This window comes from Medicago sativa, chromosome 8 (genome assembly GCF_051527215.1).
Source record: "Medicago sativa cultivar Bolivia chromosome 8, Bolivia_mono, whole genome shotgun sequence".
NCBI classification, from domain to species: domain Eukaryota; kingdom Viridiplantae; phylum Streptophyta; class Magnoliopsida; order Fabales; family Fabaceae; genus Medicago; species Medicago sativa.
In genome coordinates this window covers 62,145,915-62,277,260 of record NC_140756.1, presented here as the reverse complement: position 1 = coordinate 62,277,260, position 131,346 = coordinate 62,145,915, and the positions used below count along the sequence as shown (strand labels likewise).

At 33.7% G+C, this 131,346-nt stretch overlaps 7 protein-coding genes, 3 long non-coding RNA genes and 3 pseudogenes across 12 annotated transcripts; 6 read left to right on the top strand and 7 right to left on the bottom strand.

Moving 5' to 3' along the window:
• Positions 1-13,416: 13,416 nt before the first annotated feature.
• On the top strand, positions 13,417-18,842 carry LOC146900291 (protein neprosin-like). Its single transcript, XM_085736024.1, has 7 exons — positions 13,417-13,938; positions 14,033-14,119; positions 14,224-14,433; positions 15,459-15,623; positions 16,610-16,663; positions 16,800-16,946; positions 18,398-18,842. Exons 1-7 carry the CDS (start codon positions 13,633-13,635, stop codon positions 18,773-18,775), a joined length of 1,347 nt encoding a protein of 448 aa, XP_085592150.1. The 5' UTR covers positions 13,417-13,632; the 3' UTR covers positions 18,776-18,842.
• Positions 18,843-20,414: 1,572 nt separating this feature from the next.
• On the bottom strand, positions 20,415-23,702 carry LOC146900290 (Tetratricopeptide repeat (TPR)-like superfamily protein). The gene is made up of 2 exons (XM_085736023.1): positions 23,397-23,702; positions 20,415-21,868 (listed from the first exon to the last, which is right to left on the bottom strand). The coding sequence occupies exons 1-2, from the start codon at positions 23,622-23,624 to the stop codon at positions 20,624-20,626; spliced, it is 1,473 nt and encodes a 490-aa protein (XP_085592149.1). The 5' UTR covers positions 23,625-23,702; the 3' UTR covers positions 20,415-20,623.
• Positions 23,703-25,592: 1,890 nt separating this feature from the next.
• Positions 25,593-31,044, bottom strand: LOC146900289 (AP-1 complex subunit mu-2). The gene is made up of 11 exons (XM_085736022.1): positions 30,774-31,044; positions 30,180-30,326; positions 30,008-30,070; positions 29,742-29,918; positions 29,555-29,658; positions 27,642-27,749; positions 27,405-27,501; positions 27,210-27,307; positions 26,891-27,032; positions 26,659-26,781; positions 25,593-26,156 (listed from the first exon to the last, which is right to left on the bottom strand). The coding sequence occupies exons 1-11, from the start codon at positions 30,900-30,902 to the stop codon at positions 26,058-26,060; spliced, it is 1,287 nt and encodes a 428-aa protein (XP_085592148.1). The 5' UTR covers positions 30,903-31,044; the 3' UTR covers positions 25,593-26,057.
• A 3,371-nt stretch (positions 31,045-34,415) lies between these two features.
• On the bottom strand, positions 34,416-37,711 carry LOC146900288 (protein POOR HOMOLOGOUS SYNAPSIS 1-like). The gene is made up of 9 exons (XM_085737467.1): positions 37,394-37,711; positions 37,157-37,273; positions 36,398-36,463; positions 36,171-36,274; positions 35,961-35,990; positions 35,490-35,737; positions 35,361-35,407; positions 35,149-35,176; positions 34,416-34,791 (listed from the first exon to the last, which is right to left on the bottom strand). Exons 1-9 carry the CDS (start codon positions 37,649-37,651, stop codon positions 34,733-34,735), a joined length of 957 nt encoding a protein of 318 aa, XP_085593593.1. The 5' UTR covers positions 37,652-37,711; the 3' UTR covers positions 34,416-34,732.
• A 13,392-nt stretch (positions 37,712-51,103) lies between these two features.
• On the top strand, positions 51,104-52,080 carry LOC146900287 (uncharacterized; annotated as a pseudogene).
• Positions 52,081-61,414: 9,334 nt separating this feature from the next.
• Positions 61,415-62,997, top strand: LOC146900286 (uncharacterized). Its single transcript, XM_085736928.1, has 2 exons — positions 61,415-61,504; positions 61,582-62,997. Exons 1-2 carry the CDS (start codon positions 61,415-61,417, stop codon positions 62,995-62,997), a joined length of 1,506 nt encoding a protein of 501 aa, XP_085593054.1.
• Positions 62,998-69,993: 6,996 nt separating this feature from the next.
• On the bottom strand, positions 69,994-72,976 carry LOC146900285 (uncharacterized). 2 transcript variants are annotated; one of them, XR_015023025.1, is made up of 5 exons: positions 72,252-72,976; positions 72,003-72,121; positions 71,641-71,695; positions 71,396-71,540; positions 69,994-70,109 (listed from the first exon to the last, which is right to left on the bottom strand). It is a non-coding gene; the product is annotated as an uncharacterized LOC146900285 (long non-coding RNA). The 2 variants fall into 2 exon arrangements; XR_015023026.1 differs by having other exon boundaries at positions 72,003-72,117.
• A 14-nt stretch (positions 72,977-72,990) lies between these two features.
• On the bottom strand, positions 72,991-73,693 carry LOC146900284 (uncharacterized). Its single transcript, XR_015023024.1, has 2 exons — positions 73,603-73,693; positions 72,991-73,365 (listed from the first exon to the last, which is right to left on the bottom strand). It is a non-coding gene; the product is annotated as an uncharacterized LOC146900284 (long non-coding RNA).
• Positions 73,694-73,879: 186 nt separating this feature from the next.
• LOC146900283 (uncharacterized) lies at positions 73,880-74,574 on the bottom strand. Its single transcript, XR_015023023.1, has 2 exons — positions 74,492-74,574; positions 73,880-74,254 (listed from the first exon to the last, which is right to left on the bottom strand). It is a non-coding gene; the product is annotated as an uncharacterized LOC146900283 (long non-coding RNA).
• Positions 74,575-77,545: 2,971 nt separating this feature from the next.
• Positions 77,546-85,953, top strand: LOC146900281 (large ribosomal subunit protein mL101 (rPPR4)-like). The gene is made up of 3 exons (XM_085734302.1): positions 77,546-77,773; positions 79,473-81,310; positions 84,549-85,953. Exons 1-2 carry the CDS (start codon positions 77,546-77,548, stop codon positions 80,118-80,120), a joined length of 876 nt encoding a protein of 291 aa, XP_085590428.1. The 3' UTR covers positions 80,121-81,310; positions 84,549-85,953.
• Positions 80,157-80,717, top strand: LOC146900282 (large ribosomal subunit protein mL101 (rPPR4) pseudogene; annotated as a pseudogene).
• On the top strand, positions 81,083-85,953 carry LOC146900280 (large ribosomal subunit protein mL101 (rPPR4)-like; annotated as a pseudogene). Its single transcript, XR_015022268.1, has 2 exons — positions 81,083-81,310; positions 84,549-85,953. The product of XR_015022268.1 is annotated as a large ribosomal subunit protein mL101 (rPPR4)-like (transcript).
• A 435-nt stretch (positions 85,954-86,388) lies between these two features.
• LOC146900279 (F-box/kelch-repeat protein At3g23880-like) lies at positions 86,389-88,811 on the bottom strand. The gene is made up of 2 exons (XM_085737684.1): positions 87,942-88,811; positions 86,389-87,210 (listed from the first exon to the last, which is right to left on the bottom strand). Exons 1-2 carry the CDS (start codon positions 88,470-88,472, stop codon positions 86,530-86,532), a joined length of 1,212 nt encoding a protein of 403 aa, XP_085593810.1. The 5' UTR covers positions 88,473-88,811; the 3' UTR covers positions 86,389-86,529.
• Positions 88,812-131,346: the final 42,535 nt, after the last annotated feature.

Below are 131,346 nucleotides of genomic sequence, written 5' to 3'. Positions count from 1 at the left end.
CGTAATATGGAGATGTTTATTCATATTTATTGTTCGACATCTCTTAAATAAAATTACATATTTAATGTTCTTAATAAAAATATTACTCTGACCACACACTTAAAAGGTTTTAATTTAAATTCACTTTAAGCCTACACACGTATTAGGCCGGCACTCAGAGTAATTTGAAGTTTATGGTTCAAACAATGACCAGCATTAATGCGAGGGGGAAAAACAAAAATAAACTTTTCATAAGAAATAAAATAAGCATAGGGACCATTATGATTTGTAAACAAGAACGAGTGGTATGCTACCTTAAGAAACAAAGAAGCAGAAGAAGAAACAAATTACGTACCTTTCTTTGCTCCTGTATCTTATTTTTTTCTCTCTTTTTAGTTTTGGTAGAAACAATGTTTGCTTGGTGCACAATCTTCCGTTCCTTTTATGATTTCGTTCTTTTTGGTAATTAATATTTTTATAACTTCATTTTAATTGATAAATTTGGGCTTATATTGGATCTCACTACTGTATTTTAGCCTCGTAACATTTGTAGATCGAAGGAGAATTTGGGATGCATCTCATTGTCTCTCTCTCCTTTAGTCCAAATTTATAGATTAAGTTGTCTCTTTGAGTAAGAAACAACAAAAAATATGCGACAATGCTTTCCTGATATTTCTATGGATATGTGGCCGTTACATTGATATTACCGGAAAATGTGGCGACACCTATTGTTTGAATATGTTTGGAAATTAACTTAAAAGAATAAACACAGAATTCCATATTGGATATAACTAATGTAGTGTGAGTTGGAAAAAAAATGGAAAAGTCACACATTCGATAGATCACATACATCAATAGTGTTTACACAACAAAAAACATGCTTGATCACATTTCATGTTTGTAGTATGTTTTATATAACTTTGATTATAATATATTATGTAACTTTGATTATATTTTAATGAATGTTTGAATATTGTGATGAATTTTATTAATTGTTTTTTACTCCTTCCGTTTCAAAATGAGTGTCGCTTTAGCCAAAAAAAATTGTTTCAAAATAAATGTCACTTTCAGTTTCCAATGCAATAATAACTTTTTCTTTTCAATTGTTCCCTCCAATTAATACTCTGCACACTACTTCCAAAGTATTACTTTTAAAACTAACCAATAGTTAATAAGGATAATTTGGTAAAATAACCATTCTCTTTCTTTTAATCATTGTATTTCTTAATATGTGTGTAAACACCTAAAACGACACTCATTTTAAAACGGAGGGAGTAACAATTTGCGGGGGTTTTCAACCTTCACAACATAACCCCTGCAATTTATTCAACAAGATACCAGCGGTACGGTTGCCCAAAACTCCTGCAAATAATTTGTGGGAAGCGGTTTTGACAACTCCCGCAAACCAATTCGTGAAGGTTGAAAACCCCGCAAAATAGCTTAACACCCCCTGCAAATTGGACGCGTTTTTCGTAGTGTTATATAGCTGGGGTAAAGGGGTGCATAATTATGTGAACGGAGTAAACACTGGCGAAAAATATATATTTATACATTTTATTAATCGGAAATATTAAACTAAATAATTAATTTAATCATTATTAGAAAGTGTTTTTTAAATCTCAATTGTCTTGCTAAAATATTTTAGAACTCAATCTGAAAATATTCTGGTGCAATCTAAAATATTTTAGTATGCAATTTAATATATAATTTTTTTGACAAATGTAATCTAATATATTTGGGTACTTTATCTGAAATATACTGTGGTACTAAATATAATATATTTTTGTGCTCAATATGATATATTTTGGTACTCGATTTGAGATATTTTTGTACTATATACGATATGTGAATTACTTGTTTCAAAAGTTTCTCACAGTTGGGAATTTTCTCCATAAATAGAGAGCTCACATAGTTCATAAACTTTGAATCTTTTTCTTCTCCTCTCCCTTTTTGGCTTGTGTTGATGACTCTTTCTTCTCTTCATCTCATTTTTAAAAGTTAGAATGATGCTATAACACCATATTTGAGTGGTCATAATACCATTATCAGTTGGTTTGAGTATGAAATATGAGTGGACTTAGTTTTGTCTTGGAGGTGTAATTCTCAAACGAGATATGAGTCGTCTCAGTACCATATTGGAGGTGTAATTCTCGAACGATTAGGTACAGTGTATTAGTTAGTCGCATAGTTGTAGCTGGACTTGTTTTATCTTGGAGGCAACGTGGTCGATAGTCTGCCTTGCATAATTTTGGGCAGTGCCACAAAACGTCTTGAATGTTATATCTTGGGTGCAGCGTGGTCGATAGTCTTCCTTGTACAATTTTTGGCAGTGTCACAAAACATCTTAAAGAGAGCGACACGGTCATGACTCAGCCTAGTAACAACTTCAGTAGATGAAATCCAACACATATCCTCCGATTGGAACTCGAACGACACTACAAGAAAAGTTTAATTTAATTTTTGTCGAAATTTTCTAAGGGAAATTAAAAAGTCATCAGAATCAGTGCACTGATTTATAACTGTTGCATCTTTTGCATTTTTGATCCAGATTATGATCAAATTAGTGAGGAACTGGACCTCGGATGTTTTTCAGTCGAAAATAACATATTTGGGGGGCAATTTGTTAGCCTTCAATTTCGACAGGCTCAATTAATGCGGTCAACATTTGTTGACTTTTATCTTTTGCAGGAATCTAAGTCTTTCCTCTTCAACATAAGGTTTTCGTTTTCGACAGAATCTGAACTTGGCGTGTGAAAGAGTCTAAAAGCTTCGAAGTTCGACAAGACATAGGCCAAGAATGCAATTCCGTCAAAGTCAAACAATTATTGTCAAGGCGAGAAGATTTTGAATCCAAAGAGGAGCGGTTTCCTCAACAAAGGCGTGGGAGACAAGTGGTTCCTTAATGGAAGAAGTGTTGATCGTGGAGTTAAGCTTTTTCCAGTTATTTTACTATGTATAAATAGTAGTTTTCCATAGGGAAAATAGTTCACAAATCACTTATAGAAATTCTAAAACACTCAAAGTACTGACGCGAGAGAAAAGAGTTATACAGAATGTATGTAAACTGATTTGTCGAACCATCTTTATTTTAATGCAATGCAATTTACCTTTTCTTTAAGTTTCTGTGATTTAAAATTTTAGTCTTTTATTTGCATTTATTGTGTTTTCCTTTTATTTTATCCTTTTTCTGTCGAAAGATGACATACAAATTAGTCTTGTTCATAAAGCAGCCTATGAATTTGATGAACTTTCACTCTTTTTTTTGGAAAAACTTTGCACAACATGTCCTAGGATTTCTAGTTTGATCCTTCTTGTAATAATCAAAACCAGCCCTTGTTGTTCGCCAAAAACACTAGTGAGCAAATTAGCACGCCCGATGGGACCCTGTTTGTGGAAATTTTGAAAATAACTTTCGTTTTTTCAAACATTTTTCTATCTTATCTTATGAAAACCATTTTCTGAAAATTAGCAACTATTTTTAGTTAACTTTTTTTGAGAATAAAGAAACTCTTGTTTGTGCATGCTTTTAAGAAGTAGTAAAGCTTTGAAAACAACGACTAAACCCACCAGTAGTGTTGCTTTTGCGTCATCACAATCTACATAGGCATCAGCCCCTACAATGGCTGCTAGTGTATCAATGGTCGTGGGGGCAACCATGGCTATGTCGGTTTCGACGAAAATGGTATAAACTGCTCCAACAACCGCTCCGACAATAACTTCTACCACAACCGCTCCGACAATAACTGCTACAATGACGCAGCCAGAAATGGGAAACTTTGTGCCTCCATTTACTGTTGTGTAGCCATGCCTACCAGTGTTCCTAAGTCTCCTCATCCACAAGTTAGACCTAGACTTGATGATAGGTTCATAACTATGCAAAATCTGTCTAGGGAACAACCTTATGGTATGCCAACTACGATGATGGCAAATTTTCATAATAATGTGTATGCATCCACATACCACATAAATCCATTCACGCAATTCAATACATATAATCCTTCAAGTTCTAGTGTTTTTGGCATAAATGCTCCACCAGCCTTAACTACAGAGTCTATGATGCTGTTTAGGAAACATATGGATAATCACGAAATGGTTAATTTGTTAACACAACAAATTGGTACAATGTTTAATTCTTTGATTCAAAGTACAAACCAAAGTTCACAAGCATTAGCCACTCAAATTGGGAGAATAGAAGAATTCTTCTCCCCTCCACAACCTGTCCATCAACTGATTCCTCAAATCCAAAATAATCCACAAATCCAAAATATCCCACAAATCCAAAATACACAACCTTTTCAAGTTGTCGAACCTGTGGTTCAGAGACAACAACATGTGCCTCAACCTCAATCGATTGAACCAATAATTCAGGCACAGCCAGAGGTCATTTTGGTAAATAGGAATCATGATACAAATGAAGTTGTTAGGAATGTCGAACAACAAAACATTGGAGCCCATAATAACATAGCCAATTTGGTTGAAACCATAATGGCTCAGAATGGCTTAAACATAGGTTTGCATACGCCAAATTTTGTATCTCTTTTGTCGGAATGTGTTATACAAACTGAACTTCCTAGGGGTTGTAAAATTCCTAAGTTCACAACGTTTGCTGGTGATACCAATGAATCTACTGTCGAACATATAGCACGATATTTGACAGAAGCTGGAAATATAGCAAATAATGAGAAATTGAGATTGAAGTGATTTCCAAATTCTTTAACAAAAAAGGCCATTATGTGGTTCACTACACTTGCACCACATTCCATTCAATATTGGACTCAATTATAAAGGTTATTGCATGAACAATTCTACATAGGCCAATCTAAGATAAGTCTAAAGGAATTGGTGAGTGTTAGGAGAAGAAAAATTGAATCTATTGATGATTACTTGAACAGGTTCAGATTGTTAAAGGCTAGATGTTTTACTCAAGTGCCTGAACACAAGTTAGTCGAAATGGCTGCCGGTGGCCTAGACTATTCCGTCAGGAAGAAATTAGATACTCAACACTTAAGAGATATGGCCCAGTTGACCGATAGAGTTCGACGGGTCGAAAGACTGAGGGGTGAAAAAGTCAGAACTCACAAATACAAAAGAGAAAAGGTCGCTTACATAGATACAAATGAAAGTGACCAAAAATTTGACATAGCTTTTGAAGATGTCGAAGACGGTGAGGTTAATGTCGCTGAACTAAAACCTAGGCCTCCTTATACATGCAAATTGTTGAGGCCATCAGATGGGAAAAATCATGTCGAAGCAAAAAATGATTAGTATATACCCAATACTTATACATTTGATGTAACCAAATGTGATGAGATTTTTTATCTCCTAGTTGCTGATGGTCAAGTGGCAGTACCTAAATGGTTTAAAAATCCACCACTAGAGCGGCGTAAAAAGAGAGGGTTTTGTAAATATCATCCCCCTGAAAGATGTCGATGCAATGTACGCTGAAATTGCAGATTGCAACGTAGTGAAAGCTATTGTCGAAGCTGTCAAAAAGTTTTCTGTTGAGGCAAACGTTGATGTTGCTAAATATCATATGATAGAAGTTTCTAAAGGCCCCAAAAGTGCTAATGAAGTCATTTCAGAGTGTTAGTTCGATGAGAAGGAAAAAGTGGCATATCATATGGCTGAAGAGGAACTGATTGATTTCCTCAATCGTTGTAGGTTGAAGAACTCTGAGGTGATTCTATGCCCTAGATGTAGCTTTGTGTTCGACAAAGAGGCTACTAAAAGCCTAGAGGGTTTTATTCCGAAATCCAAGAAAAGTGGAAAATGGTATGCTGATCAGAGAACAAAGTTTCCTTTTACCAAGAGTTAAGATAAGTCAATAATTAGGTGGTTTTTAAGTGTTTATTTTAGTAGAATTTTATGTGTTTTAATTTCTTTTTAGAACTTTGGTACTTCAAATTTGTTTGTTTTTATTTCAGGATCAAATATGATGAAAGAATGAGTCTTTGAGCAAAAGAAGGGATTTAGAAGCATGGTTAAGGAAAGGAAGGATTCAAGCATGATTCAAGGCTAATTTGGTGCATATTTATGTGCTGATTTGGTGCATATTTATGTGCTGATTTAGTGCAAATATATGCTCCGATTTGGGTTGTTTTTATGACCGATTTTAGTGTTTTATAATGCGGAACTATTTCCTTTTCAAGAGGATGACTTTTGCTATATATAGAGAGAACAATCACACTTGTAAATCATCTTTGAACCTTGGAATATTTGTGACGGTTGTTTTCCATTGAATCAAATTGATCAAAGCTTTATTTTCTTGTTCTTTAATTCCTTGTTCTTTACAATTTTGCACTTTTACATTCAGCAATCTACTCCCATGTCTTTCTATTCCGTCAATTTAATTTCCTCATCTACCATGACCATGAGTCAGTAGATCTCTAGGTCTTGGAATTGTAAGATGATTCTAATGACTTAATTCCTATTAAACCAAGCCTAGAACCCTAATCTTATTTAAATCTATTTTCTAATCTAATTTCATTGTTTTCAAACTCAGTAGCAAGTATTAAACGAAGGACATAAAGGTGAAGTTTAATAGTTGTTATTTCATCATCTCAAATATCAAGCGAAGGATCGAAAGATGAAGTTTGATATTGGAACAAATGAAATTAGACAAGACGACACAGAACTTGATGGGAACACCCCAAATGAATAGTTTTGTGAAGTATTGAGGCAATAAGTTTCGCTCTTAAAGGGTTTCAATAACAATCAACCATGAGAATAGGCGTGATTGTTATTGAAACACACTCATGGATTTTGAAAGGAACCATGAAATACATTAGAGAAACTTGTCTTTAGAAACGGATTTAATTTAAGAGGAAAATATAGGTTTGGATTGAGAGTGATTTGTCATACGACGAACCAATAATCCCGAGCCGCTTTTAAATTCTCAATTTTATTCCAACGTTTTGTTAAACCTCTAAACTTTGATCTTTTCAGCTAATCATAATTAGAAAGAAAATCGGTAATTACAACAACTCCCTGTGGAACGATATTTTACTACTTCGATAGAACCGTGCGCTTGCGGATTCACATCAAGTTTTTGGCGTCGCTGCCGGAGAGTTAGTAATATTGATTAACTTTTTAGTACCGGTTAGACTGAAACTTTTCTTTTCTTTTTACTTTCAACTTTTGGAGTTTTCTAATTCTTGAATGCGAAGAACCAAAAGTCTTGAAGAATTCCTTGATCGAAGACATGATAATGACATTTTTGGAAGAGACGAGATAATGTTCCTAAATCTTTGGATTCCCTCACAAGCTGTGGTGGAAGAACAAGTAAACTTATACTCCAATTAGCAGAGATCTTCTCGAGCGAAGTGAAGGCCATCTGGATTCATGATGGTGTTCCTGCAATTAGCAAGTTGCCGCCGAAAGAAAAGGTCGTAGAAGGTTGGGAAAACTCTGTCTTCGGAAAATCCCCTCACTAGCTAACACTTCTAGCATAATTTCAAGGTACTTGGCCCCGTCGGATTTATGCTTCACAGCTTTCGCCAAAATACTTTTGATAGTTTCCAGGTCAAGCTGAGATTGGAAAAGCAGGCAAGCCCCCAATACCACACAGATTGACGCATGGCCGCTGTCGGCTAGCCTTTGCATAAACCTATGCTTTGCTGCACTAGGAGAATCATCAGCCAAATACCTCAGATAGTCTTTTGGTAGAAATCTGAACGCCGCGTTCCATTCGACGAGTTGACGATGACGACGAGATGCTGATTTGAAGTTGAAAAGATCTTGGACCCCAAAAAAATGAACCTTTTAATAATGACGAGGAGAAGCTTGTTCAGAAGTCTATCCATTTTTTGCAAAAATCTTTCTTCTTTTGTGTGGAAAGAGGAAAGGAAAAATGCAAATGATAAAATTTGAAATGCATGAATGGAAGGATACTTTACGCAAAATGCAAGAAAGAGGGGTTCTTATAAATGATGAAAGTAATTAATGTGGCAAAACTTTTCATTTCCTTGTTCAGTAACCGCCGCATGTCTTGAAGGAGAAGTTGGTTTTCTTGACTTAGTGGAAAAGCTGAAAGTCTTGAGGGAAACTGATTAACAAGAAAGGGGCGCTATAATGATGAAAAATGGGAAAACATGAGAGAAATGAAGATGAAAGGATATGAAGGGACACTTGGCATCTTGGGGTAAATTGAAAGACTCCACTAACTTTTCAACTGCAGAAGTGGTGGTCCACAAAATCTTGAGATCATGTAGTGGAAGGAAACTTGAAAAGACTACTCTTGGAAGTCATGATTATCATGACGTCATTTTTCTAAAGAATACTTAAGGTCTTTTCAAAAATTTCAATCTTCTCCTTCGAATGTTTTCAGTCGAAAATGGCATTTTTGGGCTGTAATTTCGACAGGCTCAATTAATGTGGTCAACATTTGTTGACTTTTATCTTTTGCAGGAATCGAAGTCTTTCTTCTTCAACATAAGGTTTTCGACAGAATCTGAGCTTGGCGTTTGAAAGAGTCTAAAAGCTTCGGAGTTCAACAAGACATAGGCCATGAATGCAATTCCGTCGAAGTCAAACAGTTATTGTCAAGGTGGGAAGACTTTGAATCCAAACAGAGTGGTTTCCTCAACAAATTAAAGACGAGGGCGACAAGCAGTTCCTTAATGGAAGAAGTGTTGATCGTGGAGTTAGGCTTTTTCCAGTTATTTTACTATGTATAAATAGTAGTTTTCCACAGGGAAAATGGGTCGCAAATCACTTATAGAAATTCTAAAACACTCGAAGTATTGGCGTGAGAGAAAAGAGTTTTACAAAGTGTATGTAAACTGATTTGTCGAACCACCTTTATTTTAATGCAATGCAATTTACCTTTTATTTAAGTTTCTGCGTTTTAAACTTTTAGTCTTTTATTTGCATTTACTGCGTTTTCCTTTTATTTTATCCTTTTTTTGTCGAAAGACGTCATACGGATTCGTCTTGTTCATAAAGCAACTTATGAATTTGATGAACATTTACTCTTTTTCTGGAAAAAATTTGCACAACATTCCTAGGATTTCTGGTTTGATCTTGCTTGTAATAACCAAAACCATCACTTCTTGTTTGCTAAAAACACGGTGAACAGTTGGAACAAAATTTGTCAGCCAAAGGAGGATGGAGGTCTCGGAATAAAGAATCAGGAATTATTTAATGTTGCATTTCTTAGTAAATGCAAATGGAGTATTCTCAATGATAGATCATCCCCTCGATTTGAGTTTCTTGATTTCAGGTATGGTACTATGCTCTCGAAGGTCCAGGATAGGGATGTGGTTAAAATCCATCATAAAGATTCTATTTGATGGCATGATACTTTACTAGCTGGTAGAACTTCGGTTGGAGGAGAAAACTCATTTTCGTAAAGTATTTGCTGCAAACATTGAAATGGAAACTATTTGACGAATGTGATGGGATTTGTTTGATGCAGAATAATGTCTTATATCAGATTTTTTATGAAATGTGAAACCAGATCTGAGTACTAACGATAAATGCGTGTGGCTTGTCAATGGATTCTCGGTTAAAAGTAGTTGTTATCTAATTCTTCGTCGAAGGACGCACAACACAGGTTCATGTCGTTGAAACTTATACTAAGACACTTAACGTACAATAAAAATTTCTGATGTTTGAATGGAGATTGATTTTAGATGAATTACATACCCATGATGAACTAGAAAAACGGGGGTTATACAAGTTGCAGATGGAGTTGAATGTGTGTTGTGCTTTTGAGATAATGAATCATGTAATCATTTTTTTACAGCATGAAGCATATGTTACAGTTCAGCAAATTGATCAAAGGAAAGAAAGCTGAGAGGGTGAAAATTCTAATTTGGCTAGAAACTACATATGAAGTATTTGCCTATTGAGGAATTAAGTGAATAAGACAAGATATTGGAATACATATAAGAGCGTGATAAGATGTTTCATCAAATGACTTGTTCTACAAACTTTCAATGTTTCCACCTTGTTTACAATCTATTTCAACTCTCTTTCAATGTGCTATTAGGAATTCCCCTCATGTACTTATGTCAACTGATGTAAAAAACCACAGTATGTATCTTTCCCTTCAGGTATTTTTTGTGCTGATGTGAAAACAAAAACCCCCTTGATGTTAAATGTATAATTTCTACTAGTGTTTGTATTTTTCTCCCCCTTGATGTTAAAGTGAAGTCACCTATTTATAAATTTCTGTAAGTGCATTTTCACTTGTTTGATTGGTGTGTTCACTAAGCAAATAGACGTTTCTTTACCTTGAATTATTTTCCAGCTCAACCACATAGATCATTAAACTACCATGATTTTCCAGGCAAAGTGAATATTTGCCATGATGAATTTTCCATGTTTCAAAGTTCATCATTATACTGATTTTTTCGCTAAGTTGTTGCTTGGCTTGCTAGGCGAATTAACTCAACTTAAACTTCTTTTTTATTTACTTGGTTCTTCATTCGTTAATCTTTAAAACACTACAAGATGTATTGGAAAAAGGGTAAAAGAGCAAGAAATTTATATCTTACCTAGTTTTATCATATTTGCACAAAATCGGTGATTTTCATTAGGTTTTTGCAAAATAAGTTATTACGTTGGGTATAGTCACATCATAGGAGTTGATGATGAGCTATGAGAGATCATTGAAGATGTTGTTACTTTTCCTTTTGATTCTGAAGGAATAGTGGTGGATAGAAAAAGTTTGAATGAGGCTCAAAGAAAGATCTATAGAAAGCATCACAAAGTACATGGTATTCTGGTGGTTGTTTTATCTCATCAGAGATTTACAAGTACAATGTGCCAAAACTCCTATCCTTTACTGTAATGACCAAAGTGACATACGTATTTCATGAAAGAACTAAGCACCTGAAAATTGGTTGCCACATTGTTAGGGAGAACTGCAAGCGTCTCTTCAAGTTATTTACCATTATACATGCTAAAACAAATCTCACATCAAATTATTTAGGATAAAAAAAGCCCAATAAAGTGAATTATTATAATTTTTTGGGCAGATATAAGATTAATTTCTTATAAGCAAGCCGACATTTGTCAACAAAATATTCGAAATAGGTTTATAAAAAATATATTGACTAATTAACCAAATATGTCTGGTATGTATTAATTATTATACCCAAAAGAATGTGTTGGTATTGCCAAGGAAAAAAATGACTTGGATTGAATCTCTTGAATTAAATGTTTGTAAATAGAAGAATATATATATATATATATATATATATATATATATATATATATATATATATATATATATATATATATATATATATATATATATATATATAGGGGGTTGTTAACTTGCACCCACCTAAAAACACTAAGGTGCAAGTTAACAAGCTGCACCTACTTGTACTTTACTAAAACACCATTTTGTCTCTATTAAACTTTATTTTAATTAAAAGGACATTTCCGTAAATAGCATAAATAATATTTGTTTATAATATAAAAACATGGGTGTTTTGGTAAATAACTAGTAGGTGCAGCTTGTTAACTTGCATCTTAATGTTTTTAGGTGGATGCAAGTTAACAGCCCCCTATATATATATATATATATATATATATATATATATATATATATATATATATATATATATATATATATATATATATATATATGACATTTACCCCTTGTAAAAAAAAAAAAAAACAATGACCTTTACCCTTGGACCTGGTGTTTTCTAGTTATAATTTGTACATATTTTACGTGCAATTATAAAGCCTAACCCGTCAAACTAAAAAAGACCGTATTAGAAGAAAAAACTCTCTCAAACTCGAAATCTCTTATAAAGTTGAAAGAAGTTCTTTTGGTTACACTTAAGTTGAAAGAAGTTCAAATAGTGGCAGAGTCAGACAAAAATGTTTGGGGTGGCCATCATCCCGCCATCAAAATAAACTAAAATATAATATATAAATCATTCAAAATAAACCAAAAACCGATTATTCAAAATTTAAATTACATAATATATAAAGTTAATCATTACATACCTAAAGACGCACTTTATGCTTTCCGAGTGACTTGAAATCATCAATAATTGATTCAGAACTAATACATTCACTAATTTCCCTTTCGATGTAAACTGACATGCTATCTGCTAACTACCCATGTCCCGTCTTGTTTCTTAACTTAGATTTGATAATTTTCATCGCTGAAAAAAGATCTTTCAGTTGTGGTTGTAGAAACCGGAAGAGTCATAACAAGGCGCAACAACCTATCAAGCAACAAGTATTTTTTGGGTTGTTCCTTGGCAGGAATGGCAGGAGCCAAACATGAGCATAATTCTTGAATAGTTGATAAATTTTTCAAAGTTGATGATTCGCGCGCCTCAAAAAGGAAATGTCGAAGATGAAATGGCAAATTAATCTTCTCCTGATCACTAAACCATCATAAGGAAAAAAAATCTATTTTAACAGAATCTAGAAGGAAAAAATTAACAAATCTTCACAATTTTGAACACCACAACCCAAATTTCAGTGGATGAAATTTGTATTAGAAAACACTTGAACAGATAGCTAAAAAGCAATAACCAGAGAGATAATTGGACTCAAAGTGAGCCAACACTTGAAAAACCATAAATTAAACAATCAGAGGTAACTAAAATTGATTAAAACCAACGAAAAATATATTTGAAGGAAACTATTAAGGAAAATAACCAATCAAAGAACATGTAATCATCAGAGAATAATCATATTTGAAGGAAAATACATTCAATTTCACATTACCTTACAATTTACAAGAAATAGGGTTTGTGGAGAGAGATAGAGATAGCTCTTTAAACAACACAGAAGATGGAGGAGGATGCGCCGGTGATGGATGCAGTGGCGGAGCCAGACAAATATGTTTGGGGTGGCCGTCATCCCGCCATCAAAATAAACTAAAATATAATATATAAATCATTCATAATAAACCAAAAACCGATCATTCAAAATTTAAACTACATAATATATAAAGTTGATCATTACATACCTAAAGACTCACTTTACACTTTTCGAGTGACTTGAAATCATCAATAATTGATTCAGAACTAATACATTCACTAGTTTCCCTTTCGATGTAAACTGACATGCTATCTGCTAAAAACCCATGTCCCGTCTTATTTCTCAACTTAGATTTGATAATTTTCATTGCTGCTTCAACTTAGATTCAGAACTGTTTAAATCAACTCGTCTTTGATGCTTCAATATGCCCAAAGATATTCCTTAGTAAAAAATAAAAATAATACTACATTTAAGAACTAAAAAAAGTATAATTAAGATGCATTTAACATTTTCATTAAATATTCTTTCATTAATTAATAAATAAATAAATTATTAAATAATTTTATACTTTTAATCTATTAAATATTTTTCCTTCAAAAAAATCTATTGAATATTTTATTTCATAAATTCCCTCAAAAAATATTTGTATTTCCTAAATCGTTGTTTAAAGATATTCTTCAACATTTTTTTTTACACAAGATATTCTTTAACATTATTATAATCATACCGCGTCAAAAGAGAAAACATTATATTATGTATAGCATATATAAGTACTCAAAAGTCTCCCTGAAATATGTTCAGAGAGAGAAAGGGAGAGCATTTTCTTGGCTTCAAAGGCTTTGAAAATGGTGAATGAGTAATTAGATTGTCTTACAAATACTGGTCATATATTATATTTTTGTTGGATTGGATATGGGGTTAGATTTGTTCCAATGGACAAAACCAAAATATAAGAACACTCAAATTTGTTTTCTTGATGCAAGAAAACAACACAAATGTGGAGAAATACACACAAACACAAACATGGATTTCAGCTTCCCAGTCATCTCCCTCCTCCTTCATTTTCTTCTCCTTGTTTCTTTGGTTTGTCATGTTTATTCTTCAGAAACAAGTGGCCAAAATCAAACTTTTCTACCAAATGAAGAGTTTCACAAGTTTAGGAGGACCATAAAAATGCATCTTCGACGGATCAACAAGCCTGCTGTTAAGACAATTCAGGTATGTTAAAAATGTCTTCAAAACATTTCTCAACCTTTTTTAAGAAAAAATAGATGGTGTTTGTGTAATGTGTGTTTGTGTTGTTTTTCCGCAGAGTCCTGATGGTGATATCATAGATTGTGTTATGTCTCATAGACAACCAGCTTTTGACCATCCTATGTTGAGAGGACAAAAACCATTGGTATTTTTCTTAGTTTTTTTTCTCTATTGAGTGAAAATTAAAATAAAAAATTTCTTTTATATAATTATATTTCAACTTATAATTGTTCGGTTTTATGTGTATAGGATCCTCCGGAGAGACCAAGAGAGCATAAGCAAATGGGCATTGAAAATTATAACTTTCAATTGTGGAGTTTCTCAGGTGAATCATGTCCAGAAGGAACGATTCCGATTAGAAGAATAAAAGAAGATGACATGTTAAGAGCTTGCTCTATTAACACATTTGGAAGAAAATTGAAACGTGTTAGAATGGACACCACCGGCGATGGACATGAGGTACAATGCCATCACAGAAAACAACAGAAACTCAGATTATTTTGTCTCATAATTTCTTTTATATTATATATTTTTATGTTTCTTTTCATTATGGTAAAGTATGGAATAAATAAACAACTTAAGAGATAACCCAAAAAACAACTTAACATAGATAGATAATGGAAATTGGTAAAGCATATGGTAGTATTTTTTGAGGGTAAAGCATATGGTAGTTGAGTATTTAATTTTACGTTAAATGTGTTTTGGCTTATATAAAATTACGGTGGTAAGTTTAGTCTTTATAGCCTTCCAAAAGAAAAGTTAGTCTCCGTAAAAGAAATTTGACCATTTTTGTCTATATTTTCTTTATAAGAACTTGTGATTTTAGCTCCTACATAAGGACTAAAGTATGTATTAAATTTTATAAAAAATAAAGATTAAAAATTGTTCAAAAAGATTTTTTTTTTTTTTGAAACAGTTCAAAAAGAATTTATAAAGACTAAAACAATTGTTTATATTTTATAAGTTACAAAAACATATGTATCCATTCATTTCTTTTGAAATAATTAATATCGGTCATAAAAGAGAAATTCCAAATGTTTTCTTTTCCTTTTTATACTATATTTTTTTAAAAATTTAGAAGTATGAAAATGAAGATAGTACGATTAGCACAAAAAAATTGAAAATGATCTGTAGTACCAACCAATCCTCCTTGTAGTCTCACATTAATACAAACAAAATAATATTATGATAACTTCTTCCAAAAATAATATTCTGATAAAAGCATAATAGACAAGTGTTCTTTTTTTTTTTTTTTTTGTCTTTCTAATTTACTCATGAAGCTAAGTCCTTTTTCAATTTAAAGTGGTCACTGAATTTCATGGTTACTCACTTCTCAGTTTATTAATAGGTGGACCAATTATTTTTATCTTCAATAGAAATAATCTTAGACACAACAAAAACCAACATTGAATCTAATATAAATCTTGTGCTATTTTTGAAAATAAAGTACTAACAACAAATTGGTTCTTCTTAATGATGCACAGCATGCAGTTGGATATGTGAGTGGGAATGAGTACTATGGAGCAAAAGCTAGCATAAATGTGTGGGTCCCACAAGTGGAAAGTCCATATGAATTCAGCTTGTCTCAAATATGGATCATCTCTGGTTCATTTGGAGTAGATCTCAATACCATTGAAGCTGGTTGGCAGGCATGTTGATTATTTTCATTAATTACTTCATCTTAGACAACCAATTCATTCAATCACTTCTTTTGCACTGCTTTTTTTAGTAGGTACTCCCACTCATTTTTTACTTGTCATTTTAAGGTTACGTGTATTTCATACGTCTCATAATAAGTGACATTGTAGACAGTTGCACATAGATATTTTTGACATTTAATATTTTTGATTATGTATTAGTAAAAATTATAAATGCAAATCCAATACTTAATAATGATACTTTAATAAAAATGATGTTATCTCTTTTCCATTTATCCATTTTTCTTGATATGTATATATAAAATGAACAAATAGAACAATTAATATATATAAAATGAACAAATAGAACAATTAATTTGGAAAGAAGGGAGTATAGTATTAATCTTTTACACAATTTTTTTAAGGAAAATTCTATGGTGAAGTCATAAGAATGACTTTTTTGGTGAAGTTAACACTATAACATCAAAAATGTAATGAGTAACACCCCACTGTTTGTACAATGACATCAAAAGTTCAGTCCTCATAGTATCATCAATTCATCAGATTAACAAGACTACACTTAATCTAATTTTATCCTACCTTTTTATAAGCGTAGCACCCCACAAAGTGTAACTTAAGACTATCACATAATATCATCAACTCTGTTAAAGATTCCAACGATAAAATAGTACTTGTAAGTCCAAGATGTTGCAAGCATTACTAGATGAATTATTATTGATCATTAACCAGTAATCAACAATTTAAAAATGAATCAAACATTAAAATCAAAATTAACTTTTTCAAAAAAGTCAGTTTACTGACTGCACCGTAGAAGCTCCCTTTTTTTAAACTAATTTTACACGAAAATTCTTAAATTGATTGGATTTGGTTTTGCATTAAATAGGCAGTTAGAATGTCAACCAACTACCCTTCATTTTCATCAATGTTTTTAATTTTGTATTGGTCAATCAAGCTAAGTTTAAGTAATTTTTATGCAGGTCAGCCCAGAGCTCTATGGGGATAGCTACCCTAGATTCTTCACTTATTGGACGGTAAGTAAATTGATTGAAGCAAGGGAGGTGGAAAAGTAAAATATCTATGATTGATACTACTACTTGCTTCAAGTGAAAGATACCCATTAATAAAAAATGTATTTAAAAAAATGATAATTGCTAGTAATAATTGCAGACTGATGCATATCAAGGAACTGGGTGCTACAATTTACTTTGCTCTGGCTTTGTTCAAACTAGCAGTAATATTGCTATTGGAGCAGCAATTTCTCCAACTTCTACATATAATGGAGGCCAATTTGATATAAGCTTAATGATCTGGAAGGTAATTTTCTGCTCAGAATACCAAAATGACCTTAGAAGATTATGGGTAATTTGGTATATATCCCTCTAAGTTTCTACTGGTATTTACTGCTCATCCGATCACATTTATAAGCAATTTTTTTAAAATTTATTAAATAACTGATATATCTAGATTATAATATAGTCTAGATACATCTGTTATTTAATGAATGTGAAAAATTAAAAATTGTTTATAAACGTGGCACGATGGAGTACTTATTTTCAATAATAATACAGCTTCAAATATGTAAAATAAGTCAATTTAGTTACTAAAGTTAAAACAAAATAAAATAGTTCTTCGAAATAAAAAAATTTCAATTAATTAATTATAATTATTCCAGTGTCAATTTAGTCCATGAGATTGTTGCGTAGTAACTAATGTGATTAGAAACTTTTAGTTTTAAAGAACATTTGAATATTTTTAACTTCAATAACCAAATTAACTAACCATTGATTTGTTACAAAATATTGAAGTCTCATAGTCAAAGTCTCAAAGGAAAATTTAAGCTGAAAGTGTGGTCAATGCATGGTAGGGGCATGGGGCACTCCATTAGTTTGGAAGTCTCATTATATGCTTTCGAATTTTGTTATTATGTAGAATTGTAGAAGAAGCAAAGGGCAAGTTTATTATAACATGTTCACAACATAATAATTTGTTATGAAAAAAGCAACATAAATGACACACAAAAGGAGAAAAACAATATAATGAACAAAATTTTCTAGTGTTCAAATGTTAGTGAATTTAGGTACCATATTTACTCACTTTACTACTTTGGTACATTACACGCATGCACTGTGAATTTGAATGTAACTCCCTTATGCTTTTTATCTCTTTCAAGATTCTTTTTCTTTATTCTTTTTTCTTTCCCTTTTTTGTTTCTTTTTTTCACCACATAATTTATCATATTTTTTACTTTCCCTCATTCTTTCTGAGCACTTTGAGAACATCATTTTCCTTTGCTTTTTACAACTTAAAGATATTCCATAATTCTGAACGCCACACCTTTTTTTATTCCTTCATTTTTCTCTTATTTAACAAAACCCTAATATTTTGCGTATTTTACTCACCACCTTGGTACCTTTGTTTTCTTCTTTTTGACTCATTTCTATTATCATGTCAGCTAACGTGCTGCTCTTAATGATTATGTTTATGTTTGAGTAATTTAACTTTGTCACAAAACAAAAGTTGTATCGTTGAAGATTTACTAGGGTAACATTGATACCTCAGATTGAATGTGTGTCAGATGATTAACATATGCTTGTGTTCGATGTGGTTATATTAATTCAGTTACTTCTATTTTTCTTTTTTAAACTATTAAAAAGGTTTATATCACAATGTTAGTGTTGTGTATAGTATTTTTTTTTTGTGTGCGCGCGCGCGTTTGGTGTTTGTGTTTCATATATAGTTTACTTTGCTTCTATTTATGCGTGTAGGATCCAAAGCATGGGAATTGGTGGCTTGAATATGGATCTGGAAACTTGATTGGGTATTGGCCATCATCCCTATTCACACACTTAAAGGATAGTGCAACAATGGTTCAATTTGGTGGAGAAATAGTGAATACAATGTCAACAGGGTCTCACACTTCTACCCAAATGGGTAGTGGACATTTTGCTGAGGAGGGTTTTGCAAAAGCTGCATACTTTAGAAATATGCAAGTTGTGGATTCTGATAACAGCTTGATTCCCTTGCCAAATCTCAATGTTGTAGCTAACCGTCCAAATTGTTATAATATACAAGAAGGAACTAATAATGGGTGGGGAAATTACTTTTACTATGGTGGTCCTGGAAGGAATGTAAAATGTCCCTAAGAAAATGAATAATACATAATTACAATTATATAGGTAAACATTTTTTTGAAAAAATATTCTTCTTTCATTTCTTGGTTGGGGTGATTTATTTTTATGTTCAAATTAAATTTTTATTTGCTCATATGTTTTTTATTCACAAATCATTCATTAATGGTTCCATTACTAAATACTACCTGGACTCTTTGTAAATGTCTAAAGAGAATATAAATTATTTTTCTCCTGCTTTGCTTGCAATGATATACTTGCGAAGAAGTTAGTACATTGAAAATAAAACAAAGATATGATATTAAAATGAAATGATTTTTGCCTGTGTTTCTATAATTTTATAAAGTTTTTGAATAAACATAGATGTCACAAACTAAAACGACATACTCAAGCCAATATTATTTAGACCCTAACGATCAAACTAATTTCTTCTGCACATGGTCAATGGCTAAAGAGATGACGGTCCACAGTCTTGGGTTCTATCAAATTACAAATTATGTGTGACTTCTGCATGAACAATATTGATCCATGGTGATAGCACCATCATCAGCATATACACAACATAGGGTCTGCTTAAGGAAAATGCAAAGAAAATGTAGGGAAGAGAAAATATTGCCACCATTGAGAGGTTTGATATAGGTTGCTCATGTGTGTGTAAAGACGATGGATAATGCTTCTAACTTTATGATAAATATGCTATTTATTTATTCCATTCTCCATATATTTGAATGATCTCTTTCTATAGTTTTGGTATTTCTGTGTTGATTAAGAAAATCCTTAATTGCTGTGGAGATGCTCGATGAATTGGGAAGTTTTTGGTGTGTTCACTTCAACATTGTTGTTTAATGATAAAGTGATAAAGAGACATTTATTTGCATTGGAAACAAGTACCTAATCCCAAGAATAGTGTGTGCGCGCATGCCAGAACCAAAAAATGAAAATAAGTAGAGGAGCCAAAACCAAAAAACATAAATAAGTAGAGGGATCAAATGCAAAAAAATGAGAAGACGAAAATTCAAATTTAAAAACCTTGTTTCTTCCATTTTCTTTTTTTCTTTCTTCCTCCATTTTCAATGGAGATGCGTAAAGAAAATGTGCATATAACATTGTTTCCTAAGGCAGTGATTAGGGATGAATGGCTGAATGCAGGGTGGAGAGCTTCAAATATGGCCTCTTACGTTTTTTAAAGGAAGTTCACGGCTTAAAGATCTTGAAATAGACAGAGTCATTGTTTTGATTGTAATTTGGCTTCACTTAGTGTTGGAAATTACAAAAGCCGAAGCACTGATTATAAATAGAATTGCAATGCTGAATATTATTTACCTTCCTACATAGTGAAATTTCCAAAATTGAGACCACTAATTAATAGTGTACACTGCAGGGCATCATATCCTTGGCAATGTATTAATTTTTAAAGAATTTAACTCAAGAAGATCTGTTCTGCAAGAATTTAACTCAAGAAGATACGTTTAAATGACTTAATGCTTCGATATTTAAAATTCTAAGATGGGCAAGTCACCAACAATTGCATCAGATATCAAAAAATAGAGTCATCATATGTCATTTCTAGATGAAGTATTGGCTTAAAGGAAAAACCTACAACAAGCACATGCCACAAAAAAGAATCATGAGGTTGCATGGATAATAAGAAAGATAAATCAAGGAGTAAAGATTATACTGAGAAACCATATAATGGTTGGTGTAGACATTCCTTCAAAAGGAGATGAGTGACTTCTACTGTCCACCTCTTATATTGAAAACCATATACGGCATGCGCCACTTCAAAATGTTTAAATTGAAATATCAAATTTTTATTGCAACACAGAATGTGAAGAAAGAACACAGCATCTCAATTTACATGAATCACTCCTCGGATATAGCCTCAAGCAACTTCTGGGCATCTTCATTCACGTTCACATTTTCCATCTTCAATCGTCGTTTCATAGCAGCACTTGTCCTACCAGCAGCGGCATAAGTTCTAATCAATGATTCAAACACCTCTTCCCCAACAGATTCCACAGATTTCTTCAAGATTTCGATGAATTCTTCTGCACCATCAACATCCTTCTCTTGCTCGTAGTGCTTCATCATAATACCTATTGTCTCAGATGATGGAACCCACTTTTCACCATTCCCTCTACCAATTGAGATTGCTTCGGATAAACAATCCACCGCCAACTTAAAGTCTGCATTCCGCAAATGGTAATCCAAAAATATTTCCCAAGTTTTTGCATTAGGCTTGGCCCCCCTCCTCCGAGCACGCTCCTTTAGTTCTTCAGCCTTCTCCAGCATATCTAATTTTGCATATGCCCCTATCAAAACATTTGCAACTCGAATATCATAAGTACTGCAGCTCGACTCCCACTCACGGAAACATTTCTCTGCTCCTGGGAGATCTTTCAAGTTAACCAAAACCTGAATCATATTCAAATAGCTTATGTTTGCAGTTTTAGGAAATGCCAACCTAAGAGACCGCCAGACCCTATAGACCTCATATACTTTGCCTATTTTCCCATACAATGTAATTAGAAACTGATAAGCAGAAAGATCTTTGTAACCATTCCTCTTTTCCAATTCCTTAAGTGCACCTTCTGCCTTCTCAAACATGTTAGCATCAACATAAATAGACGCAAGGTTGCTATATGTTGTCCAATCTCCAGTGACTCGACCGTCCCTCTTCATCTCATCAATAACCCTTTCAACACCAGAAATATCATTAACTGCAGCAAGAGCTCTCATCCATACATTATATGTGTAAGAATCCGGCATGATATTGCTAGCCTTCATTTCTTGAATGATGGACGGAATCTTTTCTGGTTGACCTACTTTAGTATAAAGAGTCATAAGACTATTATAAGACAGTGAACTCAAAGGAAAGTCAAGATCCTTCATTTTTTCAATGACACCTTCAGCTTTATCAGTCATCAACTCTTTGCAGTAGCAGTTGAGAAGTGCACCATAGCACAGATGATTTTTCGCAGACTCGGGGAGATCAATAAAATATTTTTCAGCAGCAACAATACCTCTAGCTTTTGCAACCAAATCAATATGTATAGCTTGGTCACTGACGGTCTTTATCATATTCCTCTTGGCCATTGTTTCTGATAGCTGCAACACAAGAAAAAGTGCATTCTCCATGAATATAAATTATGGAACACAGAGTCTGCTACGTATAATCTCTAAATCTAGAGCTGCATGGTTTTGTTCCAGACACGACCACATAATCAACATCAACATACAAGAAAAATAACCAAGAGTCTAAGCCAAATCAGAAACCACAAAAGACCAAAAACAGACAACCACACAGAATGAACAATCAAACCTCCTTAAAACAGGCACAAATCCACCTATAACCACACTATAAGCAATCCACCCTAGCACAAAACCAATTGCAAAAGGAACCAAAACACCCACCACCTGATATTAATATCCAAGCAGAACTAAAGGCTATTCCACACACCAAAAAAAAAATTAACAATTTGCCAGCTAAATTATGCAGAAAAACAAAGTTTACCTTTACCTTGCCTAACAAAGGTTGACACCAACACTTCAAAACCTCATTTTATGATTCTATGATAAAAATAACTCCACTCCAAACCCAAGCTAATATATCATTTTATTTTGAAGAAAATGAAATAATTGAAAATAATAATAACAACCTAGAAACACACAAATTTGGGTTAACTTTTTTTTTTGGGAAGCCAAATTAGTGCACCGAAATTGGCATCGGAGAGAAACGAACTTGAGACCTTGAGAGGAGTACACCCCAAGGTACCAAGCCCACACCACCAGGCCAACCCAAGTGGGTTTTGGATTGACTTATTTTATCTTATCGACTAACATAAGCATTTATGAGCATGTTTGGGAAAGCTTATAGAAATCGCTTCTGACATATCCATCGATTTTTTTCAACTTAGTTTCATAAGCTTTTCAGAATACCCATGAAAACAGCTTATAGCTAACATTAAAATAATATGACTTTTTCAATATTTTGTAATAGAAATATTGTATACATAAACCCTTATATGTTAAGTGTATATGCAATAAGCATTTCATTAAACTATTTTTCTAAACAGTGCCTAAGAAACATATAGATATAGCTTAATTTTGTTTGAAAATAAGCGCTCCAAATTCATATCATAAGCATTTAACGCATCTACATCCATAATTCCTAAACTACAACTCACTAACCCTTCTAGATTGGCTAATTTGAGCTTATCTACATGCATAGGTTCTGTGATACTGTCTAAGAGAAATTATTAAAACAGCTTATGGCATTTTTTCATAAGCTTTTTAGCCTACTTTCATAAATTCTCCAAAACAGTTAATGGAAACTTATAGCATATACAAAAACAATTTAACTTCATTTTATCTTTTTTCTACAGATATAATTTATGTAATCATATACAACAGCGCTTATCATGATAAATGCACTTATGCTATAAGCTGCAAATATGCTGTTTATCCAAACAGAACATAAATTAATAACAACACTATCCCTTTAACCCAATTTTACATACAGAAAGAACAACTACATTATAGATCCAAGCCAATACATAATCTTATTTTTCAAAAATGAAATAATCGAAATTGAAAATAACAACAACCTAAAAAAAGCGCTTAAATGTAAAAATACCTTAAGAGCAGGTTGATATAATTTCCGTTGTCTCAGCTTCTTAAGCGTATCACCAACTTCCCATTTATAAACGCGCTTCCCACTCTTAATAAACTGATTAAGTTGTTGACGAACGTTAAGTTCAGAACCACCGTCTTTGAAGAGTTTCAAGTAAAGCGCTTCGTCTAAGTACTTTTTTGATCGTTTCACAACGCTTTTGCATTTTCCGTAACGTTGCATCAGAGACATTTTTGGCGTTCTTGTTTCTCAGTGATGAGCGTAACCGGAGATTCAAAAGTGTTCACTATAGTGTAGTGATGAAGAAAGCGAAACCTAATTTTCTGGAAAGAATCAAAAGCGGAAGAGGAAATTATTGGGCTGTGGGGTGGTTCTTCTCAAGGTTCAAAATGAGTTAGAAATTTGCTATCCGCACCGACAATTTTTAGATATAACACGTAATGAGTACAGTTAAAACTCTATAAATTAATAATGTCAGGATCGGAGAAATTTATTAATTTAGAGAGTTATTAATTTATCGATAAATTAATAATTATTAATTTAAAGAGTTTTTAAGTAATTATACTGTACATACCAAACAAAAAGGCAAATTAGTCTATGCCTCTTAGAATTATGTTGCAGCGAACATTGGGACTCAACGTAAATTAGTAACTATTGTGTTCATATGCATTGGAAATCAATAATGACTTTTAAAGTACAGTAAATGTAAACAAGAGGAACAAATGTGTTCAATGTATTCTTAATATATTTTTTTTCAGTTTCTATGAATTATTAATTTATGATTTTCTTGGGACCGAAAATTATAAAGGGATCTCCCAAAAAATTATTATCTTATTATTTTATCGAGTTTTTCAATTTTTTACATTGGCCCAAGTCGGGACCGGACAAATTTATTATTTTAGAGAGTTTATTAATTTACCGAGTATTAAATTAAAGAGTTTCTACTGTATTAGAGATAGAGTTCCCTTCCATTTAAATGAATATTTCTATTTCACTTGAAGAGAGATGGACACAATATATATGTGAATATGAATATGATAGAATTTAAAATATTTTATTCTTTGTGTATATCTTTTTATATATGAAAATGTTCATTAAATAGAGATTTCAGCTCATCTTTCATAGTCTACCAAGATTAAATTTGTGGCACGGTAGTGCTATGAAGCAAAATGTCATGTTTGATTGTCATGTCACTACAATATAGTTGGATCAATTTTCGTTGGTTGAACTTTTGAAGATTGCTCTTCTCCATTTTAAAATTGTTCATTCCTTTATCAGTTAACCCACGTTCGGTATTTTTCAATGTGGGTTAACTCACACTGAAAAATATCAAGCCTAAGTTAACTCCCGCTGATAAGAGTTTTTTATTTCATTTTATTAAAATCAAATAAGAACATTACTACATCAGAGTAAGAACCTCATTCGTCAGTCACGTGACATATAGGCTATGATTCCAATTATGAGAACCTTATCATAAGGTCCATATTAGTCAGGCACGTGACATCCTTAGTAATCCATCGTTAGTAGATCCTGTGTTTCAAGATTATAGATTGTTCTTAATTCTTATATATGTATGCTTAAGTCGTTCAGCTTCTGCTTTTAGAAATTATGATTATCATGATTATAGCAACCCTGTTTAGAAATTTTTACAACTTCACTTACAGCTCCCGGTCAATGAAGTTCAATTGTCTTATTATATGTCAACCCTACATAATTTAAAGAGTTAGATTTGTTTTTAACAAGAAGAAATGTTCAGAACAACTCACGTACTGTCAAACATGTTCTTGCTTCAGATTATAATTTCTAACTAAATGTCTGTCTAAGTTGCAATTTCAGATATCTTTGGGAGATTTGAAAATTGTAAAACAGATAGTTACAGCTATGTTATTATATGTAATCACAAGAAATCAATCGTTCTGTCAACAAATACACGTTAGAAGTTTGTTAGTTTTCAGTTAACAATAACAGAACGCTTAGCTTGTCGTATAATATTTTAGCTTATAGATATTAGAGTCCTCAACATGTAACATTGATTTCAGTGAAAGAGATGCTGATTTCCTTATTGTTCATTTTCTTTCATTTTCCTTTATGGCCTTGCATTTTCTCATAAATCTTCATTGTTACTGATATCCAAAATCTATGAAACTTATCTTCATGTTAAACTCTAACCTTATAAACACAAAGGGATCGCAACTAGGATTTTCTGCAGATGATGTGTAAAACTTTGTAAATGCACAATCAAACATAAGTTTACATTTGGTCCTTCATACATGGGCTGTATCACAATCAATTTTCTTCCTATAATCTGTCTCCTTCCAAAAACAAAAACCACTGGTTCTCTTAAAAATGTAAATCAAATACAATTTGACATCAACGGGCAAAGATGGACATTCTGATTACAAAGAAAAGGGGGTCTACAAATATATAAATCAACACACAATTGACCGAAGGGAGTTCCAAGAGTTCAGGCCAACAGTCAATTCATGAATATTAGTTGACAGTCACTTTCGAGACAATGAGCAACTTACCATCTGTTGTGGTTGCCCAAATATATTCTAATAAATTCCACTTAAGACTGCCTCCACAGACCACCTGCTTCAGTCATTGATCATTGAATGGTACAGTTTACTTGGCAAATTTTGAACACCAAACAACGTACAAAACTCAAATAAGCCTTAACTCATACTCTCCAGCCATTGTTATGTATCTCACCCATGGAAGAGCCTGATACCCACTTTTCTCAATAATCTTCAAATATCTTACCTATAAATCAAAACAATATAATGTTTGATTAGCATTTTGATTAAATAAATCAAAGGCTCCTTAACTGACAAAGGATAATACAATATGTGTGGTCAACAGTGATTCTAACATTATATGATGTGGATATTGAAGCTTGATTTAGTAAGCCTTGTAAAATTCATATTACTAGTGCACAAAACAAAACTGTTGATCACGGAAAGGCGTAAAATTATGTATATTAGTTTCTAATCCAATTATGATGTCATGTTTTTTTACCCATCAGTATTTATCTTCCAATTTAAGAATTTACTATCTATTAACACTCAGTGAACTGGATATAAACAAAAGTGTGAAAACAAATTTGAAGTACAAAATATTTTCAGCCCCATGGAAAACATGAAAATGACAATGTGAGACACCAACAGACAAATAAAGCAGGAAGCAATGAAAGATACATAATACTAGAAATGGGAATAACAGATATTCAGAAAATAAGAAAAATCACTTGTACATTAAGAAATACCTGTATTCCGGACACAGTAAAATATGGTATCTCAAACTTTACACGTATAGGAGCTTTTCTCTCGGGAGCTGCTTCCTCGTCTGTTATGCTGGGAAGACGAAACTCTGCCCTTAACATGTACTCCTGATGGTATTAAACAAGAGAACCAAATTCGTTATTTCACAATCGACGTGAGTATCAATCATGGGTGCTATTCATGGAAAAGAAACACCATTTCCAAGTCAATTAATACCTTGCCTCCAGGAAAAGATCTTATTTTCCAGATTAATGCATCTTTCTCAGGTGCATATGCTGCAGATCCCATTGATGTCCGCACATTTGGAGTGGTTGCATCAGCAGGCACAGGTAACTCAATCTCAACATTTGTAGCAGTGCTGTAAAATTAAATTATATTATATTAATTAATAGATGGAGAAATAAATACATACGGGGTGGTCTAAAATCTCGATCAAACAAGTCAATCCATAAATTCAAGGTAAGTAGTTGTATCTTCCATGATGGAAAACAGGGGAAACATGAACATATATGGAAAAAAAAAGCCATATTAGTACCTACGTTCCTTAAATTGACTCCTAGCTTTTACCGTAATCTCAATCCGACTTTTTGAATGCTTTTCAACTTGTGCTTCCACCCAAAATAAAGGCTTAACCTGGAAATAAATATCATATGATCAACAATGGCTCTCAAAATATATTTGTATGTCACCACCAATCAAACAGAATGTATCATATCTAGAGGAAACCAACCTGTGTGCTGAGTCTGTATGTCATCAAATCAAATGACCCATCAGGTGGGATAAAGGAAATTGTTCGATCATTCTCAAATCGGGCCAATCGCACACACCTTCATCAAGTATCAACACAAATTGAGAAATAGAATAAAGATTCATGAATAGAGATAAACTCATAAACATGCTTTGTAGAGAGTATATTAAAATGTACAACTAACTTCGTTAATATAAGAAGAAAATCAAGCATACATACTGATGAAATTTGATGTCCTCCAAGTCAATCGCTTTTCCCTTGGTCGCTCTACCTTGTGCTTCTAATAATATTCTGTCATTTAAGCCAAGTTTACACTCTGGCATGCCACTGTATTACACAACAAGACATGGATGAAACATTTAAGTTTACTCAATCACAGAAGTTTCTTAGATTAATAGATACTTCAAAACAAAATAAGTGTTGTCTTCCAGTGATAACACAGTGGGCCCTAGACGATTTCCATAACAGTATAGGCTTACACCAATGGTGAACCTTGAGCCTTTAACCTTTTACCATACTTAAATTCTTACAAAACACATCCAAGACCCGACTAAAACAGTGAAGTACCGGTAGCAGGCAGGTAGGTATTGAGGGCTGATAGATGTATGGTGTGCGTACTGTGCATACCATTGTAGCACCTGTTTGTTTGGCCAAGTACGCTGCCGAATGTGTGGGTGTGGCAATTTTGAGGAAAAAGAAAAACTACTGTGGTTTTAAATATAGTATCCCTCTCATTTCGGTACAGGTTTGACTTTGTTAGACTAGAAATACTTTATCGGATGTGTTTCAACTCTGGCCGTGGGATGTCGAACTCTGGCATTCTTTCTCTCACGTTTCTTATTGTAATTCTTTGCTGGTGCACTTGTTTCAACTGCTAGAGGGTGTCATTTTAATCTTCTATGCCACTTTACCCCTTCTATAATAACCATTTTTGTTCGAAAAATGTATTTCTAATATGATTTAAGGATGATTTGTATAACCATGCTTAAATCTTGAGTTGAACAAATATATTTATTTTAACTATGATATTTTGTTGTGTTTGAACAATTTATACACATAACAGCCAAGCCTGATCCATTCTTCATATATCTATTTATACACATAACAGCCAAGCCTTAACTATTTTACCATACTTATATTCTAACAAAACATGTCCAAGACCCCATATTATACAAATCTGTATTTTATAAGAAGAAACTAGGGAAAATTAGCTCACATTCCCCTTATCCTCAAGGAGAATAGCTTGGACAAATCGATAACAATCCTACCAGAATGTTACTATCTTAAGTCCCTACCTCCAGGAGTGTAAATTATAAAGTACTTTGGGGACCTTTATGCTGGCAGTTCCATACAAAAGTCCCATCCCTATTGTCAAGAAAACCAGCTTGAAAACCAGCCAAATATTGCAGAGCATTATGCAGCCAATTCCCCTCAAAAGTCTCATCAAAAAAATGGAAAGTAGAGGAAAATGTATATAATAGAATTCAAGCTGGGGGATGAAATGAAGGAATGAATTGGGTGTTAATTGTAAGGGAAATGCTAAAAAGTGCCCTTAGGGCACTTGTGTTTAGAAGTTTATAAGACGGGTGAAGTCCCTATAAGCTGTTTTTAGAAGCTATTCTAAGGAACTTACTAAAAAAAGCTTAGAACAATTTATAGGCATGTTGTTTTCATAAGTACTTTGAAACAATTACACATCTATTTATGTCATGAGAACTCCAAATAAACTACAAATAAACCCTTCCAAACACCCTACTGGAAATTATGAAACCTAACTTGCTCGTGTGTGAGCTATTTCAACAACACCTTCAAGTCAAGTAGAATAATGGGAAATCGCTTATCTTTGGACCTTCGGAACACTTTCCCAAGGATTTTATGTGGTTGTGTTTAAGTGGTGTTAATTACTTAACTTTGTATAATGTAGTGAGCTCGAAAAGAGATCATGAGGCTTCAAGGATTTTGAGTATCTAATCCCTGCTCAAACACGTCCTTGAAATTGAGTAACTAAATTATTTTGGACATATCTCCCCAACAAAAACCCTATGCAGGTCATATTACTAAACCCAAATAACTAGTAGCCAATCTCAATAGCATGAAATTCAACAGTTCTCGTAGAAAGTATAAAAGCAAACCTCAAATATGTTCTCATCTTCAGTGCCCCAACAACATCAGACCTAATTATTTGCCCATTGCTATTGACAAGTATGTTAACACTCTCCACCACATCCAAGAAAACCTGAAAACAAAATCCATTAGTTAGTGGCTTAGACCATAAAATCACATATCTAAATGATACATCTTCACGTTTATAATGGCCACCTCATTTTTCTTGTAGTTTAGCCCTTCACTACGCCAAGATACAGCATTTGTTACAGCCATGGGAGGTCTCTGTGTAACTTCCATTCTATAAGCATCTGTCTTGATAAACTCGCTAAGAATCTTCGCCTCGGTATATTGGGGGTAACCAAAGTCCATTATTTCATCAAGTAGTTCATACTGCCAAGGACAGAAGAATTCAGCGTTATACTCAAACAAATTAACGCAATTAATAAAGAACTAAGAACAGAGATAAACAAAAACTTTACCACAACAACAAAGTTATCCCTAAGAGATTCCTCTTCCAATTCCTCAAAATAATGCTTGAAAACCTGCCTCAATCACATACCAATCAATCATTAATTATTGCATAAACCAGCAAACTAATATACAGTTTTTCAATTCAAACTATTCAAAACCAAAACTAGCAATAGTGCTTACATCAACGATTCGATGTAGGAAGAAAAGGAGACTAGCTGCATTGCAGTTTTGTCTAGTTGCTGTCATGAGGTAAACATTGCTATGCTGTACAAACATGTAGCTTACACCATTATCATATACAACTGGATCCTGAGACTGTTGATCTCCCTGCGCACAATTTCAAAACAAAACTTCATTCATCTTCCCAAAAACATAACACTGAAAAAAACTCACAAAACCGCGATCGAAATTTCTCAATTCGAATTCCACCATTATTAACCTATGCAGCACCGACTATGCATATCCGGTGTCTTACACAAACACATGTAATTGCTTTCAATTAATTCATGTCGGTTCTAAGAGTTCATATAACATTAATCAAAATTTTCCATTCCAGATGAAATCATGCGTTCTTACACCGTAATAATTTGAGAAAAGTCACATAATTCAATGTAATCACATGTCGGTGTAGTGTCGTTTAGATCAGAAGTATCGGTGCTAACAAAACAGCAGCAATCAAAATTCTCTCCATTCAAATTTGAACCATAATTAGCACAAAAGTAACAATTATTGCAAAATTGAAGAAAGAAATGAGAATTAAGGTGTGGAATGAACCTCTTTCTCGATGAGCTTGGTGAAGAAGCGTTCAGCTTCAACAGCGGAGACATCGCCGCGATAATCGCGCCAAATGAGAACGCGGCCTTTGATATCGAGAAGGAAGAGAGCAGAGGCTGCGCCTGACATTGGAGAGTGATTCCGAGCCTGGATCGGATCGGATCGGAAAATGGATCAGGATCGGATCAGAAGAAGAAGAAGTTAGGGTTCAGTTCGCAATGTTTGAAGGTGGAATCATGTTAGTTATTTCAGTTTCTGGTTTTGCAATGTTAGATTCGTGCTGAGGTGGGTGGAGACTTGAAAGTGCGGATTCTGACCAAACGATGCCGTTTGCAATACTCAGAAATTAACATAGAACCGGAAAATCATTAAAGAAACATTTACCGTGTTTTTTTCAATTTTAATAATCTGCAAGAATCTATTTGGTTAAAAAGAAAAGAAGAAGGAAGGAAAAAAAGGAATCAGTTTAGTTAAAAAGAAAAAAGAAAAGGGATAAAGTAAGTCCCTGCTTGAACAACAAATAGAAAATCCTTATTTATTAATTTTGTTACGTCTCCGACAACTTAACCTAATTTTTTTCCGCTCATTTGCTTTATTAGGTTTGCAATTATTTAACCTAACAAATTCCATGTAAAAAAATGCATTCCACACCAATTTCATTCCTATCGGCTTGCCTTTTTTTTTAATAAAATATTTTCTACCATATCAATGATCTTACGAGTTAAAGATTATTTATTGGTATCTATTATAGTCGATAAAACCCGTGCGACGCACGGGTCAAAAGTCTTGTGAACAATTAAAGTCTTATATATTTTTTTTTATAATAACAATTAAGTCTTATAGTTTCGTTTCTTAGAGGAAAAAAATCATTATATAACTATCTTAATTTATTAAATTTTTCCACTTAACGCGATCATGATCATTTATTGAATACATATAGCACTGAACATACACATTATTAGTCTTACTCACCGATCAGCTGTAAACTCTAATATTTAACTTAATCTTTTGGGATGTCGTTGTTCCACTTCTCCAACAGCACACAACTAATAGATATACGTGTGAGGGTCTTCTCACTAGGTCATCATTATCATGTAGCAATGAGTTTTTGTTTAACGATCAACAAACATTGAACACAAAACAATTTCACTTACTAAGTGAATAGTTTAAGAGGAGGGTGAGAATTGAAAATAATATATGTTACAAAGATGCCACTTTAAAGCATCTCCAATGCTATATTCTACATAAATAAGAACAAACAAAAACAGTTCTTGTTATTTTTAAACGTTGGAGAACAGTGACATATTAGCTTTGCTGGAGAACAGTTGTGCAGGAAGAACACGTTCTAGGGATTGAAAATCACAATGAAGTAAAACTCAATTAGAGTTCTTAAATCCTATTTGGCATCTTTGGTCCCACAAAAATATTTTAAGAACACAAATTTGTTCTAGGGTTGGAGATGCTCGATGGTTTAGTGACTGGAGTGGGAGAGTTAAGGAGTTAAGTGATAAGGAGATCAATAGTTTGATTATCACACTATGTATAGAAACTAATAACATTTAACATTTTTTTTTGTTTACGATAGAACTTATGATTGAATGATTTGGACATTGTTATAGCTCCTAGAACTATTCTATTAAATCTTGAATAGAGAATCACTATGAGCATTTTAGTTCTGCATGTGCTTTTTTCAAAAAGTCTGAGAAAGACGATTAGGTGTTTTAGTTCGGAGGATTATGGATTTTGGTTGAACTTTTATGGCTAGAACAAAATAATTATCCCCCAAAATCATTTGGCAATCATATGGTGTCCAAGTTGAGAGTTACATATACATTTAACATGTCACTGAATAGGTGTTATGTTCATTACTTCAAAGATTAAACCTATAGTTTAATGTACTTGCTGTTCTATTTTGGATAGAACTGTTTTTTGCAAGAATTGAAAACAGTTTTGCAATACTATCCCTTGACTAGTGAGTGAGCCTAGTCTCTCTCTACCCTTCTCCCCCTCCCTCTATATATTAAAAGAGGAAAAAAAATATGCACAAGGATGGTTCCAGCCAAAAAGTGTCCCAACACCACCTCTTTCCAATCAAAGAATAGAAATTTAGAGAAACGATGGATCTTAGACTATTAATATAATATATTACTCTAATGTTTGAAAAAGAAGAAAAAAAAGCCAAGTTCATAGATATAATAATACAATAATATTAAGAGTTGCGACAAATCTCATTAAAAAAAGTGCGCATTAAATTTAAAAACCGATATTTGAAAATATAATTAGTCAAAAAAAAGGAAAAAAAATAATAAACGCATCATAAAATGCAAGTTTGTGACATAAATGAAAGACATGCCCTACAGGATGCATGAATCATGACAAACTGTAGTAAGTGTTCATTGACTCATCAGTTTTTTTTTTTTTGTGGGTTGGGTATCATTTGCGTGAAACTATAAAGTCAAATCCGAGCCATGTTGGACCGCAGTTGGTGGAAAATCTTACACTCAAGATATTTATCATTGATGTAATTCAAACCCAAGACCAATGGTCAAGCTGAAAGAGATCTCTTATCATCTCATCCATGTACTTATGGGTGACTCATCAATTTGTAAGAGAAATAATGTGACACTAAATTAATAATTTACCAGTTACAATTGTCTACGGAAATATCAATCATCTTTATATTTTTCAATTAAAAATATTATTTTTCTTATTATAAATAGTTATTAAGTCTTGAACTTGGTCATACTCCACCATCAAATTGCTTGCTCCTCTCTTTGCGCGCGCGCGTATTCGAGTTAGTTCCACTTCTCTTGAAGTGTAATACCCTAACTGTTAGCTTACTATTCCAGGATCTAAGGGTTAGCTATGCTAGACTCGGTCTAGCGAACGTCAAACCTCGTTTGACGGCCTAATGAGTCACAATGGCTATTATTCCCAAACATACATGGTGAATACTGCAAGAGGGGTTGACTCGGAGATTATTGAAAGAAAACAAGCTACAACTGGTTGTAAGTAACCCTAGTTGAGAGAGGTACTCACATTTAACGCGCAACAACTTGATATATGATTATCTTTAATGAAGTGAACATACGAGGGGAAAAAAATATAATGACAACTCAAATTTAGACCTACCCTTTATTTTTTGAGATATTAGACATGGCCTTCTAATTTTAAATATTTTGAACTGAAAAATTATGGTTTTCAATGGGACAACCCAACTGGGCATTAACAAATATTTTCAAGGAGGTTGTCTTCAACCTCTAGTCCTGTTTGCAGGAGAATACGTTTACACGTCGTAGTTCACTTCTAGCCTATATATTTGCCTTTTTTGCAGTTTCAAATGTCATTATTTGCTCCCTAATATACTCCAGTGTGTGTAGTGGTATACGATGGCCGATCACGACTGGAGAAAAGTGGCAGAGATCATTGGTTGGTTTAAGCTTTTCCATTTATCTAAACATCCTCACTGCCATTTCACACAACTAATCTAAAGCAAATTTTTAGGAACCTAGGTAAATTTAATGAAAGAAGGCACGCTATTATATGATTATACTCTGACTCAACCATTATATTTTAGACTTTAGTTGAGATGAGAATAACTTGGACTATGCTCCATATCATTCGGTAACAAGTGGAAAAAAGTTCAATGCAAAGAATTTTGTACTGGATTGAATTGAAAATATTATGAGATCGCTGTATTAACAAAAAGATTTTGTAAACAGAAACCATTTGATATTTGACTTCATTAGCTTAACACTGACTAAAACCAATATCAGGTAAGTCTTCATTTCGCTTGGCATTGTAATTTGTAATGTGCTGAAACAATAAAAGAAGCCAAGACTAAGTTTAGCCATTGATTGGACCGTGTGTTCGAGAATGGAAAAATCAATAGAAAGCCGCTCAGTAAGCACGAAGAGATGCTAAGTTACTCGGTGTGTCATTTCCAATCCCCTGGACTACTAGAGGGACATATCACCCCCAATTTCGCTGATAACTTTCTCCACCTTGACCAGCATATCTAACAACATGAAAATGGTTCATCAGTATTATGGACTTCAAATTTAAGTAGACCATCACCAAACAATATTAACAAAAAAATGGATGTAGCGCAAGCAATGCATCTAATAGTACGCGTGCATCAGAAGCGTGATTAAAAACTTTTACCTATACATATAAGGAACATAAAAAGTACAGGATGCATACAAAACTTTATATTCAAGCCAAAGAAGATCAAGAATTTTTCAGGATTCAGAATTTTTCATTCATGTTCCACTCTAGAATTGAAGAGAAAGAAGACAAGAACTAAATAAATAAAATGGCGCGTCGTGTTTAATAAATGTAAGAGAGAGTAGCAATAAGAAAGAGGGAGTGCTACCTTGGAAGGAAGAATCTTCCATGTATTTCTGCATCAAAGGAAAAGAATATCAGGAGTAACAAATAATCAGTTAAGATGTAGTACTTCTCAAATATTCATAACTTAGAGAAAGCTTATATATCACAATGAGCATCATATCAATGACATGTGGTGATCAAAGCATCAGATAATAACATAACATCTAAGCAAAATGTGAAAACCAAAATATGTACCGCTATTTGGGACTTCAGATCATTCTCCTCTGTAACAGTTGGTTGAGCTGCAAGATGTTATTGTATTCAGATGAAATATGATGAGATAGAAATCAGAACAAATAGTTTAAAGCAAAAAAGTTAACCAACCATGATTTAGACCAGAGCAATCCATCAGGAATGAGGCAAAACTGGGTGGCAAGGCTGGAAGGATGTTTTCAAAGTTGTGAACTGGAGCTGTTTCCTTGTTTTGGCTTCCTAATCCTGAAGGTTGCACTCCTTCATTAGTCATACATAGTGGCATTTGTGGAATGTAAGTGTCAGCCGGAGTCATAAAACTCAGTTCCTGAGAAGGTCTACTAGCAGCCGGAGTCATAAAGCTCAGTTCCTCAGAAGGTCTACAAGCACAAACACAGCAAGGCTCAGTATATGTGTCAAATCTTTATCACAATTAACTCAACTGAAACTTTAACATACGTAATTAATGAGGGATTTGGCTCCTACATTAAAGTCGGAAAATCAATGATTGATAATCCAACACACTCTTGATTTGTTATGCATGTGTTATGTGTACATAAATATCAACTATTGATTTGTTCATAAATGGTTGGTATTACTTACTTTTGAGGAGTCGGATCCGGTACTGAGAAGCTATATTTATTCCACATAAAAGTAGGAAGAAAATATGGGATGAAAACAGAAAACAGGTCAGTGAATGGTAATGTATCAAAAATAGAAACTGAATGACAATTATATAAATGTTCAATATATCAGATTCACATCCTCTCATTACTCCAACAAAATCTAACCAATGACACAACTCTTTTATACCTGTAAGAGTGCTTGTTTGTTGACATGAATTCTGACTGAGACGAAATTTCTGAACCAAAGTCGATATTTAAAGGTTCCGGCTCCTTGTCATCTTTCAGGATCTCCTGGGAAGGAACACAATCATAAAAAATCAACAAGCAAAGACTATGGTTTTATAAGTGCAAGTGCAACCCCTGGATCTACGCTTTTTAGTTGTGATTTATTTTAGTATGATAAGCATCTTTTACCTTCAAAGCACTGATGAATGATTGTGTTTCATAGATTGATGGAAACCTCATAGCAAACTTTTGAATCTGCCAAAAATAAAAGTAGCATCACAATTATCATAATATGTCTGAATAAGGTAGTGTCTGTGTGCGACTAGATCTATTGTTCACTTAATAAATTAATCATGCGTCACCCTAACAACACTGTTATTACTTTCATTCAAAATGACATTAACAAACGACGAATCAACACTGTATTGTTACAAGTCACAATAGAATAGCGATAAGGTGTTAGGAACAAATATATCTCTTAAATCAAACACATGAACAGATACAGTTAGAAAGGCAATTACCTACCACATTGCTATGAAATCCACAACAAAAAAGTCCTCAAACTAACGAATTCGATGGACAAACTTCTTAAGTCACATTAAAATGTAGTAAATATAGTTAAGTTGATGCTTCAAAAATATGAGTTACTCCAACGCAGTAAAACGAACTCCTTCAGTTAAATTAATCCTCATATTTTAGTTCAAAATTGCAGTCCACAATCCCAATTGTTGAATTGCAACTAGGTTTTAGAAGTCCCTCAACCGTAATGTAATTGCAATTAAGGCCAAACCGATTGCACTTATTCATATTTTAACATAGTAACAAAATCATGAAATATACATCCAGAACTAATTTAGTAACTAATCTGATTATTTAATCGGTGAATATATCAATTAACAACATCTTATGCAAAATTAACAAAATAATCACGAATAATTAAAATCTGACCTGGCCTCGAGAATCTCTGTAACTAACCAGCACAGTTCTAATTCCCCTAGCAGGAAATCCAGGATCACACGATACTTGAGGCCACGAGAAATTCAGCTTCGAAACATAGTGTTCTTCCTGAAAAACAAATTTCACAATTCAAATTCCAAAAAAAAAAAACTCCGAAAACACTGAATCAAGCTTCGTCACTTCCGAAAACAGAAATGAAATCGAAAAAGGAAAAGTGATCGGAGTTACGAGGAGTTTGGCGTTGAAGGCAACGGTGAGGACGACATCGGAGAAGTTGAGATCGGAGGAGAAACGGAGGAAAGCGGAGGTGGAGGAGGAGATCCATGTGCCACGTGGAGGACGGTTACGGAGGCGAACAGGGAGAGGGTGAAGATCGGAGGAAGATGAAGAAGTGATAGAAGAATGAGGAAAAGGAATGAATCTTGCGAAGCTAATTTCCCACTCGTCACTCAGTGAGTTTGATCTTACTGCAACTGTTCCCGCCATTTTTTTGAATTCTCTCTTTTCCTTTTTTTTTTCTCTCGCAAAGAAATGGGACGAAACAAAAATGTTAAACCAACGCTCATTTATGGGAGAAATCCGAAATTCGATATGCGTTTGGATTGGTTACGGGGTGACGTGTAATTTTCTTTTTCTTAATGAGATGATGTGTACCATTTTTAAAACTACATACTAATATATTTTTTTAAAATAAAGTTTAGTTTAATTTTTATATCATGTGTTTAACATATTCTCGAATGAATATTAGACATTGTTAGCTTTTGTTGATTTGCCATGTTACGTCGCTACAGAGATCTCTATCTTCATCGTGTGGATTGGTTCTCTCTTCAGGATGTTTTTCTTCCTTAGATCTATTTTTGGGGTTGGGGTTTCGTATGACCCTCTCACAGGGCCGTCCCTAAGAATTCGGAGGCTCGGCTCTGGGAATGAAAAGAGGTCTGTGATAAAATCAAAATGTATATTTTTTTAAAAGAGCAATGTTCTATTTATATTTTTTAAAAGATAAATACAAGGTGTCGTATATATGTGGTACACCCAAAGGTGAAAATGACTACCATATACATGAGGAACCCCCACCTAACACCAAAAGCAAAATGACCTAATTCTAATAGGTCTAAAAGGCTAAAACAAGAGGACAGAAAATGGCTGGGGGTGTTAAAGAAAATTGGAGGGCAGTAGCCATAGTGGGTATTAAAAAAAAAAATTGAGGCCCATGGTTGGGGGAGACCCAGCTCTGTTGAGCTGTTTGCACCCCCCCAGGGTCGGGCCTGCCCTCTCATAGAGTTTTGTTGTCACCTCGTTGAACTTGTATGGATATGGTTTCTAGGTGTTAAAATATACCATGATTCTCCATTTATTGTAATTATATTGTAATTATGCTAGGAGTAATTATTATTATGTGTAATTATTTTTTGTGTTTATTTGTCTCCAATCCTATACTATAGATAGGACAACCTACTTGTACTTGAGACACACAATGAAATACAAATGTTCTTTTATATATTTCTGAGTTTCTACATGGTATCAGAGTCGCGCTAAGGATTGCGATGTGGGAATTGGACCCAGGTCCACGCTAGACGTGAGGGTGGGTGTTGAAGTTGGTTTTGAAGTTGTTTGTTGTTTGTTGTTAGTCCCACATCGCTCAGGTTCCCGGGCTGTCGATTGTATAAATATGTTTGAGTCTCGTCCTCCTTTGAGCTAGCTTTTGGGATGGGATCCAAGCTTATTTAACAGGAATTGGACCCGGGCCCACGCTAGGCGTGAGGGTGGATGTTGAAGTTGGTTTTGAAGTTGTTTGTAGTTTGTTGTTAGTCTCACATCGCTCAAGTTCCCGGGCTGTCGATTGTATAAATATGCTTGAGTCCCCTCCTCCTTTGAGCTAGCTTTTGGGATGAGATCCAAGCTTATTTAACAGGAATTGGACCCAGGCCCACGCTAGGCGTGAGGGTGGGTGTTGAAGTTGGTTTTGAAGTTGTTTGTAGTTTGTTGTTAGTCCCACATCGCTCAGGTTCTCGGGCTGTCGATTGTATAGTCTCCTCCTCCTTTGAGCTAGCTTTTGGGATGAGATCCAAGCTTATTTACATGGTATCAAGAGCTTAGGCTTTCTATTACCTTTTTTTTTCTCCTTTGGTGTTTAAGTTTTTAATCTCCTGAGTTTTTTTGTTTCGTACAAAATTTCTTTTGTTTGCCACGGCTGTTCGGCGAATTTTCAATTGTTCTTCATTCTATCGGAGTTACACATTTTTTTAAGCACCATATTATCACCTATGATCTCATCATCTGCCTTACATTTCCACGTGTGCCATCATCACCAACCGTCAACACTAGTTAATTAAGTGTGGAGTTGCATCAAATATTTTGGTGAGAGCTTTTCATTTTTGAAGTCTATTTCGGCCAATTATAAAAACTTGTGTTTTTCAGTTGAATTTTATTGTGCTATAATGATGAATTCTCAAGAATCTTCTCGGTCATCATTCTCTATCACAAACATTGAGTCTCTTCTCAGATAACTATTTCCTTCCGGTAATACTCCTGCTGCTCTTTCCACAACACCAGGTAACTCTAAATGGTATTTTGATTCGGCATGTTGCAACGACATGACATCTATGTCTCATTTATTTCCTTCCCTATCTAAAAATGATATTAACTCTTCCATCCACACTGCTGATGGATCTCTTATGCATGTAAGCCACACAAGTCATATCTCTCTCTCAAATTTAAGCCTACCTAACACATATCTTACTCCTAAACTAAATTTTAATCTTATCTCTATTGGTCAATTATGTGACCTTGGTTATGAAATTACTTTCTCTTCCTCTAGATGTTGTGTGCAGGATCCACGAACCGGACAACTCATAGGGATTGGACGTAAGATTGGAAGGCTATACGAGCTCACTGAACTGCATATTCCTCATGAGTCCAACATTTGTGCCGCTACCACACAGTCTTCTATCCAACTTTGGCATCGTCGTCTTGCACATGGTTCAATTGGTAAATTACGTCCTCTAGTGTCTAAAGGTTATTTAGGATTTGTCACCAATGAGTCTTTTGATTGTATAGCATGTCAAAGTGCTAAACAACCTGTTTTATCTTTTCATAAAAGTACATCCATTTCAGCTTCACCGTTTGATCTAGTGCATTCTGATATTTGGGGTCCAGCTCCCACACCTACTATGGGAGGTGCTCGGTATTTTGTTCTCTTTATTGATGATTATTCTCGTTTCACATGGATATATATGGAAAAATAGACACGAGCTTCCTTAAATTTACGTCAATTTTTCCAAAATGATTCAAACACAATTTTCTAAAGTCATTAAAGTTTTCCGACGAGATAATGCCATGGAATATTGTGATTCTAAACTCTTGTCTTTTCTTAGTGAGCAGGGTACATTGTCTGAATTTTCTTGTCCATACACATCTCAACAAAATGGTAGCGCTGAGAGAAAGCATCGTCACATTCTTGACTCAGTCAGTGCCATGCTTATCTCAACCTCTTGTCCAGAACGTGCTTGGGGTGAAGTTGCTCTTACTGCTGTCCATATAATTAATCGTCTCCCTTCCTCTGTCCTTGGTAATGTCTCTCCTTTTGAGCGTCTTTATTCTACTACACCAGATTATAAATTACTTAAGATGTTTGGTTGTGCGTGTTTTGTCCTCCTGCAGCCCCATGAATATAGTGAACTTGAGCCTCATGCTCATCTGTGTTGTTTTCTTGGTTATGGCACTGAACACAAAGGTTATCAATGTTGGGATCCAATATCCCAGCGTATCCGCATCTCTCGTCATGTTGTCTTTTGGGAACATATAATGTTCTCTTCCTTATCAAAGTTTAAGTATATCCCGTCTACTTCCACTCCTCTCTTTACTAACCCTGATGTCGATCTTTTTCCTAGTGAACACATGCAGGTTCTGAGACATATGCAGGTTCTAGTGAGCTTCCAACCCCTTCCGATGTTCAATCCACTTCTAATGATGTTGTTTCGATTGTTGATCCTGAACCTCCCACCATTGAGCTTCCTCCGAGGGTAAGAAATCCACCTCCTTATCTTCGTGATTACCATTTTTATTCCACTATGCTTCACCATCATGAACTACAATCCTATAAGGAAGCCTCCACAGATCCTCATTGGCAGCAAGCTATGCAGGAAGAATTACAGGCATTGGAGAAAACTCAAACATGGGACCTTGTTGATCCTCCTTCGGATAAGACTCTTGTAGGATGCAAATGGGTGTACAAAATAAAGACTCCTTCTGATGGATCAATCTAGCGTTACAAAGCTCGTATTGTAGCAAAAGGGTTCACTCAAAAGTATGGAATTGATTATGAAGAAACATTTGCCCTTGTTGCCCGGATCAACTCTGTTCGAACTCTTCTTGCCATTGCTGCCACTCGCAAATGGAAACTCACACAAATGGATGTTAAAAAATGCCTTTCTCAATGGCGAGTTAGAAGAAGAGGTTTACACGTGTCCTCCTCCAGGATATACATGTCAGGAAAACAAAGTATGTCGACTTCGTAAGACTCTTTATGGTCTCAAACAAGCCCCTGGAGCTTGGTTTGCTAAATTTCACAAGACTATCACTCAGTTGAATTTCTCTTCCAGTGCTCATGACTCTTCTCTTTTTACTCTAAAAACTGACAAATGGCACAGTTATCTTGCTTCTTTATGTCGATGACATGATTATCACTGTTGATGACTCCTTTGGAATTAAAGAGCTCAAGCAATTCTTATGCCAACATTTTGAGATGAAGGATCTTGGACCATTAAGTTACTTTTTGGGGCTTGAAGTATTATCTTCAAGTGATGGCTTGTTTCTCTCACATGCTAAGTATTCTTCTGATCTTGTCTCTCGAGCAGGTCTCCCTGATTGTAAAATCGAACACACTCCTCTTGAACCCAACGTTCGATTTACTCTTCAAGATGGTACTTTACTTAATGATGCTACTCTTTACCGACAGCTCGTAGGTAGTCTGATATACCTCACTGTTACTCGGCCGGATATTTCATATGTTGTTCATATGGTTAGTCAATTCATGACTTCTCCACGTACCACACATTATGCAGTTGTCCTTCGGATTATTCGATATATCAAGTGTACCTTATTTTATGGTCTTAATTACTCAACTACATCCCCATTAATTCTTAGAGCCTACTCTGATGCTGATTGGGTTGGTGATTCTAGTGATCGTCGTTCCACTACTGGTTTTTGTATTTTTCTTGGAGATTCTCTTATATCTTGGCGTAGCAAGAAACAAACATTGGTGGCTCTCTCTAGCACCAAAGCTGAATATCATGCTCTTGCTGATAATACTTCTGAGATATTGTGGCTTCTTTGGCTTCTTGCTGATTTAGAGACATCACAGTCATCACCAACTGACCTATATTGTGATAATCGCAGTGTCATTCAAATTGCCCATAATGATGTTTTCCATGAGCGAACCAACATATTGATATTGATTGTCACTTCATTCGTCAACATCTTCTCCATGGTGAACTTCATCTTATCTCCATTGGCATGCTTGACCAGCCGACTGATTTGTTCACAAAACCTCATTCTCCAGGACGTTTCCGCACCTTAGTGTCCAAACTCAAGTTGATTGAAGATCCACCCACTTGAGTTTGAGGGGGATCTTAAGATATATTATGATTCTCCATTTATTGTAATTATATTGTAATTATGCTAGGAATAATTATTATTTAGGCTTAATTAGTCCCCGAGTCCCTTAACTTAATTGTTTGTACCAAATTGGTCCCGTAAATTTAATTTGTACCAAATTGGTCCTCAAAGTTTTGCTCCGTAACCACTTTAGGTCCTTTCTGTTAGTTTTGCTCAAAAAACATTAACTCATGTATGTGAAATACCCAAAATACCCTTAATGCCAAATTAAAAATCACAATTTATTCTCAAAAATTCTAAAAAATTGAAAAATTATTTTTCAAAAATAAAAAAAATTCTAAAATTAATTTTCAAAAATAAAAAAAATTCATAAAAATTTGAAAAAGAAATCAGGAATTTTTTTTTTTAAAATCTGGAAATGTTTTTTTACGGATTTAGTCAAAATGGATTTTTGTTAATTATAATTCAGATTTTTTTCAATATTAAAAAGATTTTACAAAATACAGGAAATTAAATATTCAAAATAGAAAAAAAGCAAAATTTCAAAATTTTACAAAAAAGGTCAGATTTTTTTTCGAAAAAAGTTTTTTAAATTCCAGAATTTTTCGAAAAAAATTTAATATTCCTGAATTTTTTTCAAAAAAGGTCAGATTTTACAAAAAAGTTTTTTAAATTCCTGAAGTTTTTCGAAAAAAATTTAATATTCCTGGATTTTTTTTTCAAAAAAGGTCAGATTTTACAAAAAAGTTTTTTAAATTCCTGAATTTTTCGAAAAAAATTTAATATTCCTGAATTTTTTTCAAAAAAGGTCAGATTTTACAAAAAAGTTTTTTAAATTCCTGAATTTAAAAAACTTTTTTTCGAAAAAAAATCTGACCTTTTTTGTAAAATTTTGAATATTAAATTCCTGAAATTTGTAAAATCTTTTTAATATTGAAAAAAATCTGAATTATAATTAACAAAAATCCATTTTGACTAAATCCGTAAAAAAACATTTCCAGATTTTTAAAAAAAAAATTCCTGATTTTTTTTCAAATTTTTTAGAATTTTTGAAAATTAATTTTCCAATTTTTTAGAATTTTTTTTTATTTTTGAAAATTAATTTTACAATTTTTTAAATTTTTTTTGATTTTTTTTATTTTTGAGAATAAATTGTGATTTTTAATTTGGCATTAAGGGTATTTTGGGTATTTCACATACATGAGTTAATGTTTTTTGAGCAAAACTAACAGAAAGGACCTAAAGTGGTTACGGAGCAAAACTTTGAGGACCAATTTGGTACAAATTAAATTTACGGGACCAATTTGGTACAAACAATTAAGTTAAGGGACTCGGGGACTAATTAAGCCTATTATTTATGTGTAATTATTTTTTGGCTTAATTCGATATTTGGTCCCCTAACTATTTTGTTGTTTTCGTTTTGGTCCCATAAGTTTTAAAATCAACAATTTGGTCCCTCAATTTTTGCTTCAGTTTTCAAAATGGTCCTTTCCGTCAAATAAGTAACTGTCGTTATTCTTTTCCGTCAAATTCCATTTTTCACATTTTCAAAAAAAAAAAAACAAAAAAAAAATTCTTCTCTCTCACGACAACAACAACACCAACACCAAAAATGATCTTCTTCTCTCCAAAAATTACAGCATAACCATCACACTCCTTCATCATCTTTTCCGTCGCTGCTTTCTCTTTTCCTCTTCTCATCTCTTTTGCTGTTTTCAACATTGTTACTGGTGGCAATAGCTGCATTAGAACCGGCGACAGCGACACTGGTAGAAGAGGGTTGTCCTTTAATCAAACGAATCTAAATCGAAATATGGATTTGAAAACAAACAAACCCATATCCATTGTCACCATTTTCTTCTTCTACTAACGAATCTGAATCAATCAATATTCTTCACAATCAAAATCAAAATAAAAAACGGATCAAAATAGAAGAAGGGTAAGGGCATGAGGATTGAAGAGATTGGTGGCGAATCAAAACAAAAAACAAATCTTCATCTTCTCCCCTTTTATCTTCTCCCCTTTCCCAAAACAAACACGAAGTAGAAGCTGAAATCGAATGGAGTTGAAGCAGAAATCAAACCAGGAATTTATATAAAGGAAATGGATCTGTTACGATTTTTCCTGCATATTTGTTGAGATGCCAAACACGAACCAGAACCTTAAAATGGATACCAGAAATCAATCGAACAAAAAGAAGAAAAAATTGGGGTTTGAGGAAAAAAAAGAAGAGAGTTTGATGAGGATTTTTGGGAGCAAAAAGAAGAAATCAATCGGAAAAAAAATGGGTATGTTTCTTCAAATCAAACAAAATCAAATTGGGGTTAAAAAGAATTTGAATGGTTTTTTTTCTGGTTTTTATTCCTTCTGGGTTTTGCTTGAAGTTTTTTATGAAGATATGAATATGATTGATGAAGATGGAGAAGAGAAAGATGAAGAAGATGAAGAAAAGAAAAAAAAAAGTTACGTGTTGGTGGTACATCGTAAGATAAAATAGACATTCGTAACGGTTCTCTCTCTTAAAAAAAATCAAATGGTTTAAATTAAAATAATTAATAGGATCTATGGTGGACCACTCTGTATGTTGGTCCACTGTAGACATTTGGGGTTAGAGTTAATGGTTAGGGACCATTTTGAAAACTGAAGCAAAAATTGAGGGACCAAATCGTTGATTTTAAAACTTATGGGACCAAAATGAAACAACAAATTAGTTAGGGGACCAAATATCGAATTAAGCCTTATTTTTTTGTTTATTTGTCTCCAATCCTATAATATAAATAGGACAACCTACTTGTACTTGAGACACACAATGAAATGCAAATGTTCTTTTATATCTTTCTGAGTTTCTACACTAGGTTCTCCAATCAAACGTCGTGTGGGGCTTTGCTATCACTGATGGTTCGATTGATTTTGTGTGTTCTTCTTTATGCTATTTCGATGTGATCATCCTTAGTTCATTCTTTCAACGCGGTTCTCCAAGATCTCGAGGTTTTGCATGTGGGTTTTTTTAGCTCGAAATGGCTTTGGCTTTGTGATCTGGACGTGTTTTTGTGTTTCAAATTGTTTGATGGCCTTTGATGCTTGTTGTCGTACTGATTCATAGCAGTGAGTTGTTTCGTGGATCTATTTTCCTATTGGTTGTCGGGTTCATTCGTCAGTCTTCAAGGTTTGAGTCGTGTGGGACTCGAAATTGGTTTGGTTCTCTAAGGGTTCATTCGTCAGTCTTCAAGGTTTGAGTCGTGTGGGAATCGAAATTGGTTTGGTTCTCTAAATATTCACACAATGCTTTTTTTTTTTTGCAATATGGTTTCGCTCTCATACGTCGGTTCGATGGATTATGCTTTTAGTGCAGGCTTTTCATCGTGGATATTTTTTATAATAAATTGGAATTTTTTTATGGGAAATAATTTGGTATGGTAAAACGTAAAATGTGAGAGTGCAATGGGCGTTTTCATCCTGATATAGCAACCCTAAATCAATAAATAACATTTTTATAATTAATTTTTATTAAGAATATAAATCTCAAGTAAAAAGTTTTATAGGTCTTCAAATTCATATCATCTTTTAACTTACAAAAATTCATATATCATCTTCGAACAAGAAAGTAAAAACTTCAAAAATAAAATTCTTAAGGTTCTACAAAAAGATTGTATTTCGATGTTTGATGAACATAAAAATTAAAGCCCAAAAATTGAGTTTGAAGAATACATAAACCACAACCTAAAGCATTACTGGTTGTTAGTTTTTTAACCCATACATTCAAGTAAAAAAGTCCAAAAATTGAAATCAACAATTTGTTTTTAAGATGAATATGATTATTTGTTATAGGTTGGTTAATGATTATTGTAAGTGTTGGAAATTAAGTGTGAGTGATTATATCTCACATCGACTAGAAATGGAGGAAACATTGGATATATAAGATAGTAGACCCATATACCTCATGCCTTAAGGTTTTGGGTGGAGATGTGGTGTCAAGTTTCTTAGTGGTTCTGAACATTTAGTCTGTTGCCGCTCTCTAGATTCCCTCACAAACTGGTATCGAGTCATGGTTAACCTTGAGAGTCCATCTTTGCTCCATTTGCCTTTGCTCCATTTAACCCATTTACCATCATGGATGTGGACATGTAGCAAAATAGTATCCAACAGTTGAAATTAAAAAGGCAACAATAAACAAACGAGTCCATCTTTGCTCCATTTGTTTTTGCTCCATTTACCCCATTTACCATCATGCATGTGTGACTTGTGGCAAAATAGTATCTAACGGTTGAAATTAAAAAGGCAACAATAAACAAACACACATGTGATCATCAAATCCCTAAATTCCAAAACTACCAGCCTCTCACTCTCTCACTTCACCTTCAACAATTAAATCCATCGGAAAAAGCCACAAACCCACCGCCGGAAAACCCTCCTCCGCGTCGGAATCTCGCCAGGATCGCAAATCATCCTTTGGAATGAGTGGTTCACCGAAGAAAGGAGGTCACAGAGGAAAGTTCAAATGGATCGAATCTGATCATCTTCAGATCGAAGCAGAAAACGGAGCTGCTTTGGATTTTAAGGATCCCAATTTCGAAGATTATGAAGAGATCATCGTCACTGACACCGTCACCGCCACTGTTACAGTTTGATTGCGGTGGTTATGTTCTGTTACTAGTTATTTAAATAAAGTAGTTTGAATTGAATAATGTGAATTGTGAAAGTGAGATTACGAAGAAATGTGTTGGAGTTTGCATAATCTAGATTTAGATTTATGTTTATATGATTTTCTATATGGTTTTGTAAATTAATTGGTGATATAAAAGTAGTTTAAAGTTTGTATGATTATTCGAATTTGTTTGGCTGGTGTTTGGATTTTTACAAGAAATTTGCATGAAAATTTGCTGAGATTTAGTGGTATATACACTGTCCGATGGATTTCATTGTTGAGGATGAAGTGAGAGAGTGAGGGGATGAGGGTAGTTTTGGAGTTTGGGGATTTGATGATCACATGCGTTTGTTTATTGTTGCCTTTTTAATTTCAACCGTTAGATACTATTTTGCCACAAGTCACACATCCATGATGGTAAATGGGGTAAATGGAGCAAAGACAAATGGAGCAAAGATGGACTCTAAGCTTGATGGGGAAGTGGGAGCGGGATCACAGTGTGGATCAACTCAGTGATGCGGGTGAGTCGCATTTGAGGGGAAGATTGTTGGAAATCAAGTGTGAGTGATTATGTCCCACATCAACTGGAAATGGAGAAAACGTTGGATATATAAGAGAGTATACCCATATACATAATGCCTTAATGTTTTGGGTGGAGATGTGGTGTCAAGTCTCTTAGTGGTTATGGACATTTATCGAGTCCTGGTTAAGCTTGATGGGGGGTGGGAGCAGGATCCTATGTGGATCAACTTAGTGATGTGGGTGAGTCACATTTAAGGAAAAGATTGTTGGAAATCGAGTGTGAGTGATTATGTCCCACATCAACTGGAAATGGAGAAAACGTTGGATATATAAGAAAGTAGACCTATATACATAATACATTAAGGTTTTTGGTGGAGATGTGGTGTTAAGTCTCTTAGTGGTTATGGACATTTGGCCCATTGCCGCTCCCTAGACTCCTTGGACTCCCCAATAAGTTGTTGAAAATCTGCATTGAATTAGTGTAGAGAAATGTCCCACGTCGGAGAATGGGAAGAAATATGCAAAGACTTGACCATATAAATAAAAGCCTTGTGATCATTGATTATAGTGGAATTCTTTTCAGTGGCTCTGTTCATGGATTAGTCAGCACATTATTGGATACCAAGTTAAATATTGTGACGTTTTTCATTCTGTCTTTTACTATTATTGTCATTATTCTCACATCCCGTTATAACAAACTGGTATCAGAGTTGGTTAGGATATGTTCGGCGGAAACGCTGGTTGGAGGTAAAAAATTTGAAAGTCGGCAAGTTCACTGGGAGGAATAATTTCACTTTGTAGTAGATCAAGATTCGGGTGTTGCTTAAGCAGTAGGATCTAGGGACACCTTTGTTAAAGCCTGCACCAAATCCTCTACATGCTGATATCGCCACTCAGGAGGAGAAGGCACATTCTACATTACTCCTTGCTTTGGAAGATCATATTATCACTGAGGTTATTGAAGAGGATAATGTTGTCTGTTTGTGGTGTAAGTTAGAGAGTCGATACATGACGAAGAGCTTAACTAAAATGTTTCTCTTGAAGCAACGTATGATCAATCTGCGTATGCAGAAGGTATGTCCTTGAGAGAACATCTAGATCAATTGAATTCAATATTATTATATCTACAATATATTGATATTAAGATTGATGATGAGAATGATGCCTTAATTCTATTAGTTTCTTTACCATTGTCATATGAGAACTTTAGGGATTCTTTCATTAGTGGTAAAGATTCATTGTCTCTGGAAAAAGTTAGGTCTACCATTCACACTAGAGAACTGCGACATAGTTGTAGTGGCACTGTTTCAGATGGTCAGGTTGTTGGGCTAGTAGCAAACAACAATCAGGGATATGGTAAATCAAGGGAAAATAAGTTGTATAAGAAACCAGTAAGTAGGGGTCTGAAATCGACTGATATTTACAATTACTGTAAGGAAAAGGGGCATTGGAAGAATGATTATCCCAAGAAGAGGTAGATACAACAACAGAAGACATCAAGTGTTGACATTGTTGCGAGAATGGTACACATTCTGGAGCGTCTTATCATATTTGTCTGAGAGAATGATTTTCAACCTATGAGCAATTAGATGGTGGCAATATTGTTATGGACAATAGTTATGCCTACAAGGTGGTTAGGATGAGCTCTATTAAGATTAGGACTCAATCATAAACTTTAATAAATAAAATTTATCTAATTTTGTAAATAGAACTTATGCATACATCGACCATTCTTTTTTAGTTCTTCATGAAAAATCATTTCAACCAAATGTCTATGATGACTAATCTCGTGGATGTCACAATCTCCTTGAGTTACAAATATGCTTAGAGAGTGAACATTGAAAATGTTTTGGCGGTATTGGTGTTCTTGTGTGGATTATATATTATTACTTCATGGTCATTCATATGTTCATTATTTTATTTTATTTTTAGCAAGACGAGGAACTTCTAAGTGTTAAGGCAAAATCCGTAAATGATTTTAAAGATGACAAACCTTGATGATTAAGGAATTAATGGACTTTGATTAGTTTCTTGGTATTTAATTTGTGTTCTTGAGTGTTTAACTAAGATAGGAACAAAATATAAATCAATCCATGAAGCAAGTAATCAAAGGACATTTAGCTTTATGAACCTACTCAGAGTTCAGAAAGTTGGCTCAGAAAGCTACTCATAGTTTAGAATGTTCAGCATAGTTCAGAAGGTTGTTCTTGTACAAGCCCAGAAGCTCAAGAACATTATCAAGAACATGTAAGGCATGTGTGACATAAATAAATATCCAGTAAAGTACATTGACTTTGATAAATCAAGGAATAAAGGCCATTATAATTTTAAAATCAAAAAGGATCTTCAAAGTTCATTTAAGACTATGAACATTTGAAGTACTAGGAATATTTCATTAAGAATACAATCTTAGATGTTACATACACTGCACTTCATTGACGTTTCACTATTAGGATTTGATTACAACAAATGGGAGTCTTACAAATCATCCTAAGTGAAACAAAGGATCATTCTGAAGTTCAGAAAGTTTAGTTCAACACATGATTAAGACTGTGAACAGTACAATAGGTGAAAAGTGAAAGCAAACGCAAAAAACAAGATCTAGTCTCATTCAATTAGAATTGGACACGTATGGGATTTCGTATAGTACATGGACCAGAGAAATCCCCCAGAATCATGGGCATGAAGATGCATATCCACTTTCCTCTCTCTTGCATGCATTCCATGAAAAATCTGGAAAGGCATTGTCCAGCAACATTCTGAAGTATGTACAAAGAGCATACTCATGGACAAAGCCCATAAATTCATCTGACACATATATGATGAACCCATGAACAATATCCTGATGAGCACAACAAAATTCTCAAGTATGCTGAAGAACATAACAACATTCTGAAGTATCCTGTTGAAACCCAGAAACATTCTAAAGTTCAGAATGTTGAGCCAAACTTTCAAGTAGAAATTGGTGGGCCCAAGGACACGTGTCACAAGATGATTCGATACATCCTAACAACTACAAGAGTTCAAGAAACTCTATAAAAGATGCGGAAGCTTCTACAGTGAAGTATACAACTTACAAGCATACAAAAACAACTTATTAAAAGTGTTTTAAGTTTCATAGAAAATTGATTTCACAAATCAACTCTAAAGATATGGGTGCACCTAAACCCCCGAAAGTGTCGTTTAGAGATATTCTTATAGAAGTTCAAGGGGCTACCCTTATGAAGGAGAAGGTGGATTTGATAGAGAAAGTACTCATGAAAGTCACACTTGAAGGAGGAAATCGCCTACTACCGAAAGTAACTATGGATGACAGTTGGTTTAAGGAATTGTGCAACCATTGGAAGGATTCTTTAGTTGTAAAACTCCTTGGCAAGAATGTGGGTTACCATTTTATGAAGGATCACTTGAGTAAGATGTGGAAGCTCACTGGAGGCTTCGAGATAATGGATATTTACAATGGATTTTATATGGTTAAGTATATTTTATTGGCAGCTAGAGGGAAGATAATTTCTGAAGGACCATGGATGTCGTTTGATCATTATCTGGCAGTGGCACAATGGACCCATGATTTCGCTTCTCCTCATGCTAAGGTTGGAAAAACCTTGGTGTGGATTAGATTCCCGGGTCTGAATATCTTATATTATGATGAAAGTGTGCTTCTAGGTCTAGCATCAATTGTGGGCACTCCGATGAAGGTCAATATGAATACTTTGAATGTAGAAAGGGATCGTTTTGCTAGAATATGTGTGGAGATTGACTTGACATTACCAGTGTTTGGCAAAATCAACGTGAATGACCACTGGTATAATGTCCAATATGAAGGCCTCCATATTATCTGTGGGAGATGTGGTTGCTATGACCATTATATCTAGGATTGTAAGGAAACACCTACCATATGTAATCCGACGGTTGTTCCAAAGGTGGCAGAAACTATGGGGCTGACCAACACAAGAGTTACTAACGATGAAACGACTGGCGAGCAAAGCAGGGAATCTGATGTTGTTCCTGCTATGACTTCAGAGGAATCAAATAATGTACATGGTGACTGGTTGGTAGTTCAGAGGAAAAAATAGAATAAAAAATCAGTACTAGTGAAAACAAATCAGTAGCTACTAACGTACATTAGCAATCAGGACACACTAAAGGAAAAGGATTCTCTATTTCCTCAAAGGGTGCTCGTATGCCAAACCACCAACAATATACGGGTTCTAATAACACTGAAACAAATACTAAAAAACACATGTTTGAGAAGAGTGGAGTTGTTCCTGAAACCCTCCAGTTTATCTCCAAAAGGGAATCACGCGCCGAGGACAAGCAAATCAACACTACAAGTCAGCAGATCCTTATTGGGTCGAGGAACAAGATATGGCCAAGTTTCAAGGTATCCAACGCTCTTTGGAGAGGGTCAACTCAGCTAGACTTATTTATCTTTAAAGAGATCTTCATAAAGAATATGATGAAATTCTTGCCCAACAGGAGATTTATTGGTATCAGAAATCAAAGGTGGATTATATTAAATTAGGGGACCAAATTCTTCCACACCAAGACAATTATTAGGCATAAGCGGAACAAAATTCACGGCCTTCATATTGCCAATGGTTTTTGGTGTAATGATGATAATATCCTGAAGGAGGAAGAGTTATCCTTCTTTAAAAGTCTTTTTTGTTCTCATTACTCAGTTCTCCCTTCGAATTTGGAAGACTTATTGGTGGCTTCTACCTTCAATGAAGAAGCTCAGTTGTGCTTGACATATCAGGTTACGAAGGAAGAGGTGGCCTATGTGTTGAATCAGATGCACCCTTTCAAGGCACCAGGACCCGATGGGTTCCAAGGTATATTTTTTAAGCAGTATTGGCATATAGTTGGTGAGGATGTTGTTCACCTTATTTCATAAGCCTTTATGACAGGTACTTTTGATTCATCCCTCTCAGAAACCCTTATAGTTTTGATCCCTAAAGTGGATTGCCCTCAAAATTTTAAGGAATTTCGACCTATCAGCTTATGCAACACTATTTATAAGCTCATTACAAAAATCGTGGTAAACAGATTGCATCCCTACTTGTATCAGATAGTTGGACCACACCAAAGTAGTTTTTTCTGGTAAAAGGACAACTAATAATGTTATTATTCTTCAAGAAGCAATTCATTCAATGCGGAAATCAAAACGGAAGAAGGGTGATATGTTTTTAAGATCGGCCTGGAAAAGGCTTATGATAATGTCAATTGGGATTTTTTGGAATTTTGTTTAAAGCGAAGCGGGTTCCTTGCCATAACTATCAAGTTGATCATGCATTGTGTTACCAGCTTGTCTATGTCTCTTCTTTGGAATGGGAAAAAATTTCCTTCCTTTTCCCCGACTAGAGGGTTGAGACAAGGTGATCCCTTATCTCCCTATTTGTTTGTTGTTTGCATGGAAACTCTATCTCAGATCATTAATAAAGAAGTAAACGATGGCAATTGAAATCATGTTAGGTTCTCTCGAACTCCCCCCCCCATCTCACATCTATTCTTTGTTGATGATGTTATCCTATTTGCGAAAGCTACTAATTCGCAAGCTAAAATTATAGTCGACATTTTGCAGCATTTTTCCAATTGTTCTGGCCTCAAGGTGAATATCATGAAATCCAAAGTCTTATTCTCTTCTTCCACTAGGATGGGGAAGATGGATTCAATTGTTGCTCGCATTGGGATTTAGCGCACTCTCTCGCTTGAAAAGTACTTGAGTTTTCATATGCGACATAGGCGCCTCCAATGTAGGGATTTCGAGTTTCTTGGGGAAAAAATTAGCCAGAAGTTGGCATCGTGGCTGAACAAACTATTAAATAAGGCGGGTTGTTTAACTTTTGTCAAATCTGTGTTGAATTCTATTCCCAATTATTATATGCAAATAGCTTGGTTGCCGTAAACAATTTGTGATTCTATTGATAAAATGGCTCCTATATTCCTGTGGAAGGGTAATCCTATTGGTGACATGCATCTAGTTGGTTGGCGCAAAATATTGAAACCAAAGAATCTAGGTGGGTTGGGATTCAGAAGGCGAATGAGGCTAATACGTTGTTGGGTAAGCTTGTTTGGAGCCTCCATCAAGAGTCTAATGCGCTTTTGGCTCAGGTTTTAAAGCATAAGTATGTTAAAGGGACATCTTTTCTTGACATGAATAAGAAATCGGGATCGAGTGTTTGTAACGCAATTATGAAATCTCTCTTTGTGCTTAAAGATGGTTTTGAATTTCGACTGGGCGAAGGAAGCTCCTCCTTTTGGTTCTTTAATTGGTCTACGAATGGGAAGCTAGCTGTAAAAGTTCCCTTTGTGGATATTCATGACCTGCAATCACAAGTTAAAGATGTTTATGTGAACGGGAGTTGGAATTTTAATTTTTTGTACATGAACCTCCCTTCAGAAGTGTGTGACCGATTGCAATCCTTTTCTCTCTGCTTGAAAGCTTTGGTGCTTGATCGTATTACTTGGAGAGGCAATTTAGATGGCATATACACTGCCAGGGATGGATACTAATGGGTAAATATAAATGTTTTTGTTCGTGATTCAACGGATAACATTTCTTGGAGCTGGATGTGGCATATCCCTGCTCCAGAGAAGCTGAAATTCTTCATTTGGACAACCCTTCATGAGTCCTTGCCTACGAGATCTTTATTGTGTCACTGTTGTATTATTCAAATGGATCTTTGCCCTCGGTGTAATAGATATACAGAGACAATTTTACATTGTTTGCGTGATTGTGAGTTTGCTGTTTTGTTTTGGAAATCATTGGGATTCGTATACCATGCCTTTTATCATGAGAATGTGGTGTATGAGTGGTTGTGTAGCGGTATACATAGGGCCATTATTTATACTTTCCTGGCTGCGTATTGGTGGTTGTGGCGCGCACAAAACAGTTTATACCTTGCAAATGAGGTTACTTCTCCCTACATCTTAAAACTCATAACTGTGAACTTTGCAAATTTACTAGCTCAATGTTTTCCAAAATCTAATCTGACTACTCAGATTATTTTGCTCGGAATATTGGTTTTTCTAATATTCTTCATGTTGAATTATTGGCAATGTATCATGGCTTGCGACTTGCTTGGGAGTTGGAAGTTACAAACTTGGTGTGTTATTCAAATTCGAAAACAAACATTAATTTAATCTTTACATCGATTAATGGTTGACACCATTATGCCCTGATCATTCGGAATATTCAGGAGCTCCTGGCAAGGGATTGGCAGGTTCGTGTTTTGCATAATCTAAGGGTGGGAAATGCGTGTGCAGATTATTTAGCTAAACTTGGTGCATGCAACCATGAGTCTTTCTGATCCATCAAGCACCCCTTACTAGAATCAATCTGCTCCTACTAGCTGATGATAGTGGGACCTTCTTTTCTAGATAGTTTTTTCTTTCTTTGTTTTTGATTTTTTCTTCTCCAGTTGTTCCAAAAAAATTATATATAATAGAATGACAATTATTATTTTTTAAAAACAAAGATAGCCTAGCAAGGAGCTAAGACTAAAATATATTAGCCAAAGAAAAAGGGAACCAATACAAGAAAAAAAAGAAGAGGGGGGCCAAACCAAAATATAAATTTAAAAATTACGCTAGTTTATTAGACAAGAATTCAATACTAAAATATAAATTGGAAATATTAAGCCTAGGGTTGTTCACGGTTGGTCTTGGATTGGTTTTGAAAGAAAAAAAATCATCTGATGCAAAGATAAATTATACACAATTAGATTTGATTTTGGTTAACTAATTTAAAAAGTTTGATGAGATTCGTTCGAATTTAATGCACTTAAATTTGGACCAGTTTTGGGTTATCTAAATAATAAAATTATAATTTGAATTATTATTTATATTATAACGACACATTAAAATAAAATGTTTGATGCAAAAGATAACTTATCATATATTCCCTCAAAAAAAAAAATAACTTATCATATATATTTAAAACATTTGAAATAGCACAAAAATATACTTTATTATACTAATAAGTTGGATTAAAAAAATCCAACTAACATTTAAATCGTATAAATTCTTAAAAATAAGAATACGAAATCATAAGCTTTAATAAATAAAAATGATCTAATTTGGTAAATAAAACTTGTGCATACATCGTTTTGGCAATATTGGTCTTCTTGTCCATGGATTATATATTATTACTTCATGATCATTCAAACAACCATTATTTTATTTTACCTTTACCAAGACAAGAACATCTAAGGTAGTGCTACCTCAAAAAATATTAAATCAAACGGAACTACAAAATAAAGAGGAGGGTGACATCAACCAAAACCTCATCAAAAGGTAAGAAACCTATAAATAGTTAAACCTAACAAATTTTTCACTAAACTATGTTGAATGAGCATAGTCCATATAGAAAAGACAGGATCAAACATATGCGAAAAAATATCCACACATTTGACATTGTATTACGAATATCATGTCAATCCTTTCTTTTCTATCCAAAGCGCTAGCCGTCGTGAAGGTGTTTCCATATTTAAAGAAAGTGTGAAAATATTCATATGCATTCTTGTTATTGATGATTGTTTAAAGGAATAAACACCAAAAATCAAAGAGCACAAATTTTGTTGACAAACAAAGTGTATACATAATATGTGTTTGAGTGTGAGGCAAGTCACTTATTTATACAAATAAAGCAAATATACGTTTATAATTTCAAATAGCATCCATTAGTATAAAACAAAATTATTATTTTAAAGATATCTATCAGTCTTGTATAATTTTCTAGAATATTATTCAGGGTATTAGTATTTAATACTGGATAATTGAAATCATTGAATCAAATTATAAAACATGCTCCGTACAAACATATCTTATGAAATACTAAAATTTTCCTTTTTTTTTTGTTCTTAAAAAAAATGGTAAATTCTAAATCATATTGATATTTGAATCGAGTATAAGTTAAGAACACATCTTATAAACTACTAAAATTCTATAGAAAATAAAAATAAAAATTCTGCTTTAGATTCTAGATCCTGTATGGATTTAAATTATTCCTATACATCACATTTCATAATATCCCTCAAAAAGATATTTTTATTATATATTATTATACTTATACATAAATAAACCGTAAATAACTTTTGTAGATTTGAATTCAAATAATAATATTGATAAAAACAAACAATAGAAAGGTATATTTTCACGCACAATCATACTTTTAAAATTACAGTATCATGATAATATTTTGATAGAAACAATATATACAATAAATTAGATAAGTAAATTTTAAATATAATATACATAATAAATTTAGAAATTATGCTAGTTTATTAGACAAGAATTCAATACCAAACTATAAATTGGAAATATTAAGCCTAGGGTTGTTCACGGTTCGTCTTGGATTGGTTTTGAAAGGCAAAAAAACTCATCTGATGCAAAGATAAATTATACACGGTTAGATTTGAGTTTGGTTGACTAAATTAAAAAGTTTAATGAGAATCGTTCGAATTTAATGCACTTAAATTTGGACGAGTTTTGGGTCGAATTTAATGCACTTAAATTTGGACGAGTTTTGGGTTATCCAAATAATTAAATTATAATTTGTATTATTATTTATATTATTATAACGACACATTAAAATAAAATGTTTGATGCAAAAGATAACTTATCATATATATATATATATATATTTAAAACATATGACATAGCACAAAAATATACTTTATTATACTAATCAGTTGGATCAAAAAAAATGAACAAACATTTAAATCGTATAAATTCTTTTTTTTTTTTTGAGGAAATTTAAAGCGTATACATTCTTAAAAATAAGAATACGAAATCATAAGCTTTAATAAATAAAAATTATCTAATTTGGTGAATAAAACTTGTGCATAGATCAACCATTACTTTTTAGTTCTTCATGAAAAATTATATCAATCAAATTTCTATGACGACTAAACTAGTGGATGTCGCAATCTCTTAGAGTTACAAATATGCTTGGAAGTTGGAGTGAACATTGAAAACGTTTTGGCGGTATTGGTCTTCTTGTCTATGGATTATATATTATTACTTCATGGTCATTCATACAACCATTATTTTCTTTTACCTTTACCAAGACAGGAACATCTAAGGTACTGCTACCTCAAAAAATATTAAATCAAAGGGAGCTACAAAATAAAGAGGAGGGGGACATCAACCAAAACCTCCTCAAAAGGTAAGAAACCTAAAACTAGGTAAACCTAACAAATTTTTCACTGAACTATGTCGAATGAAAATAGTCCATATGGAAAAGATATGATCGAACACAATCAAAATATTCTCCACACATTGGACATTGGATTACGAATACCATGTCAATCCTTTCTTGTCTCTCCGAAGTGCTAGCCCTCGTGAAGGTGTTTCCATATTCAAAGAAAGTGTGAAAATATTCATATGCATTCATGTTGTCGATGATTGTTTAAAAGAATAAACACCAAAAATCAAAGAGCACAAATTTTGTTGACAAACAAAGTGTATTCATAATATGTGTTTGAGTGTGAGGCAAGTCACTTATTTATACAAATAAAGCAAATATACGATTATAATTTCAAATAGGATCCATTAGTATAAAACAAAATTATTATTTTAAAGATATCTATCACTCTGGTATAATTTTCTAGAATATCATTCAGGGTATAATCGAAATCATTGAATGAAATTATAAAACATGCTCTGTACAAACATATCTTATGAAATACTAAAATTCTATTTTTTTTCTTAAAAAAAATGGTAAATACTAGATCATATTAATATTTGAATCGGGTATAAGTTAAGAACACATCTTATAAACTACTAAAATTCTATACAAAAAAAAAATAAAAAACCTGCTCTAGATTCTAGATCCTGTATGGATTTAAATTATTCCTATACATCACATTTTATAATATCCCTCAAAAAGATATTTTTATTATATATTATTATGCATAAATAAACCGTAAATAATTTTTGTAGATTTAGATTCAAATAAAAAAATTGATAAAAATAAACAATAGAAAGGTATATTTTCACGCACAATCATACTTTTAAAATTACAGTATCATGATAATATTTTGATAAAAAAATATATACAATAAATTAGATAAATAAATTTTAAATATAATATATATAATAAATTTAGAAATTATGCTAGTTTATTAGACAAGAATTCAATACCAAACTATAAATTGGAAATATATTAAGCCTAGGGTTGTTCACGGTTCATCTTGGATTGGTTTTGAAAGAAAAAAAAACTCATTTGATGCAAAGATAAATTATACACGGTTAGATTTGAGTTTGGTTGACTAATTTAAAAAGTTTGATGAGAATATTTTGTTTTCCACGGGGCTGAAAGTATTTTGTAATTCAAATTTGTTTTCACACTTTTGTTTATATCCAGTTCACTGTGTGTTAATAGATAGTAAATTTTTAAATTGGAAGATTAAATATTGATGGGTTAAAAAAAACATGACATCATAATTGGATTAGAAACTAATATACATAATTTTATGCCTTTCCGTGATTAACATTTGTGTACTAGTAAATATGAATTTTACAAGGCTTACCAATGAGACAATGAGTGTTGGCCCGAACTCTTGGAACTCCCTTCGGTCAATTGTGTGTTGATTTGGAGTATTTATATATTTGTAGGCCCCCCTTTTCTTTGCAATCAGAATGTCCATCTTTACCCCTTGTTGTCAAATTGTAATTTTATTTACATTTTTAAGAGAACCAGTGGTTTGTTTTTTGAGACAGATTATAGGAAGAAAATTGATTGTGATACAGCCCGTTGTTTCAACCATGCCACTCAATGTCTACTCAATAAAAAAAATAAAGAAAAAATAAATAAATGACTTGTGCGGCAAGCAAAGCAAGTAAAAAAAGAGGCGCGAAATTTCAAAATCTGGGCAACACAGTAGCGTGAGTTAACTCACGCTAGTGTTATCTTCCTGCGCAAGTTAACTCACGCAACACTTACAACTAGCGTGAGTTAACTCACGCTCAGCCTTATCACCTACTGGAAAAAATGACGTAAGTTGCAGAAAAACCAGGAAAAAAGGATGAGTTTTGACTGTACATTACCTTTTCTTTGATGCTTGATGAACGTAGAAACTTGTTTCCTGACGATTTGCAATGATTTGGAGTGAAGATTATGACCCAAAAATTCGTACTTTTTGGGTTTTTGGAGGTGGAGGGAAAGAAAAAATGGCACTTTGTGCTTGCCTGCTGGGTTTTGAACGAAAAATGATACTTTGCGTGAGTTAACCCACGCTACGTGACTTAAGTCACGTAACGCATGTTAACTCACGCTACACATGTTAAGTTGCGTAGAGAAATGATATTTGTACAACCATTTTGCAACAAATTTTTGACAACTTTCTCTCTCATACTCACATTATGGTTTTATTCTCTCTCTTCCTTTTTCTTTCTCTATTAGGGGAATTAGTCACTTTAGTCCCTGAATAGGAAATGAGTCGTCACTTTAGTCCCTGAATGCAGATAAATTGCAAAATAGTCCCTGAATGTAGACTCTATTAGTCAATTTAGTCCTTGAATGCAGACTCCGTTAGTCAATTTAGTCCCTGAATGTAGACTCCGTTAGTCACTTTAGTCCCTGAAATTGACCAACAGAGTCTACCTTCAGGGACTGTTTTGCAATTTCTCTGCATTCAGGGACTAAAGTGACTATTCATTTCCTATTCAGGGACTAAAGTGATTAATTCCCCCTATTATTTTTGACCATTAGAAATAGAGGAAAATGAAGTTGTCATGAAAGTTGTTATCAATGGTTTGTGCCTGACTAATAAGACCTTATAATAAGGTTCTTATAATTGGAATCATTGCCTATATGTCACGTGCCTGACTAGGTACTTACCCGATGTAGTAAGTAATATTCTTATTTGATTTTGATAAAATGAAATAAAAAAACTCTTTAACGATAAATAATAGTCCATATTAAAAGATTTTTTTATATAGAAAAAATTCAACCAACGAAATTTGATCCAACTATATAGTAGTGACATGACAATCAAATATGACATTTTGCTTCATAGCACTACCGTGTCACAAAATTAATTTTAGCAGATTGTGGAAGATGAGCTGAAATCTCTATTTAATGAACATTTTCATTTATAAAAAGATATACACAGAGAATAAAATATTCTTTGTATTTGTATTTGTTTCATTTGTTGCAATTTGGAGAGAGATAGACACAAAAAAATTAATGATGGTGGGATCCACTTAGTGATAGGACCCACCACTTATTTTTTTTTGTCTATCTCTTTCCAAATTGCAACAAATGGAACTAATTACAAATGAAAATTTTAGTAGTTGAACAATTCCAACAAAAGCAATGAGAGAGAATAGAGCGTCTGAGAGAAACGGCCAACCTAGGGTTATCTTAGGGCAACCGCGCCGGAGCGTTTCACCAGCAGAGAGAGGGGGGGATAAGGGTCCAGCCAGGGTGGCAGATATTGGGGGGGGGGGGGGGGATGGGGGAAATTGGTCCGTGGTTAGGTCAAGGAAGAGGAAAGCGTCTCAACCGGAAGTGGGACGACGGGACAGGTCTAGGGATTCAGATGGTTTCAATAGCGCTAGGAATGGATAGGAAGCTCGACATTCTACAGTTTTTTCTATTGTTCTTCATCGGTCTTCAAAGGGATTGGCAGCAACGACTTTTTCTTTAGGTAACACAAGTAAATGCGCAACAACATCAAAGGCGATTTTGAACACAAAAGGTTTGGAACAGGAACGCGATGGTCATCATCAACAAGGCACAGACAACTCTGTAATCGGACGTAAGGTTTCTTATTATTTCACTAACTTCCTGGAATGCTTGCCTATTTATTTATTAAGACAGCAGTTTGAGGTATGCGGTATTATAACGGACGTTTTCATCACAAGACACCGCAATGCAAGAGGCCAGGTTTACGGATTTGCTCGCTTTTCACATGTCAAGAATTCAGATAAGTTATCTAAAGCTTTGAACGACATTTGGTTTGGTCATCTTAGGGTATGGGCAAGGGAAGCAAAATTTGATAGGTTTGCTGTAAACGACAAAAAGCCATTGGTTGTTTCTAAGACAGGCATGATCACGGGTGAGGATTTAGGACAGAAGAAGGAGGTGGTTAGGGTTACTGGGGAGGGAGAAAATATTGTGAGGAAAGGTGAGGGAGAGTCGACGAAAGGAAGGGGAAGAAGCGGGGAGGGAGAAAAAAATGTGAGAGTGGGAAGTATTGATGTGAAGGTTGGCGGTGAGGATGGAGCGAGGAAGGAGGCTTGGTCGTCGGTGTTGAGACCTGGAGATGGGATGAAGAAGGAGCTTAAGAGGAAGGAAGTATTGGTTTTGGACTTTGATAAGGAAGGGAAAGTTACTGGAACGGTGGAGGAGGACGATGACTTTGAACAACTGGTGACGAATAACGTGTCTGTTGAGAAGGGACATTTAGAGGACAAAGGCATGTTGGAGTATAAGTCTAATCGAGAGGATAATGATTGGGCTTCTTCTGGTATTGTGGCTACGGTGGTAGCAGAGGAAACTTTGTCGTCGGTGCAACACCGTGTTCAGGATGCAGGTTTTAAAAACGTCGAAGTTATTCCTATGGGAGGAGCGAAAGTGCTTCTTCGTTGTCGTAATAATGATGATATGCTGAAAGTTTTCAATGAAGCTATTCATTTTTTCGGTATATTTTTCACTTCTGTACAACAGTGGCGGCCAACGAACATTACATATGAGCGTGGAGCATGGGTTCGCGTTTATGGTACACCGTTAAATGCTTGGAACGTCGATTTTTTTAAATTATGTACCTCGGAGTGTGGCAAGTTTATGCGGGCGGATGAGTGTACATTGGAACGTGGCAGAGTTGACTATGCTCGCATACTTTTATCAACGACGTATCTGGAGGTCTTGAATAAAACTATGATGTTACTGGTTGATGGGCGAAAATACTCTATTAAATTGGTGGAAGAATATGGATGGAATTTGGGTGAGGACGCGTTTTTGACGGAGGAGGTTTTTGAGCCATGTTCTCACAATGCTGATGTTGAATCTGAATGTGCTGCTGGCCACGGCTAAGACGAGTTGGATGGAGACATCGATACGTTAATAGATGATATTCAAAAGGAATGGAGGGATCACGAGGCAAAGGCAGTGTCTGGGTTAAATAAAATTATTGATGGTAATATGGGAGGACACGTTGGACCAGCAGGTACAGCTGCTTGTGAAGACGTATGCATAAGTCAGATGGAGATATTAATTTACTTCCACTTACGATAGCTTCATCCAAGCAGGAGGAATTAAGGTACCAACCGAGTAATGATGTGCTAGATAATAAGGTAGGTTCTCAACACGTGAAGGCTAAGGTGGAGATTAAGAACAAAAGGAAAATAATTAGTGGTTTTCGACTGTCATCCAGCAATATCAAAAGAATAACACGGATGCCCGAGAATGACAGAAGGGAGATTTTGAAATTGCTCAAGAAACAATCGAAAGAACGCAAAGCAAGGCTTATAGCTCGTTCCTCAAAATCTAATAACTTGGATGTGGCTTTTCCATCAAAGGTATCTTCAAATAATTCTTCTTCATCTGTTAATAATGATTGGGAGCATTGGGTGTCGATTCAGGGTGGTTCGGAGGCGGCTGCAGTTGATGCTTCAGTGATAGGAGGTCTGATAGGTGTTAACTACAAAGGTGATAACAAAAATCGTTTTAATGTGCTATCTAAGGAAGGAAGGCGGGGTCTTAGGGAGGAAATTGGGAGGATTTTGGCGAAAGGGGAGTCGGGGGAGAGTGGGAGCGATTGTTAGGTGCTGGTGTGTGGGTGTTGGTGGTGGGGGGGAGGAGTTGTGTTTTTAATGAAGATTATTTCATATAATGTTAGGGGGTTAGGAGGGTTTGAGAAGCGAAGTGAAGTGAAGAGGTTGTTGATTGATAAAAAACCATTCGTTGTGCGTTTACAAGAGACTAAATTGTGTACGGTGGATGATTTGTTGGTGAAGGCTATTTGGGGTACTTCTTCGATGGGATACTCTTTTCAACCTTCTAATGGCGCTTCAGGGGGTCTATTGACGGTATGGGATTGTAATGTGGTTCAGGTGTGGTGGACGACTAGATTCCCTCATGTGTTGATAATCAGAGGTTGTGTTATACAAACTAATCAAGAGTTCATCATTGCAAATGTTTATGCTCCTTGTGATACGGCGATGAAGCAGGTTTTATGGGATCAACTTTTGAATTTTGCGGTGAATATTGGAAATGTCAATCTTTGTTTATGCGGGGATTTCAATTCTATCAGATCCATAGATGAGAGGAGGGGGCGTGGTTCGGTGTTCCGTCAACATGATTCATACATTTTTAATAAATTGATAGAAGATGGTTCTTTTGTTGATTTGCCGATTTGTGGTAGACTTGTTACCTGGTATCGTGGTGATGGGTATTCCATGAGCCGTTTGGATCGATTTCTGCTTTCTCATTCTTGGTGTGACAAGTGGTCGAATAGCATTCAGTTGGCAAACCAAAGGGGTCTCTCTGATCATGTCCCTTTGGATTTGTATGTGGATGAAGACAATTGGGGTCCTCGACCCTTTCGAATGTTGAAATGTTGGGCAGACTTACCTGGTTACGAGTCTTATGTGCGAGATAAATGGGTCTCTTACAACATTGAGGGTTGGGGTGCTTATGTGTTGAAAGAAAAGCTCAAAATGTTAAAAGGAAGTTTGAAGGAGTGGCATCACAATCACGCTCGGAACCTAGACTCTAGATGCGGCTCTCTAAAGGAGCGGATGTTGACTCTCGACATTAAAGGGGAGATAGAAATTCTTGACGAAGAAGAAGTAGATGAGATCCATAATCTTTCAGTCAATTTGCACTCATTGTCGCGCATTCAGACAAGTGTGTGTTGGCAGCAAGCACGGGTTAATTGGTTGCAAGAAGGAGATGCTAATACTAATTTTTTTAATGGTATCATGTCTTCACGGCGCCGTCATAATGCTATTCAGTTGTTACAGGTTGACGGTGTTCAGCTCGATGGAGTTCATAACATCAGAGGCGTTGTCTATAATTATTTTTCATCACATTTTCGAAAGACTCAAGTGGTACAACCTGGGTTGGAAAATATGCGGTTTCGTCAACTTTCGGTGCTTGAAGCTGGAAATCTAATTAGGCCTTTCACAGAAGACGAGGTAAAACAAGCAGTATGGGATTGTGATAGTTACTAGAGCCCTGGGCCGGATGGCATTAACTTTGGTTTTCTCAAGCAATTCTGGCTAATTTTGAAAGAAGATTTTATGCGTTTTATTTCCGAATTTCATTGTAACGGAAGATTGACAAAGGGGACCAATGCAACTTTTATTTCTTTAATACCTAAGGTGTCGATCCCTCAACGGTTGAATGACTTTTGCCCTATATCGTTGGTGGGTTGTATGTATAAGGTGCTAGCCAAGATTCTTGCTAATCGGCTGCGTATTGTTATTAGGAGTGTAGTCTCTGATTCTCAGTCAGCGTTTGTAAGAGGAAAACAAATTTTGGATGGAATTTTGCTGGCAAATGAGGCGGTGGACGAGGCTCGTCGTTGTAAGAAGGAAATGCTGCTTTTTAAGGTAGATTTCGAGAAAGCTTATGATTCAGTGGATCTCAATTATTTGGACGAGGTTATGCAAAAAATGAATTTCCCGACTCTTTGGATAAAATGGATGTCTACATGTGTCGGAACGGCTACGGCTTCGGTGTTGGTGAATGGGAGCCCTACAAATGAATTTAATATTGAACGTGGGTTACATCAGGGAGACCCACTGTCACCGTTTCTCTTTTTATTGGAAGCAGAAGGCTTTAATGTGCTCATGTTGGCTCTTTTGGAAGCAGGGTTGTTCCACGGATATAAAGTGGGGCGTGGTAATGACATGTGTTTATCGCACCTTCAATTTGCCGATGATACATTAATCATTGGTGAAAAATGTTGGTTGAATGTACGGTCTATGCGGGCGGTTTTGTTACTTTTCGAGCAAATATCTGGTTTAAGAGTGAATTTCAATAAAAGTTTGCCGACATGAATTAATGTGTCTGATTCTTGGTTGTCTGAGGCCGCGTTGGTTTTGAATTTTCGCGTCGGGGCTTTTCCTTTTGTGTATTTGGGGTTGCCTATAGGAGGGGATCCGCGTAAACTTGACTTTTGGATACCGATATTGAACAGTATTAAATCTAGATTGTCGAGCTGGAAAAGCAAATTCTTATCATTTGGTGGCCGTCTGATTCTCCTCAAATCTGTCCTGCCATCCCTGCCGGTTTATTTTCTTTCCTTCTTCAAGGCTCCCACAGGTATAATTTCTTCCATTGATTCTATTTTTAAAATTTTTTTTCGGGGGTGGGGGGGGGGGGTGGTGGTGAGGATGTTTGAAAGATTGCATGGGTGGATTGGGATACTGTTTGTTTACCGAAGGAGAAGGGTGGGTTAGGTGTTAGGAGGTTGAGGGAATTTAATATTGCTCTGTTAGGTAAGTGGTGTTGGCGGATGTTGGTTGATAAGGAGGGTTTTTGGTATAGAGTCTTAAAGGCGAGGTATGGGGAGGAAGGGGGACGGTTGAGGGAGGGAGGGAAAGATAGTTCTGTTTGGTGGAGGATGATGTCTGACATACGTTGTGGTGTTGGTTTGGGGGTGGAGAATTGGTTTGAAGATAATGTTCGTCGGGTGGTGGGTGGAGGGAGTAGTACGTACTTCTGGTTAGACAATTGGGTGGGGGAGCACCGTTAAAAGTGCAATTCCCTCGCCTTTTTGATCTGACTCTTGACCAGGGGGCGACGGTGAGGGAGATGGCGGAGAGAGGGTGGGTGGTTGGTGGTGGTGCGTGGGTGTGGAGGAGGCGCCTCTTAGCCTGGGAGGAGGAGACAGTTACAGAGTGTGTGGCTTTGCTGTCTGACATTGTTTTGCAGGATACTATTGTTGACAGGTGGAGATGGGTTCTTGATCCTATCAAAGGTTACTCTGCCAGAGGAACTTATCAATACCTCACATCTCCTGATTCACCTGTGGAACGGGGCCTTCATGACATGGTGTGGCTGAAGCAAGTTCCGCTGAAAGTGTCAGTGTTCGTTTGGCGACTCCTTCGAAATAGATTGCAAACAAAAGACAATCTGGCTCGTAGGATGGTTCTTAATCAGGTTGACACTGCTTGTGTAGGAAGATGTGGCAGCCAGGAGTCGGCGGTTCATTTCATTTTGTGTTGTGACATCTTCAGTAGCCTATGATGGGTTGGTATTTCTTTCATAACTCCTGATACGGTAGCTGAACATTTTCATCATTTTGGTCGTTTGGCGGGCTTTCCGCGTTATGTTCACTCTTACCTCCAAGTGATTTGGCACACTACGGTTTGGGTCATTTGGAAGGAACGAAACAACAGGATTTTTAAGCACAAAGCTCAGGATTTGATCAAGTTATTAGATTATGTTAAGTTTATGTCTTTTTCTTGGTTAAAAGCTACGCTGCCCACTTTTGCTTTCAGTTATAATGACTGGTGGCAGAATCCATTATTATGTATGGGTGTTAGGGAGTAGTTGTTATTTTTTTTTATTTTTATCTGGTGTGCTTATGGCAACAGATTCTTAACATTGTATTCCTTTTGGGTGGTTCTTTCTAGCACACCTTGTGCGAGTTGAATCACTCTTGTTTAGTTATATTTCATTTTGGCTTCTTCAAAAAAAAAAAATTACAAATGAAGAGGATCTTCACCCGTCACATTTATACCGTGTCCATCTCTCTTCAAGTGGAATAGAAATATTCATTAAGGGTCCGTTTGGTTCGAGAGTTTTATAGGGGAGGGGAGGGGAGGGGAGATTTTCAATTTGAAGTGTTTGGTTCAATTTTTAGAAGGGGAAGGGAGGTGAGAGGAGGGGAGCAAATTTTATTGCACCGCCAAAATTATCCTTAAATTAATTTAAAATCTCAATATTATCCTTATAACAACATTTATTATTATTAGGTTATATTATCCTTGAAACAACTTTTATTATTATTATTATTATTATTATTATTATTATTATTATTATTATTATTATTATTATTACTAGAACGCAGACCCGTGCGCCGCACGGGTCTTATGAGTTAGAATAATTTGATATATAATAGACCGAGATATAGTGGAATGAAATTTAAATAATTAAACTACATAAATGAAATTTATCGCCAAACAAAAGCTACAATATCGATAAATATTGTATTGCCAACCAAACATGTTACACCAAAGAAATAAACGGTTTTTAATGACAACATAGCATATATTATGGAATATTACACATTTCGAAATACTTTTTCGTACACAACATTAGTCGTCACATCAATATCTTCACCATCTTCATTGGTTATCGCCCTCCTTTGGATGTAACTCTCGAGACAACAACATATAATTGTCAATGTGAAAATACTGGTGTTGAGAAATATAATCCAACATGTCACAGTAATTGCCCTTGGCTCTCGTTAATTGTCACGAAAAATGAGACAACTAAAAGAAACTGTCGTCTTTGAAACTTGAAAGATCACGATTGATGCACAGGTCTTTGTGATGCACACATGAAATGTTTGTAAAACATGTGTAAAATGTATAGTTGCTTCTAATTTTTTTTTGTTACAAAAATAAATAGAAAGAAAAGTGGTGTAATTTTTTGGAAGAAAAGATGGTATAATTATTACTTGACAAAATACACAATTATTTTTAACCCAATTTTTCATTTTATGGATCATTGAAGCAATTGTTAGAAAGACGCTTAAAAATAGTAGCAATCACATAAATGATTTGCTATGTCATTTAATCATTCATTCATATTAGCAAAAAATAATAAATAATCATTCATTCAATAGCTTTTTCAAATGGACAATGGTTTCAATATCATATTTTTTTATAGTGATTTCAATATCATTGAATCATGCATTCATACTGTTAACATCAGTGAAAAAATGCTTTACTTTAAGGGAATAAGGATCAACAAAAAAATTACAAAAGATATTACTAAGTATAAAAAAAAAACTAAAAAAAATTGAAGCTTCAAATGTGCACTAATATAATCAAACACTAAGTATAGCCAAAAAAATATCAATGTGAAAAGGATCTTAAGTGGCAATAAGTTTTTTTTGAATCAGCAAAATATTATGGATAACCAAAACACTCGCAAGACGCTAAGAGACGGTGGAAAATAAAAACAAAGAGGCCGCATATATGCGTAACATCCACCCAAACAACCAAAACTATAATCCCACACAAATTCATAACAGCCCCACTAACGAAACGAAGCGAAATAGCGTAAGATATGACACTGAAATCCAATAATAACCACCGGAATTTAGACCCATAACTATGCCACAACCTGCGGAAATCGCAACACTAAAAACCGGAACCCCCCAAGCACCTGAAGCGGAGAGATCAGTCAAAAAACAGCAGCAGAAACAGGTGCCGAACCAGAAAAAAAAAAACAGGTGAAACAGGTGTTGCACTGTCATGACAGCAACAGAGCCACTGCCCACCTACATGCAATAAGTAAGAGCACATCATGATGTTCACCCCTCATTTTTAGTACAATCCACTATCAAAGCAACATAACAGAAAATTTCATTATGTACACTAATTATATGGAAGACTTAAACATTTGCCCACTTTTCCAACCCACTTTGAGAGTCTTGTATACTTATCCTTTATGGGAGCCTAGCTTCAACACAGGTACCAAAAAAACTATCTTCATTTGTGCTTGCACCTTTAATATAATTGATAAAGGTTCATCTTCACAAACCTGCAATGCAATTTCATAAAAATAACAATAATTTCAGATGAAGTCGACCCCTTTGCTTGAACTCAGCCATATCATAGAAGTATTCCCTAGTAATTTCTTCATTTCTGCACAAAACTCCATCAACATCACTTGATCAATACTACACTTCATCACATCACAACTACTCAATTTCACTACTAAAAATAGTCACATCTCGAATCAAGTTCATGATACTTCAGAGGTTGAAATCAATATATGATGAATTTTATATAAAAACACTATAGTTGACATAAAAGTTTTAAGACTAAAGATTTAGGAACTTTACCTGAAATTTTACAAAACAATCACATGAAGTGATAATCATGATTATCCAAAATGGTAGTGGCTTATGTATGGGGGAATGCAGCCGCCCTTCAAGGGAAATCAAACCATGCCAACACCTTCACATGTATTTAGAGAAATGATGAGTACTTATCTCATTGATAACATAAACCTGTGCAAGAGAAATCGTGATTGCTTAAATAAATAAAAAAATATGACAACATAGAATAGAGTGCACTAATTACATAATATGTGGTAAAACGTGCAAGCAAGTCCATTGTGTCATTTTAACAAATTGTGCAAATATCCTTCTGATAGCCTATAGCTCACATCCAATTGAAATCATAATGAATGGATTTAATTGACAGGCATCCTTATAAACACACTCAGATTGATAACCTTGCTATATAAGAGCTTGCTTGTAGATGGTAAAACCTTAACCTAATTTCCAAAAAAAATGTGACAAAAAAAAAAGGCTCAGGTATATCAGCCATTTTTATGGACATCTGGTTTAACCATGACACTATGGCACCTACAATATACATGATTTGCGCATCCTCATGTATCCATTTCTGCATCATTCACATCAGAACATGAATGACCCTCACTCATCCAATCATTAAATTTAATGATACAACAGATAAGGACTTAATGTGATTGAAGGGTTTCCATGAATTTGTTTTGAAGAGTTTTTGTTCATAACATCTGGTATAAACTAATGAAACTAAACTTTTTTCAATGTCCTTTTCATGTATATTTTTTAAACTCTGATAAACTGCCATTCAGAAAGCGCGTAATCTCTGACCACATTCATTGATAGCTATTTTACCACATACTCATTTTACTAACAGACCAAAGTTCAACAACCATAATTTATTCAGCAACTATTACCCCTGCAACTGAGGGTAAAAATGGATAATAGTCTACCATACCATATATTCAACAACCATATACAATGACATGATCAAACTTCTAGCTTACCATAATTTTTTTCGATGCACGGCAAGTAAATGTCAACCATGTGTTGATTAAGGATTGTTAACTTAATTGGTTGTCCATCATACAAAAAGATTGAGAATCATGATAGCAATTACTATCATATATAAAATTAAGATGAAATGGATTTTCATTATTTATTTGGGTGAATATCTATCTTTTTTAAACATACAAAATATGAGTTGATATAGAAAACTCAAATTGGATGTCGCTGCTGTTCATCGAAAGATAAAATAGGCATCCACAGATTCACATGGTTTACTCTAGAGCGAATATCAAATCCATGAGATTCAAGCTTAAAAAGAAAACATCCTTCAGTAGTATCCTAAATCATTGATTGTAGAAAAAAAAAAGTATAAACTTATCGACAATACACTTTTAAGTTAAAATTAGAGATTATTTAACTTGCCTCAGAATTGCAGACCTTGTCATTTTTCACATAAAATCTTCACAATAATAGTAATAACTCTCGATGCACATTTACTGTATGCCTGATAGACCATCATATACCTGTCTTAAACTCACAGGTTCTTGCCAACACTGAACTGAAGCATCTATGAAGCAACATTGTTACACACATAAAATAAATTAATTTTGGCATAAAACAGTAGAATGAAGAGTAATCTTGCGAAAATCATGAACAAAATAATTAACCTCAGCTGATTCAACCAAATCTTCGATAGTTGTAGAAAATTATCAGAGAGAGGGACTGTAATCAGACCAGTAAAACAAATTAGAAACTTTAGGCAAATCATTAGTTAATTTTTTAAATGCACACAAAGGATAGAATAATGGTTATTGTAAAAGCTGCACCCTATAATTTTTTCTAAATCACGGTGGCGCACCGTGATTTTGATAAAGTCACCACAGAAACCCAAAATAAGCTTGGATAAAAAATATACACATCTAAGTATAACCTTATGAAATAAGCTCCTTATAGCAGTCTAAGAAAACTACCTTAAAACTCAATTTAAATTACTTGCAACTTGAAATAATATGAAAAAGGAAGACATTACACATGTAGAGCAGACTCTAATAGATAATGTTGTTTCTTCCTCATTTTCCTTTGTCCCTAGAAGCCACAAACCAAGCTTAGTCGCCTTAAGATTCTGATCGTTCTCATACGTCACTCTGCCTTCATAAAATGATACAGATAATGAGCAAACACCTTTATAGAAATGATTCCTAAAAAAAAAAAACTATAGAGAAATGAGAAAATACTCGTGCCTTGGTTGAAGTCAATAGAGAAGAACATAGCAAAGTACCTTGATATAAAGTAAGCTACAATGTGATTCCATAAGTATGCCCACTTGCAAAAATATGTAACACACTTCATATGTTCTTGCCAAATGATCAGCAACACAGAATGAAAAATAATAGCAGATTCATATGTTCCTTTCAAAAACCAAAATCATATGTTAAATAATTAAGAGGTAATTACATATTGTCAAGCAAGATACTACAACAAATATCAGCGACACACACAAAGAAGTGGAGAACAACAAAACATATATAGCTTTAAATCAAGGCAAGCCTGATGCAAATACAATGTTTCAAAAAGCAGGACACAAAAAGGAAAGAACTATAAGTGAAAAACCTGAAGGGGAAAGAAACCTGTAAAAGCGTCACCTTCTCATCAAAGCCTCACTCTCCATCATCATCTTCAACATATGAACTCAAACCTAGTCACACTAACTATAAGAGAAGTTACAGCTCCTAAAGAAACAGAAGAAAAAAAATATGCTAGCATAAATTGTGAGAGAAGGAAATAGTAAAATTGAAACCACGTTAAATCACTTCTATCAAATTGCGAAGTTGGTGAGATGAAATAATATTTATAAAAAGATATTGAAGTGATACCAATGAAACAACCAAAAAATACAATTTTCGTACCTTTTTTTCTTATGATTGTAGCTAGTTCTTTGAACAATGGAATGAATAGACAACATGAACGACACAACAATTAAATCAAAACAATAGACATACAAATTTGAATGGAAAATGTGCAACAAAATTTAGGATTTTGTTACCTCCTTTTTGTATTCCAGAACCAACTACATCCTCTTAATATACCATAAACAAATACATGTTGCATCACATCTTCAAAATGACCCGGATCTTAAAATACACATAAATCACAAAAATGATTTAAAATCAAAACACGGATTAAGATTTATATTAACTTTCTTCAGTGGAACAGAGGTGAAATTATCACAACATCCTAACCTAATTCAACCTTTATATCCATTCCATTTCTTTCCATCAGCTTTCCCAACCTAATTCAAATTCACGGTAAAACTATATCGCTTCACAAAACTCACCACAACAACGGATCTGTTGCTTGGATTATCTATCGTAAACCTCTCTCTGAATTCAGACCTAAAAATCACAAAACAAAAATCATCAGAATCAAATCGAACTTCAACAGAACAAATTCATAACGTAAACAATCACCCTTCGGTCGCCGTCTTGGATCCATCAATTTGTGCGTTCAACAAATTGATGCGTGCAAGCGAGTAACTCGCTTAAATGATTGAAGCAGAAAGAAAAAGAAATCGAAAAGGCCATGGTCACAGCAGCAGTGTCGCAGAGAGAAGGAGAGAGGAGAGAACTGACCGTGCGGTAATACGTGATTGCATAAGGAATGGGGGGAGAGGGTTGGCGGTGGTGACGATGATAAGAGGAAGAAGAAGAAACGCGTGAGAGAAAGAGATGAAATAATATTTATAAAAAGATATTGAAGTGATACCAATGAAACAACCAAAAAATACAATTTTCGTACCTTTTTTGCTTATGATTGTAGCTAGTTCTTTGAACAATGGAATGAATAGACAACATGAACGACACAACAATTAAATCAAAACAATAGACATACAAATTTGAATGGAAAAAGTGCAACAAAATTTAGGATTTTGTTACCTCCTTTTTGTATTCCAGAACCAACTACATCCTCTTAATATACCATAAACAAATACATGTTGCATCACATCTTCAAAATGACCCGGATCTTAAAATACACATAAATCACAAAAATGATTTAAAATCAAAACACGGATTAAGATTTATATTAACTTTCTTCAGTGGAACAGAGGTGAAATTATCACAACATCCTAACCTAATTCAACCTTTATATCCATTCCATTTCTTTCCATCAGCTTTCCCAACCTAATTCAAATTCACGGTAAAACTATATCGCTTCACAAAACTCACCACAACAACGGATCTGTTGCTTGGATTATCTATCGTAAACCTCTCTCTGAATTCAGACCTAAAAATCACAAAACAAAAATCATCAGAATCAAATCGAACTTCAACAGAACAAATTCATAACGTAAACAATCACCCTTCGGTCGCCGTCTTGGATCCATCAATTTGTGCGTTCAACAAATTGATGCGTGCAAGCGAGTAACTCGCTTAAATGATTGAAGCAGAAAGAAAAAGAAATCGAAAAGGCCATGGTCACAGCAGCAGTGTCGCAGAGAGAAGGAGATAGGAGAGAACTGACCGTGCGGTAATACGTGATTGCATAAGGAATGGGGGGAGAGGGTTGGCGGTGGTGACGATGATAAGAGGAAGAAGAAGAAACGCGTGAGAGAAAGAGAGGAAAAATTGTTAGGTTTAGGTTTAAATTAGGTTTCGTAATTGAGATTTAGGTTAGGGTTAAAACAGGAATTTTAGTCATTAGGGTTTAGGAAAAATTAGGGCTTCAAAATTGGCTTGGGACAACTTTTATATATAGAATAGATTATTATTATTATTATTATTATTATTATTATTATTATTATTATTATTATTATTATTATTTTTATTATTATTATTATTACTACTACTACTACCACTACTTATATTATCACTGTAACGACTTTTATTCCATATTATTAACAACTTTTTCTTGTAACAACTTTTATTACTACTTGTAACAACCGTATTACTAATCAATTATTTCATCTTTCACATCGTATTGTTATCGATTACATCGTTATTGTTTCGTCACTTTATTATTCTTATTTATTTAAGTTTAAGGGTAAAATAGTACTATAATCTTAAAATCCCTCCCCTCCCCTCTCCTCCGTTAAAATCCCTCCCCTTCCCTCCCCTCCACTCCCCTCCCCTCCGAATTCTCGAAACCCTAAAATGGATTTTGGGCCATGAGAAGAACCACCCCACAGCCCAATAATTTCTTCTTCCATTTTTGCTTCTTCGAGAAAATTAGCTTGAAAATTGTTGTTCACACATTTGAGAAGGCTGAGAAACACGAGTAATTTACCCAAATGCCCCTCGGTAATTAACTACCGAAGTTTACAAGATCCGGCTGCAGTTAACTGCCGAGGAAAACCTCTGTAGTTAATTGCTGAGGTTTTGTTATAAGAACAAAACCGGCATAGGAGTTTCCCAAACTCCATTGTTGCGTTTTTTGATTCTCCAAGGAGCGATTTTGAGCCATTTCAAGCCATTCCAAGCCAATTTCAATCACAAAATCAAGTAAGTGTTTTGAATCCTATTGCATTGGTTTTTTGTTATTGAAATGTTAGATTTTTTGGAATTTTTTTGACAAATTTAAATTTTAGAAATTGTTTTAATTTGATGATGATTTTGTATTGATTTGTTATATGTTGTTTATAATAGAATTGTGTTAGGAATTGTTAGAATTGTTTAGGTTGAGGTTTTGATCGCCATTTTTTTTAATGTAGATATGTCTCAGAATCAAAATTAGGTAACGTTCAGGGTGATGAGAAAAACAAAGAAAAATCGCCTATGACATGACACAGAATTGTTTGTGATGGTTCCGAAAAAAAGAAAGGTTCGAAGGTGCCGGTGTACAATCATTCGAGGTTGAGGAGGAGCGGAAGGACATGCTATTTTGGTCCTCAACCAAAAGAAGGTGCCCCAGGGACTGTAGCGAACAACCCGATAAACCTCTGTGACGAGGAAGATGTGTAGTGGTTTGTAATGCCTACTTTAGTTGTTTTTTTTAATGTTTTTTCATATGTCATTCTCGTTTTGGTACATTAAACAACATTTTCCTGATGCTTTGAATAAAAATCGCGTTTTGAATAATTTTGATTAAAGTCGCGTTTTGAATTATTGCGTATTCGAATAAAAACTAGTTAAATCTAACGTGAATTCGAATAAATATTGCGATAGCGTGAATTCGAATAAAAATTGCGATAGCGTGAATTCGAATAAAAATTGCGATAGCGTGAATTTGAATAAATATTGCGATATCGTGAATTCGAATAAATATTGCGATAGAGGTTTCGTTACATTACATAAACGACATGTATGTCAACAATTACATTACATTCCGGAATGTACCTTCCAACTGCAACAATTATCTTACCACTGAATGGGGCAAATTCAAACTTGCTAAGCAGCAGGACTACATTCGATGAGCATCTTGAACGATGGTATTCAAGTGCCAACGAAATGAGGTCCATTCCTTGACACTTGAATACCATCGTTCAAGATGCTCATCGAATGTTGGAGTCCTGCCGATTAACAAGTTTGAATTGCCCCATCCAGTGTAAGACAATTGTTGCAGTTGGAATGTGCATTCCAACTACAACAATTGTCTTACCTTTGAAATGGGGTAAATTCAAACTTGCCAAACAACAGGACTCAAGCATTTCGCTCGGCATTCATACTTTCCTTTGAAAAGAATAAATTTTTGTTAGGCTTGATTTAGATGAAGGTATTCAAGTGCCACCGAAATGAGGTCCATTCCTTGACACTTAATACCTTCATCTAAACCAGCCTAACAAGAATTTAACTTTTCAAAGGAAAAACGTGAACACCGAGCGAAATGCTTGAGTCCTCGCCGTTTGGCAAGTTTGAATTACCTCATTTCAGAGGTGAGACAAATGTTGTAGTTTGAATGCACCTTACCCTAACTAATGACGATCTTCTGGCGGAATCAAGTCGTTGATGATATATTCAGTTGATCTCAGCAACGTCACCCGCATATCGATCCACTGGAACATGCTGTGCTCCCAAAACATGCTTGTCACGTTTTCGTCGTTCTTTAACTCCACCCAAGTGAATGATACCCTCCCCTCGTCGAGCGTTGGACGTTTACTCTAAAAATTAATTATACTATGTAAATCTACTCAAAAACTAAAATAAAATAAATCTACTCAAAAACTAAAAAATAAAAACATTTATAACAACTAAAATTTAAGTTAAGAGTATTATAATTACTTACTTGTGATTTTGTTGAATAAATTTGGTTGGATTTGGTTGGGTTTTTTAGAGAGATTTGTGAGAGAGATTTGAGAAAAAAAATTGGAAGATGTGATGAATAATGGAGATGAGAGAGACTTGTAGCAGAAGATCCTCGGCAGTTAACTCCCGAGGAAAACCTCGGCAGTTAACTGCAGCCGGTTTCTTCAAAACTCGGCAGTTAACTGCCGAGGGGGTATTCAAGTAAATTACTCGTGTGACACAGCCTTATGCAATGTGTCGACAGCAATTTACAATTAGGTTTTACTTTCTTCATTACTACTACAGTGAACACTTTTGAATCTCCATCACCATCACTGAGCAACAAAGAACACCAAAAATGTCTCTGATGCAACGTTACGGAAAATGCAAAAGCGTTGTGAAACGATCCAAAAAGCACTTAGACGAAGCGCTTTACTTGAAACTCTTCAAAGACGGTGGTTCTGAACTCAATGTTCGTCAACAGCTTAATCAGTTTATTAAGAGTGGTAAGCGCGTTTATAAATGGGAAGTTGGTGATACGCTTAAGAAGCTTCGCCAACGGAAATTATATCAACCTGCTCTTAAGGTATTTTTGCATTTAATCGCTTTTCCTAGGTTATTATTATTTTCAATTTCGATTATTTCATTTTTGAAAAATAAGATTATATATTGGCTTGGATCTAGAATGTAGTTGTTTTTGTTATATGTTCTGTTTGGATAAACAGGTTATTTGCAGCTTATAGCTTTCATGATGATAAGCGCTGTTGTATAAGATTACGTAAACTATTTCTATAGAAAAAGATAAAATGAAGTTAAATTGTTTTTGTATATGCTATAAGTTGTTTTCATAAACTAGTTTGTAGAATTTATGAAAGTAGGCTAAAAAAAACTTATGAAAAATGTTATAAGCTGTTTTAATAAGTTCTTTCAGACAGTATCACAGAACTTATGCCTGTAGATAAGCTCAAATTAGCCAATCTAGAAGGGCCCTTAGTGAGTTGTAGTTTATGAATTATGGATGTAGACACGTGGAATGCTTATGATATGAACTTGGAAAAATAGTTTAATGAAATGCTTATTGCATGTACACTTAACATATAAGGGTTTATGTATACAATATTTCTATTACAAAATATTGAAAATGTCAAATTATTTTAATGTTAGTTGTAAGCTGTTTTCATCGGTATTCTGAAAAGCTTATGAAACTAAGTTGAAAATAATCGATGGATATGTCAGAAGCGATTTCTATAAGCTTTCCCAAACATGCTCATAAATGCTTATGTTAGTCGATAAGATAAAATAAGTCAATCCAAAACCCACTTGGGTTAGCCTGGTGGTGTGGGCTTGGTACCTTGGGGTGTGCTCCTCTCAAGGTCTCAAGTTCGTTTCTCTTCGGTGCACTAATTTGGCTTCCCAAAAAAAAAAAAAGTTAACCCAAATTTGCGTGTTTCTAAGTTATTATTATTATTTTCAATTATTTCATTTTCTTCAAAATAAAATGATATATTAGCTTGGGTTTGGAGTGGAGTTATTTTTATCATAGAATCATAAAATGAGGTTTTGAAGTGTTAGTGTCAACCTTTGTTAGGCGAGGTAAAGGTAAACTTAGTTTTTCTGCATAATTTAGCAGGCAAATTGTTAATTTTTTTTTGGTGTGTGGAATAGCCTTTAGTTCTGCTTGGATATTAATATCAGGTGGTGGGTGTTTTGGTTCCTTTTGCAATTGGTTTTTTGCTAGGGTGGATTGCTTATAGTGTGGTTATAGGTGGATTTGTGCCTGTTTTAAGGAGGTTTGATAGTTCCCTCTTTGTGGTTGTCCATTTTTGGCCTTTTGTGGTTTCTGATTTGGCTTAGACTCTTGGTTATTTTTCTTGGGGTCTGGTAGTTTGGTTTTGTGGGTAGTCTTACGCCTTGTATTTGGGTGAGTCATTTTATTAATAAATTTAGCCATGTCAAAAAACTAATTGATTGGTTCATGCGTTGTTATTGATTTAGTTGAATGCAGTTATTTTTATTATTGAACCATATAATGAGTTTTTCAAGTTTCAGTTTCAACTTTTGTATTTAATTGATGTGTTCTTGTGTTGTTATTGATTGTTTGAAACAAAATAAAATTATATCTAATTTAAATAATACATTTTCTTGCATGTTGATGTTGTTGACTACATGGTCGTGTCTGGAACAAAACCAGGCAGCTCTAGATTTAGAGATTGTACATAGCAGACTCTGTGTTCAGTAATTTATAATTATATTCATGGTGAAATACTCTTTTTCTTTTGTTGCAGCTATCAGAAACAATGGCCAAGAGGAATATGATAAAGACCGTCAGTGACCAAGCTATACATATTGATTTGGCTGCAAAAGCTAGAGGTATTGTTGCCGCTGAAAAATATTTTGTTGATATCCCTGAGTCTGCGAAAAATCATCTGTGCTATGTTGCACTTCTCAACTGCTACTGCAAGGAGTTGATGACTGATAAAGCTGAAGGTGTCGTTGAAAAAATGAAGGATCTTGACTTTCCTTGGAGTTCACTGTCTTACAATAGTCTTATGACTCTTTATACTAACGTAGGTCAACCAGAAAAGATTCCGTCTATCATTCAAGAAATGAAGGCTAGCAATATCATGCCGGATTCTTACACATATAATGTATGGATGAGAGCTCTTGCTGCAGTTAATGATATTTCGGGTGTTGAAAGGGTTATTGATGAGATGAAGAGGGATGGTCGAGTCACTAGAGATTGGACAACGTATAGCAACCTTGCGTCTATTTATGTTGATGCTAACTTGTTTGAGATGGCGGAAAGTGCACTTAAGGAATTGGAGAAGAGGAATGGTTACAAAGATCTTTCTGCTTACCAGTTTCTAATTACATTGTATGGGAAAATAGGCAAAGTATACGAAGTTTATAGGGTCTGGCGTTCTCTTAGGTAGGCATTTCCTAAAACTGCAAACATAAGCTATCTGAATATGATTCAGGTTTTGGTTAACTTGAAAGATCTCCCAGGAGCAGAAAAGTGTTTCCGTGAGTGGGAATCAAGCTGCACTACTTATGATATTCGAGTTGCAAATGTATTGATAGGGGCATATGCAAAATTAAATATGCTGGAGAAGGCTGAAGAAATAAAGGAGCGTGCTCGAAGGAGGGGGGCCAAGCCTAATGCAAAAACTTGGGAAATATTTTTGGATTACCATTTGCGGAATGCAGATTTTAAGTTGGTTGTGGATTGTTTATCCGAGGCAATCTCAATTGGCAGAGGGAATGGTGAAAAGTGGGTTCCATCATCTGAGACAATAGGTATTATGATGAAGCACTACGAGCAAGAGAAGGATGTTGATGGTGCAGAAGAATTTATCGAAATCTTGAAGAAATCTGTGGAATCTCTAGGGGAAGAGGTGTTTGAATCATTGATTAGAACTTATGCAGCTGCTGGTAGGACAAGTGCTGCTATGCAACGACGATTGAAGATGGAGAATGTGAACGTTAATGAAGATGCCCATAAGTTGCTTGAGGCTATATCCGAGGAGTGATTCATGTAAATTGAGATGTTGTGTACTTTCTTCACATTCTGTGTTGCAATAAAAATTTGGTATTTCAATTTAAACATTTTGAAGTGGCGCATGCCGTATATTCAATACCGTGTCCATCTCTCTTCAAGTGAAATAGAAATATTCATTAAAATGGAAAGGATCTCGATTTTTTATATTAATTACGTGTTATATTTAAAAACTGTCGGTGTGGATAGCAAATTCCTAACTCATTTTGGGCCTTAAGAAGAACCACCCCACAGCCCAATAGTTTCTTCTTCCACTTTTGCTTCGTCCGAGAAAATTAGGTTTCACTTTCTTCATTACTACTACAGTGAACACTTTTGAACCTCCATCACTGAGCAACAATGTCTCTGATGCAACGTTACGGAAAATGCAAAAGCGTTGTGAAACGATCCAAAAAGTACTTAGACGAAGCGCTTTACTTGAAACTCTTCAAAGACGGTGGTTCTGAACTCAATGTTTGTCGACAGCTTAATCAGTTTATTAAGAGTGGGAAGCGCGTTTATAAATGGGAAGTTGGCGATACGCTTAAGAAGCTGAGACAACAGAAATTATATCAACCTGCTCTTAAGGTATTTTTGCATTTAAGCGCTTTTTCTAGGTTGTTATTATTTTCAATTTCAATTATTTCATTTTCTGAAAAATAAGATTATATATTGGCTTGGATTTAGAATGTAGTTGTTTTTGTTACTACTTGTTTTTTCTGGATGTGAAACTGGGTTAAAGTGTTAGTGTTGTTATTGATTTAGGTTCTGTTTGGATAAACAGCTTATTTGCATCTTATAGCATAAGCGCGTTTCTCATGATAAGCGCATATGTATAATATTACGTAAGGTATTTCTACTAAAAAAGATAAAATAAAGTTAAATTGTTTTTACAAAACTTATGGAAATAAGCTAAAAAAAAGTTAATGAAGAATGTCATAGGCTGTTTTAATAAGTTTTCTCAGACAGTATCACAGAACTTATGCATGTAGATAAGCTCAAAGAAGCCAATCCAGAAGGGCCCTTAGTGAGTTGTAGTTTATGAATTATGAATATTGATGCGTCAAATGCTTATGATAAGAATTTGGAGCACTTATTTTCAAACAAAATTAAGCTATATCTATATGTTTCTTAGGCACTGTATAGAAAAAATAGCTTAATAAAACGCTTATTGCATATAAACTTATCATATAAGGGTTTATGAATAAGATATTTCTATTACAAAATATTGAAAAAGTCAATTGTTTTAATGTAGGCTATAAGCTGTTTTCATAGGTATTCTGAAAACCTTATGAAAATAAGTTGAAAATAACTGATGCATATGCCATAAGCGATTTCTATAAACTCTCATAAATGCTTCTATCAGTAGATAAGTTAAAATAAGTCAATCCCAAACCCACTTGGGTTGGCTTGGTACTCCTCCTCTCAAGGTCTCGAGTGCGATTCTCCCCGGTGCCAATTTCGGTGGGCTAATTTGGCTTCTTCAAAAAGATAAAAGTCAATCCAAATTACTAGTATTTTCTAGGTTGTTATTATTTTCAATTATTTCATTTTCTTCAAAATATAATGATATATTAGCTTGGGTTTGGAATGAAGTTATTTATATCATGGAATCATAAAATGAGGTTTTGTAGTATTAGTTTCAACCTTTGTTAGGCGAGGTAAACTGTGTTTTTCTGCGTAATTTAGCAGGCCAGTTAATTTTTTTTTTTTGGCTGTGGAATAGCCTTTGGTTATTAATATCAGGTGGTGGGTGTTTTGTTGTCTTTTGCAATTGGTATAGTGGGTGGGGAGAAGCGTAGGATATTTGCCATAGGTAACTGGGTTATCCCGCGTGTTTTACATCCCCTTCATAAGTGGTGTATGACGGTTCTGTCGACACTCCATATGGATGGGACTTTCAACCAAACCGCTCCGGTGGAACGGCTCATCTATAACGTATTCTGTAGATCTTGAGGAAAGCAGACGGGGAAACAATCAATAAGCTTCCTGCCTGGTATCTTATTGGATGCACTGGCCAGGCTATCTCATAGTCTGGTACTCACTGCCAGTAGACTGAATCAGGTAGACAGTCAGCTCTCTTACAGCCGGTTAAATAAAGTTAGTTTTTTCTGGTACAGAATCCGTTGCTATTGTACTTGGCAAGTAAGCCCAGAAGGAAGAAGTCGTAGCTGCTACCGCTACGTGGGCGTCTTCTTAGTCTGCTTGAAAGGAAAGCCAGTAACTCTAGAGTAGATATAAAGAAATAGAATCGAGTATGACAGAACCAGTAGCTTTGAGCTTGAGCTTGAACGTCTTTCAGCTCTCACGACCCAGCTGCTATTGAATCCGCGTAAGGAGATGCCGATGAGGGTACAATAATAGAGAAGAGAAAATAATTAGCTTTGGTTCAGAGCTTGAATCATATTATCCTTCAGTCACTCCAGGTGAGAAGTTCGGCTAAGCCGTGCTAGTGTGGTTATGTGGATTTGTGCTTGTTTTAAGGAGGTTTGATAGTTCCTGCTGCGTGGTTGTCTGTTTTTGGCCTTTTGTGGTTTCCGATTTGGCTTTGTAGCTAGAGTGTTGAGAGTCTTGGTTATTTTTCTTTGGGTTCATGGTTATTTGTCTCTCTATCTTGAGTATGCCTGTGAGTCGTTTTATTAAATTTAGCCATGTCAAAAAATTAATTGATGTCAGGGGCGGATGTATGTGGGAGCTATGTGGGACTATAGCTCCACATGCTTTTCCCCATAATGATGGTTCGGTACTGTTACAAGGCTGTTGCTACACTAATATGTGGGAGTTCCTGGTTTTTTAGCAGAGCTGATATGTTGTGTGTGTGGCAGCTCTGTTGGTGTTTTTAGGAATTGCGTTGGTGCATTTTTGTGAGGCATGCATGGTTAAGCTTTTGTGGGTATGCATGGTTTTAGTTTCTAAAGGACCAGCTGTTAAGCTTTTGTTTTAATCTAACAGACTGCCTTTTTATATCCTTGCATCATAATTGGTTGGGTTTTAGTGTACTGCCAAAGCTTTTTTGGTTGCTGCTGTATTTTTACCATCAAATATAATTTAGCTTCAGGTCTAGTTGGGAGAGGTGGGTTGTTTGGTTTGGAATTTTGCTGTTCCGGGACCAAATTGAATAACGGAGCAAAAGTTGAGGGACCAAATTGATGATTTTAAGACTTATGGGACTAAAATGAAAACTGGAAATTAGTTGAGGGACCATTGAATTAATTTAGCCTTTTGATTATTTACGGTGTTCCGCCTATATACGACACCAGATTTTTGTTCCTTTTTGTTTTATCCGCGAGTGGTACGGTTTTAGTATAACTCGACGTGAATAAATTTTGCATTATTGTTTTTTTGAAATTTTAGCTCCACATGTATCTAAATTCTGGATCCGCCCCTGATTGATGTGTTCTTGTGTTGTTGTTGATTTAGTTACATGTACTTATTTTTATATTATTGAACCATATAATGAGTTTTTGAAGTATTAGTTTCGACTTTTGTATTTAATTGATGTGATCTTCTGTTTTTATTGTGTGTAGTTCTTTATGAATTATGAATGTGGATGCTTCAAATGCAGTGGTTTATAAACGAGTGAGATGGTGAACTTAGGATGATATGAATTGTGAACACTTATTTTGAAACAAAATAAAATTATATGTGTTTCTTAGTATTAGTTCCTTTCAATTTAAATAATACATTTTCTCATTTGTTGATGTTGTTGACTATATGGTCGTGTCTAGAACAAAACCATGCAGCTCTAGATTTAGAGATTATACGTAGCAGGCTCTGCGTTCCATAATTTATATTCATGGACAATGCACTTTTTCTTGTGTTGCAGTTATCAGAAACAACGGCCAAGAGGAATATGATAAAGACTGTCAGTGACCAAGCTATACATATTGATTTGGATGCAAAAGCTAGAGGTATTGTTGCTGCTGAAAAATATTTTATCGATCTCCCCGAGTCTGAAAAATCATCTGTGCTATGGTGCACTTCTCAACTGCTACTGCAAGGAGTTGATGACTACTAAAGCTGAAGGTGTCATTGAAAAAAATGAAGGATCTTGACTTTCCTTTGAGTTCACTGTCTTATAATAGTCTTGTGACTCTATACTAAAGTAGGTCAACCAGAAAAGATTCCGTCCATCATGCAAGAAATGAAAGCTAGCAATATCATGCCGGATTCTTACACGTATAATGTATGGATGAGAGCTCTTGCTGCAGTTAATGATATTTCCGGTGTTGAAAGGGTTATTGATGAGATGAAGAGGGACGGACGAATCACTGGAGATTGGACAACATATAGCAACCTTGCATCTATTTATGTTGATGCTAACTTGTTTGAGAAGGCAGAAGGTGCACTTAAGGAATTGGAAAAGAGGAATGGTTACAAAGATCTTTCTGCTTACCAGTTTCTAATTACATTGTATGGGAAAATAGGCAAAGTATACGAGGTTTATAGGGTCTGGCGTTCTCTTAGGTTGGCATTTCCTAAAACTGCAAACATAAGCTATCTGAATATGATTCAGGTTTTGGTTAACTTGAAAGATTTCCCGGGAGCAGAAAAGTGTTTCCGTTAGTGGGAATCAAGCTGCACTACTTATGATATTCGAGTTGCAAATGTTTTGGTTGGGGCATATGCAGAATTAGATATGCTGGAGAAGGCTGAAGAACTAAAGGAGCGTGCTCGGAGGAGGGGGGCCAAGCCTAATGCAAAAACTTGGGAAATATTTTTGGATTACCATTTGCGAAATGCAGATTTTAAGTTGGCAATGGATTGTTTATCGGAAGCAATCTCAATTGGTAGAGGGAACGGTGAAAAGTGGGTTCCATCATCTGAGACAATAGGTACTATGATGAAGCACTACGAGCAAGAGAAGGATGTTGATGGTGCAGAAGAATTCATCGAAATCTTGAAGAAATCTGTGGAATCTGCAGGGGAAGAGGTGTTTGAATCATTGATTAGAACTTATGCGGCTGCTGGTAGGACAAGTGCTGCTATGCAACGACGATTGAAGATGGAGAATGTGAGTGTGAATGAAGATTCCCTGAAGTTGCTTGAGGCTATATCCGAGGAGTGATTCATGTAAATTGAGATGCTGTGTTCTTTCTTCACATTCTGTGTTGCAATAAAAATTTGGTATTTCAATATTAAGAGGTGGACAGTAGAAGTCTTCCATCTCCTTCTGAATGATTGTCTACACCATTATATGGTTTCTCAATATAATCTTTACTCCTTGATTATCTTTGTTATTATCCATGCCACCCCGTGATTTTTTTTTTTTTTGTAGCATGTGCTTGTTGTAGGTATTTCCTTTAAGCCAATACTTCGTCTAGAGATGACCTATGATGACTCAATATGTTTTGATATCTGATGCAATTGCTGGTGACTTGCCTATCTTAGAATTTTAGATATCAAAGCATCAAGTCATTTAAACGCATCTTATTGAGTTAAATTCTTTAAAAAAATTAATACATTGCCAAGGTAACATATGATGCACTGCAGTGTACACTATTAATTAGAGATCTCAATTTTGGAAATTTCATTACATGAGAAGGTAAACAATATTCAGCAATACAAATTAGAAGCATTGCAATTCTATTTAGAAAAATGATATTTGTATAACCATTTTATGACAATTTTTAGCGCAAATGAAATCAATAGCTACGGGAGAAATATAAATTAACCAAGTAATAACTAATATAAAATTAAAAATCTCCATCAAATCCACTAGGTTTGATCCTACAACCAGGAGCAATAAGTACAATGAAATCATACAACATATCAAACTATCTATGGAAAACACAATTGAGTAGTCATCACTCCTCTTGCAAACCAGGCAAAACCAAGCTTTGCATATGTTCATGAGCATACCAAATTTGGTTGTTGAGAAGTGTACCGTGTCTAACTCTATCATCTCTCATACTATACATAATATCAGGAAAATCTTCTTTGCTAACCAACAACACGACATCTTCCTCTTCAGACACACATACCGGCAGCAACAGACTGAAATGATGATGATAAGAGTCAAGATCCACAAGATTACCAAGAAGTTGAACAGAGCTAATATTCACCAACTGAGTCCAAGACTCGTGAACTCCATATTCTCTCATTTCCCACAAAGCAAAATGGGGTCTCAACTGATCATAATAATAAAGGCACAGGCGACCCCTTAAAACAGCAAGATTTGGCCCATTTTGGGGCATTTCATCAAAACCAACTGGCAACAACACATACTTACATGCCTCCATCCGCATATCAAGCGATAAAATCACTAACTGGTCGACGACAACATTTTCCAATTCATTCATATGACAATTCAAACTATGACGCGCTAACCAGTTAATACTATCATTCACAAATGATCCACCAAGAGCATCTTTTAGTAGAACTGGAAAATCAGGGCAAGCAAGAGTCTTTCTCCAACAACTTTTACCCATGCAATGAACTCTCCCCTCCCATTTCTCCGTTGTACGATCCCAAAACACCGCCACCAACTAGAATGAAGTAAATAGAGAAATTAACTCACGGAAATTAAATGTATATGCTAAAACTAAAAACTATATCACTTTTTCACAACACTAATTTGCAATAATAATTCATTTTTATGTTCTTTTTCATGTCCCACTTTTTTCATAATCTAAAAAATTCAGCACTAAGGCAGTACATAATAAAAATTTCTTATACACCACGCCTCAAGAGGATACAACCAACAAGGAATAAAAGGAAAATAATCTTCTAGTAAAGAAAAATCTAAACCAATTACTATTCAAGATAAATCCACCAAACCAGACAATCAACTTCATCCTTGACCATACACAAATTAGCAGTTAGCAAATCGACAAAATAAGATAAATCCACCAAACCAGACAATCAACTTCATCCTTGACCATACACAAATTAGCGGTTAGCAAATCAACAAAACAACAACTATTTTAAATAGGAAAACAAACAAGTAATCAACATTCCAGAAACCACAAATATTTCGAAAACTATTTTACTAACATGAAAATTATTAAGGTTGATGTTTGCAATTCTTATAGGAACTATCTTAATTATTTTTTAAGCAATAGCAACAACAAAATTATTTACATAATTAATCCGTGTAAAAATCTTATACATATTCAATAATACAAAACATTTGACATCAATTACTTCTAAAGTAAGACAATATTTTATCAAAATCAAACTCACCAAAAAAGTTTCAAACAACTAAAATGTTACTAACCTTATATGTATTAGTTGAAATATCGTAGCCGAATCCACGATGAATTCGTGCCAGCATCATGTCATTAGGAGGTGGAGGCATGATCATCAAATTTGGCGAATCCGTGGATGTTAACCGTAGTGTAGGGTTCCAAAATCGAGCATAGAGATATTTCTTTCGTTCATGATGTTTTTGACCAATAAAACAAACCAGTCCATTGATGGAGCCCACCGCATGATAAAGACCGCCAGTAAAAGTAAAACGATGACACTCGTCTTCGTAGACCATGGATGTCGGGTGTTTTATCAAATGTCGCATTGAGAAAGGACTAACTTCCCAAATTGTTTCGCCCTCGTCGCCTAAGGAATGGAGTAATGTAACCAAGACATGTGTGTTTTTGGGTGATCTCTCAAGATGAAGTTTTATGAAGTTGCGTTTAGAAATGAGTTCATTGTAGTATTTGGAAACACACTTGAATCTCACAAGAGACTTTACCGGAAGCCGTGAAAAAATCTCGATCACAAGATCTGGAGTAAGACTAGGTAGAGACATTTTGAGAAAATTTTTGAGATAGTGTGACTAAGAAAGGAAGAATTTGGAGCATCCAGCAGCTAAAATGAACCCAACAAAAAAACCATAATCTCACAAAAACCCCCCTCTTTCTCTTTCTCCACCACCAACCATGGCACTTCTTCTCGTCTCAAAACCACAAAACCTAAACCCTACTTTCCACCAGCGACAATGACAGCGGCAACGGCAACAAAACAACCTCCTCCTCCAAATCCTTATGACACTTCAGAAGCTTATTCATGGTGAATCGGGTGAGAAATGGAAGACATTGAGACCTGAAATGAAAAGATTGTTTTCGATTGCTGAGTGAAGGGAGAGGTTGAAGAAAGTAACGGGAAAAGATTTGAGTTTTATGTTTAACTTTTTTTATGATTTTTTTAATTTCATTTTTCATTTATTTAATTTTAAAAATGATTATATGGCTTTTTTTTATTTTTTTTAATTCAATAATTGCACATGTGATCAGCCACATAGATATTGACTGAGTCAAAATTGATAAAAAAAAAACCTAGAAAATTGTTGTTCACACATTTGAGAAAGTCGTGGCACACATGTAAAATACGTTTTTGTCCCCTCGGCAGTTAACTGCCGAGTAGTTCAAAATCCGGCTGCAGTTAACTGCTGAGGAATTCCTCGGTAGGTAACTGCCGAGTAAAACATTAATGCAGACAGCAGGTTCTGCATTAATGCTAAGCATTTTCATGCCATTTTTCGGCCAGTTTTTACCTGTAATTTTACCAGAGCATTTCCAAAGGCAATTCAAATTATACAACAAAGAAACTCGGTCATAAACAAGAAAAATACAATATCTTTTACATTTTTCCATAATTAAATCAAACCGACATTTGATTCAAACTACACAAAAGTTTGAAATTCATCAAAACGGAACATAGTGTCCATAATCAAACAACACATTTCAACTCATTACACATCATTAAATTAAATCCCTACTTACATTCATCACAATTGCATATGGAACGAACATACATATGTAATACATTATTTTCCACCATATTCCTAAACATAAATCTGACGTCGCTATCGTCTTTAATAAGCCAAGGCATATAGCTTGCCGTTTTCCATGTGAATTCATCTCTATCTTCTCCTAGGTCTATGCATTAGAGCAGACAAGTGACGTGTATATTGATTTTCACCAAGATGCTCAAAATAAGTGTTAAGTTGTGTCTTCAAATCATCAAGAGAGTCCGTCGGTGTTATCATAACCTTAACCGTCTTCTTAAACGCGCAGTACCTAACACGCCCTTCAATTCTTGCAACCTCAGACATGTTTCACTTGACAAAAGCTTTAACAAAATAATCATAGATTAGAACAAAATTAAATGGAATGTAATAACGAATAAATCAAATGCGTAAACATTAATAAGTTATAAATAAGTATTGCACTAGTTTCAAGTCAATAAAAGTCATGTTATCATATATATCAATATAAATTACATAATGTTACTTATATATTGGCCACAAAAAATTGGCATTATAATTTTGACCCCAAAATATACGTCGGTGTAATTTCTACCAAAAAAAGGACTAACACCGACAAAAAAATCACTCGTTAAAGGCCAAGTGATTGGAGAAGATCAAGTGACATAAAATCTTCCTCATCTTCCGCAATAACTTCAAATTGTTGCTTTGGTTTTTCAGGAGTGTCCAACAAAATAGGCGCCGCTTTGTTTGATTCCTTTCGTGGTTTCGGCGGTTTGTTTCCACTTTCAATAGCCATGAGCTTTCGGAACAACTCATGTTGATCCAAATACTCATCTTCCCAAGTCACCACATCTTCTTTCTTGTGATTGTGCCACTCCGTAGATTATGGAGGTAGTGGACAACCATTCTTCAAGTAAATAAGCACAAAGTGATTCGGAATTACCCCAAGGCACATGATGGGAGTTTTTTGCTTACCCGGCGGTGGTTGCCCTCTTAGTGGGAAAAAAGACTCCGAGTTACCAACTTCAAGATTTGTCAACACGACCACACACTTTTTGTAATAATTAGCAACAATGTGCCCCATGTCCGAAAAAGTCAACCACTTATCAACAAGATGTCCACAACTTTTTGTATTTGCAGGAGGATGTAAGCCATTTAAAATGTAGTTATAACGATCCTCACTCGCAAATACTTCAACATAATCATCTCTATGATCTTTCAATTCTTGAATAAGATGTGTACGAATCATGAGATGATTTTGTTTGGTTAAGCCCATGAACTCGGCTATAGCCCGTAATCCACAATGTTCATCGCCAATAACATCCACCACTTTTTCAATAAATGGAAGCATGAAGCGTGGCATATAATCAATAGGCCTCATAACAGGGATAGCCTTAGGCTTTGGATACGGAGAAGGTGGTGGAAGTGGGGAAATTGGTGTTTTACCAAGACGAGCACCTTTTTTCCTTTTATATGATGATGTTGTTGGTGATGGTGACAGTTGACTTTTCGGATTTTGGGAATCAACAACCTCCCAAGAAGAAGGGATCCTACTAGTCGATGTAATTCTTCCTTTAGATCTCGCAATGTCCACTTTTTTCTTGGCTCCCTTGGTTGTTGCTTTTTGTGGTGGTGGAGACATCATGGTGGTTTCAGGAAATGTCAATTGCCGCAAAGCCTCTTTGACTTCAAGCTTCATTTGGAAAGGGAGTTTCTTAAGATGTTCTACAATACCCTTCAACTCATAATCGACAGAAAAACCAAGTTCATTACTTTCTTCACCCATGTGCAACCTTCGCCAACGGTGGTGTATCTCATCCAATAAAATTGGCTTTTCTTCAAGGAGTTTAGTTGCAATTTCGCATGCACATGGTAGGCCGTAAGATGTCCTTTGAACACAACCACAAATTTCCTTGTCCATGCACAACGTTTCCCTACAACGTGACTCTTCCATAGCAATGTTATCCAAAGCATATCTAGACACATGACCACCTAAGCCGGAGTACAAAGTTACATCTTTGAATCTATGTTCCAACACGGTAACGCTCTGACCAAAGGTTGTTTGTATCGCAGTGTGTTGAATCTATGTCATGTATCACCCACACTATTGTCCAAATATTTCTTCACCAAAGCATGAGCCGATTCTACCCTATTGGTGGATGTACAACCAATATGCAACACACGGTCTGTCCATGCCCTCACTATTTTCTCCTTCACTTCATTCAAGGTGGTCATGGCATAGGCTAGAAAAGATGGGAAATCACTACAAGCATCTTGGAACTCCACTAATGGATTTGCATATAACTCTTGAGTGGGCGATTCAACCATATCTTTCCATGCCCTCATGATCTTCTTGACAACATCGCGATTACTCACCTCTTTCCCAAAGGATATTTACAATCTAAGACACACCTTTGTTTAACATTTGCTTGCACATGAAAGTAACAATTCATAGCATAACTTTCCGGGAAAACAATTCCAACCACTTTCATCAAAGACCCATCCATGTCGGTAACAATCACCTTAGGCATATTCATCTTTGAAGTAAGAAGTTTACGCAACATTTTTAAAACCCAAACAATTTTTTCCTCTTTCTCATGCATCAAGAATCCAAACCCAACCGAATATGTCAAATCGGTCGAAATTACCCCAACTACCTCAAACATTGGCATCTTATACATGTTGGTTTTGTAGGTGGAGTCCATAACCAAAACCGTTGGAAAATTGTTAAACAACTTAACGGATGTTGGATGAGCCCAAAAGATATCTTCGATTGTAGTACTTTCACTTTGTGTTCTTGAGTAATAAGTATAGTTGTGCTCCTCCAACTTCGAGATTAGATATTATAACGGCTTCTTGTCACCTCTATTTGCCTTCCATATTTTTTGACGTTCATTGTACACTTGCTTCACATTTGTCATTCAATGTGGTCTTTTGTTCTTCAAGTGTATCAAAATATTTCTTGGAAGCATCTTGCTCTTGGTCAAGTCACGTACAATCTTCTTGTCGTCCTCCTTTAATCTACCGGCAAGAATGTGTCCTTCTAAAGCCGGCTCCATCGCATGGTTGTGAACTCCATTAAGAATGTTCAATCCCCATTCCTTTGTTTGTGTACTTTGATATCCACTAATCATGAACAAGCACCCACATTTTCTTGAGCCCGTTGTCGCATGCTTCGGTTTTTTTTAGGCACTTTGTGAGCTCCACTCCTTTCACACACTAGGCGCAAAATTGGATGGATCAAGCTTGATCTTTGTGTAACAATTGTAAATCCCGCCTTATTTGCTTGACAACGTACCCACCCAAGCAATTCTTCTCTATCCTGAAACTTAACGTCGTCAGAAAAAAACCTAGTCGTGTCAACTTCGTGGGCTTGAAGTGGGACAACACCGGGGCTAACATATTTAGAAGCTTCAACATGGACGGAAGCTCCATCAATTTTTGGTTTGACTTCAACCTTAGGCGGTTTGACATCTCCGAAAATTTGGACAAAATTACGTTTTGTCTCTCCCGAAACATCTTCCGCGTTCTCGGTCATTACTATAATTAAACAACACAAAAATATGAATTAACAACTAACTAATGCATAAACATCAATGCCACAATGAACTAAAACAAAAAAAACAAAGAATTTTTTTTTTTGAAAAAATGGCAGTAGCTGCCATTTTTTCGTCCTTCAAATTTTTCCTAAGTGTTCCTCGGTAGTTAAGTACAGAGGTTTTCCTCGGCAGTTGTAACGCCCTCCTTTTTATTTAATTATTTTAATTAGTTTTAGAATATATTTATATATTTATATGATGTATATGAGGGATATATGATTTGTTGAGATTAGATGTCTTTTTATAATTTAGTTAATATATTTTGTTGAGTGATATTTTGTTATGTTATCTGTTTGTATTTACTAGCATAATGTATTTGTTAATTGTTATAGATATATATTTGTTATTTGGTGTATTATTATATATTTAGTAGAGAAATATTATTCATTAGAATATGAGGATTATTAGTGTAAGTAAAATTGGAGGTTAGAATAGAAAGAAGAATAAGTTGTTGGGCCTAAATAGATTTGGGAAGAATATTTTAGTATTATAAATAGAGAAGCTTAGGTTGGAAAGAGTTTACCTTAAACCGCTTTTTGGAAAAGAGGAGAACAAGAAAGAAGAGAAGAGAAGAGAAAAGTCAAGAGAAGAGGAGAATACCTTAGGAAAGAAGAACGCTGCTGCTGATTCAGGAATTAATCTAAGGTAAGGGTGAGACTATCTTGCTTTAATATTAAGTTGTAAATCATTAGATTACATCTAACAAAGTTGGGGAGAGTTTGTGAGATTAAGAGGATTAAGGTTTTGAGTGAAGAATTGAGGATTAATGGATGAAAATTGTTAGATTGATGTAGAAACTGTGAACAGTCCTTAGATAATCCGTAGAATGATTATTGGAATAGTTTTGAGGTTTAAAACATATGATTAGATGAGAAGTCAGTGAGTTTAAGAATTAGGGTTTATGAGCAATTTTGATGATTAGATGATGAAGAACCGTAGAATTGATAAGAGAATCATGAACAAACCTTAGATATCCTATAGGAATGTTATTAGAAGTAGTTTGATGGTTAGAAACATGAGAATGGATGAAAAGTTGAGATTCTGAGAAAAAGTGATTTTAAGTGTTTTTGAGAAATAAGTGATTATAGGATAAGCTGTTTTGGAGATTTAAAAAATATGATTTTTCAGTAAAATATGATAGGATTTGTCGAATAGAACGCGTAGGCGAAAACGGAATCGGATTCGGAGTAACGGTTAGGTTTTTACGAACGAAACGGTGAAACCGAAAAAAATGGGACTGCACAGAGCTGCGTCGCAGGTGGGTTGCTGCCTTCCCACGCCTGGGCGCAGTTTTCCACGCCTGGGCGCAGCAAGGCAGCCCCTCATGGGTGACTGCCTGTTGTGTTTTCGTTGCGTGCTGTCAGAACTTTGATTGTTGCGTTCTTGTGTCGTTTCCACCCCTTTCCGTGTTGAATTAGCTTTTGGTGTAAACATAAAAGTTGTAGATATTTGAGTTAGCTTTCTAATGGTTTTGGTTTGGCATGAAAATGATTCATAGTTTTTGAGTTATGATGAAAATAGTCCAAGTGGGTCTTCAGAAAACTTTAAGAAAACTTAGCATAACTAATCCCAAGTTAGTCCAAAAACTTATGGTTGATTTCCCAACTTCAACTTAAGTATTAGGGATTTATTTGAGATGTTTTATGAGTATTTGGCTTATGTCTCATTGATCAAACTTGATTTGCTTTTGAAGAATGTTTTGGACTTTGATATGAATATAATTGATTAATGTATATGTGGTTATTGTTGTTGATATGTTGGAATACATTATGTGAGTATTGTATGATACATAATATTATGATGTTCTATGATGTTAAGTTGATATGATTCATTTCTTATTGATGATATGATATTCTAGCACTGTTATATGCTGCAATTGTTGCTGTTTGTTGCTGCTGAATCTTAGTGAAGATGTATAAGTCGGTCTAAGTTGTCATGATTTAAGAAGTAGTCCATTTTAATGGAATTGTATAAGATGTTCACGTTGTTGTCCAAGTTGTAGGAAGATTGTGTCGTTGCATAGTCAGTGATGAGGGCTTAATGCCCGACAGGTTCTTTATGACCTTAGCGATGGGGGCTTAATGCCCGACAGGTTCTTTATGACCTTAGCGATGGGGGCTTAATGCCCGACAGGTCCAAATATGACCTTAGCGAAGGGGGCTTAATGCCCTGGTGGTACCACATGCATATTGAAGTTGTCTAAGTTGTTGTTGAAGTTGTCTAAGTTGTTGTTGAAGATGTTGTTGCATTGTAGAGTCGTCATAACTTATATTTGATGATGATTTAATGATGATGTTTGTTTAAGAAGTTGATTACGAACTTAATTATGAAGTTGTTTTCGATAAATGATATGCTTTGATAATGATACTTATGTGAAATACATGATGATGCTTATGATTATATTTGGTGTTAGATGTTGATGCTTATGATCATTATATGTGTTGACGTTTGTGATTAATATATGTGTTGATGTTTGTAATTAATATTTGATGATGTATGCTAATGTTTATGAATTAGTAATTGATGTTATATGATGATGTTTACATCTATAATTAAGATGATATAAGATGAAGTGTATAACTAATGTAGGAGATTAATGATGCTAGTTAATGGAGTATAAGATATGTTAATGATGTTTAAGTTGTTAAATGTACTTTATATGATTTATATGTTTAATATTATTGTTTGAGAAATCTCACCCCTTCTGCTTGAAAATGTTGCCCTTCGTATGGGTAACTTGCAGGTATTATTAAAGACTAGAAGTGTTCGTGAGTGGACTCCTCACTTGTGTCTAGGTGCTCTGATACGTAACAGGATGAGACTTACTTTCATATCTATTCCTTACGTGTCTTTTATGAACTTTTTATGAATAAGTATTGAACTAAATTATGAGATTTTCTGATAAGGCCTGCGTGCCAAGACTTTACTCACGTCGAACTATTTCCGCTGCGTATTTCCAGACTTTTATGATGTTGAACCTGGAAGGATATTTATTAATATCTATTTTATGACTTTAAAGTAGTATGTGACATTCCGTTTATGATTTAAATACTCTGATTTAATATGAAATTTTTATGTTTGGAAAACGGGGTGTTACAATTGGTATCAGAGCAGGTCGGTCCGTCCGGCCAAGTAGATGAGTCGTTGTGTCGCGTCGTCGTATTTTCTAGTTAATAGTTATGTTTTTATGTGATCATGTTTAACTGACTATCTTGATGTGGTTTTTGTGTTTTGTTTGAAGAAGTAATGACTAAATTTATTTTCTATTGTGCTTGAATTTCGAGGACGAAATTCTTTTAAGTTGGGAAGAGTTGTAACGCCCTCCTTTTTATTTAATTATTTTAATTAGTTTTAGAATATATTTATATATTTATATGATGTATATGAGGGATATATGATTTGTTGAGATTAGATGTCTTTTTATAATTTAGTTAATATATTTTGTTGAGTGATATTTTGTTATGTTATATGTTTGTATTTACTAGCATAATGTATTTGTTAATTGTTATAGATATATATTTGTTATTTGGTGTATTATTATATATTTAGTAGAGAAATATTATTCATTAGAATATGAGGATTATTAGTGTAAGTAAAATTAGAGGTTAGAATAGAAAGAAGAATAAGTTGTTGGGCCTAAATAGATTTGGGAAGAATATTTTAGTATTATAAATAGAGAAGCTTAGGTTGGAAAGAGTTTACCTTAAACCGCTTTTTGGAAAAGAGGAGAACAAGAAAGAAGAGAAGAGAAGAGAAAAGTCAAGAGAAGAGAAGAATACCTTAGGAAAGAAGAACGCTGCTGCTGATTCAGGAATTAATCTAAGGTAAGGGTGAGACTATCTTGCTTTAATATTAAGTTGTAAATCATTAGATTACATCTAACAAAGTTGGGGAGAGTTTGTGAGATTAAGAGGATTAAGGTTTTGAGTGAAGAATTGAGGATTAATGGATGAAAATTGTTAGATTGATGTAGAAACTGTGAACAGTCCTTAGATAATCCGTAGAATGATTATTGGAATAGTTTTGAGGTTTAAAACATATGATTAGATGAGAAGTCAGTGAGTTTAAGAATTAGGGTTTATGAGCAATTTTGATGATTAGATGATGAAGAACCGTAGAATTGATAAGAGAATCATGAACAAACCTTAGATATCCTATAGGAATGTTATTAGAAGTAGTTTGATGGTTAGAAACATGAGAATGGATGAAAAGTTGAGATTCTGAGAAAAAGTGATTTTAAGTGTTTTTGAGAAATAAGTGATTATAGGATAAGCTGTTTTGGAGATTTAAAAAATATGATTTTTCAGTAAAATATGATAGGATTTGTCGAATAGAACGCGTAGGCGAAAACGGAATCGGATTCGGAGTAACGGTTAGGTTTTTACGAACGAAACGGTGAAACCGAAAAAAATGGGACTGCACAGAGCTGCGTCGCAGGTGGGTTGCTGCCTTCCCACGCCTGGGCGCAGTTTTCCACGCCTGGGCGCAGCAAGGCAGCCCCTCATGGGTGACTGCCTGTTGTGTTTTCGTTGCGTGCTGTCAGAACTTTGATTGTTGCGTTCTTGTGTCGTTTCCACCCCTTTCCGTGTTGAATTAGCTTTTGGTGTAAACATAAAAGTTGTAGATATTTGAGTTAGCTTTCTAATGGTTTTGGTTTGGCATGAAAATGATTCATAGTTTTTGAGTTATGATGAAAATAGTCCAAGTGGGTCTTCAGAAAACTTTAAGAAAACTTAGCATAACTAATCCCAAGTTAGTCCAAAAACTTATGGTTGATTTCCCAACTTCAACTTAAGTATTAGGGATTTATTTGAGATGTTTTATGAGTATTTGGCTTATGTCTCATTGATCAAACTTGATTTGCTTTTGAAGAATGTTTTGGACTTTGATATGAATATAATTGATTAATGTATATGTGGTTATTGTTGTTGATATGTTGGAATACATTATGTGAGTATTGTATGATACATAATATTATGATGTTCTATGATGTTAAGTTGATATGATTCATTTCTTATTGATGATATGATATTCTAGCACTGTTATATGCTGCAATTGTTGCTGTTTGTTGCTGCTGAATCTTAGTGAAGATGTATAAGTCGGTCTAAGTTGTCATGATTTAAGAAGTAGTCCATTTTAATGGAATTGTATAAGATGTTCACGTTGTTGTCCAAGTTGTAGGAAGATTGTGTCGTTGCATAGTCAGTGATGAGGGCTTAATGCCCGACAGGTTCTTTATGACCTTAGCGATGGGGGCTTAATGCCCGACAGGTTCTTTATGACCTTAGCGATGGGGGCTTAATGCCCGACAGGTCCAAATATGACCTTAGCGAAGGGGGCTTAATGCCCTGGTGGTACCACATGCATATTGAAGTTGTCTAAGTTGTTGTTGAAGTTGTCTAAGTTGTTGTTGAAGATGTTGTTGCATTGTAGAGTCGTCATAACTTATATTTGATGATGATTTAATGATGATGTTTGTTTAAGAAGTTGATTACGAACTTAATTATGAAGTTGTTTTCGATAAATGATATGCTTTGATAATGATACTTATGTGAAATACATGATGATGCTTATGATTATATTTGGTGTTAGATGTTGATGCTTATGATCATTATATGTGTTGACGTTTGTGATTAATATATGTGTTGATGTTTGTAATTAATATTTGATGATGTATGCTAATGTTTATGAATTAGTAATTGATGTTATATGATGATGTTTACATCTATAATTAAGATGATATAAGATGAAGTGTATAACTAATGTAGGAGATTAATGATGCTAGTTAATGGAGTATAAGATATGTTAATGATGTTTAAGTTGTTAAATGTACTTTATATGATTTATATGTTTAATATTATTGTTTGAGAAATCTCACCCCTTCTGCTTGAAAATGTTGCCCTTCGTATGGGTAACTTGCAGGTATTATTAAAGACTAGAAGTGTTCGTGAGTGGACTCCTCACTTGTGTCTAGGTGCTCTGATACGTAACAGGATGAGACTTACTTTCATATCTATTCCTTACGTGTCTTTTATGAACTTTTTATGAATAAGTATTGAACTAAATTATGAGATTTTCTGATAAGGCCTGCGTGCCAAGACTTTACTCATGTCGAACTATTTCCGCTGCGTATTTCCAGACTTTTATGATGTTGAACCTGGAAGGATATTTATTAATATCTATTTTATGACTTTAAAGTAGTATGTGACATTCCGTTTATGATTTAAATACTCTGATTTAATATGAAATTTTTATGTTTGGAAAACGGGGTGTTACAATTGGTATCAGAGCAGGTCGGTCCGTCCGGCCAAGTAGATGAGTCGTTGTGTCGCGTCGTCGTATTTTCTAGTTAATAGTTATGTTTTTATGTGATCATGTTTAACTGACTATCTTGATGTGGTTTTTGTGTTTTGTTTGAAGAAGTAATGACTAAATTTATTTTCTATTGTGCTTGAATTTCGAGGACGAAATTCTTTTAAGTTGGGAAGAGTTGTAACGCCCTCCTTTTTATTTAATTATTTTAATTAGTTTTAGAATATATTTATATATTTATATGATGTATATGAGGGATATATGATTTGTTGAGATTAGATGTCTTTTTATAATTTAGTTAATATATTTTGTTGAGTGATATTTTGTTATGTTATATGTTTGTATTTACTAGCATAATGTATTTGTTAATTGTTATAGATATATATTTGTTATTTGGTGTATTATTATATATTTAGTAGAGAAATATTATTCATTAGAATATGAGGATTATTAGTGTAAGTAAAATTAGAGGTTAGAATAGAAAGAAGAATAAGTTGTTGGGCCTAAATAGATTTGGGAAGAATATTTTAGTATTATAAATAGAGAAGCTTAGGTTGGAAAGAGTTTACCTTAAACCGCTTTTTGGAAAAGAGGAGAACAAGAAAGAAGAGAAGAGAAGAGAAAAGTCAAGAGAAGAGGAGAATACCTTAGGACAGAAGAACGCTGCTGCTGATTCAGGAATTAATCTAAGGTAAGGGTGAGACTATCTTGCTTTAATATTAAGTTGTAAATCATTAGATTACATCTAACAAAGTTGGGGAGAGTTTGTGAGATTAAGAGGATTAGGGTTTTGAGTGAAGAATTGAGGATTAATGGATGAAAATTGTTAGATTGATGTAGAAACTGTGAACAGTCCTTAGATAATCCGTAGAATGATTATTGGAATAGTTTTGAGGTTTAAAACATATGATTAGATGAGAAGTCAGTGAGTTTAAGAATTAGGGTTTATGAGCGATTTTGATGATTAGATGATGAAGAACCGTAGAATTGATAAGAGAATCATGAACAAACCTTAGATATCCTATAGGAATGTTATTAGAAGTAGTTTGATGGTTAGAAACATGAGAATGGATGAAAAGTTGAGATTCTGAGAAAAAATGATTTTAAGTGTTTTTGAGAAATAAGTGATTATAGGATAAGCTGTTTTGGAGATTTAAAAAATATGATTTTTCAGTAAAATATGATAGGATTTGTCGAATAGAACGCGTAGGCGAAAACGGAATCGGATTCGGAGTAACGGTTAGGTTTTTACGAACTAAACGGTGAAACCGAAAAAAATGGGACTGCACAGAGCTGCGTCGCAGGTGGGTTGCTGCCTTCCCACGCCTGGGCGCAGCAAGGCAGCCCCTCATGGGTGACTGTCTGTTGTGTTTTCGTTGCGTGCTGTCAGAACTTTGATTGTTGCGTTCTTGTGTCGTTTCCACCCCTTTCCGTGTTGAATTAGCTTTTGGTGTAAACATAAAAGTTGTAGATATTTGAGTTAGCTTTCTAATGGTTTTGGTTTGGCACGAAAATGATTCATAGTTTTTGAGTTATGATGAAAATAGTCCAAGTGGGTCTTCAGAAAACTTTAAGAAAACTTAGCATAACTAATCCCAAGTTAGTCCAAAAACTTATGGTTGATTTCCCAACTTCAACTTAAGTATTAGGGATTTATTTGAGATGTTTTATGAGTATTTGGCTTATGTCTCATTGATCAAACTTGATTTGCTTTTGAAGAATGTTTTGGACTTTGATATGAATGTAATTGATTAATGTATATGTGGTTATTGTTGTTGATATGTTGGAATACATTATGTGAGTATTGTATGATACATAATATTATGATGTTCTATGATGTTAAGTTGATATGATTCATTTCTTATTGATGATATGATATTCTAGCACTGTTATATGCTGCAATTGTTGCTGCTGAATCTTAGTGAAGATGTATAAGTCGGTCTAAGTTGTCATGATTTAAGAAGTTGTCCATTTTAATAGAATTGTATAAGATGTTCACGTTGTTGTCCAAGTTGTAGGAAGATTGTGTCGTTGCATAGTCAGTGATGGGGGCTTAATGCCCGACAGGTTCTTTATGACCTTAGCGATGGGGGCTTAATGCCCGACAGGTCCAAATATGACTAGAAGGTATTAAAGACTAGAAGTGTTCGTGAGTGGACTCCTCACTTGTGTCTATGTGCATCATCTCTAATGTGCATCATCTCAAATGTTCTGAAAGTCCATAAAAATTCACTGTGACCTACGTGAAGTAATTTGAACATAACTTAAGTTCTATAAATCGTTTTGACGTGAGACCAACGACATTAGAAAGCGAACATCCATACCTACAACTTTCGTGTTTACACCTAAGACCAATTCTGTACCGATCAATACCAGTTTCTATTTCAAAATTTGGGGCAGAGATAAGAAAAAAATCAGGAAAAGCAACTTATATTATTCAAACTTCACATTCATTCAAAATCATCACAATCAACAACAACAACTCAACATAATTCATACCCAATTCATAATATGACATTAACAACAACAATCATCGACAACCGTAAATCAACAACAACACAAAAACCACATAGGTTAGTCAGTCAAACATGATCATATAATAAAACATAACCATTAAATAGAAAACACAACGACAATATTCTACCGTCACACGACACAACGACTCATCTACTTGGTCGGACGGACCGACCTGCTCTGATACCAATTGTAACGCCCCGTTTTTCCAACATAAAAATTTCATAATAAAAATCAGAGTAATTCAACTTAAACGGAATGTCACATTCTTTTTCTAAAAACATAAACTGAATAAATAAATATTTATCCTTCAAAATCCAATATCATATTATTTTAAACTTCGCAGCGGAATAATTTCAACAACTTAAATAATCTTTGGCACAAGGGCCTCAATATAAAATCTCATAAAACTTAGTTCAACATCAATTCTTGAAAGATTCATAAAGTAATACGTAAGGAACAGAAAGTAAAGACATAATCCCATCCCGTTACGTATCAGAGCACCTAAGACACACTTGTGAGGAGTCCACTCACGACCGCAACTAATCTTGGTTACTTGCAAGTTACCCATACGAAGAGCAACATTTTCGAGCAAAGGGGTGAGATTTCACCAACAACAATATTAAGCATATAATTCATCAATCACATTTAGCAACTTAAACTTCATTAACTAGTATCATTAATCTTCCTACATTAGTCATAAACTTCATCTTATATTATCATAATAAATAATCATAAACATCATATATCATCTTAATCATAACATCATATATCACCTTAATCATAACATCATATATATCATCATAAATATCACAAACATCATCATGTATCATCATTAGTAAACATGTAGCATCTTATCATAAATCACATAGCATCATATCATAAATCACATAGCATCTTATCATAAACAACTTCATAATCAATCATCATAAGCAACTTCATAATCAATCATCATAAACATCATAATCATTCATCATCTTAAGCATCATAATCATTCATAAAGCACTTCATTAATAGCTCATCAACTTGACCTCTTAACATCTTAACAACTCGACAACTTGACATCTTAACATCTTAACAACTCGACAATTTGACATCTTAACATCTTAACAACTTCGACTCGACTATGCAACTTCAACTTCTCAAATCATCTTGACAAATGCAAATGCATGTGGTACCATTCTAGGGCATAAGCCCTCATCGTCGTGGTTGAGCATAAATATACTCCTAGGTCATAAGCCCTCATCGTCGTGGTTGAGCAAAAGCTCCATCGTCGTGGTTGAGCAAAAGCTCCAGGGCATGAGCCCTCATCTTTAAATGAGTATGCATGGACTCAACATCTTACGTCTTAGAAACTTCATGAACATCTATGACATCTTAACTTCTTAACATCTTGACAACATAACATCTTAACAACTTGATGACTTCATAACGACTCGACGACTTAACAACTCTTATCATCTTAACGTCTTAACATCTTAGCATCTTGACAACATATGGATCACATAAATAATTCATGTCATATCATAATATAACAATATCAAATGATAATAAACAACATCCTAAAACATCATATTCATCAATCATAGACAACATCATATAACATCGATTTAAACATCAACAATAATTCACTATGTATCTTTGTAAAAACATAATAAATTATCCACAACATATTTTCATGTCAAACCAAAGCTACGGGAAAGATATCACAAATATCAACAACTTTTATGTTTACAACAAAGATCAATTCAAAACAGAAACATATGAACAAAACTCAAAAACATAAAACAGAGAATGATGTCACTGTGCAATTCCGCTGAGACCTCCCTGTAGTATTTTCATCATAACTCTAGACCAAACATCATTTTCACGTCAAACCAAATCCACTAGAAAGCTAACAAAATTATCTAAAACTTTCATGTTTACGCCTAAGACCAATTCTGTACCGATCAATACCAGTTTTCATCTTAAATTCCGAAAAGTTGTTCTGAAAGTCCATAAAAATTCATTGTGACCTACGTTCAGTAATTTGAACATAACTCAAGTTCTATAAATCGTTTCAACGAGAGACCAACGGCATTAGAAAGCTAACATCCATACTTACAACTTTGGTGTTTACACCTAAGACCAATTCCGCACCGATCAATACCTGTTTTAATATCAAAATTCGGGCAGAGTGCAGATTTTCTCCAAGTTTCACCTAATCTCATGGTTCTAACCTCAAAACTACTTCCAATAATCATCCTATGAATTATCTAAGGTCTGGACACAATTTCTACATCAATTCAGCAAGTTTTCATCATCTAATCATCAAATCTCTCTCAAAACCCTAATTCTCAAATTCTCATAAACTCAACCTACTACATGTTAAATCTAATTATCAGAATTATAGACTTAATATTACTGAAAGTTAGTCTCACCCTTACCTTAGAATTATCGATTGGCAGCCCTTCTCTCTTCCCTTTGTCTTCTCTTCTCTTCTCTTCTCTTCTCTTCTCTTCTCTTCTCTCTAAACCTTGTTTTCTCCAAAAACTGATTGTACGTTCTATGTCTTTCTAAACCTAACTTCTCTTATTTATAACCCCTCATCTAATTTCTCTTACACCTCAAAATTACTCTTTTCCTCATAATCTTATTTATTTCTAAATTAAATATATATCTCTCCCACTTAATAATATTAATACACCAAATAACACATAATAGCATATTTCATCAAAATATATATGTATATAATATTTTAACACCAAATAACAATTATACCTCTTCACTGAATAACAAATATATTTCTACACCAGATAACATATATATTTCCATACAAAATAACAAATATATTTCTACACTAAATAACATATATATTTCTACACAAAATAACAAATATATCTCTACATCAAATAACAAATATGTTCCTACACAAAATAACTCCACAACTTAATATTTATTTTATTTTCGAATCTTATTTTATTAAACAATAAAATAAGTCACAACGTCTCATAAATTTATCTAAAATCATATAAATCACATAAATCTTATAAATCACACTAATCATATAAATATATTCTAAAACTCATTAAAATAATTAAATAATCGAAACGGACGTTACAACTCTACCCCCCTTAAAAGAATTTCGTCCTCGAAATTCAAAGTACAAGAGAAAAATGAATTTAATTATTACTTAAATATCTTAAACAAAATACTAACTTCAAACATTACACAAAAACCACATTGGTTAGTCAGTCAAACATGATCACATAATAAAATATAACCATTAAATAGAAAACACAACGACAGTATTCTACCGTCACACGACACAACGACTCATCTACTTGGCCGGACGGACCGACCTGCTCTGATACCAATTGTAACACCCCGTTTTTCCAACATAAAAATTTCATAATAAAAATCAGAGTAATTCAACTTAAACGGAATGTCACATTCTTTTTCTAAAAATATAAACTGAATAAATAAATATTTATCCTTCAAAATCCAATATCATATTATTTTAAACTTCGCAGCGGAATAATTTCAACAACTTAAATAATCTTTGGCACAAGGGCCTCAATATAAAATCTCATAAAACTTAGTTCAAGATCAATTCTTGAAAGATTCATAAAGTAATACGTAAGGAACAGAAAGTAAAGACATAATCCCATCCCGTTACGTATCAGAGCACCTAAGACACACTTGTGAGGAGTCCACTCACGACCGCAACTAATCTTGGTTACCTGCAAGTTACCCATACGAAGAGCAACATTATCAAGCAAAGGGGTGAGATTTCACCAACAACAATATTAAGCATATAATTCATCAATCACATTTAGCAACTTAAACTTCATTAACTAGTATCATTAATCTTCCTACATTAGTCATAAACTTCATCTTATATTATCATAATAAATAATCATAAACATCATATATCATCTTAATCATAACATCATATATCACCTTAATCATAACATCATATATATCATCATAAATATCACAAACATCATCACGTATCATCATTAGTAAACATGTAGCATCTTATCATAAATCACATAGCATCATATCATAAATCACATAGCATCTTATCATAAACAACTTCATAATCAATCATCATAAGCAACTTCATAATCAATCATCATAAACATCATAATCATTCATCATCTTAAGCATCATAATCATTCATAAAGCACTTCATTAATAGCTCATCAACTTGACCTCTTAACATCTTAACAACTCGACATCTTAACATCTTAACAACTCGACAATTTGACATCTTAACATCTTAACAACTTCGACTCGACTATGCAACTTCAACTTCTCAAATCATCTTGACAAATGCAAATGCATGTGGTACCATTCTAGGGCATAAGCCCTCATCGTCGTGGTTGAGCATAAATATACTCCTAGGGCATAAGCCCTCATCGTCGTGGTTGAGCAAAAGCTCCATCGTCGTGGTTGAGCAAAAGCTCCAGGGCATGAGCCCTCATCTTTAAATGAGTATGCATGGACTCAACATCTTACGTCTTAGAAACTTCATGAACATCTATGACATCTTAACATCTTGACAACATAACATCTTAACAACTTGATGACTTCATAACGACTCGACGACTTAGCAACTCTTATCATCTTAACGTCTTAACATGTTAACATCTTGACAACATATGGATCACATAAATAATTCATGTCATATCATAATATAACAATATCAAATGATAATAAACAACATCCTAAAACATCATATTCATCAATCATAGACAACATCATATAACATCGATTTAAACATCAACAATAATTCACTATGTATCTTTGTAAAAACATAATAAATTATCCACAACATATTTTCATGTCAAACCAAAGCTAAGGGAAAGATATCACAAATATCAACAACTTTTATGTTTACAACAAAGATCAATTCAAAACAGAAACATATGAACAAAACGCAAAAACATAAAACAGAGAATGATGTCACTGTGCAATTCCGCTGAGACCTCCCTGTAGTATTTTCATCATAACTCAAAGACCGAACATCATTTTCAAGTCAAACCAAAGCCACTAGAAAGCTAACAAAATTATCTAAAACTTTCATGTTTACGCCTAAGACCAATTCTGTACCGATCAATACCAGTTTTCATCTTAAATTCCGAAAAGTTGTTCTGAAAGTCCATAAAAATTCATTGTGACCTACGTTCAGTAATTTGAACATAACTCAAGTTCTATAAATCGTTTCAACGAGAGACCAACGACATTAGAAATCTAACATCCATACTTACAACTTTCGTGTTTACACCTAAGACCAATTCCGCACCGATCAATACCTGTTTTAATATCAAAATTCGGGCAGAGTGCAGATTTTCTCCAAGTTTCACCTAATCTCATGGTTCTAACCTCAAAACTACTTCCAATAATCATCCTATGAATTATCTAAGGTCTGGACACAATTTCTACATCAATTCAGCAAGTTTTCATCATCTAATCATCAAATCTCTCTCAAAACCCTAATTCTCAAATTCTCATAAACTCAACCTACTACATGTTAAATCTAATTATCAGAATTATAGACTTAATATTACTGAAAGTTAGTCTCACCCTTACCTTAGAATTATCGATTGGCAGCCCTTCTCTCTTCCCTTTGTCTTCTCTTCTCTTCTCTTCTCTTCTCTTCTCTTCTCTCTAAACCTTGTTTTCTCCAAAAACTGATTGTACGTTCTATGTCTTTCTAAACCTAACTTCTCTTATTTATAACCCCTCATCTAATTTCTCTTACACCTCAAAATTACTCTTTTCCTCATAATCTTATTTATTTCTAAATTAAATATATATCTCTCCCACTTAATAATATTAATACACCAAATAACACATAATAACATATTTCATCAAAATATATATGTATATAATATTTTAACACCAAATAACAATTATACCTCTTCACTGAATAACAAATATATTTCTACACCAGATAACATATATATTTCCATACAAAATAACAAATATATTTCTACACTAAATAACATATATATTTCTACACAAAATAACAAATATATCTCTACATCAAATAACAAATATGTTCCTACACAAAATAACTCCACAACTTAATATTTATTTTATTTTCGAATCTTATTTTATTAAACAATAAAATAAGTCACAACGTCTCATAAATTTATCTAAAATCATATAAATCACATAAATCTTATAAATCACACTAATCATATAAATATATTCTAAAACTCATTAAAATAATTAAATAATCGAAACGGACGTTACAACTCTACCCCCCTTAAAAGAATTTCGTCCTCGAAATTCAAAGTACAAGAGAAAAATGAATTTAATTATTACTTAAATATCTTAAACAAAATACTAACTTCAAACATTACACAAAAACCACATTGGTTAGTCAGTCAAACATGATCACATAATAAAATATAACCATTAAATAGAAAACACAACGACAGTATTCTACCGTCACACGACACAACGACTCATCTACTTGGCCGGACGGACCGACCTGCTCTGATACCAATTGTAACACCCCGTTTTTCCAACATAAAAATTTCATAATAAAAATCAGAGTAATTCAACTTAAACGGAATGTCACATTCTTTTTCTAAAAATATAAACTGAATAAATAAATATTTATCCTTCAAAATCCAATATCATATTATTTTAAACTTCGCAGCGGAATAATTTCAACAACTTAAATAATCTTTGGCACAAGGGCCTCAATATAAAATCTCATAAAACTTAGTTCAAGATCAATTCTTGAAAGATTCATAAAGTAATACGTAAGGAACAGAAAGTAAAGACATAATCCCATCCCGTTACGTATCAGAGCACCTAAGACACACTTGTGAGGAGTCCACTCACGACCGCAACTAATCTTGGTTACCTGCAAGTTACCCATACGAAGAGCAACATTATCAAGCAAAGGGGTGAGATTTCACCAACAACAATATTAAGCATATAATTCATCAATCACATTTAGCAACTTAAACTTCATTAACTAGTATCATTAATCTTCCTACATTAGTCATAAACTTCATCTTATATTATCATAATAAATAATCATAAACATCATATATCATCTTAATCATAACATCATATATCACCTTAATCATAACATCATATATATCATCATAAATATCACAAACATCATCACGTATCATCATTAGTAAACATGTAGCATCTTATCATAAATCACATAGCATCATATCATAAATCACATAGCATCTTATCATAAACAACTTCATAATCAATCATCATAAGCAACTTCATAATCAATCATCATAAACATCATAATCATTCATCATCTTAAGCATCATAATCATTCATAAAGCACTTCATTAATAGCTCATCAACTTGACCTCTTAACATCTTAACAACTCGACATCTTAACATCTTAACAACTCGACAATTTGACATCTTAACATCTTAACAACTTCGACTCGACTATGCAACTTCAACTTCTCAAATCATCTTGACAAATGCAAATGCATGTGGTACCATTCTAGGGCATAAGCCCTCATCGTCGTGGTTGAGCATAAATATACTCCTAGGGCATAAGCCCTCATCGTCGTGGTTGAGCAAAAGCTCCATCGTCGTGGTTGAGCAAAAGCTCCAGGGCATGAGCCCTCATCTTTAAATGAGTATGCATGGACTCAACATCTTACGTCTTAGAAACTTCATGAACATCTATGACATCTTAACATCTTGACAACATAACATCTTAACAACTTGATGACTTCATAACGACTCGACGACTTAGCAACTCTTATCATCTTAACGTCTTAACATGTTAACATCTTGACAACATATGGATCACATAAATAATTCATGTCATATCATAATATAACAATATCAAATGATAATAAACAACATCCTAAAACATCATATTCATCAATCATAGACAACATCATATAACATCGATTTAAACATCAACAATAATTCACTATGTATCTTTGTAAAAACATAATAAATTATCCACAACATATTTTCATGTCAAACCAAAGCTAAGGGAAAGATATCACAAATATCAACAACTTTTATGTTTACAACAAAGATCAATTCAAAACAGAAACATATGAACAAAACGCAAAAACATAAAACAGAGAATGATGTCACTGTGCAATTCCGCTGAGACCTCCCTGTAGTATTTTCATCATAACTCAAAGACCGAACATCATTTTCAAGTCAAACCAAAGCCACTAGAAAGCTAACAAAATTATCTAAAACTTTCATGTTTACGCCTAAGACCAATTCTGTACCGATCAATACCAGTTTTCATCTTAAATTCCGAAAAGTTGTTCTGAAAGTCCATAAAAATTCATTGTGACCTACGTTCAGTAATTTGAACATAACTCAAGTTCTATAAATCGTTTCAACGAGAGACCAACGGCATTAGAAAGCTAACATCCATACTTACAACTTTCGTGTTTACACCTAAGACCAATTCCGCACCGATCAATACCTGTTTTAATATCAAAATTCGGGCAGAGTGCAGATTTTCTCCAAGTTTCACCTAATCTCATGGTTCTAACCTCAAAACTACTTCCAATAATCATCCTATGAATTATCTAAGGTCTGGACACAATTTCTACATCAATTCAGCAAGTTTTCATCATCTAATCATCAAATCTCTCTCAAAACCCTAATTGTCAAATTCTCATAAACTCAACCTACAACATGTTAAATCTAATTATCAGAATTGCAGACTTAATATTACTGAAAGTTAGTCTCACCCTTACCTTAGAATTATCGATTGGCAGCCCTTCTCTCTTCCCTTTGTCTTCTCTTCTCTTCTCTTCTCTCTAAACCTTGTTTTCTCCAAAAACTGATTGTATGTTCTATGTCTTTCTAAACCTAACTTCTCTTATTTATAACCCCTCATCTAATTTCTCTTACACCTCAAAATTACTCTTTTCCTCATAATCTTATTTATTTCTAAATTAAATATATATCTCTCCCACTTAATAATATTAATACACCAAATAACACATAATAACATATTTCATCAAAATATATATGTATATAATATTTTAACACCAAATAACAATTATACTTCTTCACTGAATAACAAATATATTTCTACACCAGATAACATATATATTTCCATACAAAATAACAAATATATTTCTACACTAAATAACATATATATTTCTACACAAAATAACAAATATATCTCTACATCAAATAACAAATATGTTCCTACACAAAATAACTCCACAACTTAATATTTATTTTATTTTCGAATCTTATTTTATTAAACAATAAAATAAGTCACAACGTCTCATAAATTTATCTAAAATCATATAAATCACATAAATCTTATAAATCACACTAATCATATAAATATATTCTAAAACTCATTAAAATAATTAAATAATCGAAACGGACGTTACAACTCTACCCCCCTTAAAAGAATTTCGTCCTCGAAATTCAAAGTACAAGAGAAAAATGAATTTAATTATTACTTAAATATCTTACACAAAATACTAACTTCAAACATTACACAAAAACCACATTGGTTAGTCAATCAAACATGATCACATAATAAAATATAACCATTAAATAGAAAACACAACGACAGTATTCTACCGTCACACGACACAACGACTCATCTACTTGGCCGGACGGACCGACCTGCTCTGATACCAATTGTAACACCCCGTTTTTCCAACATAAAAATTTCATAATAAAAATCAGAGTAATTCAACTTAAACGGAATGTCACATTCTTTTTCTAAAAATATAAACTGAATAAATAAATATTTATCCTTCAAAATCCAATATCATATTATTTTAAACTTCGCAGCGGAATAATTTCAACAACTTAAATAATCTTTGGCACAAGGGCCTCAATATAAAATCTCATAAAACTTAGTTCAAGATCAATTCTTGAAAGATTCATAAAGTAATACGTAAGGAACAGAAAGTAAAGACATAATCCCATCCCGTTACGTATCAGAGCACCTAAGACACACTTGTGAGGAGTCCACTCACGACCGCAACTAATCTTGGTTACCTGCAAGTTACCCATACGAAGAGCAACATTTTCAAGCAAAGGGGTGAGATTTCACCAACAACAATATTAAGCATATAATTCATCAATCACATTTAGCAACTTAAACTTCATTAACTAGTATCATTAATCTTCCTACATTAGTCATAAACTTCATCTTATATTATCATAATAAATAATCATAAACATCATATATCATCTTAATCATAACATCATATATCACCTTAATCATAACATCATATATATCATCATAAATATCACAAACATCATCACGTATCATCATTAGTAAACATGTAGCATCTTATCATAAATCACATAGCATCATATCATAAATCACATAGCATCTTATCATAAACAACTTCATAATCAATCATCATAAGCAACTTCATAATCAATCATCATAAACATCATAATCATTCATCATCTTAAGCATCATAATCATTCATAAAGCACTTCATTAATAGCTCATCAACTTGACCTCTTAACATCTTAACAACTCGACATCTTAACATCTTAACAACTCGACAATTTGACATCTTAACATCTTAACAACTTCGACTCGACTATGCAACTTCAACTTCTCAAATCATCTTGACAAATGCAAATGCATGTGGTACCATTCTAGGGCATAAGCCCTCATCGTCGTGGTTGAGCATAAATATACTCCTAGGGCATAAGCCCTCATCGTCGTGGTTGAGCAAAAGCTCCATCGTCGTGGTTGAGCAAAAGCTCCAGGGCATGAGCCCTCATCTTTAAATGAGTATGCATGGACTCAACATCTTACGTCTTAGAAACTTCATGAACATCTATGACATCTTAACATCTTGACAACATAACATCTTAACAACTTGATGACTTCATAACGACTCGACGACTTAACAACTCTTATCATCTTAACGTCTTAACATGTTAACATCTTGACAACATATGGATCACATAAATAATTCATGTCATATCATAATATAACAATATCAAATGATAATAAACAACATCCTAAAACATCATATTCATCAATCATAGACAACATCATATAACATCGATTTAAACATCAACAATAATTCACTATGTATCTTTGTAAAAACATAATAAATTATCCACAACATATTTTCATGTCAAACCAAAGCTACGGGAAAGATATCACAAATATCAACAACTTTTATGTTTACAACAAAGATCAATTCAAAACAGAAACATATGAACAAAACGCAAAAACATAAAACAGAGAATGATGTCACTGTGCAATTCCGCTGAGACCTCCCTGTAGTATTTTCATCATAACTCAAAGACCGAACATCATTTTCACGTCAAACCAAAGCCACTAGAAAGCTAACAAAATTATCTAAAACTTTCATGTTTACGCCTAAGACCAATTCTATACCTATCAATACCAGTTTTCATTTTAAATTCGGAAAAGTTGTTCTGAAAGTCCATAAAAATTCACTGTGACCTACGTGAAGTAATTTGAACATAACTTATGTTCTATAAATCGTTTTGACGTGAGACCAACGACATTAGAAAGCGAACATCCATACCTACAACTTTCGTGTTTACACCTAAGACCAATTCCACACCGATCAATACCTGTTTTAATATCAAAATTCGGGCAGAGTGCAGATTTTCTTCAAGTTTCACCTAATCTCATGGTTCTAACCTCAAAACTACTTCCAATAATCATCCTATGAATTATCTAAGGTCTGGACACAATTTCTACATCAATTCAGCAAGTTTTCATCATCTAATCATCAAATCTCTCTCAAAACCCTAATTCTCAAATTCTCATAAACTCAACCTACAACATGTTAAATCTAATTATCAGAATTACAGACTTAATATTACTGAAAGTTAGTCTCACCCTTACCTTAGAATTATCGATTGGCAGCCCTTCTCTCTTCCCTTTGTCTTCTCTTCTCTTCTCTTCTCTTCTCTCTAAACCTTGTTTTCTCCAAAAACTGATTGTACGTTCTATGTCTTTCTAAACCTAACTTCTCTTATTTATAACCCCTCATCTAATTTCTCTTACACCTCAAAATTACTCTTTTCCTCATTATCTTATTTATTTCTAAATTAAATATATATCTCTCCCACTTAATAATATTAATACACCAAATAACACATAATAGCATATTTCATCAAAATATATATGTATATAATATTTTAACACCAAATAACAATTATACCTCTTCACTGAATAACAAATATATTTATACACCAGATAACATATATATTTCCACACAAAATAACAAATATATTTCTACACTAAATAACATATATATTTCTACACAAAATAACAAATATATCTCTACATCAAATAACAAATATGTTCCTACACAAAATAACTCAACAACTTAATATTTATTTTATTTTCGAATCTTATTTTATTAAACAATAAAATAAGTCACAACGTCTCATAAATTTATCTAAAATCATATAAATCACATAAATCTTATAAATCACACTAATCATATAAATATATTCTAAAACTCATTAAAATAATTAAATAATCAAAACGGACGTTACAACTCTACCCCCCTTAAAAGAATTTCGTCCTCGAAATTCAAAGTACAAGAGAAAAATGAATTTAATTATTACTTAAATATCTTAAACAAAATACTAACTTCAAACATTACACAAAAACCACATTGGTTAGTCAGTCAAACATGATCACATAATAAAATATAACCATTAAATAGAAAACACAACGACAGTATTCTACCGTCACACGACACAACGACTCATCTACTTGGCCGGACGGACCGACCTGCTCTGATACCAATTGTAACACCCCGTTTTTCCAACAAAAAAATTTCATAATAAAAATCAGAGTAATTCAACTTAAACGGAATGTCACATTCTTTTTCTAAAAATATAAACTGAATAAATAAATATTTATCCTTCAAAATCCAATATCATATTATTTTAAACTTCGCAGCGGAATAATTTCAACAACTTAAATAATCTTTGGCACAAGGGCCTCAATATAAAATCTCATAAAACTTAGTTCAAGATCAATTCTTGAAAGATTCATAAAGTAATACGTAAGGAACAGAAAGTAAAGACATAATCCCATCCCGTTACGTATCAGAGCACCTAAGACACACTTGTGAGGAGTCCACTCACGACCGCAACTAATCTTGGTTACCTGCAAGTTACCCATACGAAGAGCAACATTTTCAAGCAAAGGGGTGAGATTTCACCAACAACAATATTAAGCATATAATTCATCAATCACATTTAGCAACTTAAACTTCATTAACTAGTATCATTAATCTTCCTACATTAGTCATAAACTTCATCTTATATTATCATAATAAATAATCATAAACATCATATATCATCTTAATCATAACATCATATATCACCTTAATCATAACATCATATATATCATCATAAATATCACAAACATCATCATGTATCATCATTAGTAAACATGTAGCATCTTATCATAAATCACATAGCATCATATCATAAATCACATAGCATCTTATCATAAACAACTTCATAATCAATCATCATAAGCAACTTCATAATCAATCATCATAAACATCATAATCATTCATCATCTTAAGCATCATAATCATTCATAAAGCACTTCATTAATAGCTCATCAACTTGACCTCTTAACATCTTAACAACTCGACATCTTAACAACTCGACAATTTGACATCTTAACATCTTAACAACTTCGACTCGACTATGCAACTTCAACTTCTCAAATCATCTTGACAAATGCAAATGCATGTGGTACCATTCTAGGGCATAAGCCCTCATCGTCGTGGTTGAGCATAAATATACTCCTAGGGCATAAGCCCTCATCGTCGTGGTTGAGCAAAAGCTCCATCGTCGTGGTTGAGCAAAAGCTCCAGGGCATGAGCCCTCATCTTTAAATGAGTATGCATGGACTCAACATCTTACGTCTTAGAAACTTCATGAACATCTATGACATCTTAACATCTTGACAACATAACATCTTAACAACTTGATGACTTCATAACGACTCGACGACTTAACAACTCTTATCATCTTAACGTCTTAACATGTTAACATCTTGACAACATATGGATCACATAAATAATTCATGTCATATCATAATATAACAATATCAAATGATAATAAACAACATCCTAAAACATCATATTCATCAATCATAGACAACATCATATAACATCGATTTAAACATCAACAATAATTCACTATGTATCTTTGTAAAAACATAATAAATTATCCACAACATATTTTCATGTCAAACCAAAGCTACGGGAAAGATATCACAAATATCAACAACTTTTATGTTTACAACAAAGATCAATTCAAAACAGAAACATATGAACAAAACGCAAAAACATAAAACAGAGAATGATGTCACTGTGCAATTCCGCTGAGACCTCCCTGTAGTATTTTCATCATAACTCAAAGACCGAACATCATTTTCACGTCAAACCAAAGCCACTAGAAAGCTAACAAAATTATCTAAAACTTTCATGTTTACGCCTAAGACCAATTCTATACCTATCAATACCAGTTTTCATTTTAAATTCGGAAAAGTTGTTCTGAAAGTCCATAAAAATTCACTGTGACCTACGTGAAGTAATTTGAACATAACTTATGTTCTATAAATCGTTTTGACGTGAGACCAACGACATTAGAAAGCGAACATCCATACCTACAACTTTCGTGTTTACACCTAAGACCAATTCCACACCGATCAATACCTGTTTTAATATCAAAATTCGGGCAGAGTGCAGATTTTCTTCAAGTTTCACCTAATCTCATGGTTCTAACCTCAAAACTACTTCCAATAATCATCCTATGAATTATCTAAGGTCTGGACACAATTTCTACATCAATTCAGCAAGTTTTCATCATCTAATCATCAAATCTCTCTCAAAACCCTAATTCTCAAATTCTCATAAACTCAACCTACAACATGTTAAATCTAATTATCAGAATTACAGACTTAATATTACTGAAAGTTAGTCTCACCCTTACCTTAGAATTATCGATTGACAGCCCTTCTCTCTTCCCTTTGTCTTCTCTTCTCTTCTCTTCTCTTCTCTCTAAACCTTGTTTTCTCCAAAAACTGATTGTACGTTCTATGTCTTTCTAAACCTAACTTCTCTTATTTATAACCCCTCATCTAATTTCTCTTACACCTCAAAATTACTCTTTTCCTCATAATCTTATTTATTTCTAAATTAAATATATATCTCTCCCACTTAATAATATTAATACACCAAATAACACATAATAGCATATTTCATCAAAATATATATGTATATAATATTTTAACACCAAATAACAATTATACCTCTTCACTGAATAACAAATATATTTATACACCAGATAACATATATATTTCCACACAAAATAACAAATATATTTCTACACTAAATAACATATATATTTCTACACAAAATAACAAATATATCTCTACATCAAATAACAAATATGTTCCTACACAAAATAACTCAACAACTTAATATTTATTTTATTTTCGAATCTTATTTTATTAAACAATAAAATAAGTCACAACGTCTCATAAATTTATCTAAAATCATATAAATCACATAAATCTTATAAATCACACTAATCATATAAATATATTCTAAAACTCATTAAAATAATTAAATAATCGAAACGGACGTTACAACTCTACCCCCCTTAAAAGAATTTCGTCCTCGAAATTCAAAGTACAAGAGAAAAATGAATTTAATTATTACTTAAATATCTTAAACAAAATACTAACTTCAAACATTACACAAAAACCACATTGGTTAGTCAGTCAAACATGATCACATAATAAAATATAACCATTAAATAGAAAACACAACGACAGTATTCTACCGTCACACGACACAACGACTCATCTACTTGGCCGGACGGACCGACCTGCTCTGATACCAATTGTAACACCCCGTTTTTCCAACATAAAAATTTCATAATAAAAATCAGAGTAATTCAACTTAAACGGAATGTCACATTCTTTTTCTAAAAATATAAACTGAATAAATAAATATTTATCCTTCAAAATCCAATATCATATTATTTTAAACTTCGCAGCGGAATAATTTCAACAACTTAAATAATCTTTGGCACAAGGGCCTCAATATAAAATCTCATAAAACTTAGTTCAAGATCAATTCTTGAAAGATTCATAAAGTAATACGTAAGGAACAGAAAGTAAAGACATAATCCCATCCCGTTACGTATCAGAGCACCTAAGACACACTTGTGAGGAGTCCACTCACGACCGCAACTAATCTTGGTTACCTGCAAGTTACCCATACGAAGAGCAACATTTTCAAGCAAAGGGGTGAGATTTCACCAACAACAATATTAAGCATATAATTCATCAATCACATTTAGCAACTTAAACTTCATTAACTAGTATCATTAATCTTCCTACATTAGTCATAAACTTCATCTTATATTATCATAATAAATAATCATAAACATCATATATCATCTTAATCATAACATCATATATCACCTTAATCATAACATCATATATATCATCATAAATATCACAAACATCATCACGTATCATCATTAGTAAACATGTAGCATCTTATCATAAATCACATAGCATCATATCATAAATCACATAGCATCTTATCATAAACAACTTCATAATCAATCATCATAAGCAACTTCATAATCAATCATCATAAACATCATAATCATTCATCATCTTAAGCATCATAATCATTCATAAAGCACTTCATTAATAGCTCATCAACTTGACCTCTTAACATCTTAACAACTCGACATCTTAACATCTTAACAACTCGACAATTTGACATCTTAACATCTTAACAACTTCGACTCGACTATGCAACTTCAACTTCTCAAATCATCTTGACAAATGCAAATGCATGTGGTACCATTCTAGGGCATAAGCCCTCATCGTCGTGGTTGAGCATAAATATACTCCTAGGGCATAAGCCCTCATCGTCGTGGTTGAGCAAAAGCTCCATCGTCGTGGTTGAGCAAAAGCTCCAGGGCATGAGCCCTCATCTTTAAATGAGTATGCATGGACTCAACATCTTACGTCTTAGAAACTTCATGAACATCTATGACATCTTAACATCTTGACAACATAACATCTTAACAACTTGATGACTTCATAACGACTCGACGACTTAACAACTCTTATCATCTTAACGTCTTAATATGTTAACATCTTGACAACATATGGATCACATAAATAATTCATGTCATATCATAATATAACAATATCAAATGATAATAAACAACATCCTAAAACATCATATTCATCAATCATAGACAACATCATATAACATCGATTTAAACATCAATAATAATTCACTATGTATCTTTGTAAAAACATAATAAATTATCCACAACATATTTTCATGTCAAACCAAAGCTACGGGAAAGATATCACAAATATCAACAACTTTTATGTTTACAACAAAGATCAATTCAAAACAGAAACATATGAACAAAACGCAAAAACATAAAACAGAGAATGATGTCACTGTGCAATTCCGCTGAGACCTCCCTGTAGTATTTTCATCATAACTCAAAGACCGAACATCATTTTCACGTCAAACCAAAGCCACTAGAAAGCTAACAAAATTATCTAAAACTTTCATGTTTACGCCTAAGACCAATTCTATACCTATCAATACCAGTTTTCATTTTAAATTCGGAAAAGTTGTTCTGAAAGTCCATAAAAATTCACTGTGACCTACGTGAAGTAATTTGAACATAACTTATGTTCTATAAATCGTTTTGACGTGAGACCAACGACATTAGAAAGCGAACATCCATACCTACAACTTTCGTGTTTACACCTAAGACCAATTCCACACCGATCAATACCTGTTTTAATATCAAAATTCGGGCAGAGTGCAGATTTTCTTCAAGTTTCACCTAATCTCATGGTTCTAACCTCAAAACTACTTCCAATAATCATCCTATGAATTATCTAAGGTCTGGACACAATTTCTACATCAATTCAGCAAGTTTTCATCATCTAATCATCAAATCTCTCTCAAAACCCTAATTCTCAAATTCTCATAAACTCAACCTACAACATGTTAAATCTAATTATCAGAATTACAGACTTAATATTACTGAAAGTTAGTCTCACCCTTACCTTAGAATTATCGATTGGCAGCCCTTCTCTCTTCCCTTTGTCTTCTCTTCTCTTCTCTTCTCTTCTCTCTAAACCTTGTTTTCTCCAAAAACTGATTGTACGTTCTATGTCTTTCTAAACCTAACTTCTCTTATTTATAACCCCTCATCTAATTTCTCTTACACCTCAAAATTACTCTTTTCCTCATTATCTTATTTATTTCTAAATTAAATATATATCTCTCCCACTTAATAATATTAATACACCAAATAACACATAATAGCATATTTCATCAAAATATATATGTATATAATATTTTAACACCAAATAACAATTATACCTCTTCACTGAATAACAAATATATTTATACACCAGATAACATATATATTTCCACACAAAATAACAAATATATTTCTACACTAAATAACATATATATTTCTACACAAAATAACAAATATATCTCTACATCAAATAACAAATATGTTCCTACACAAAATAACTCAACAACTTAATATTTATTTTATTTTCGAATCTTATTTTATTAAACAATAAAATAAGTCACAACGTCTCATAAATTTATCTAAAATCATATAAATCACATAAATCTTATAAATCACACTAATCATATAAATATATTCTAAAACTCATTAAAATAATTAAATAATCAAAACGGACGTTACAACTCTACCCCCCTTAAAAGAATTTCGTCCTCGAAATTCAAAGTACAAGAGAAAAATGAATTTAATTATTACTTAAATATCTTAAACAAAATACTAACTTCAAACATTACACAAAAACCACATTGGTTAGTCAGTCAAACATGATCACATAATAAAATATAACCATTAAATAGAAAACACAACGACAATATTCTACCGTCACACGACACAACGACTCATCTACTTGGCCGGACGGACCGACCTGCTCTGATACCAATTGTAACACCCCGTTTTTCCAACAAAAAAATTTCATAATAAAAATCAGAGTAATTCAACTTAAACGGAATGTCACATTCTTTTTCTAAAAATATAAACTGAATAAATAAATATTTATCCTTCAAAATCCAATATCATATTATTTTAAACTTCGCAGCGGAATAATTTCAACAACTTAAATAATCTTTGGCACAAGGGCCTCAATATAAAATCTCATAAAACTTAGTTCAAGATCAATTCTTGAAAGATTCATAAAGTAATACGTAAGGAACAGAAAGTAAAGACATAATCCCATCCCGTTACGTATCAGAGCACCTAAGACACACTTGTGAGGAGTCCACTCACGACCGCAACTAATCTTGGTTACCTGCAAGTTACCCATACGAAGAGCAACATTTTCAAGCAAAGGGGTGAGATTTCACCAACAACAATATTAAGCATATAATTCATCAATCACATTTAGCAACTTAAACTTCATTAACTAGTATCATTAATCTTCCTACATTAGTCATAAACTTCATCTTATATTATCATAATAAATAATCATAAACATCATATATCATCTTAATCATAACATCATATATCACCTTAATCATAACATCATATATATCATCATAAATATCACAAACATCATCATGTATCATCATTAGTAAACATGTAGCATCTTATCATAAATCACATAGCATCATATCATAAATCACATAGCATCTTATCATAAACAACTTCATAATCAATCATCATAAGCAACTTCATAATCAATCATCATAAACATCATAATCATTCATCATCTTAAGCATCATAATCATTCATAAAGCACTTCATTAATAGCTCATCAACTTGACCTCTTAACATCTTAACAACTCGACATCTTAACAACTCGACAATTTGACATCTTAACATCTTAACAACTTCGACTCGACTATGCAACTTCAACTTCTCAAATCATCTTGACAAATGCAAATGCATGTGGTACCATTCTAGGGCATAAGCCCTCATCGTCGTGGTTGAGCATAAATATACTCCTAGGGCATAAGCCCTCATCGTCGTGGTTGAGCAAAAGCTCCATCGTCGTGGTTGAGCAAAAGCTCCAGGGCATGAGCCCTCATCTTTAAATGAGTATGCATGGACTCAACATCTTACGTCTTAGAAACTTCATGAACATCTATGACATCTTAACATCTTGACAACATAACATCTTAACAACTTGATGACTTCATAACGACTCGACGACTTAACAACTCTTATCATCTTAACGTCTTAACATGTTAACATCTTGACAACATATGGATCACATAAATAATTCATGTCATATCATAATATAACAATATCAAATGATAATAAACAACATCCTAAAACATCATATTCATCAATCATAGACAACATCATATAACATCGATTTAAACATCAACAATAATTCACTATGTATCTTTGTAAAAACATAATAAATTATCCACAACATATTTTCATGTCAAACCAAAGCTACGGGAAAGATATCACAAATATCAACAACTTTTATGTTTACAACAAAGATCAATTCAAAACAGAAACATATGAACAAAACGCAAAAACATAAAACAGAGAATGATGTCACTGTGCAATTCCGCTGAGACCTCCCTGTAGTATTTTCATCATAACTCAAAGACCGAACATCATTTTCACGTCAAACCAAAGCCACTAGAAAGCTAACAAAATTATCTAAAACTTTCATGTTTACGCCTAAGACCAATTCTATACCTATCAATACCAGTTTTCATTTTAAATTCGGAAAAGTTGTTCTGAAAGTCCATAAAAATTCACTGTGACCTACGTGAAGTAATTTGAACATAACTTATGTTCTATAAATCGTTTTGACGTGAGACCAACGACATTAGAAAGCGAACATCCATACCTACAACTTTCGTGTTTACACCTAAGACCAATTCCACACCGATCAATACCTGTTTTAATATCAAAATTCGGGCAGAGTGCAGATTTTCTTCAAGTTTCACCTAATCTCATGGTTCTAACCTCAAAACTACTTCCAATAATCATCCTATGAATTATCTAAGGTCTGGACACAATTTCTACATCAATTCAGCAAGTTTTCATCATCTAATCATCAAATCTCTCTCAAAACCCTAATTCTCAAATTCTCATAAACTCAACCTACAACATGTTAAATCTAATTATCAGAATTACAGACTTAATATTACTGAAAGTTAGTCTCACCCTTACCTTAGAATTATCGATTGACAGCCCTTCTCTCTTCCCTTTGTCTTCTCTTCTCTTCTCTTCTCTTCTCTCTAAACCTTGTTTTCTCCAAAAACTGATTGTACGTTCTATGTCTTTCTAAACCTAACTTCTCTTATTTATAACCCCTCATCTAATTTCTCTTACACCTAAAAATTACTCTTTTCCTCATAATCTTATTTATTTCTAAATTAAATATATATCTCTCCCACTTAATAATATTAATACACCAAATAACACATAATAGCATATTTCATCAAAATATATATGTATATAATATTTTAACACCAAATAACAATTATACCTCTTCACTGAATAACAAATATATTTATACACCAGATAACATATATATTTCCACACAAAATAACAAATATATTTCTACACTAAATAACATATATATTTCTACACAAAATAACAAATATATCTCTACATCAAATAACAAATATGTTCCTACACAAAATAACTCAACAACTTAATATTTATTTTATTTTCGAATCTTATTTTATTAAACAATAAAATAAGTCACAACGTCTCATAAATTTATCTAAAATCATATAAATCACATAAATCTTATAAATCACACTAATCATATAAATATATTCTAAAACTCATTAAAATAATTAAATAATCGAAACGGACGTTACAACTCTACCCCCCTTAAAAGAATTTCGTCCTCGAAATTCAAAGTACAAGAGAAAAATGAATTTAATTATTACTTAAATATCTTAAACAAAATACTAACTTCAAACATTACACAAAAACCACATTGGTTAGTCAGTCAAACATGATCACATAATAAAATATAACCATTAAATAGAAAACACAACGACAGTATTCTACCGTCACACGACACAACGACTCATCTACTTGGCCGGACGGACCGACCTGCTCTGATACCAATTGTAACACCCCGTTTTTCCAACATAAAAATTTCATAATAAAAATCAGAGTAATTCAACTTAAACGGAATGTCACATTCTTTTTCTAAAAATATAAACTGAATAAATAAATATTTATCCTTCAAAATCCAATATCATATTATTTTAAACTTCGCAGCGGAATAATTTCAACAACTTAAATAATCTTTGGCACAAGGGCCTCAATATAAAATCTCATAAAACTTAGTTCAAGATCAATTCTTGAAAGATTCATAAAGTAATACGTAAGGAACAGAAAGTAAAGACATAATCCCATCCCGTTACGTATCAGAGCACCTAAGACACACTTGTGAGGAGTCCACTCACGACCGCAACTAATCTTGGTTACCTGCAAGTTACCCATACGAAGAGCAACATTTTCAAGCAAAGGGGTGAGATTTCACCAACAACAATATTAAGCATATAATTCATCAATCACATTTAGCAACTTAAACTTCATTAACTAGTATCATTAATCTTCCTACATTAGTCATAAACTTCATCTTATATTATCATAATAAATAATCATAAACATCATATATCATCTTAATCATAACATCATATATCACCTTAATCATAACATCATATATATCATCATAAATATCACAAACATCATCACGTATCATCATTAGTAAACATGTAGCATCTTATCATAAATCACATAGCATCATATCATAAATCACATAGCATCTTATCATAAACAACTTCATAATCAATCATCATAAGCAACTTCATAATCAATCATCATAAACATCATAATCATTCATCATCTTAAGCATCATAATCATTCATAAAGCACTTCATTAATAGCTCATCAACTTGACCTCTTAACATCTTAACAACTCGACATCTTAACATCTTAACAACTCGACAATTTGACATCTTAACATCTTAACAACTTCGACTCGACTATGCAACTTCAACTTCTCAAATCATCTTGACAAATGCAAATGCATGTGGTACCATTCTAGGGCATAAGCCCTCATCGTCGTGGTTGAGCATAAATATACTCCTAGGGCATAAGCCCTCATCGTCGTGGTTGAGCAAAAGCTCCATCGTCGTGGTTGAGCAAAAGCTCCAGGGCATGAGCCCTCATCTTTAAATGAGTATGCATGGACTCAACATCTTACGTCTTAGAAACTTCATGAACATCTATGACATCTTAACATCTTGACAACATAACATCTTAACAACTTGATGACTTCATAACGACTCGACGACTTAACAACTCTTATCATCTTAACGTCTTAACATGTTAACATCTTGACAACATATGGATCACATAAATAATTCATGTCATATCATAATATAACAATATCAAATGATAATAAACAACATCCTAAAACATCATATTCATCAATCATAGACAACATCATATAACATCGATTTAAACATCAACAATAATTCACTATGTATCTTTGTAAAAACATAATAAATTATCCACAACATATTTTCATGTCAAACCAAAGCTACGGGAAAGATATCACAAATATCAACAACTTTTATGTTTACAACAAAGATCAATTCAAAACAGAAACATATGAACAAAACGCAAAAACATAAAACAGAGAATGATGTCACTGTGCAATTCCGCTGAGACCTCCCTGTAGTATTTTCATCATAACTCAAAGACCGAACATCATTTTCACGTCAAACCAAAGCCACTAGAAAGCTAACAAAATTATCTAAAACTTTCATGTTTACGCCTAAGACCAATTCTATACCTATCAATACCAGTTTTCATTTTAAATTCGGAAAAGTTGTTCTGAAAGTCCATAAAAATTCACTGTGACCTACGTGAAGTAATTTGAACATAACTTATGTTCTATAAATCGTTTTGACGTGAGACCAACGACATTAGAAAGCGAACATCCATACCTACAACTTTCGTGTTTACACCTAAGACCAATTCCACACCGATCAATACCTGTTTTAATATCAAAATTCGGGCAGAGTGCAGATTTTCTTCAAGTTTCACCTAATCTCATGGTTCTAACCTCAAAACTACTTCCAATAATCATCCTATGAATTATCTAAGGTCTGGACACAATTTCTACATCAATTCAGCAAGTTTTCATCATCTAATCATCAAATCTCTCTCAAAACCCTAATTCTCAAATTCTCATAAACTCAACCTACAACATGTTAAATCTAATTATCAGAATTACAGACTTAATATTACTGAAAGTTAGTCTCACCCTTACCTTAGAATTATCGATTGACAGCCCTTCTCTCTTCCCTTTGTCTTCTCTTCTCTTCTCTTCTCTTCTCTCTAAACCTTGTTTTCTCCAAAAACTGATTGTACGTTCTATGTCTTTCTAAACCTAACTTCTCTTATTTATAACCCCTCATCTAATTTCTCTTACACCTCAAAATTACTCTTTTCCTCATAATCTTATTTATTTCTAAATTAAATATATATCTCTCCCACTTAATAATATTAATACACCAAATAACACATAATAGCATATTTCATCAAAATATATATGTATATAATATTTTAACACCAAATAACAATTATACCTCTTCACTGAATAACAAATATATTTATACACCAGATAACATATATATTTCCACACAAAATAACAAATATATTTCTACACTAAATAACATATATATTTCTACACAAAATAACAAATATATCTCTACATCAAATAACAAATATGTTCCTACACAAAATAACTCAACAACTTAATATTTATTTTATTTTCGAATCTTATTTTATTAAACAATAAAATAAGTCACAACGTCTCATAAATTTATCTAAAATCATATAAATCACATAAATCTTATAAATCACACTAATCATATAAATATATTCTAAAACTCATTAAAATAATTAAATAATCGAAACGGACGTTACAACTCTACCCCCCTTAAAAGAATTTCGTCCTCGAAATTCAAAGTACAAGAGAAAAATGAATTTAATTATTACTTAAATATCTTAAACAAAATACTAACTTCAAACATTACACAAAAACCACATTGGTTAGTCAGTCAAACATGATCACATAATAAAATATAACCATTAAATAGAAAACACAACGACAGTATTCTACCGTCACACGACACAACGACTCATCTACTTGGCCGGACGGACCGACCTGCTCTGATACCAATTGTAACACCCCGTTTTTCCAACATAAAAATTTCATAATAAAAATCAGAGTAATTCAACTTAAACGGAATGTCACATTCTTTTTCTAAAAATATAAACTGAATAAATAAATATTTATCCTTCAAAATCCAATATCATATTATTTTAAACTTCGCAGCGGAATAATTTCAACAACTTAAATAATCTTTGGCACAAGGGCCTCAATATAAAATCTCATAAAACTTAGTTCAAGATCAATTCTTGAAAGATTCATAAAGTAATACGTAAGGAACAGAAAGTAAAGACATAATCCCATCCCGTTACGTATCAGAGCACCTAAGACACACTTGTGAGGAGTCCACTCACGACCGCAACTAATCTTGGTTACCTGAAAGTTACCCATACGAAGAGCAACATTTTCAAGCAAAGGGGTGAGATTTCACCAACAACAATATTAAGCATATAATTCATCAATCACATTTAGCAACTTAAACTTCATTAACTAGTATCATTAATCTTCCTACATTAGTCATAAACTTCATCTTATATTATCATAATAAATAATCATAAACATCATATATCATCTTAATCATAACATCATATATCACCTTAATCATAACATCATATATATCATCATAAATATCACAATCATCATCGCGTATCATCATTAGTAAACATGTAGCATCTTATCATAAATCACATAGCATCATATCATAAATCACATAGCATCTTATCATAAACAACTTCATAATCAATCATCATAAGCAACTTCATAATCAATCATCATGAACATCATAATCATTCATCATCTTAAGCATCATAATCATTCATAAAGCACTTCATTAATAGCTCATCAACTTGACCTCTTAACATCTTAACAACTCGACATCTTAACATCTTAACAACTCGACAATTTGACATCTTAACATCTTAACAACTTCGACTCGACTATGCAACTTCAACTTCTCAAATCATCTTGACAAATGCAAATGCATGTGGTACCATTCTAGGGCATAAGCCCTCATCGTCGTGGTTGAGCATAAATATACTCCTAGGGCATAAGCCCTCATCGTCGTGGTTGAGCAAAAGCTCCATCGTCGTGGTTGAGCAAAAGCTCCAGGGCATGAGCCCTCATCTTTAAATGAGTATGCATGGACTCAACATCTTACGTCTTAGAAACTTCATGAACATCTATGACATCTTAACATCTTGACAACATAACATCTTAACAACTTGATGACTTCATAACGACTCGACGACTTAACAACTCTTATCATCTTAACGTCTTAACATGTTAACATCTTGACAACATATGGATCACATAAATAATTCATGTCATATCATAATATAACAATATCAAATGATAATAAACAACATCCTAAAACATCATATTCATCAATCATAGACAACATCATATAACATCGATTTAAACATCAACAATAATTCACTATGTATCTTTGTAAAAACATAATAAATTATCCACAACATATTTTCATGTCAAACCAAAGCTACGGGAAAGATATCACAAATATCAACAACTTTTATGTTTACAACAAAGATCAATTCAAAACAGAAACATATGAACAAAACGCAAAAACATAAAACAGAGAATGATGTCACTGTGCAATTCCGCTGAGACCTCCCTGTAGTATTTTCATCATAACTCAAAGACCGAACATCATTTTCACGTCAAACCAAAGCCACTAGAAAGCTAACAAAATTATCTAAAACTTTCATGTTTACGCCTAAGACCAATTCTATACCTATCAATACCAGTTTTCATTTTAAATTCGGAAAAGTTGTTCTGAAAGTCCATAAAAATTCACTGTGACCTACGTGAAGTAATTTGAACATAACTTATGTTCTATAAATCGTTTTGACGTGAGACCAACGACATTAGAAAGCGAACATCCATACCTACAACTTTCGTGCTTACACCTAAGACCAATTCCACACCGATCAATACCTGTTTTAATATCAAAATTCGGGCAGAGTGCAGATTTTCTTCAAGTTTCACCTAATCTCATGGTTCTAACCTCAAAACTACTTCCAATAATCATCCTATGAATTATCTAAGGTCTGGACACAATTTCTACATCAATTTAGCAAGTTTTCATCATCTAATCATCAAATCTCTCTCAAAACCCTAATTCTCAAATTCTCATAAACTCAACCTACAACATGTTAAATCTAATTATCAGAATTACAGACTTAATATTACTGAAAGTTAGTCTCACCCTTACCTTAGAATTATCGATTGGCAGCCCTTCTCTCTTCCCTTTGTCTTCTCTTCTCTTCTCTTCTCTCTAAACCTTGTTTTCTCCAAAAACTGATTGTACGTTCTATGTCTTTCTAAACCTAACTTCTCTTATTTATAACCCCTCATCTAATTTCTCTTACACCTCAAAATTACTCTTTTCCTCATTATCTTATTTATTTCTAAATTAAATATATATCTCTCCCACTTAATAATATTAATACACCAAATAACACATAATAGCATATTTCATCAAAATATATATGTATATAATATTTTAACACCAAATAACAATTATACCTCTTCACTGAATAACAAATATATTTATACACCAGATAACATATATATTTCCACACAAAATAACAAATATATTTCTACACTAAATAACATATATATTTCTACACAAAATAACAAATATATCTCTACATCAAATAACAAATATGTTCCTACACAAAATAACTCAACAACTTAATATTTATTTTATTTTCGAATCTTATTTTATTAAACAATAAAATAAGTCACAACGTCTCATAAATTTATCTAAAATCATATAAATCACATAAATCTTATAAATCACACTAATCATATAAATATATTCTAAAACTCATTAAAATAATTAAATAATCAAAACGGACGTTACAACTCTACCCCCCTTAAAAGAATTTCGTCCTCGAAATTCAAAGTACAAGAGAAAAATGAATTTAATTATTACTTAAATATCTTAAACAAAATACTAACTTCAAACATTACACAAAAACCACATTGGTTAGTCAGTCAAACATGATCACATAATAAAATATAACCATTAAATAGAAAACACAACGACAGTATTCTACCGTCACACGACACAACGACTCATCTACTTGGCCGGACGGACCGACCTGCTCTGATACCAATTGTAACACCCCGTTTTTCCAACATAAAAATTTCATAATAAAAATCAGAGTAATTCAACTTAAACGGAATGTCACATTCTTTTTCTAAAAATATAAACTGAATAAATAAATATTTATCCTTCAAAATCCAATATCATATTATTTTAAACTTCGCAGCGGAATAATTTCAACAACTTAAATAATCTTTGGCACAAGGGCCTCAATATAAAATCTCATAAAACTTAGTTCAAGATCAATTCTTGAAAGATTCATAAAGTAATACGTAAGGAACAGAAAGTAAAGACATAATCCCATCCCGTTACGTATCAGAGCACCTAAGACACACTTGTGAGGAGTCCACTCACGACCGCAACTAATCTTGGTTACCTGAAAGTTACCCATACGAAGAGCAACATTTTCAAGCAAAGGGGTGAGATTTCACCAACAACAATATTAAGCATATAATTCATCAATCACATTTAGCAACTTAAACTTCATTAACTAGTATCATTAATCTTCCTACATTAGTCATAAACTTCATCTTATATTATCATAATAAATAATCATAAACATCATATATCATCTTAATCATAACATCATATATCACCTTAATCATAACATCATATATATCATCATAAATATCACAATCATCATCGCGTATCATCATTAGTAAACATGTAGCATCTTATCATAAATCACATAGCATCATATCATAAATCACATAACATCTTATCATAAACAACTTCATAATCAATCATCATAAGCAACTTCATAATCAATCATCATAAACATCATAATCATTCATCATCTTAAGCATCATAATCATTCATAAAGCACTTCATTAATAGCTCATCAACTTGACCTCTTAACATCTTAACAACTCGACATCTTAACATCTTAACAACTCGACAATTTGACATCTTAACATCTTAACAACTTCGACTCGACTATGCAACTTCAACTTCTCAAATCATCTTGACAAATGCAAATGCATGTGGTACCATTCTAGGGCATAAGCCCTCATCGTCGTGGTTGAGCATAAATATACTCCTAGGGCATAAGCCCTCATCGTCGTGGTTGAG

Excerpts from the sequence above, each read along its gene's own strand:
- LOC146900290 (XM_085736023.1), bottom strand. The coding sequence starts at position 23,624 with ATGTCTCTGATGCAACGTTACGGAAAATGCAAAAGCGTTGTGAAACGA. Across the intron at positions 21,869-23,396 it reads TATATCAACCTGCTCTTAAG|CTATCAGAAACAATGGCCAA; the intron begins GTATTTTTACAT and ends CTTGTGTTGCAG.
- LOC146900289 (XM_085736022.1), bottom strand. The coding sequence starts at position 30,902 with ATGTCAGGCGCAGCCTCTGCTCTCTTCCTTCTCGATATCAAAGGCCGC. Across the intron at positions 30,071-30,179 it reads TCCTACATCGAATCGTTGAT|GTTTTCAAGCATTATTTTGA; the intron begins GTAAGCACTATT and ends TGATTGAGGCAG. Across the intron at positions 26,782-26,890 it reads GATCTTTTCCTGGAGGCAAG|GAGTACATGTTAAGGGCAGA; the intron begins GTATTAATTGAC and ends TAATACCATCAG.
- LOC146900279 (XM_085737684.1), bottom strand. The coding sequence starts at position 88,472 with ATGTCTCTACCTAGTCTTACTCCAGATCTTGTGATCGAGATTTTTTCA. Across the intron at positions 87,211-87,941 it reads TTTCAACTAATACATATAAG|TTGGTGGCGGTGTTTTGGGA; the intron begins GTTAGTAACATT and ends ACTTCATTCTAG.
- LOC146900286 (XM_085736928.1), top strand. The coding sequence starts at position 61,415 with ATGGGGGAAATTGGTCCGTGGTTAGGTCAAGGAAGAGGAAAGCGTCTC. Across the intron at positions 61,505-61,581 it reads CAGGTCTAGGGATTCAGATG|GGATTGGCAGCAACGACTTT; the intron begins GTTTCAATAGCG and ends CGGTCTTCAAAG.
- LOC146900291 (XM_085736024.1), top strand. The coding sequence starts at position 13,633 with ATGGGGTTAGATTTGTTCCAATGGACAAAACCAAAATATAAGAACACT. Across the intron at positions 16,664-16,799 it reads GATTCTTCACTTATTGGACG|ACTGATGCATATCAAGGAAC; the intron begins GTAAGTAAATTG and ends TAATAATTGCAG. Across the intron at positions 16,947-18,397 it reads TAAGCTTAATGATCTGGAAG|GATCCAAAGCATGGGAATTG; the intron begins GTAATTTTCTGC and ends TTATGCGTGTAG.
- LOC146900288 (XM_085737467.1), bottom strand. The coding sequence starts at position 37,651 with ATGGCGGGAACAGTTGCAGTAAGATCAAACTCACTGAGTGACGAGTGG. Across the intron at positions 35,177-35,360 it reads ATCTGAAGTCCCAAATAGCG|AAATACATGGAAGATTCTTC; the intron begins GTACATATTTTG and ends CCTTTGATGCAG. Across the intron at positions 34,792-35,148 it reads GGAAGATTCTTCCTTCCAAG|ATATGCTGGTCAAGGTGGAG; the intron begins GTAGCACTCCCT and ends TCATGTTGTTAG.
- LOC146900281 (XM_085734302.1), top strand. The coding sequence starts at position 77,546 with ATGTCTCTGATGCAACGTTACGGAAAATGCAAAAGCGTTGTGAAACGA. Across the intron at positions 77,774-79,472 it reads TATATCAACCTGCTCTTAAG|CTATCAGAAACAATGGCCAA; the intron begins GTATTTTTGCAT and ends CTTTTGTTGCAG.